Source organism: Dryobates pubescens, chromosome 5 (genome assembly GCF_014839835.1).
Source record: "Dryobates pubescens isolate bDryPub1 chromosome 5, bDryPub1.pri, whole genome shotgun sequence".
Taxonomy (NCBI): Eukaryota; Metazoa; Chordata; class Aves; order Piciformes; family Picidae; genus Dryobates; species Dryobates pubescens.
Genome location: NC_071616.1, coordinates 36555331 through 36677226, shown reverse-complemented (window position 1 = coordinate 36677226; position 121896 = coordinate 36555331). Strand labels below are relative to the sequence as shown.

At 48.1% G+C, this 121896-nt stretch overlaps 7 protein-coding genes across 9 annotated transcripts; 3 read left to right on the top strand and 4 right to left on the bottom strand.

Annotated features, from left to right (window-relative positions):
• The first annotated feature begins 1311 nt into the window (after nt 1–1311).
• Nucleotides 1312–7002, top strand: EIF2B2 (eukaryotic translation initiation factor 2B subunit beta). Its single transcript, XM_009909364.2, has 8 exons — nt 1312–1530; nt 2114–2234; nt 2781–2929; nt 3154–3317; nt 3820–3915; nt 4785–4922; nt 5601–5667; nt 6545–7002. The coding sequence occupies exons 1-8, from the start codon at nt 1368–1370 to the stop codon at nt 6700–6702; spliced, it is 1056 nt and encodes a 351-aa protein (XP_009907666.2). The 5' UTR covers nt 1312–1367; the 3' UTR covers nt 6703–7002.
• A 102-nt stretch (nt 7003–7104) lies between these two features.
• Nucleotides 7105–31101, bottom strand: MLH3 (mutL homolog 3). 2 transcript variants are annotated; one of them, XM_054162024.1, is made up of 12 exons: nt 27768–31101; nt 21077–21175; nt 20327–20397; nt 19274–19378; nt 17221–17293; nt 16501–16572; nt 15382–15490; nt 12112–12271; nt 10599–10622; nt 10321–10402; nt 9041–9192; nt 7105–8445 (listed from the first exon to the last, which is right to left on the bottom strand). In XM_054162024.1, the coding sequence occupies exons 1-12, from the start codon at nt 31030–31032 to the stop codon at nt 8374–8376; spliced, it is 4284 nt and encodes a 1427-aa protein (XP_054017999.1). In that variant the 5' UTR covers nt 31033–31101; the 3' UTR covers nt 7105–8373. The 2 variants fall into 2 exon arrangements, with proteins under 2 accessions (XP_054017999.1, XP_054017998.1); XM_054162023.1 differs by lacking the exons at nt 7105–8445; nt 9041–9192; nt 10321–10402; ... (3 more) ...; nt 16501–16572; nt 21077–21175 and having other exon boundaries at nt 17120–17293.
• A 1248-nt stretch (nt 31102–32349) lies between these two features.
• Nucleotides 32350–33557, bottom strand: ACYP1 (acylphosphatase 1). The gene is made up of 2 exons (XM_054162225.1): nt 33414–33557; nt 32350–33012 (listed from the first exon to the last, which is right to left on the bottom strand). Exons 1-2 carry the CDS (start codon nt 33510–33512, stop codon nt 32797–32799), a joined length of 315 nt encoding a protein of 104 aa, XP_054018200.1. The 5' UTR covers nt 33513–33557; the 3' UTR covers nt 32350–32796.
• Nucleotides 33558–34162: 605 nt separating this feature from the next.
• ZC2HC1C (zinc finger C2HC-type containing 1C) lies at nt 34163–36498 on the top strand. The gene is made up of 2 exons (XM_009909398.2): nt 34163–35605; nt 36126–36498. Exons 1-2 carry the CDS (start codon nt 34406–34408, stop codon nt 36381–36383), a joined length of 1458 nt encoding a protein of 485 aa, XP_009907700.2. The 5' UTR covers nt 34163–34405; the 3' UTR covers nt 36384–36498.
• A 4301-nt stretch (nt 36499–40799) lies between these two features.
• NEK9 (NIMA related kinase 9) lies at nt 40800–65359 on the bottom strand. Of its 2 annotated transcripts, XM_054162020.1 has the most exons (23): nt 65095–65359; nt 64701–64730; nt 63298–63475; nt 59592–59647; nt 58997–59067; nt 57015–57120; nt 54990–55121; nt 53932–54042; nt 53310–53374; nt 52342–52392; nt 51071–51263; nt 49706–49850; nt 48935–49135; nt 48500–48546; nt 46802–46957; nt 46090–46198; nt 45377–45538; nt 44880–45050; nt 44599–44658; nt 43889–44079; nt 43486–43650; nt 42634–42846; nt 40800–42227 (listed from the first exon to the last, which is right to left on the bottom strand). In XM_054162020.1, exons 1-23 carry the CDS (start codon nt 65281–65283, stop codon nt 42111–42113), a joined length of 2919 nt encoding a protein of 972 aa, XP_054017995.1. In that variant the 5' UTR covers nt 65284–65359; the 3' UTR covers nt 40800–42110. The 2 variants fall into 2 exon arrangements, with proteins under 2 accessions (XP_054017995.1, XP_054017996.1); XM_054162021.1 differs by lacking the exon at nt 64701–64730.
• Nucleotides 65360–70324: 4965 nt separating this feature from the next.
• On the bottom strand, nt 70325–86254 carry TMED10 (transmembrane p24 trafficking protein 10). The gene is made up of 5 exons (XM_054162019.1): nt 85973–86254; nt 81794–81914; nt 77148–77221; nt 73133–73259; nt 70325–72653 (listed from the first exon to the last, which is right to left on the bottom strand). The coding sequence occupies exons 1-5, from the start codon at nt 86192–86194 to the stop codon at nt 72532–72534; spliced, it is 666 nt and encodes a 221-aa protein (XP_054017994.1). The 5' UTR covers nt 86195–86254; the 3' UTR covers nt 70325–72531.
• A 23975-nt stretch (nt 86255–110229) lies between these two features.
• On the top strand, nt 110230–112970 carry FOS (Fos proto-oncogene, AP-1 transcription factor subunit). The gene is made up of 4 exons (XM_054162018.1): nt 110230–110528; nt 110965–111210; nt 111335–111442; nt 111566–112970. Exons 1-4 carry the CDS (start codon nt 110388–110390, stop codon nt 112172–112174), a joined length of 1104 nt encoding a protein of 367 aa, XP_054017993.1. The 5' UTR covers nt 110230–110387; the 3' UTR covers nt 112175–112970.
• The last annotated feature ends 8926 nt before the right edge of the window (nt 112971–121896 follow it).

Genomic DNA, 121896 nt, shown 5'->3' with positions numbered 1-121896 from the left:
CTCTGACTTCTGTCCAAGCCAACAGCATCCTGTAAAGCACATCCAGGAAAACCTAGACATGTGGCCTTTTGCCAGGTGTTCAATGGATGCAGGGAGTTTCCTCCCCAAGGCTGGCAGGTGTTCTGGCCTCCAGACACACAGAACAGCAGAGAGAGAGAGAAGTGGAAGAGCTCTCAGTCCAGCCCAGGCTTTGGAAAAGAAATCACCTGCAATACATCTTTAAGACGTGGCACACTAGCTGTTGGTGTCTTGCTGGAAACCCAACAGTCCCTGGATAAAAGCTGGCTGTATAGTGAGTGCTAAAAGAATGAGACAACACACACTTGATGAACAGTCAAGGCTGTACAGGCCCCTGCAGGAAGCACTAGCTGAAAGCTTCCAGCATAAACCAGTTTGCTTTTATTTCCTAATCTAAAACAACAGGACACAGAGCAGAGATACAAAGTAAAGCAGCGCCGCAATGAGAATTACACCATGGCTCCTGCCCGCTCCCTGGACACAGAGCTCCAGGAACTAGACACAAAGGAGCTACATTCCTGCCTTATCCAGGGCCGGTTCTGGCTCTGCCAGCAAGAACAATTGGACTGCCAGGAACTGTGCCTTTCCCACCCCATTTGCTTTGGCTCTTTGCTTCTAGAACACCACACGGTCCAAAGTAAATCCCTGCATATGGGCTCTCCCTGCTGCTCGGCACAGACCTGGCTCACACCCTCCTGTCCAGCAGTACAGACGCCGTGTTCCCTCGCACAGGCCTTCCTGACACCGGCCACGGCATTCCCCCCTACAGCGGCGCCAACAGTGGTGTGCAGGCCAGGTGCTTCCTCAGGCAGAGGTAATCTTAATTCCACATCCGTGCTAGCTCGAGGGCCCCGGGCAGGTCACACCTCCCGAGCTGTGGCGGGGAGGGTCACGCCAGGCCCAGCGCACGCCTCGGGGAACGCCCCCTTGGCAGGCCGCCTGCACGCCCGTCTCCAGCACGCCCGTCTCCAGCACGCCCGTCTCCAGCACGCCCGTCTCCAGCACGCCCGTCTCCAGCACGCCCGTCTCCAGCACGCCCGTCTCCAGCACGCCCGTCTCCAGCACCTCCATCGGACCTCGTCCCCTGGCCCCGAGGCCCGCAGCGACCCTCGAGCCCCCGCGCGGCAGGCAGCGCGGCCAGGAGTCACCGCCCGCCCGCGCTCACGAGAGCGCCGTCCCCCCACCCCCGCCAGCCCTCGCTAGCGGCACTTCTCATTGGCTACGCCTCTGCCGAGAGGCAGGAGCACATTGGCAGCCTCCGCCAATGGGAACGCGGGTCTGCGGCAGCGGAAGTGGAAGTGGTGCGTGCGGTTGTGTTGACCACCGGGGGCCGGATTGCTGCTGCTGTCATGCCGGGCGCCGCCGAGCGTGGCTCGGAGCTGTCGGAGCAGATAGAGGCCTTTGTGGCGCGGCTGCGGGGCGGCGGGGAACGGCAGCGCTCCGAGGACACGGCGCGGCAGACGCTGTCGCTTCTGCGGAAGATCATCGCACACGGGCGATGGAGCAAGGCCGGTGAGGGCCGGCCGCGGCAGGCAGAGCCCGTGTGGCGTCGGAAGCGAGGCGGCGGCAGGGCCTGGCAGCAGGGAGAGTTGTGGGAGGGCAGTGATGAGGGCTCCTCGAGGCCGTCCGGCCGCGGCCATGGGGCGCGGATGGAGCAGCAAGGCTAGGTTAGTGTCGTGGTGGTGGCCTGCGGCCCGAGGGACTTGGGAGCTCCACCAGCAACTGCCAGCGGATCTAAGTTCCCGGTACAGTTTACTGTACTTACCGCTGTCAGAGTGTGAGGAGCTGAACGGATCTCTCCCGCTCCAGCCGTGCACTTTCCTCCGTAGCGTGGCTCGAAGTGCTACTCGTTCCGGCAGAAGGCTGCTTATGGCCCTAAGTTTCAAGTCTGTATTGCATGCTGTTCACTCTACAGAAACCCAGTGAAACACTGCGAGTCACTTTCTGCTCACAGCTCCGTCCTCTCTCTGGGTATTGCATTACTGGTGCTAGAGCCAGCAGCTGGCCATGGCGCTGCTATGGGGTCGATATGGTGATTTAATGCTCGATTTGGTTCACTCTGGGCAGCAATAACCAAGTCTCTCCCCTCTTTCAGGGGAGCTCATGGATCTGATCCGGACAGAAGGACAGAGGATGACGGCAGCCCAGCCGTCTGAGACAACTGTGGGCAACATGGTGCGGAGAGTGCTGAAGGTCATTCGGGAAGAGTATGGCAGGTGAAGTGCCCTTCTCTTGCTGCCAGTACACCTCCTGGGAGCCCAGAACAGCCCTCCCATGCAGTGTGTTCTTCTGTGAGACCCTTTTAGTGTCCATCACTCTCTTTTCCCATCTGTCTTGTAGAGGGACTCAGCAAGTTTTAATATCAGAGGAAGAGACCTGTCATTTTCAGCCCTCATAATGACATTCAGTCTAGTGAAACTCCATTTCATTTGTGTTGTGGTTGCATGAAGACAGTCAGTGCCCTGACTTCGGGCTGTTCTTTTGTTCCATCTCTTGGTCGATCCCTCTGGAGAAGTAGCCTTGAGCCCACTTCTCAGCTGCAGCATTGACATGACTGATGAAGGCACATTCTGGCAGAGATTTGAGTGTGTTTCTGCCAGAGCCAGCTAGGGAGGCTCTTCAGTATGGCATGGTGTGCCTCTTGCAGGGAGTTTTCCTTCCTCTCTGTTGACATCCAGGTGTGCTGTGTGATAGGGATGGTGCTCAGGCTGGCTGTGCCTCTGTGCTGTCTCCCAAGGTTGAAGGGCTGCCTCTCTCTGCAGGCTTCATGGGCGCAGTGAGGAAAGCGACCAGCAAGAATCCCTGCACAAACTCCTGACTTCTGGAGGACTGAGTGAGGATTTCAACACCCCTTATCCTCTCCTCAGAGCTAATGTTATTGAAGCTATTAATGAGCTGCTAATAGAGCTAGGTATGGATTGGTCCGAACTACTGCCCTATAAGTGTAGCTTCCTATGGGATGTGACTGACGCTTCCCCCTCCTCTTAGGTGGAAAGAATTTTGTCCTGCTCCTAGGACATCTTTGGCTTAAGAGAGAGATGGGTGGAACAGTGTGGGCTGTTGGCCTGTGCTTTTGGTCTTGGAAGTGTTGCTTTTCCTGGCTGCTTTTCCACCCGTGTCTTCCTTCTGTTACAGAGGGCACCACTGATAATATTGCTATGCAGGCACTGGAGCACATCCACTCCAACGAGGTGATCATGACCATCGGCTACTCGCGCACAGTTGAGGCCTTCCTAAAGGAAGCTGCCCGCAAGCGGAAGTTCCAGGTCATTGTGGCAGAGTGTGCACCCTTCTGCCAGGTGAGGCTTGGGCTGCCTGCCCTCTCCAGGCACTGTGTTGCCCAGGTGTTTTACTGAACTCCTCTCTGGAGGCAAGCTGAACGTTACTTAAGTTCCTTTGCAGTGGAGAGACTGAATCATAGAATGGTCTGGGTTGGAAGGGACCTCCGAAGGTCACCTAGTGGCAGTCAGCAGGGGCGTCCTCAACTAGATCAGGCTGCCCAGGGCCCTCTCAAGCCTCACTTTGAATACCTCCAGGGAATGGGACCTCAGCTACCTCCCTGAGCAACCTCCTCCAGTGTTCCACTACCCTCAGAGAAAAGAACTTGTTCCTAACATCCATCCTAAATCTACTCTTCTCTAGTTTGAAGACTGTTATCCTGCTCTGTGTCCTTCAGTCAGGAGGCTGTATTTGTGCTGCTGGTATTTTTGCAGTTCAGACAAGAATTGAGTGCTAATGTCTCTACAACTGTACCACAGGAACTATGTCCTAGGGGACTAATTGGATTCTCCTTCATTTTAGGGTCACGAAATGGCTGTCCGACTATCTAAAGAGAACATTGAAACTACTGTCATGAGTGATGCAGCTATTTTTGCTGTCATGTCTCGAGTCAACAAGGTAAGGAGGGCTTCATGGGAGGAGGGAGCTCACAGCAGGTTGGGTGTTTAGGTCTCCCAAACCAGCTGCAGGTCCCAGTAGTGACAGATGTGTTCACTGAAGACTCAAACCTGTAACAGTCCCTCTGCATAGCTGGGGTAGAGATTTATTGTGGAACCCCAAGTCAGTGTGATGACTGACTGCATGGTGATAGTTTTTCTTCTGTCTTAATGGCTAATAGCTAAAACAGTTAAAAGAAACCAAGCATGGAGAACCTCAGTTTTAAAAGAGCATGAACAAAAAAGCTTAATTTTCAAAGGGGAGAAACTCCCCTTGCCAGCAACATAGGACTGGTGCTGAAAAGACTCACCAAGGTGTGTCTTTTCAAACAGGTCTGTTCTGTCCTTCATAAAAGATGAAGACCTGGCAGTCCAAAATACTACTACTAATACTACTACTACTAAACATAAGCAATTAAGAAAAGATACTTGTAACAATAAAATCTAGCCACACCACTTCTTGCCTGTATATTTTAAGCTGCTTTTCATTATTCCCATTTCACAGCAAGGGAATTGTTGCAGACAGCGGTCAAGTTACTTGTACAAAGCTTACTTTGCAGGCTTGTAGAACAACAAGGAACACAACCTAGTTTCTGCTTAGTGTTCCCTGCAGCAGAACATATATTTGTCCTTTGAAGTTCTCCATGCTGGCCCCATCAACAGAGCCAGTGCCAGATGAAACAGGTCAGGCATTTAGGTACCCTGTGTCCAGATTCTGCCTGGCTGTTCTGACACTCTTCCTCCAGCTCATCTGGCAGGGAGCAAGCGAGGAAGTGTTCTTTCCCCAGTGTACTGTGGAACCTGCTATCTGATGCCAATTTGCTTTTTAAGGTCATCATTGGTACAAAGACAATCCTGGCCAATGGTGCCCTGATTGCTGTTAGTGGGACTCACACTCTGGCGCTGGCAGCTAAACACCACTCCACTCCACTCATTGTTTGTGCCCCCATGTTCAAGCTTTCACCTCAGGTAAGTACAGCAGCTTTAGCACTGTGCCTGCTCTGCACAGAAATGGGGTGGGGTTAATTTTATGCTTGTGGAAGCTTAGGGTGGAAGGTACCATCTGTCCCATGGCAAGGTTGGTAAATGAGCTATATCCACCATTTAGCACTGTTCACTTCAGATAGGAGATCCTCACCCAAATCTGCCACACCTCAGGATCATCTTTGCCACATGTGTTGCAGAAGCAGTACATCAGGTATAAGGATGTAGAAGCAGTGCCTACTAGGGACTGGTATCACCATACCCACTTTTGTTCAACCACAGTGGATTTCAGTTTGTATCATTGGAAGGCCCTGTGTAGTGATAGAGGAGGTAGGTGGTGATGTTCTAAACTGTTTCATGCACTCAGTTCTTTTTCAGTATTGTCAGATGCAGTTGCAGACAGGGGAAGTCACTTCTCTGCTCCAGTTCTTTAGGCTTTGCAGAAAGGCAGCCAGATCATAGAAGGCTCTAGAAGCTGAGGAAAAAAAAGTCTTCACTTGTTGATGTTAGAGGTTCTAGGCACAAACACTATTAAACAGACGTAGTGTCACCAGCAAGTCCTCCTCCTCTGTTTTACTTTCTTCCAGCGCCTAGGCTCTGTTTTCTCTAGGCTAATGAGGCAGTCTGGTTTTTCCTGACTTTGCTGTACTCTTTCTCTTTCAGTTCCCTAATGAAGAAGATTCATTCCACAAGTTTGTGTCACCACAGGAAGTGCTGCCATTCACAGAAGGTACTGGTTAACTTTTACAGGCTGGTCAAGCTGGTTCAGGCTGTAGTTTGTGAAGTGTGTTTTTTTTAACAGCTCACATTCAGAGAGTCTTGTGTTTAGGTTTTGTAAACCAAGACATAAAATCCATTCCTGTTTCAAGCAGGAAAAAAAAAGTGCTGAAACCATCGTGGGTTATATTTAAGTTTCTATTACACAAGCACAGAAAAAGGATTTCATTTGAACACTGCCTTTGCATTCCTGCTTCTCTCTGAACTAGTCAGTGTTTATTATAGGAACGTGCCAGGCAGGTGGGAGTTTCCTGTGGGACAGAGCAGATGCCCAACACTGAGGGCAGCTTCCTTTCCTTCCTACACTTGATGTGAACTTCTTAAAACTTTGTTATGTGAACCCCTTGGTGAAATCCATTCTCTCTGCCAGGGGCTTCCCACACAAGCACCATCTTTACAAAGGTGTCAGCTCCGATGCCCATTCTCAGATAGCAGAGTGTCTTTCAAAGCCCAGTTTCTGTGTGAAAAAGACTTTGGAAATGAAGCTAGAACGTTTTGGGCTTTGGCCTTTGAAGCTTTTCTTGAAGTAATTTTGGCATCAGGATTCTTGTATTCTAATTACAAACTGGCAGGTTTTCTGGCAATTGGTAAACGAACATCAGAGGGGATCTGGGGGTTCGGTGGTTAAAAACTGCCAACAGAGAGTGCTGCCCTTCATCCAGGAGTGTGGTACGTCTGTAACTCAATGACATCAGCGAGCAAGCTGGAGAGCATCCAGGATGTTCCAGTACCGAGTTCAGGGTGGCATGTGCATAGCCAGCTTCTTCAGGGTCTCTGGAAGATGTGTAGAAAGCTGCATGTGTGTAATACTGCTGCTATTCACTTTGCAGGGGAGATCCTGGCAAAGATCAACGTCCACTGCCCAGTGTTTGACTATGTCCCTCCAGAGCTCATTACCCTCTTCATTTCCAACATCGGGGGTAATGCACCTTCCTACATCTACCGTCTCATGAGTGAGCTCTACCACCCAGATGACTATGAACTCTAATGCTATGAAGCACATCCTTCTCCAGACGCTTCCTGTCTTTCTCTCAAAGGTACAACAGCTAAGTGAAACGTACATCGCAGAGACCGGGTGCTGCGGGGAATTCTTCTCTGCACTGTCTTTCCTACCCAAAAATCAACAGAAGGCAGAGCTCTTGTACAGGCTTTGATCTCTGTGCTGTGTTACAAGCCACGTGCTGCTGCTAACCCACTTTGGTTTTGAAATGGCAAGGCATACATGCAACCCTCCAGGGCAGCTAGGCTGTTACTTCAAAGTGTGCTGCAATAAAGGTTGTTTACAGTGCTCTCACAGTTAAGCATGTTTTTCACACACAGTTTTTTCTTTCACTGGTGGAAGTTTCACCAGTGTATTGAGTTCCCTGCACCAATGATGCAGTTGCAGCCTTCAAGATATGCTTTCATATCCAACTGTGGTAATTGTCTTCAAAATCCATACTTTGTGTAGAATTTTCTGACAATTTTTGGCAAGTTGCTGAAATACAAACCAGCTGGAATGGCAATTCCATCCGTGATGAAAAGCAGATCTTCAGCAGTCCCAGCAGCTAGCTTGTTCCTTTCCATGAAAGAAGAAAAGATCAAGATCTTGCTTTGCTTATTGCAGGCTGAGAGTCTTTCCTGTAGTAACTGAGTGACTGTGACTGTTCTCCTTGGGTGGACATCTTGTCTCATTGGCAGAGTTCCTGAGTTTTGTGAGGGGCAGCATGGAATGTCTTAGAAATCTCAGGCTCTCGCAGGTCAGTCAGATCATTTTGCCTTAGTCCACTTCATCAGTGCATGGCAATACACTACACCACAGTTCCAGCATCACATGAAAGTAGTTTCCACTCCTTGTTTTGCTTTTGATTCAGCAGGTGTCAACATTTCTCTGATTTGGTTTTAAGTTTGATGTCTGTGATTAAACAAAGATATCAGCTTCTTTTACCACTAAAATAAACTCTACGCTCCTATCTTAGACACAAAATAGAACTGGAACCTGTGGGGGGAGAAAAAGTCTGCCTATTCTGAAAAATACTGTGTGGTATTTAGTTATTTCTGTGGGGGTAGGTTTCTGTGCCCTGGGAATGTGGGGCTATGCTAGGATTCAGAAATCTTGTAAGAATGAAACTTACAGGCAGCTGGAGAACAGCTGGGTGTGCCTTTCATTGCCTAGTTGAATAAAAATGCTGGGGTTTGATCCTGTGTTGGCCTGTATAGACTATGAAGCTGGCCAGTCCATTCCAACCACTGCCATGAGCTCAAGGAAAGTCTAGTGATAACTTTATTAATAAATACCTCCCCATTTTCAAACCACAATAAAATAAATTGATTAAAAGTCTCCTCTCTCTGATGCAGAATCACGCTATGCTTGCAGAGAAAAAGCACTTTAGTAACTACATGTGGCTGCAACTTCTTGCCTGTGACAGTCAAGCACTGACATGAGGCAGAGGTTTACAAGGCAGTTCCTCAATGTTGAGATGCTTCTCCAGGCTACAACAGTGGGCTCCTTCTGCCACGTTCCCCTGGCTGGTCTCTGCTCCTGTCAGTACTTGGAGCGGAACTTGAGACTGCACTGGCTTGGAAATGTGGCTCCACACAGCGGGCTCCAAGCAACAGGGGGACCTCGATCATACCAACACTTACAGTGGTCACATCTCACAGTCTTAACCTGTTTTGACTAGGGTCTTTTTTTCCCAAACAGTTGCCACGCTCGCGCCATCCTCCGCAGTCTAGCCAGATTAGGTCTGGGCTGGAGGGAGAAAAGAAGCACTACATCAGAACTGAGTACAGGAGCTTCAGTCCTAACAGAGTCATTCCCCAGTGTTTTTAATACCCAATTCCAAGGCCCACCTGACTTGCAACAGAATCCAATTTCATAACATAGCATGGTAATAGGAAAAGAGTAAATATTATTGGGTTTTAAAACATTAAATGTTGCTATTTCTTTGTGCTTCCCCTCCCCCCCCATTTTATAGCAGTAGGAGTAGGTGTTTAATTAGTATCTTTGCCACTAGTAGAATATTGGAATTTACATGTTTTCCAAGATTTTACTCTTCCAAACTGCAAACACTTGAAAGACATGCTTAAGGACTTGTGTACTGCATTCCCATAAACATGACCATTCATAAGACATTTGGTAAGATCCTTGCTAAAACTGCTTGCAGGACAGAGGTTTAATGCTCTAAAGTTTTACTTTATTGGTAACAGCTATGTAAAAAGTCAAGAGACAGAGAGTGGTGTGGTTTCAAACTGGTCCATTCTAGTTCTAACAGGTGCCTATGTGACATGTGTCTGATAAGCCAGAGTGTGGATTACTGGAGGTCTATCTGTGTCCCACACAGTACCTGCTTTTCCTGCTGTAGATGGTCTATGTCTGCAAGAGGCATCATGGAAGGTCTTCCATGAGCACACTGGAAGGGCAGCTGGCAAGATGACAAAGCTTCAATAAGCCTGCAGCTCTCCTCCAAAGTCAAGCACTCATTGAACTTAATAGCTCCTAAAAACAAAACAAAACAAAACAAAAACTTCTTGTATGCACTGCAGAAGAGAACTCAAGCAACCCAGCAAGCTCCTCTCCACAGCTGCAGTTTTCACAGGAAAAAAGGCAGCTCCCAAAGATTAGCTGTGAGGCTGCAAAAGCAGCCCAAAGGCTGCAGTATGTCAGACTTGGGGCTTAGCTCAATTAACCAGCCTGCTGCACAAGGCTCCGCTTTCCATCACCTAACCTAGGTCTGAGGAATGGCAAGATTATTAGGGTTTTGCTTTTCAGATGATGTAGGAAGAGGCAAATGGGCTTTTACGTTGCTTTTCTGTGTGTGTTACAGTGGAAGGTGCAACCAGTTCACAAACCAAAAAGACATCAAGCCAAGATGACAGCTAATCAGTTCCATAGGCCTCCACAGAGGCACAAAACCCTCTGCAATCTTCAGCCATGGGACATTTTTAGATATAAAAAGGATTATGTATTGTCTGCTGTTTGTAGAATGCACTGATACTCCTGAAAGTAGCTGCTTTAGGTTCATGATGACCCCTTCAAGAGTAATCTTGTTAATACTGTATGTGGCACAGGAACTGCCACAAAAGGACAGAGTACACCTGTAAGGTCTGCTTCATTTCTAAGTGCTGGAAAGCCATAATCTCATAGATGTAAATGTCAGCTGAATTCCTTCCAAAAATACCTGAAAGGTCACATGCACACCTAAACTTCACTGTTGATACTTACACAAACCAAAAAGTGCTTTTTGGGAAGAGTATCTTATGTCTTTCCTGCTTGCCTTCAAGCAGGTTCCAGCACCTCCCTTTGCCCCTTCACAGAGCTGCTATTTGAATGGTTTAGAGCTCACACAAATGAGTACACCTCAGAGCTGTATTCTGTCTCTGCTTCATGTGAGGGTTGGAAGGTACATTGTGCCCACACATGAATACATCAGTGCAGTATTGCTCACCCCTCACAGTGCTGTCTGTCCATGAAAACATCATCATCTCTTCCTCCCTATGAAACACATGGGTCTGTAATTCCAGCATTCCTGCAGATGCATTCTGGCCCAGGAATGATGTTGTGTGGAGACAGAAAGGTTAAAAAAAACCCCAAAAAACAGAATGCAAGAAATTACAGTTTCCCTACCGTGACAGGCCTGGGAAGCCAGCACCTTCAGAAACGTCAGAGGCAGTGTTCCTCGTGCTCCTCCTCCTGTGGTCTGCACTAGCTAAAAGTAGTAAGGGAACATCATCTTACTTTCCATTTCATATGAGACAAAGGAAGAACTGCAACACAATGGAAACTAGAAAAGACAGGGGATACTCTAGTCCACCTTTCTCATTTGAGGTTTAACACGTTCCCTTTGGTACATGCAGTAAACTTTGCATTAGTATAGTCAATTTCAGAAGCAGACAGCAACTCACCTCAACTTGTTCTTGAATAAGCTCCTAGAAAGGAAAAGGTAATATCATCAGCTGCTTTTTCTCCCTTTCATTGCCCATACCCTGCTTTGTCCACATCTATGTATATTGTACTGTGTAACTGCCAGAACCAGGCAAAAATGCTGTTGCTAGTATGCTGTCCACGGTCCGAAAGGTCCAGGTGCAAGTCCTGACTTCTCAGAAGCATCTATCTGCAGGATAGGTATAATGGAATTTTATACCTCACAGTGCAATGAATACATGTTATCTTTGAACAGCTGCCCTTTCTTCTTTAGAATTAGAAATTAGAATAGAATAGAACAGAATAGAATAGAACAGAACAACAGAACAGAACAACAGAACAGAACAACAGAACAGAACAACGGAACAGAACAACAGAACAGAACAACAGACCAGACCAGGTTGGAAGAGACCTTCAAGATCATCACATCCAACCCATCATCCAACACCACCTAATCAGCTAAACCATGCAACCAAGCACCCTATCAACTCTCCTCCTAAACACCTCCAGTGATGGTGACTCCACCACCTCCCCAGGCAGCACATTCCAATGGGCAATCACTCTCTCTGTGTAGAATTTCTTCCTAACATCCAGTCTGAACCTCCCCTGGAGCTAACAGTCCATGTGGATTTAATTTCTGATGTCTAAACTGCAATGAATTCATAACCAGTCATGATTAGGTGCTAGCAGGGCAAATTAAAAGAACTGCAGAACTCATCTGCCAAAATGTTCATGAGACCTCGAGGAGTCAGCCAAGAATGAGCGCTCATGAGGCATGGAGCTGATTCCCTCCTCCACCACTTTCAGCACTCTTGGCTCCCAAATCACACCAGGAGAGTGCATTTGGAGTCCTTTCTGATTATAGCAAGGTTGGAAAGGAAAATTAAATTAAATGAGTCATCTTCTCTCTTTCTTCTTTTCATATCAAACTAGATGTATGTCAAGACAGGGCTGATTCACAACGGCTCAGCCCAGTGGCTGAACATGGTCCTCCAGGAGCAATTTTTAAGGAATCCTTGAAGCAGTTGTGTGTGTGGAGAATTTTTTTACAGTATAAACTGCAGGTAATCATTTCAGCAATTTCTTCCTCAAACTGCAAAACATCTGGAACAGCAACTTTTAGAAAGCTGCACTGCCCATGTAGACATTTAATGAAAACAACTTCAAATTCTAACAAGTAGTATTTCTCTATCAGCAATAGTAATCATTTTAATGTTCACTCAAGCATTCATGAGCAGTAAACTGTGGAAAAATCTGCTCCATATACTCTTTTTCCTTGCTTCTCTACCAGTCCAAGCCTGAAACAGTCTCTTATAATTTCTGTTAATAGTTCAGGGAGTTCAGTTGTAGGACTATTTATCTACTAAAAGGGATGGAACCCACATTTGCCAAGGGTCTTCACTGTCTCCCTCACAAGAGAGATACTCTAACACCCTGGGCCATTAACAGAGAATAAGACCCAGTATCACAATTTCACTCATACCCACAGCTGACCTCCACAATACTTTTGGTGACAGGTTGTCTTTTCCGTCGTAATTCATTGGCTTCTCGTTCTATAAAACACAGTGGCACTTTCCTCACTAGAACTAAGGAACTCTTGTTCTCAGGGAATGATAATTCAAGACCCAAGTCCTCCAAGCTTCTGTAGCAGCATCTGAGGAAGAAAAAATACCAAGACATCAACCACAGCAGCTATGTCTCTACAGCCTGTGTAAATATTTCTGCAGTCCTCATATATGTTTACTTCTTGCAACAGCGTCCAGTCTCAGAATCTATGCATCATGAGATTCCAGGCAATTTTGCTCTTTCAGCTACATTTCTTCACTCTAGGCAACCCTGGTAATTTCATGTTCCACAAACACAAGATCTAAGAGTTCCTGTGTTATGTAGAGAGAAGCTTTATGTCTAAATTTACAAACCAATCTTCTCTGAAGATGTGCAAGGTGCTTGGTTCAACACACTCCAAACGCTGAAATTACAAAGCGCAACGACTGCTTTAAGGCTAACCTAAAAAGCTGTGATTTCAATGGACACCTAACAGCAAATAGTTGAAATGGAAAAAAAAATATTCTAAGAGAATTATGATAATTTAATGAACTTTACATCCCATTAAGCAAAGAGAACCCAGGAAAGAATAACCTCTAGTTAATCTAACATACGTCACTCTGGGTGGAAAAATACACACCAAAATGGGGCTTCAGAGCCAGCTGAGAGCTTGTCTTCAAAATGAAAACAATTGTAACAATATATAGTTCATTAAAGCCAAGGTGATGAAGGTCAATTTTAGGAAAGAGATTCTTTGAGCAAAAAAAAAAAAAGAAGCCAATCTATACTTACTAGAATCAGTCACAAGAATAATACAAGTAGCTTTCATATGGAGATGCTTTGTGTGCCCCTAAAAAGGAGCCTTGTGTAGCCATCAGCAAGAGTGGAGAAGACAGAAAAAGCCTATTGTGGTGAAATGACAGAATCCAAGCAGCTATTGAGGTCAATCAACCTTGCCCTTCTAAAAATTTTTTTTTAAGGGGAAAAAAAAGAGAGGAAGTTCAAGAGAGTCAACTGAACAATGCATTACTACAATGCTTAGCAGACAAATAACAGATTCAAAGCTGGAGGTGAACCATAGGTCCAGCTGAACTATTAAATAGCAAGTGTAGCTGAAGAGGAAGGTCCTCAGGGAAGGTAATATATTTCATTACATCAGACTTTACCACAGACTAGTTATATTCTGCCAGCAACAAAAATAACAGAATTTGCATTTTCATGTGGTACTTCTAGTTTGTAACTTGGCAGTAAGGGCAGTCTCACAGAGAGACTAAAGAGAGGAACTGCTAGCACTGATAAAATAAAGAGCAACACAATAAAAGCCACCAGTATATGCCAGCAGCAATAAGCTTCTTGAATCAGTGATCTTAAAGTGATAACTGGAAATCACAACTGGCATCCCACTGGGTCGAATGATTTAACAGGTGTCCTTAAAAGAAAACCATGCCACTCTGATTTGCTTCATCTTACTGATTTTGGTAGCATGTTTGTGATTTAGCTGATGAGAAAAGTAGCTCAGGCAATTTATTTGGTCTTTCAAAAAGTCTTTGATGCTGCCTCTTAAAAGTGGCTACAAATGCAGATGCAAAATGTTGTCATGGATAAAGAGGTAACATTTGTCACGAATTAGAGGCTGAATTAAAGAATTAAATATCCTCTGCCAACAGATGGTCAGTGTTCCACAGGACAAGACTCCTGATTTGTATCTTAATTGTTCATTAGTGATGTGGAAAAGAAGGGGCATGGTCAAGCAGAGAACACAAAATTATGTAGGTTTGCTGAGACTCAAGATGACACTGAAATCAATTAGAATTTAAATAGAAAAACAATGAATGAAATGAGTAGGATGAATGAAAAATGTATCATGAAATATGGACAGAAAAATGGAGTTCACTGCTCCTAAAGACAATGACTGCAAATTGTCAGGAATAATTGGCACGTTTTGGTGGCCTTTACAGAAATAGCAAAACTGAAAACCAAAGCCACAAAACCCACCAAACACCCACAACTCTGATTTGTGGTCATGATCATTCAATAAACAGGCAGCTCATGCAAGCAGCTGCAGCCAAAAAGCAGGCAAGATACCAGGTGTGGATATAACAGACAGAAAATACAAGCACAACTGCAAAGGTACTGTACAAATCAATGGAATACACTAAGTACATTGTATTCAATTTTAACCACGCAGTCTCAAAAGCAGATGGATCAGAAATGGAAAACACTCAAAGGTGAGTGCAAAAAGTAATCTGAGGTTGAAAAAGAGGCATTACAAATATCATGGTGTTAGCAAGAACATCACTAGGAGATGGGAACAACAAAGGCATTCAAATATCACTGAACTGTGAACAGAATGGTTATGTTCTCACATTTTTCCCTAAGGCAGGTGGAACATATTGGGCTTTACACTTTCCTTTGAAATTTCTGGTATTGGCCACTGGTGCACAAAAGAGTTAGCAAACAGATACAACACCAAAATACATCCCCAAAATGGCTTTACACCAAACAAGTGTATCCCTGTAACAGCCAACAATGTTAACAAGGAGTGATGTTAAAAACCTATCGAGTTTGCCACAGGCATCTCAAGAAAAAGAGCAGTTTGAGAATATTAAGATATAACTTCATCTGGAAATGAAGAGCAATGCAGGGGCAAAAACCCACAAATACAGGTGTGGCAGGTGACAGGCATTTGGGGGGGGATGGGGGTGTGGAGTTTGAGTTGTCCTAATAGTAGCCAGGCCACCATTCTGAAACATTTGGGAAAGAGTGTTCCTGAGCTACTCTTGGCAGACGTCTAGGATTAAGGAACACGTTTCTGAAGGATTTCCATATCCCATCCTGCTCTTCTCAAACAGTGCCTGTTAAATCAGTGACTAGATGGACACTATGGACACTGCACTCCAGTGTGCACTCCCATGTCCTGAGCTCCAGACAGCAGGATCTTTTGGAGACTGCTTTGGCATTCTCCTGGCCCACACATGAAGGTTTACTTTTCCAGGGAAACCACAGCACATAGCAGAGGCACTGAGGTGGCACACCACAGGGTTTTGCCTCGAGACATTGTAATGACGTGCCTGAGAAGCACACCTATTTTCTTCTGCATATAGCAAACTGATCTCGGCTCAGGAAAGAATCCACAGCCTCTTTACTAAGCTTCATGGTAGAGAGATCTTTCTGGTCAACAAAGCCGACCCCAAAAATTTAGAGTTGCCCATTACCAACCGCAGAAATCGTCTTTGCTCTTCTGTAACTTCAATCTCCAAAGGGGGAGAGATGGAGGAGGACAGTAATTTCTTCTTTCCACATGCTGCAGCTTCCTTCTCATAGGAGTCTGTGAATGAATCATTTAGAAGCATCCTCTCTTAGGATATTTACGCAAGCATTACCCTTAATGACCCTATGGTTTGGCATGTAATCCTCTATTTGGATTAAAAAGTGACCACAAAATACCCTCTCTTGAAACTTGTGGTGGACTGGAAATGTCACAAACCAGATAACCTAGTCTCTGGGGAAGGGTTGGTTAATGCCATTTTGCTTTTTCCCACCAGTTCCAAAAAAGAGTCACTCTAAATAGAAAAAAAACAAAACCCGACTGATATATTTAGTCCAACTCACAGAGAGCAATTTTTCCCCAGAAAAGTCTGATTAAAATACTATTCATTAAACATTTCTCCCTTCAGTCTTTTAACTTTTTGCAGTACCTGACCGAAAGGAGGAGAGTTCCTGGAACCCTCTCTGCAGGAACTGCAGTGTTTCTTGATGAAAGAGAAGGTCAGTGTTTTTTTAAGTACTTGATGGATGGCTATTGTGCTTTTTAACGCTGAAACCAATGGCTAATGAGGTTACAGAGAGGACCATTATCCCTCTGCAAACAGTTGCAGATTGTGGAAATTTTAGGCTTTAAAGCATTGTATTCAGCTAAAAAGGAACCGAATGAACTATGCTCTTTACTCGGCATCCCATGTCTTATTCTTAACAGCATAACCACATAATCTTATTGATGTTGTTCTATTTCCTCTTCATTGTTTTTCCTATCAGTCTTCCTGCTCTTTCATTATGTCAGGACTATTTTAGTTTGATAGTTCTGTGGGCAAGGAGTATATCTTCTATTTTTGGAAAAGCTGTAACAATTTTCAGCTGCCCATACTGCGACTGCTACAGATACTGAATGTCTGCACTCTCCGAGGGATCAGGACCAGGATGACAAATTAATAACCTATTGGTTTCATACATCCCAGATTTATCTTCGTGATAACTCAGCAAGCTTTCCCTTTCAGACAGCTCATCTGTACTGTTCTGTGCACTCATTATCTTTCTTCCTAAGACCATCTAAATCCTCACCTGCAATAAGCTGCTCCAAGCGGATCCGTTCGTGAGCTGCATGTTGGTCCACCAAAATCAAGAGGTTGCCATCTGAAAACGTACCACAAGAGGTGAGAAATAGGCAACTTTATACCAGGCAACTACACAGATTGGGCAGAATGACCACTCTCTAGGGGCCACATTTAGAAGATAACTATCAGCCAGTGTTACAGAAATAAAATGAGGAGGCGGCTGAGCTGGCAGAACATAAAGTCACTACAGAACAGAGATTTAGTGACACAAATTGGCATTTAAATTAGGGTAATTAGATTTAGTCAGAAACTCTTGTCTATTGCCATCTTCAGCTAACTTCAGAATGAGAGCCCAAGTCACCCACAAACTGTTCTAATACAGTCCTTAAAAATGTTATGAAAACTACTGGTTTTGAATGCCTGTTTTGTACAGCTCCAGCAAGCTTCCACAATGAGTAAGTCCAGACACTGTGAACAGAGTCTGAAAGATGTTAGTAATTGGAGTAGAATCTATGTTTATAGCACTAATCTGAAGGCAGTCAGAACATTCAACAACGTCCAAAATAAAGATAAAGAAGATCCAGGAAATTTCAAGTGAAGACTAACATTTTCCTCCACTCACAATGTCATTCCAAGGCAAGAAGAGAATACAAACAGGACAGTGATCTTTCCTCAGTCTAACTGCACTTGACAGCCACCTGAACTTCATGTCAATAACCACTCTTACCTGCCTTTTTATCCACTTCATTCCTAGTGTTGATTAAACAAGCAATGAATTTATTGTCCACTTGCTGAAGAACCTGTAAGATACTCAGAAAAATCATTACCCTGTAGTAAAATTGTTTTGGAAAGGAAGGCAAACAAAAGAAGACAAAATGTACAGCAAATAGGTAGCAGGATGATCAGGGGGGTGGAAACCCCATCCTTTCTAATCCCAAAGTCTTAAGGAATTTAGCCTAGCAGAGCTGAGACTAAAAGGTATGTGATTACTCTTTATGAATTCAGTGGGGGCTAAATGTGGAAAAGGCAGCAATTATTGAAGCTAAGAGACAAGACTGGCAGGAGGTCAAATGCCTGTAAATCACTCATGAAACAGTTTAGTCTGGAACTAAGAGAAAGTTTCAAAACATCCAAGAAAATAATTCCAGATCAATTTTTTTTTCAAAGCAAGTCATAAGGGCAAGAGCTCTTAACTGCTCTAAGGTGGAGCTGGAAATTTACAGATTAAATACTCATCTAGAAACCTCTAAACAGGGAATTAAAGCTGCACACAGCAACTCCTGAGTATTACTGATACCACCAAAAGAGAATGTCAACAACCTTGTGTTAAACACCTGTAGAGGCCAGGAAGCATTTTTACCCCCCTCATTTTCTGACAGGGAATTTGCCTCTGTGACTTGATTCCACCTTCTCCTCGAGCACCAGAAATCAAACAGAGCTACAGGGGATACTGAGCAGAGATGCACAATGCTTTCAGTGTATTATTGTTAAACAAACAGATGTGGTGTTAGGGAGGAATTTACATAGTTACATAGATAGAGCTTGCTCTGAATTCTCTCACAACATGCGCTTTGTTCACCTCCTAGGTAAAAACAAACAGATGATCCTATTTCTTTGCAGAGATGTGAGACACAAATGATTCTTTTTGTTCTTTTCCTGTAGTGTGATGCAACATTTGGTGCTTTTGGTCTTCACCACAGAGATTCTCAAAATTACTATAGGGTGCTAAAGGCAATGTTTAGCTTCTTCAGAAATGGGAAGTGGTTAATTTCTTCTAGCTTTACCTTCTTAAAAACACACAAAGGAAAACATAATGCAGGTAAACACAGAACCACTCAACGAGTTTTAAAGAACAGTTATTATTATGAGGAGTGAAGAGAAAAATGGTGCTCACCATATTCTAGCTTTTCTCTCCTTTTGGAAACATAATCTTTTACTGTAATAACTTTTATTATAACAGTTATTCTTGCCCATGCATCATAAGTAAGGGAATCATTTGGATCCTTGTCCACCCTGGGGATCAGCATTACCATGACCCACACAGTGAGAACCTGCAGTCTCAAAGTCTGCAGCTTGACTGCATAAGAATAATGCTAACTGGGGCTGTAAACCTTTGGTCATGGGGATACAAGAGAGGGAGAGAATTCACTTGGGCATTTCTATCCAGGCAAACCATCAAAGAATTTGAATCGAAGCTATACATTTACATTGGTTTTTAAGCTAACATTCAGCAGAGTTGATAAAGAGGCACTAAAATTTAAGTTAACCTGATGCTGTAATGCCATTTTTAAGAATCATTTATCAGAGCAGACATAAATCTTGTAGTGAAATTTCAACTCTTTCCATGAAATCTAGTCTCTGGTTTCAAAATCAGTCTGATGAAGAATTGCTTTTCCAAGGTCAGTAAAAATGGAAGATACAGGACACAGATTTCAGGGAACTATGAACTAAACAAATGCCTACAATAAACATAAAAAGTGCCCACTGAAATATTTAGTTAACAGCACTTCTAAGCAGCAGTAACAGAGCTGCCTCTTAATTTGATTTAACCACACAGTCAAGGAGTTTTAGAGTCCCTTGCAGACAGCTGATTAACTTAACTGGCATGACATACGTGTCTTTTGGCATCACACAGCAACCAAGAATCCTGTTTGTGCTCATGAACACTGCAGATATGAACCATTTCCCTGGGTACCTCTTTTCCACCAAGCAGAAACATCAGAGAATCCCCAGCTAAGTGGGAATTTGGGGGTGAAAACCAGTGAGAGATCATATGGTACCTGCATGGAGTGGACCATGTCTTTGGTGAAACGATAAGGATACAAGATATTGTGAATTTTCACAGCCAGGTTGTCAGCCTGACTGCTGGTCACATCAACAGCAATCTGCAAAAACAGAACTGCAGATCAAACAGGCTATAAAGGATGAGACAAAAGCCCCAAACACACGCAAAACACATCCAACAAACTGGAAATAACTCTGTAGTTTGACCAGCCAAACCTTCTGCACTAGAGAAGCACCAGCTAACAATGCCATCCAGCAATCTCTTTGCTTCCCTCCTCATACATTTCCCATCTGGATATTACTTCCAAACTGCAATGCATTCAGTTGAATCCAAGTAGCTATCAGAAAACCTAAAGTTAATTATCAGCCCAGGTGAGCTCTCAATGGATTGCCTTACAAAAGATCTATTACTCTGAAATGAGTCAGAGTACACATCACAGCAACAACTGAAGAGAACTTTTCATCAGCTCGCCAGCAGGTGGTTTGCTGCTCCATCCCTATTGTTTGCAGGTGGAAATGGGTACATGTGTGTTTACTCTCGCACAACATGATGATTAAAGATAATGGGACCTCATGACAACAAAGGAAGTTTTTCTGAATGTTCCAACATTGTTTCCCTCTCACATGCTACAATCTTGCAAAGCTACAAAAACAGCTATAGTAAAATACACTTTTAAGACCCATTGCATGCCAGGGAACAAGGCTGAGTTGTTGCAACTGTCCACAAAGAGAACAATATTACAATTTTGTCCTTCAACAACTTTAAGATGATTGCCTTTGGAGAGGGAAAGACAGCTTACAACAATGTTTTGCTTTTGAAATCACATAAGGCAAAAGATTAGCCTGATACCTGCTTCTCTGCCTTTGGAATAAGTCCACAACCACGATTTACATATCAACAGCCTAAAAACACCTAACTGCCAGGTCCATAGTCTAATGTATCGCTGAATAATTCATATGCAATTGTTGCAACCTTTGAAACAATGTTAGAAAATGAGAGAAGGCTAAAATGATTCATATTTTGGTATAAGATGTGAGATAATACTTACCTCTGGGCAGGGAACAAACAAAGGATTATCCCATTCTGAAAGCAACGACTGGAGAGACTGCCCTTCAGCATCTAAGAAAGCACACACAGAGAGCACAGGGAATACCACCGGCTGTCAGTAGAAAGGGCACTGGGTACCTGCTTCACACAAGTATTAATTTGCTCTTTCATATAAAGGGGAGAATGTAGAAATAAAAATAATAATTAAAAAAGGAACATGAGACTGGGCTTCTCTATTGCCTTCTTTATCTAGGAAGGACACTGTGGAGCTTTCTGACCCCTAAACATGCTACAGGCCATTCAACAGGCCCTGGCAATGGGGCTGGGGAGGTGGGGAGGGAAAGAAAGACCTGTTTAGCTACCCACTTCCTCTGGACAAAGCCACATACCAAAAAGATGATTTCATCCTTTCTAACACACAAAAAACCCCACCAAAACTATGAGGATTGAAGCTATTTTTCACATTCCAACGTTGGAATGAGTACAAAGGAGGGAGTAGGTAATTATTCTTTAAACTACTGACATAATTCAACAAAGAGCTGGGTATTTCATCCTGTAAATAAGTATCCCCTAACCTGCCTTCAACCCCCAAAGCTTTTTTTTTCCATTTCTAGATTTGAGATGACTCACACGGTCCCATTGTTAACAGACCTTGAGTAATTCTGGGTTCCTGTTGGGACATCTGGGAGAATTCTTTGATTGGGTTTTTTTTTTCACCACAGAACACTGTGTCCTGGAAAGCTGGCCCTACCTCTCAGATCCTGGCTTGCTAGAGTCTTCTCTTTTCGAGGTCTAGGAAGGAAGGGTAGCACGATCTCACTTCTAAAGGGATGGCACCTGAACTGAAACCCTAAACACAATATAAATTCACTGCTGCAGATTCAACAGCATGCAGAATTACAGAGAAGAATACAAAATTAACCAGGTTGGAAAAGACCTTTGAGATAAGTCCGACCCATCACCCAACACTATCTAATCAACTAAATCATGGCACCAAGTGCCTTATTCAGTCTCTTTTTAAACACTTCCAGTGATGGTAACTTCACCACCACCCTGGGCAACCCATTCCAATGGCCAATCACTCCTTCTGTGAAGAACTTCTTCCTAACATCCAGCCTAAACCTCCCCTGGCGCAGCTTGAGACTGTGTCTTCTTGTTTTGTCACAGGTTGCCTGGGAGAAGAGACCAACCCCCAGCTGGCTACAGCCTCCCTTCAGGTAGTTGTAGACAGCAATAAGGTCATTGAAAGTCGATACAATTATTACATTCTCATAAATGAGCATGGGCTTAGCCCTGCACAAATTAAGAGCATCCCACGGATGTTGCAATCTGACATTGAGAAATAAGAGCACGTATGTAAAAAACTTGATACTATCAGATACACTTGTATCAGAAAATATGTATTTTTTAAATATCACTGTGGCACTGCAAGCCTGGCCTTAAAAACTGGCTGCTGCTTTAATCACCTAAGAATTATTGCCAGAAGCGCTGCAATCAGAAGTGCTATCCCCAAAGGAAAAAAGGAGGCATACAGTAAAGTCTGTCAGGAATCAAAACACTTCTGACTAACCTCTGTTCAGGTGTGGTGAAACTGTCAGTCTACCACCACTCCTATCAATACTTAATACAGTCAACCTGAATATTGCAAGTCAGTGAGACCACATGAGATATCAGAGTTAGCCTAACAACATGTTCCTAACCACCCAGAAGTGATTTAATGATATTACAAACATGCACTGTTATCAAGATTATCAAGAAAAACGGCTCAGATTTCCAGTACAGTGGTAAACATTTCACCCTTCCTTTGGTACAATTCAGCCTTCTATTCTTTGTGAAATAATAATGGACTAATGAAGTTCCTTTCTACTGAGAAATGAAGGGTGTGCATTCAGGAAAAGTGGCAGAGTCCTACCGCCAAAGAAAACCAGCTGCCTGCTGATAAACGCAGAGTGAGAAAAGTTCTGAGATCTGAGGCCAGTTCATAGACTCCTGACTGCTGGCTCCACTCCAACAAAGACCAATGATGTTTCCACCCTGGGGACAGAGAATCCTTTCAAGAATCCACACTGGCAGCCCAGCACAGGGAAGTAACTCAGCATCCCACTGTCACAAAACACAGAACAGACGACAAGATGGCCTGTCCTGACCAGTAAACTGTGGCAAACTGAGGAATGCCAGACTTTGACAGAGCTTGTATAGCTTACTGCCATGGAAAGACATTCTCTCTCAAGGTCACAGAAAGATCTATCATCTGTATGAACAAAACTCCAGTATTTTATACATGTAACAAACAAAGAGTCATCTCCCTCCTTCCTATTGCAGGGGAAATCCTTGTTCAGGGTATACATTATTCATAAAGCTAGGATTTTCTTGCCTAAATGGCAGTGAGAATTCAGAGCTGGCAGAGATATTGTTCATATGATTTTTCTGACAAGTAACATCAGAAAAGGTGCTGAGGATAATAATAGAATACAGAACCAGGTTGGAAAAGACCTTTGAGATCATCGAGTCCAACCTCTCACCCAACTCCATCTAATCAACTAAACCATGGCACCAAGTGCCTCATCCAGGCTCTTTTCAAACACTTTCAGACCAGAATAAACCAGGTTGGAAGAGACCTTTGAGATCATCGAGTCTAACCTATCCAACACCACCTAATCAACTAAACCATGCCACCAAGCACCCTATCAAGTCTCCTCCTGAACACCTCCAGTGATGGCGACTCCACCACCTCCTCAGGCAGCCCATTCCAATGGGCAATCACTCTCTCTGTGTAGAACTTCCTCCTAACCTCCAGCCTAAACCTCTCCTGGTGCAGCTTGAGACTATGTGCTCTTGTTCTGGTGCTGGTTGCCTGGGAGAAGAGACCAACCTCTGCCTGTCTACACCCTCCCTTAAGGTAGTTGTAAAGAGCAATAAGGTCACCCCTGAGTCTCCTCCTCTCCAGGCTAAGCAACCCCAGCTCCTTCAGCCTCTCCTTATAGGGCTGTGTTCCAAACCCCTCACCAACTTTGTTGCTCTTCTCTGGACTCGTTCCAGCAAGTCAACATCCTTCCTAAACTGAGGGGCCCAGAACTGGACACAGTACTCGAGGTGTGGCCTAACCAGTGCAGTGTACAGGGGCAGAATGACCTCCCTGCTCCTGCTGGCCACACTGTTCCTGATGCAGGCCAGGATGCCATTGGCCCTCCTGGCTGCCTGGGCACACTGCAGGCTCATGTTCAGCCTACCATCGACCAGTACCCCCAGGTCCCTCTCTGCCTGGCTGCTCTCCAGCCACTCTGACCCCAGCCTGTAGCTCTGCATGGGGTTGCTGTGGCCAATGTGCAGAACCCAGCACTTGGATGTGTTAAATCTCATGCCGTTGGACTCTGCCCATCTGCCCAGCCTGTCCAGGTCCCTCTGCAGAGCCTCTCTACCCTCCAGCAGATCAACTCCTGCCCCCAGCTTGGTGTCATCCACAAATTTACTGATGATGGACTCAATCCCCTCATCCAGATCATCAATAGAGATGTTAAAGAGCATGGGGCCCAGCACTGATACCTGGGGCACACCACTACTGACTGGCTGCCAGCTGGATGTGGCACCATTCACCACCACTCTCTGGGCTTGGCCCTCCAGCCAGTTCCCAACCCATTGCAGTGTGGTCCCATTCAAGCCATGGGCTGACAGCTTGGCCAGGAGTTTGCTGTGGGGGCAGTGTCAAAGGCCTTGCTGAGGTCCAGGTGGACTACCTCCACAGCCTGCCCCACACCCACCAGGCAGTCAGCTGATCATAGAAGGAGATCAGGTTGGTCAGGCAGGACCTGCCCTTCCTAAACCCATGCTGGCTGGGCCTGATCCCTTGGCCATCCTGTAAGTGCTGTGTGATTGCACTCAAGATGACCTGTTCCACAAGCTTGCCTGGCACTGAGGTCAGGCTGACAGGCCTATAATTCCCTGGCTCATCCAACTGGCCCTTGTTGTGGATGGGCACCACGTTGGCCAGCTTCCAGTCTTCTGGGACCTCTCCTGTGAGCCAGGACTGCTGAAAAATGATGGAGAGCGGCCTGGCCAGCTCATCTGCCAGCTGATGTAACTACTTTATACAAGCAAACCATGTACAATTACTGCATTTGAGTATATCATTTTCACTTGCCTCAACTGTATGATTAAAATATCCCAGTGTAATCACATATTAGTCAATACTGTAATAAAAGTAACACAACAATGCAAAGATAGCTGGCATAACAATGAAGAGAAAGTTGAACCGAGATGTTAACCTACTACAAATGGATAGCATTTGATTATTCAGAAAGGCATCTGATGGCAAAATGAAGCTTAATTAATCTCCTTTGGCAATTAGTTTGATCAGTACAGAGATGCCTGAGTCTAACCTACAAAATCTAGCATTTCGGTTGAGCACATGGCTTGTGACTGGAAAAGATGGCAGGTGGCCACTGTCATGGAAAAGAGGATGTGGATTATTCCTGCCTCCTTCTACCTGTCACCAATCAGTGTAACATCCCTAAATTTGTGTATGAAATGCTGTTATTAATAAATCATGGGGCTGTGAAATGCTAAGTCAACACTACTGGGTTACTGACACTACTCTAGTAACCAAAATGAAAGCATACACAGCAAATACAGAATTTATTTCACTTCTGACTCTTAACAGCAAACATCAAAAGACATGAATGCTGCATTAAGACACAGTTGTGTTCATTCCTATGGCTAGAGAGAGTTAACATCCTTTATTGAAAAACACGTGAAGGACTATGTTTGTTGAACTTTGAAAAGATCCAGAGGGTCTAGCCATGGTTCAAACACCTTGTGAAGGTTTGGGAGGTCTGACCTTCAACGTAAGAAAAGCCAAAGCACTGCAGTAGACATCTCACCAAAGAACATCACTACTGACAGAGTTAAGAAAGAGTGACACTATTGCTACAATGATAAAGCTAAGAAAGAACAATGCTACTGGAGGTGAAGATACAACACAATCTATGTCTTGAAGACTACAGACTCTACATAATCTGAAAGCATAAAGGTACAAGAGATACTCTCCTCATAAACGTGAATGCACCATCCAAACACTTCGGACAGAGGGTCAAGCTCCATATCTCAGTGCTTTGGCTGGCTACTAAACAGCACTGTGGGCAACTGCAACTGGTAAACCACAGCAATCAGGAGTGTTAGTCAAGGAGTGCATGTTTGCTCTTGCAAGTGATTTTACCTAATAAAAACAGGGATGTTCTTCTCCTGGTAATCAATTTATTTCAATGGAACACAGTTAATATTAAGAACTCTTGGCATAAAATATTATACTTAAAAGGGAATAGCTTAACAACTGAAATGCCTACTGCACCAGTGTTTCAATGACTGGTGATGAAGAATGAAGCAACAGATAAAAATGGAACAAACCTGAGCCTATCATGATTGATTAGACACCTATTTCACAGGAGAACTATCCCAAAAGAAGCCCAAAGTACTTTTTCAAAACAAATTATGCAGTAGAAAATATAGTCTGTATGTGGAATGGCTGCACCTTAACTCATAAAATCTGCCTACAGACAGAATGAAGAACAACTTTGAACAAAGACATATCCATGGATGACAAAATTAGCAGAGACAATTATTCTGCTAAGCCAGATCAGGTGGACACAGAAAGCCAAACCTGACAGATCAATGAAGACTCATGAACAGGGTGAGTGCCAAGAGGATGGAGCCAGACTCTTCTTGGTGATGCCAAATGACAGGGCAAGGAGTCAAAGTTGAGGCATAGGAAGTTCCATGTAAATATGAGGAAAATTTTTTTCACCGTGCAAGTGACAGAACAGTGGAACAGGCTGCCCAGGGGGGTTGTGGAGTCTCCCTCTCTGGTGATACTCAAAACCTGCCTGGATGTGTTCCTGTGTGATCTGGTATAGGTGACCCTGCTCTGGCAGGGGGGGTTGGATTAGATGATCTTTTGAGGTGCCTTCCAACCCCTAACATTCCGAGACTATGTGAACACCACACCCTTGAGAAGACAACACGAAGCAGTGCCGTGTCACCTGTGCAAAAGTTTCACCCCTGAACCACCACCAATGCTGTACAACATCTCTTACAAAGCTAAGTGTGAAGGAACAGACTTCCAGAATCTGCAGAGAGGAGACTATGCATTCTGAAGGAAGACTTAGATTTTTGTTCATTTTTTTCAAGAGCTGTTTTAAATTTTGTACACCTACCATTTTATCAGTAATAACACATTCTTAGAAACATAAGCATTTAGGAGAAAATGCTTAAAACCCACAATATTTTTCTGGTATGCTTATATTATCATATGAAGTATATTTCTCATTTTATATGCAGCAACAATTATATATAACTATAAAGAGAAAGAGAGGAGAAGAGAAGGGAAGGGAAGAGAGAAGAGAAGGGAAGGGAAAAGAGGAGAAGAGAAGGGAAGGGAAGAGAGGAGAAGAGAAGGAAAGGGAAGAGAGGAGAAGAGAAGGGAAGGGAAGAGAGGAGAAGAGAAGGGAAGGGAAGAGAGGAGAAGAGAAGGGAAGGGAAGAGAGGAGAAGAGAAGAGAAGGGAAGGGAAGAGAAGAGAAGGGAAGGGAAGGGAAGAGAGGAGAAGAGAGGAGAAGAGAGGAGAAGAGAGGAGAAGAGAGGAGAAGAGAGGAGAAGAGAGGAGAAGAGAGGAGAAGAGAGGAGAAGAGAGGAGAAGAGAGGAGAAGAGAGGAGAAGAGAGGAGAAGAGAGGAGAAGAGAGGAGAAGAGAGGTGAAGAGAGGAGAAGAGAGGAGAAGAGAGGAGAAGAGAGGAGAAGAGAGGAGAAGAGAGGAGAAGAGAGGAGAAGAGAGGAGAAGAGAGGAGAAGAGAGGAGAAGAGAGGAGAAGAGAGGAGAAGAGAGGAGAAGAGAGAAGAGAGGAGGAGAGAGGAGGAGAGAGGAGGAGAGAGGAGGAGAGAGGAGGAGAAGAGAGGAGGAGAGGAGGAGAAGAGAAGGAGAACCAGGTTGGAATAGACCTTTGAGATTGAGTCCAACCTATCATCCAACACTATCTAATCAACTAAACCATGGCACCAAGCACCCCACCCAGTCTCTTCCTAAACACCTCCAGTGATGGTGACTCTACCACCTCCCTGAGCAGCCCATTCCAATGGCAAATCACTCTTTCTCTGAAGAATATATATATCACAGTAAACATCATGATGCCCATGAAAACCAGGCAGTTGTCTTTTCATTGACAAGCTGCTGACACTTTTTACTGCTTTATTAAAAATTATCTCTTAATATCTTGGATGCTAATGCTTTACTGTCTTCACCATTCCCAACTGTTTCCTGTTTTCCCCACAGCCATTACAAAGAAGGCAGTTGCTATCTCAGTCTAAACTGTCAGGTGCTGCCAGCAAGTTATTTCATGCACCTAAGAGAAAACAAATGGTTTTCCTCATCCCATTTCTACAACAACCACCTCTCTTACCGCTCTCTGAAACCACATCCACAGCCATTGTTGTTATATCCTGAATGCAGGCAGCTTGAAATCCTGCAGGAGGAGTGCCGTAGATGCTCAGTCCAGTTGCTTGGTTGATGTATATTGTCTTACCCGACGAAACATCAAAGTCTTGCAGCCAGTCAGAAGATAAATCATTCCTGGGATCACCTGTGACTGTGTTATCTGCAGAGAATTCCCAGTTACTCAGGGTGGTATCTTTCAAATTCTGTTCTGGGGACTCATTTAATGTACTTTTGTCTTTACAAGTGATGTTAACACAATCCTTTTCAGCAGGTAATGATAAAACACTGCTTGAAGGGACTATGTACTCCCCTTCTGCATTGATGAGTGGAGATGGGTTGACCATACTTTGCATGGCCTCTGCTCTCCTAAGGTCTGATTGCCAGCATGCATCCTCCTTAGAAATGATGTGATTACATTCACTCCTTTCTCCCACTAAGGATTTGTATGTTTCACAAGCATCTGACAAATGATCATTTCTTGAAGATTCAAGATCACAAGAGTGGTCTTCTTTTCTACACGAATCTGTTTGGAATTGTTCACCAACTTGTTCTACTTCTTTGTGATCACTTTTCATTCTGGACAGCTTGGATGATAGTGATCCTGGAGATCTTCTACAACTGGTAGTTTTTTTACTAACCTGAGAGTAATCTGACAATGTCAGAGGACTCTGACAAAGAGCTCGCTTGTCCTGTGAGATTTCTCCACTGCAGAACAAAGTGTCTCCCAAAGGACCAAAAACTTGGCTACTACTATTAGAATCTGTACCTTCCACAGCTGGAGCTTCACAAGAGCTCATGTTACTATGATTGTCATTCTCATTCTTTGAAAAGTCACAATCAGCTTGGGAACTAAAAACTGGGAGGCCAAACTCACTCTGCTCTGAAGATGATTTTGGTGGCGTACGCTTGACTCTCCCGTAGTATCTCCTGAACTTTTCTAGTGAACCCAGCTGCATGGACCAGCTTGGCTGCTTAGAGCTCTGAGATCGTGGCACACTCAATTGTCTTCTAGTGCTTTTTAGAACCTTTTTGTGAGGAACACCCAAAGAAGTTGCCACTGGCAACTGAGTAAAATTCAATGTCTCATGTCTTTTGCTGGTGGCAACAGGCATAGCTGTCTCCTCACTCACCTTCTTTGACAAAGTTTTGTTACTTAACCATTCCTTACCATCAGCCATGCATACCTCTCTGCTGTAAGGAGATACATATTCTTTACTTGTGTTACTGGAAATATCCTTAGCATTTAAAGAGTGAACAGGAAAATTTGCTTTGTGGCAAAATATACCCTTGGCACTGACAGGGCCAGGTCTACACTGCATGTCAACATTTGTTTCTGCTTGTTCACGTTCAGGCATGGCACTTTGCAGAACACATGTTGTGAGGCCTGTAGAGCCCAATTTTATTGGTGCTGAACCAAGAGCCCCTCTTCCAGCATCATCTATCACTTCAGCTCTTTCCTCATCCCCTCTTCTTACATTACAAGGTCTCATCAATGAACTCCCAGAGACAGTTCCGGGTCCCACTGTTGTTTCAGTAGGGTCTTCTCTCTCACATGGCAACTGAGCAGCTTTGCTGTTTAAGATACGGACTGTGTTGTTTTTCTCAGCTGCTTTGCCTTGCTGGTTTCCCACACCCTTTGGGTGAATCCCTGCACAATGCTGCAGGTCAACACAACTGTCTGTTTTTCTCATTTCTGGCCTGCCCTCTCCACTGAAAGAGGAATGAACATTTTCTGAAGGTTTCAGATGAGTATCAGACCCCTTTTGGGAAGCATTAGTGTCTTTTGGCTCCTGCTCTAGGATGTTTGATATACTGAAACCAGAAACTGTGTCATCTTTGCTGGGCAGTGGAATGTCTGCTTTATTGTTTCTACGTGGATCAGATGGTTCAGCACTCTTCTGATTTAGGGCAGTTTCAGTTTCCTGTAGGTTTTTATTTGACTCTGTAAGACCTGAAGACTTTTTTCCAGGAACAGATTTCCTTTTGACGTCTTTTGATTGCAAGCTGCACATTTCATAGGAATCCACAATTTGGCTGCATGCTTTCTTAAAACTGTCTTGGATGCTCTTCTCATTAGAGATTGAGGGCTTCAGAGCTGGAGCATTATGCAGACAAAAGTCATTATCTTCATTAAATTCTCTGATGTCCTCACTACACGGTTCAATAAATAAATGTTCTCGTTTCAAAAATACTTTCACTCCTTCCTCTAGGCAAGCTAGAAGGACATCCCAGTTCTGAAACTCGATTAGAGTCTTTGCAGGTTCCAGACACACATCGTAGTCACTGTATGCACAGGTTACATTGAGGATAAAGATCCCATACAACTCTGGGCCACAACGATGGCGACCGGGGCTTGAAGCGGCTTGTCTGCTCGCAGGGCCACTTTTGGCCTTGCAAATGACACTTTCTTTTCTTAATAAAAAATCCATCAGTTTATGTAGTCTTGTCTTTAAAACAAGCCTTCTATTGACATACAAGAACTGCATATTCCTGTTGTAATGCCCTTCAGTACTGATATAACCACTGAGCTCAAATCCCCCAGACTTATGACTTATTTCTCGTAACTTCTGAGATCTGCTCAGTCCATAAAGCTGACAGAACCGAGAGTATACATCTCTTGTCTTAGGGAGCTGAAGCACCATGGAACAAGAAACATCATTCCTTAAAGAAAATGAGACAGAGGGATGCATCAGCGAAACAGCCTCTACCTTCTGTCTCACTCTCTCAAATTCCAACACAGGATCCATACACTTTCTCCTCACTGGTAACTGATAAAACAGATTACATACAGTGACTGTTGTTCCACCACTTGGTCTGCTCAATTCAGCTTCACAGACTTCCAGTGCTTGCCCATTGTGAAACAGTTTCACAAATGTTTTTGCTGTCTTGCTGGTCTTAGATGAAACTTCTACTACACTGGCCATGCTGGTTATGCTTGCCACAGCCTCCCCTCTAAAGCCATAGAATGTCAGGTTCTCCAAGTCTCTCAATGAGCTGCACTTGCTGGTGAAGTACCGCTTTCCCATCGCATTTAAGTCCTCTCTCCCCATCCCAGAGCCATTGTCCACCACCTGGATCTTAAAAGCTTCCAAATCCACCCTGATAGCGATACATGTTGCTTCGGCATCGATGCTATTGAGGACAAGCTCCTCAACACATTGCCCCAGTGAACTGATTGTCACTCCAGAACGCAGCCTGGCTCGCACATCTTCCACCAAACATTTGATCATGTCAGAATCAGACAGACGAGAAACTCAAGCAACTGCAAGGATCTCACTCTTCCATGCTCCTCAGAGCAACAACCTGAGAGAAAAAAAAAAAAAGAGTAAAAAAAAAAGGCTTGAAAATACTTCCATTTACTGCATTCACTCTCATAAATATACCTTTGGTATTCAGAGGCTTCTTCAGTAGCTACTTTTCTGGTCAAGCTTTGAGTACATCTTGTTGGTGCCTTCAGGGTAAACTGAGTCTGAATCTATGCTCCTTACCACACATATGACTCTCAGACTTAACATACCTAAATCAAACCACAATGAAGTGAAACTCAAAGGATCAGCAAGCAAGAGGCTTCCTCTTCCATTTATATAAAAGAAATATAAAGTAAGCATCACCAAGAACCAGGTAGAGAGCTGCTTTTCTCTCACTTTTACCTCAACGTCCTCACATAAATTCACGATGCCCCATTCTGGCCAAAGAGTTAATTTGCCGCAGTTTGTCTGAGAAAGGACTGAAGGGGGCTTGGGAACGGGTGTGGAACACCGAGTAAGCTGTTCATGTGCAAGAGGACCCACTGTTCTCCACTCCTTGATGCCTGCTGGTTCCTCAGCAGTATCTGCGGGGGCATGTAACTCTTCCTCGCACCCGCACTGCTGCCCGCGCAGCTCGCCAAGAGGTGCCCGGCTGTATCACCGGTATCCGGGGGCTCCCTGGCCCCAGGGGCACATAAGGGCACCGAGCCCGTGGCGCAGGCTCGCTCCCCTTGCTGTCCCCGCCGTGCGCAGGACTGAGTACGCCCTGCGCTCGCCGCCGGGGCCTCCGCCCGCGACAAACAGCGCCCGGAGCCGGGCGGCCGCCGGGCCGGGGCGCGGACAGGAGGGGCGGCCCTGCTGCAGCGGCGGCGCGGGGCGGCGCGGAGCGGCGCGTCCCCCACCCGCAGCCTCACCTCCTCGCGCACCCGCCAGCCTGCGGCGGGACGGGCGCGAGACCGACCGCTGCCGGCTGCCGGGCCCACGCGCGGCTCCCGCGGGAGGGTAACCGCGAGCGACGGCCCGGCTCCGGCGCACGCGCAGCTGCAGGCGGCGACAGGACGAGGAACTACCGCTCCCGGCAGGCCCGGCGGCCGCGGGCAGCACCTGCCGGGAACTTGAGTTCCCGTCCGTGCCGGGCCTCCAGCAAGGAACGGCACACGGAGCGCACCTTCCCCGGGCCGCTTCCCTCAGGGCGGTACCAGGGGCTGCCCTTCAGGGCCCGCGGTGACAGGTACCGGCCACAGTACTTTGGGTGCAGCCGTTCAAGCCCCCGCGCAACACATCTGGTCACACAAGACGCGAGCTCCAAGCAGTTTTATTCTAAAGGAAAGATAAAGTTCTTCTGAAACAAAATCAATCGGTTTCGAAGCATTTACAGCACAGAACAGATGCTTTTAGCAATTTTTTTGTATCGGCATGGATTCTGTGACCTCCTTTCACGGAAGCAGGACACTACACAAATTGTGTGGGGTTCACTCATGTGCAACTGCTCAAACTCACTCTGCGGAGACATCCGGAAACAAAGAGGCTGTGTCCCTAAAAAGCCCCTTTAAGTAACAGTAGCAGCACACCAGCTGCCAGAGTTTTGCCAAAGGCTGAGAGTTACACTAACAGTGCAAGAAACAAATAAATTAGACATGTAATAAAGTTCTCTAGAGCTGCATTATCGGCTGACTGAACAAGAAAGGATGAGGGGAAATGTGCTGTGAGGGCAGATCCTGCTTCGGATTTTGCTTCTTCCCGAAGCTATTTCACAATCTGGAAGTCCTTGTGCTCCAGCGCCGTGATCTCCTTCTCATTGCTGAAATCCGCCCGGCTGATGCGGGACTGGGGACTTCCTATCTTCCGAAGCCAGTCCTGCAGCTCCCGCACCCTGGCAGTCGGACCCTGAATTTGCCCTTGCACAGTGCCGTGGCTAGTGTTCTGGACCCAACCAACGAGTCCTAGTCTCTTAGCCTCCCCCTGTAAAGCAAAATGAGACAACATGGGAGAGTCAATTGTATAGGTAAGACGCAAACCTCCATGGTAGTTCCTACGGCTCAGGCTGCAGGAAAGCAGCAGAGAATTTACCGATTGCTCACCGTGGGGTTTTTCCACTCGAAAAACTGGGGCTTACACACGCTTTTCAATCGTGCTTACATAATGCAGTGCAAGCTGCCAGCAGCACCGAGGCAACAGCTCCCATTCAGAAGCAACTGCAGCCCAGGCTGTGGCCGTGGCCCGACAGACCCCAGACCGGTTCACCGGCTCACCCCCACAGGGACGCGCTGGTAAAGCGGACGGCAAACACCACGCACCCGCGGCGGCAGCCCGACCCTGGGGAACGGGTGCACCGCGAGATGACGCCTCACCCCGCCCCACACCTGGGTGTACTTGCGGAAGAAAACGCCCTGCACTTTGCCGAACACCTCGTAATCCACAGAGAGCAATCCCTCGCCCTCCTCCATGGCGGCGCCGCACATCCACCTCCTGCCGCCGCCACTGCCGCACCGGCCGCTGCGCCTGCGCGGCGCTGCTTGCGCCGGGGACGGGACCTCCCCCACCCCTGTGACCAATGGAGAGCCGGGACCCGAGATGGACAGGTTCGCCGCTAACGCTTCGTGCGCAGCGCGGTTTGGCCGCTTTGGAGCGGGGTCGTTCCTGCCGGCTATAGAGCTGCTGGGGTCCTCCAGAGCGCGGAGTGGAACGGGCGCGTTGCGGGTGAACGGCCGTCGGTGATGAGCGGCGCGGGAACTGCCATGCGCGTGCCTGTCTCCAGGCAACCGCCGTCAACACGGCGCCCGGGGCGGCGGCGGCGGCGATGGGCAGAGCTCTGCGCCGCCCCGCAGCGAGGGTGCAGGTAGCAGCAAGAGGTGTCGGGTTGCTCGGGCGATGGGGGACCGGCGAGTGAAACGGGTGGCGACGCAGCTTGCTAAGGAGGCCTGGTGGAGTGCCGGCTGCAGCCCCGCAGGTAACCCCGCTCGCCCTATGAGGCTGGCCTGCGGCGTGGGAGTCTGCCGCTCTTCAGGGTGTGCCACGGGACGATGGTGCTGAGCTTTACCGGGCGCCCGCCACACTGGCGGAGCTACGGTGCCCAAACTGAAGGGACATGTCATGGGAAGCACGGTGGGCTTGTCTAACAGTTTCTCTGGCAGTACGACATATTTCTGCTACTACCATAATAAAACAGCTTCCTAGATGGAAGGAATGTAAGGATTTATAGAAACCAGAAAAGTTACAGAACCTTTGCTAACATTGTTATAGACTCTCCTTGTAGCCTCCAGATGTAAACTGTTAGGAAACAATTTGTCCAGTTTTGGATAAGATAATCTGTAATGACTTCACTTCTAACCTCAGGCAATTTCTCAGGCACTGAATGGCTTTGTTTCCACCAGCAGATTGTGTGGTGGGAGCTGCTAAGCTTGTTCCCAGTTCTCAGCTGGAGCACCAGAACAACCTTCATCGTGAATTCATATCTGACAAAGAGGAAATTTTAAAGGATCTCTGTGCTCGAAAGAGTCAAAGCTATTCGTATTCTCAGTCTGCAGAAAGCAGGCATGGAGGCTTCGGTTCAGCTGGACTGCAGAGCAATTATCTCACAGGCCAGACCAAGATTCTGCCAGCTAAATTAGTAGCTAGACAGAAAAAAGGAGTAGACCGTTCTTATCCTCTGAAACCAATTCCTCACAAGGGTGTGAATGTTGTAGTGTTTAACACATCACAGCTCAGAAGTTCCCCATGCATGGAGGAAGTTCCAAATGGTAGTCCTAGCTCAATGAGCAAACAGAAACCTCCAGCAGGGAGGTCTCAGCTAGATGCAGAGCTCTGTCCTTGGACAGCAGAGTCTGAACAATCAGCCTCCCATCTACACAGGAGAGAGCAGGCCTACATCCTAAAGTTGGAGGCAGATGGACAGAACCTGGAAGAGGAAATTCGAAAGAAGGAGGCCCTCCTCAGAGAGAAGCTAAGGAAAACAAAGGAGGAGCTTAGGAGGATTCAAAGAGAGAAGGAGCTTATTGAGAGAGAGGAAAGAAGAGACAGAGAAGCAGGGAGGACCCATGAGCAAAAGGCCACAAGACACCCTGAAGAAAAAATGTTGAGAGTTGCTGTCAGGCCCAGCGATGGGGTCTTCACTGAGGTACAGTCTGCAGAGCCCACTGTCCCCAAGCCTGGCACCCCCCTCCAGCCCCATGAGCTGGCTAGGGGGAAACTCAAGAAGGAGCGGCTAGTGGCCAGCAACAGCAAAATTCAAGACCATGTACCTATGGAGCATTTAGCCTCTTGTTCAAATCTGGCCCCAAAGTGTAGCCCTTCTTCCTCTGCCCTCTCAGACCAAGATCCTGGTGGCCACCTGTCTCCAGAGGTGCTGTACATGCAGCCTGCCAGCACTGCAGAGCACGGGGAGCTCGGACAGTGCAGCTTTTGCGGACGTAAGTTTTTCTGTGCCAGGCTTGAGACGCACATGAACATCTGCAGCAAGAGCCAAGGCTCCAAGAGGAAAGTGTTTGATTCCAGAAAGGCCAGAGCTAAGGGCACAGAACTGGAACAGTATCAGCAGAGCTCAGCGATGTCTCAGGTAATGTGCAGTCCATTTTCCTCCCTTGACCCACATCTACTGCTTGCATTCCTTCCACTCCAACATCTAATTCTGACTGAGATGTGTGCACCTTCGTAGCTCCTTGCTGTAGTCGGGTTGCAGATACAGGCTGGGTTTGCTGCATTAAAGCTCTGTGACAGGGGTTGTGGGGAACTGACTGAAAATCCAGGCAATAACATAGGCTGCTAAAACAAAAGCAGTGAAAACTGCTAGCTCTGTTTCTGCACAACAGCTATAGTAACCCTCTCCCGTTCCTGGCCCTTCTGTGTTTCTAGCTATTCTCAAGCTCTTTCAAAGCATTGATGTCTCCCTCAGTATTTCCTTCAAATCTTCCTTGGCGTTGGTCTTTGTGGGATTCAGCTTCTCAGGGGGGTGGGTGTGTGTTTACATCAACAGGGAATGTCCAGCAGTGGGTAACTTGGGTTGGAGCCTGAGTGTGAGATGGAGAATGGAGACTGACAGTGGTGCCAGCTGCTCTGACTGTCTTTTCCTTCTGCAGAATGAACCATCCAGAAAGAACAACCGGAGACAGAAACACAAGAGTTTAATCCAGACCTTGTGCCAGACCCACCAGGTGCAACAAGTCCTCTCCAAGGGAGGAAATGTGTCTGACCTGCCCCTCCTGCCTCCCATTGAAAATCCAGGCTATGTCACTTGTCCCTACTGCAGCCGCCGATTTGCTCCCCGAGCAGCTGAGAGGCATATTCCCAAATGCAGAAACATCAAGAACAGGCCCCCACCACCCAGGAGGCGCTGATGAGGTGGTGTCCAACTCTACCTGCTGCCAAGATTCCCTGTTTGCTGCTAGCTTTCCAGCTGCCACACTCATGCACTCAAGTCTCACCAATGGCTGTGAGCATTGACCTTGTGTGTACAGCCAGAAAACAGCTTAGGTCATAGAAGCAGAATACAACTTCTGTACTTTGACCTGTGCCCTTGATTGCCCCACGCAGGGTGCCCCTCTGGGGGGCCACCTCACCCACCCAGTCAGCTCAGCAGGGGATTTCATGTAGGTGTCAGGTTGTCACTGTTCTATAAGGTGAGCAGGGAAGAAGCACTGTTCCTACAGGCAGTCTCGGGGACAGTGAGGAGGAGCAAACCTGCCCTCAGAAAGGGGCTGCTCTTCAGAATCACATTTTGCCTGTAGGTTAGGGAGGCTTTTTTAAATCTTGTGTTTTGTTTGGTTTGGTTTTTTGGTTGTTTGTTTGTTGTTGTTGGGGTGTGTTTGGTTTGGTTTTGGTTTTATAAATGAGTAATGCCTTATGTGAAGAGAGCTACTCTTTAGCCTGTCAGTGGCTGCAGACTCCAGGTTTTCAACATCTTCAAACTCAAGAGAGTAGTGCCGCTCATGAGAAGAGCTGAGCCAAACAGAGCACCTGCCTTTTGTTTGCTCTGCAGCTCTGTAGGTGCAGATGTTCACCCCTGCACATGTTAACAATGACAGTGGCTCTGGCTGGCATAGCAATTTTATTGTAGATACCTCCAAGTGGTTTGGATGTGAAGGGTTCCTCATTGTTGGCTGCAGAAAGGACTCTACATTCTTCAGAACTATTTAGAGAAGGCACTTGGAGAAGTCAGACAGAGGGAGGGGAGGAATCTAAGAGTCCTGGAGCTGTGTCTTACCAGCTGGAGATCTGTAACATTAGAAATCAATTGATGTGCACAGAACAGCAGAGGTACTCTGTTGAGGCCCTTGAGGCAACAGAACAACCATCCCAATGTGTTACTTATCACATACAATAGCAGGAACTTAGAACCAGGAAAGGGCAGAAGGAACAACTATTTAAATACAGAAGATCAAAAATAGGTCATGAATAAGGGCAGATGAAGTCAGGTTTCTAACCAGCAGATGAGTGAAGTCATAGAAGAATCTTGCAAAGATATTATCAAGGCAAGGAGCCTACATTGTTTCAAGGAGACTTAGAGACCATTGTGGAAGGGAGCATACAGCAGGAGTCAGAAATTAAGAATGATGATACAAGAGCACTCAGGCTTCTTTTCTAAAGTGTCAAGAGTATATCTGTGACAGTTCTGTGTCTCAGTGTAGCACGTGAAAGAGCTGGGAAAGAATTTCCTTCCCCTGGCAGCCTTCCCTTGATTCTTGATGGGTTTTTAATTTTTAAATACCCACCCAAAATGTTTAAGAACTGCTACACTTTAAAAAACACATCCTGCCCCTAGACAGTACACTAAGGAACTTCACATCAGAAACCCCATTAGCTCTTTCACTCACCTTCAGGGTCAAACCAACAACTAGATTTAATACAAAACAATGGAGTTTTCCTGCAGGCCAAGTTGCTAGGGGCCTCTAAAATACAAGGCTTGCACCCTTCTTTGTCTACTTATTTTCATCCTAGCTGCTGCAGTGGTAGGGAATTATGACAGAAACACACCCCTTACTTTGCTTTCTTCTTGAGATACAAGGTAGTTCTTGCTGATTTTGCCCTCATACTAAAGCTCTTTGTCACACCAGTTAACAGGTCTTTGGGGGAAAAATGTGTTCTACAGACCCTTACAACTGATGACAGTTCCTGCAAGTTTCTAAGTCAGTTACTCTTCCAGGTTCTGATTTTTAATATATTAAACTACTTACTTTGTGTAAAAGTTGTTTTAAATGGTCACAGAGTGTTTTGTGTTCCCAAAGCAAGAATGACAACGTTGTATGAGAGAGTTGCAACAGGAAGCAAACAAGGAACAAAAAAATTCCAGCTGCTCCTTGTGAGAGTTTTTCAGTAATGTAGCTTCTGACCTATAGGTATGTGGGCAGAAATCTCAATCCCTTAGCACACCCTACAGTGTGAAGGTCCCATGAAGGGTCAGTGCTGCACTGTGCCAGCCAGGTGTGAGTGTACAAATCTAGAGGAGAGAAAAACCTGGAGAAAACTCAGAACAAAGGAAAATAATTTGCTATATCAAATTGATTAGAGAAGCAAGACCAATGTTCACTTCAGAAATACACAAGAGGTAAACCAGAAGCTTTATACTAGCTTCCTTGAATTAACAAAAGGTATAACTGAATTAAAGTAGTTAAGAAATTCAGTACCATTGCCTGTCCTGTAACATTGACTCCATTTCCCTTGCACCATCTTTTACTGACTGTTTAGTGGATCCTAAAGGTCAGCAGGGTGCAAATGGTGATGGGACAGATACATACAGAAAAGCTTTTGATCCTGTAAAGCAAATCTATCTACTGGGGACTTCTTTTACATGGCTGGCAAACAGCTAATGTGGAGACTGAAACTACAGATTAAACAGGAGTTACTGAAATTACATCACCAGGCTTCATTTGCTATCTTTGCTTCTGGACTAACCACAGGCAGTTCACCTCTTTTTGCTGAGCCATCGTTTCAGCTCAAGACAGGCATCAGTATCCAGGAAGTGTCTCACAGCTAGTTTAAAAGGTAGTAACAGTTTAGCCAAAGCATTAGGCTCAGCACAGAGATTTACCCTGCTGCATTGTGATCATGGTTAGTGTTACCCTGGCACTACTCAACCTATATTACACCAGCTCAGCTTCCTCTTCTGCTACTGCAGTACAATCCCCCTCTTGGAGACATGCTGCATTTTTGGCATCCAGATGTGTGGTGATTGTAAGTCTTTAACCCTCTTCAAGGCATTTTACAATTTACTAAAAACCCTGATGCCAAGTTAGAAGTGACAGGCATTAAGTACAAGGTGCAGGAAGAGTTGGCCAAGCAGGTGTCAGGCAGGTTCTCCCTTCTGTAGGCATTAATACTCAGTAGAAGCTGTTCTGAGAGAATCATGCACAGCCTCTCTCTTCCCATTACTCATTTCCCACTTGGCACTCACACTGTTGAAGTAAACACACACACAAAAGCCCCCTGACGTCACTTGGAGGAGATGCAGCAGCAAAGACTTGTTTTGTTGTTTGGGGTTTGTTTATCTATTTGTTTGTTTTAATGAAGGGACACAGAACCTGACACTTTTTCCCCCACCCCCTCATAGCAACGAACTTGCAAGCCCCTTGGCCTGCTTTCTGTAAGGTGAAACAACAAACTGCCAAATTTCCTTTTCCTCTCTTGAAAAAAACAAAAAAGGCAAGCAAAAAGACTGAAGACAGGAGAATGAGTTTAAACATTTATTTAAACAGGAACTCCAAACCACTACATCCTTTAACCTTTCAAAAAAAGACAACGACAAACTAGTTTTCAGCCAGAGTGTCAGAGTAAGGCATAAGTTGTGTTCCACTATAACAACTCAGCAGCAATACTAGCAGGAGACCCAACACATACAGAGCTAGCACTGCAAGAAGGGGAGAAGTAAGAAGGGTTTGAAACTGCTGAAAAGCACTTCTGCCCACTTGCCCTTCCATTTTCAGCCCAAGATGAAGGTGCTGGCTTTAAACTCCTTTTGCTTTTTGGTTGCATAGCTGGCTGGTGTGAAATCTGTGGTCTGTTAACCTGGATAGCGTGAATCCTCTAAGGCACACGTGAGATTGCGGAGCATCCTCTCTCAGGGACTCTAATCCTCCACTAGATCCAAAGGGAATCCAGTCTGTGCACCTAGCTTCCCAACTGCAGAGCACTGAGAAATGAGGATAGCAGAGCACTGCAGGAGAGTGACTCCCATCAGCTTGGTGCCTGCATGTTGGACACAGCTCAGGCTCAGCTCTTCACTCCTCAAAGGCACTTCTGCAATGTGACCAACTCAATCGTTTCCAACAGCAACAACAACCTTCAAGCCAGGACCCTAACCCAAGAACTGGCTCAAATACATATGGGGGTAAGGAGAGCAGAGTCACAAGGGCAACCAAGCAATGTGGCCACGTCAGGACACCTGATGCTCACCACATTCCAGGAGGGCTGTCCTCCTGCCCTTCCTTCAATAACAATGGGTGAGCACACCAGTACAATCCTTACCCTGGACACTGCACTGGAGAGACTGTGCTTGATTCAGCTCCAAGACACTAGCAATAGGCACCAAAGAAGTATTTAAGGAGAATAAGTTGCAAGCAGAATGGTTTGGTATCCACCTCTAGAGACAAAATGGGGCATACTGGCTCCCCTAAACAGTCTCTCAAAGGAAATCCAGGAGAGGTGATTGGATATCCAACTCCAACAAACCTAAGGCAATTCTAGTGACATGCCATTGAGGGGGATGGTTTAAGCCTACTGAAACCACAACCCCAGTCTCACAGCAAAGGTGAGGACTGAGGACTCCTTAGAGGCTTCATGTAAGGCAGAGGAGGCTAAGCTGCTCCCAGGGATCCTAGCAATCCCAAAAGCTTAGTTCAAAGTCGCTTTGCTAATAAATTTAAGGGGAATAAAATTAACCTCATTCTGTAACAGGAAATGAGGAAATTTCGAGCATCAGGCCATGCCTCTTCCCATCTCCAATTTTCTTGGGAAAGCCTCTCACTTCTAGAAAGAAGGTAAATTCCAGATAGAGACTTCTTATTCATAGTCATAGGGGAAGGCTGCATCCTGTGACCACAGCACTAATGACCTATTCTGGGTAGGAAAATGCATCCCAGCTTCATCAAAACACTGAGTGGAAAAACACTGATTATTCCCACACCCACACAGCGTGGGCATCAGGGGCTGAGCGGAACAGAAGCCAAGCAGGGAGCAGCTACAGGCTTGTGCCAGGAAGCTGGAAGCTCTGGCAAACAAGTTGAGCAGCTGGAGCAAGAAATGTGTGACTTAGTCTGAGGCCCAGATGCTTGTCATCTGGTAGGAAGTAGGTGTCTGAAACTGAGAACCAGAGATCCCATCTCAAACAGTCCCCACTACCACTGCTGGAAATGACACCTCATTCACTCATGTTGGTGCATTGCCTGAAAGTTGGAAAGCTCTAGGCACCCAGAATAAAGCCTATAAACTCTGTCTATACAGACCACTGGACACAGCCACAGGGCCAGAAGCTGTGCCCCAAGGCCAGGGACATGCTGTCTACCACTGTCTCCCTAACAGGAAGATCTCCACTGCCTCCAGAATGAGACACTATCTGCTCTCTCTGCCCCTGAGCAGAGGGGAGCAGCCTCACCTGCGGGGCCTTACCATGTGCTAGGGAGAGGATCCTAGTCCTTCAGCCCTCTGAAGTAAAGGTGGTGAGTCTTAAGGTTCAGCCAGCTTTAGTACAAAACACGTCTCCTCCTCTCATCCAGAGATGCAGTGATGAATACTGAGGTCCCAGAGGCAGCTCCTAAGAAGCAGTGAAACAATGAAAGGGCCACAAGCAGCTACTGGAGCCATCGCCCTAATGGGGCCATTCTGCCTCAGGTGCAGAACTGACAGATAAGGTACAAAGAGGAGCTGCTGCTGCTTCAACCACTGAGCTGGCCTAGAGCTCAGGGGCCCTTTCCCTCTCAAACTCACTCCTAGTTCATATCAAACGTCCATGGGTGCTGCTCCGGAGCCTCCGGCCTCGCTCCTTGTCTGCGAGTGCCCTGAAGCCAGGAAGCTGCTCTCTGCATTCGGTTAGTGTGCTGTGAAGTTAGATGGATCCCGGTGGGCTCAGGAGACTAGAGGCTGGAGCGGCACGAGTCCGTTCCCAGGAGACACCAGGAATCTGAATCCAAGTCGGGCTTCGGATCCACTTCCATCTCCTCTTTGGCTGTCTGCGTTCCTTTGGAATGAACCTGCCAAAACACACAGCAGTTATCCAAACAGCTCTAGGACTATCTGTGAAGAAATTAGGAATGGCACAGGAACATTTCCTATTCTCCAGTCATTTGAACTCTCTGCGACATCTGACTGCCTATTCCTTCTCATCAGGCAAAGTAACAGGGAATCCCAGGTCCCTCAAGACTGGGCTGTCCTCACAGGAAACTGTCGTCTTGGCTTCATTCCTGTTGCTGCTACCAGAGCCTGCATCAGCAGCTCAAAGGAGGAGACAGCCACCATGCTCAGTGCCCCCATTATGCTCTGAGAGAGACATCTATTAAGAGCTGCTTTCTTCTGCACAGCCTCCACAATCTACATGGGAGGCCAGATCAGTGTAGCGAGCCCTGAGCATGGATGCACACCCAGGTGACGAGTCCCCACCTGCTGCATTCCCTCTGTCCCGCTGCAGAATCGCTGGAGTTGGGCACTCAGACGAACGGTTTCCTGCTGCAGCCTCTTCTGATCCTCCAGACACTGTAAAACCAGGCCTCGGAGGTGTGTCACCTCCAGCTGGAGAGCACTGCACATGCAGCCTGCCACAGGAGATGCAGCCTTCCCTTCACTGCATGGCACAGCTGGACTCAGGCAAGCAGGCTGCAGAGACATGGAGAAAGCCAGGCCAGGCTTGAGTGCAAGGCCAGGAGTGCCAGAAGAAGAAACCAGAAAGGGGCACCTCATCTTGTTTCCCGATTTCCTAAACTTCTAGCAGCCAAGGTCAGCAAGCTACTAGTTGTTAATCTTCAGTACAAAGCCTTACACCCTTTTCTGGGAGAGCTATTCCTGTCCTCCTATCACCAAAATCCATTTAGTTTACTCCTCCTTCCCTAAACCTGGGATCTGTGCCTTCTCTTGGGACTGAAAACACTTGGAATAAGATTCTCACTGATTTCCTATTAGCTCATTTTCCTATGTCACAGCAATTCCTGCTTGCTAAATTTCTTCCTTCCACTAGGCTTCTGGCTCCTAGGCTTCTCTTTTCTAATTGCATTAACTCCCTTTTCCCATAGAACTGATCTCATTATTTTCAATGTCACCAGGCCTCAGCTTTGTGTTCTAAATTCCTGTGAATTGTTCTCTTTGCAGCATCATGTCTGATTATCAACAGCCCTCTTTTCCTCATGTAGATGAATGAGGCCAATCCAATACCCTCTTCTCAGCCCTCCCTGTAATTCAAACAATGCCATTTATGGTCCCCAAGAGCTTTTGGCCAAGCATCCATTTGGGTTACATTACCCAGGGCTCTGTTTTGGACTTGTTTAATGCAACAGGTTCCTCAGAGGCGACTTTGAGTCCTTGAAGTTTCTGGTAAGGAAGAGTCTCTTTTTCGGGCTCTGAAGATGCCATGCTCAGAGGAAAAGGGCTGTCAGGCATGGGGATGAATTCAGCATTCTCCAGCTCCTGGAAACACAAAAGCAGCACTGTCAGGCCTGCCTGCCTTCCGGCAGCTGCCTTCATCTCAATCAATGCACCAACACCCTCTTGTGGTAAAAAAGGCAGCGAGGCCTAAAGGGCTCCCAGCACAGCACCACAGCTATGAGAACAGAAATGTTCCAGCATCCCTTAAAGGTGAGAGAGGCCACTTGCCTTTTCCACAGCCCAGATCCCTGTATGAAGGCGTTTCTGAGACACCACCTACCTTCCGCAGCCAGCCAGGGCAGGAGCTGCTGTCAGCACTGTTGCCTCCCTTAGCCTCTGTGGTGCTGATCCAGCCTCCCAACTCACGATCTGCTTCCATGGTTCCCCGGAAGCCTCCACTGGGATTGGAGGTCTCCGCTTCCTGTTCATTATCCTCTTCCTCTCCTCCTCCAGTTGTGGAGCTCTGAGCCACTAGCAAACAAGAGCAAAAACTTTGTACTTCACCCACCTGTCCTATTCCTGTGGACAAACCACAGTGGGAGCAGAGAAGATACAGACATTTGGGCTGCATGGCCAGGGTGAGAGCACATGCTAGCAGCATCTACCTTGACACCTTATCTCCTAGCACGCCTTCCCAAAAGGGTTTGTGCAGCTTTATGGCTCCAGCCCTCCCACAGGTCCAAGAAACTGGACTCCATCTCTCCAGCTGCACCATAGCCTCTCCTTCCTTATCAGCTCCCTTCAGTGAATTCCTCTCAGCTTTTTCATGAGTTTCTCAACTATAAATGCATCATTGTATCCATGTTCCTGCCCTGTTTCAGGTCCCTCTTTCCCAGCTTTGGGCTCTCCCTTCCTATGCATGGCATCAACTGGATTTCATTCCTTGGAGCTCTTCTGTGAGACCTTTCAAAGTGAAACCATGCTGCAGGATCAAACTGCACCCACCACACTGTGGACTTAAACCACAGCTCCCCAGGGCAGGTTACTTACCAGTACCAATGGACAGGCCACTGCTGTTGGAACGGATTGTTTTAGAGTTCAATACCTTTTCTGCAAGAAGAGAAACACGCTTTCAGTCACAGAGCTGCATGGAAAGCAAAACAAATCCTACACCACCACACAACAAAGCCCATGTTGCAGGCCTAGAGCTCAGAGAATCCTGCTACATTCCCCCCAGCAGCCTGGCCTCTTCCCAGGCAGATTTATAGTCTAGGTCCTGGCAAGCAACACTTCACCATAACCAAGATCCCCAAATTTCACCCTAAACTTACCAACAATGATGATGGTGTGCCAGCCACGGCACGACAGGTCTGGCACATGATGCAATGACCCAAATATTGGCCGAGGCCACGAGGTACAAATATCTGAGCCGTGAGCTCTCTCCGTCGATGTCATGGCCAGACGCCCATTCCCACCGTTGCCCCAGGCAAAGATATGGTTGTCTGAGGAAAGAGAGATTCAGGAGCCTCAGTTTCTCAGCCTGTAATTGCTGTGAGGATCACACTCTCTCTGCTGTAACTGCTATCCCAAAGTATCTAATCTAACAAATCTCACAGGCAGCCATCAGGCTGGCACTCTGCAGCCCTACGGAGAGCAAACGCTCGGTGCTGCACTGGCACAACTACCAGACAACCTCAGCCTAAGAGGATTTCTTTAGTCCACTGCAGTGCTGCAAGTGCAGTGTAGGAAACGATCACTGGGAGCCAGTTAACCACCCTGCAGATCTGATTCCAAGAAACCCATCACAACTTCGCAAAGACCCACTCACCGTCAGTAGCAGCTATGGTGAATTCATCTCCACATGAAACCCTGATCACCTGCTTACCCCCCAAGGGGCCTCCCAGCAGGTTAATTCCCAGGTGCTTCTTATAGTCCCCAACACCAAGCTGTCCGCACTTGTTGGAGCCGAAGGTCAGCAGGCGGCCTCGCTCTGAGAGGGGGAATGAGGAGACAGTCACAGCGAGGGCCCAGCTGTGGAAGCAGCCATGCATGCAGAGAACTAGCAGCAACAGCCCATGACCAGAAAGGACTCTGCTGAGAAGCCAGCCAGGTTGGGAGGGGACAGTACCAGTCAAGAGGAACGGCTTTAGCCTGGAAACACCTCCCCAGTTCCTTCTCCCATTGCTCCCCTTTTTTGATGCTGGGGGATGGGACTCCCTCAGAGCCCTGTGAATGGTGTCAGCTGGGCAAAGCTTAACTCAGTCAAACAATTCCTCTGCTATCCCAGACTATGATTCTTTCCTAAATGTCTTTTTTCCCTTTAAAAACAAAAAATAATGAGGAAAGCTGACCCAGAAGACGATGAGTGTCAGCTGACCAGGAAGCAATACTGCTGAAGAACAGAGATCCGGGGTTCTCGGAGCAGGCATGAGCTCTGCTACCAAGGGCACAGCCCTCAATGTCAAGGGCCAGGCCAAAAGGGCAAAGGTAACATAAAATAACCCAGCAACCAGTATTTACTTCTTAACACACAGCACTCACCATCAATGGAAGCTGTGTGTGTCTTCCCTGGAGAAATGGTGCGGATCTTGTAGAAGGACAGTTGCTTGGCCAAAGTAAGGGAAGTGGCGTATGGCACCTCACAGTACGTCTGAGAAAAGACATGGGTAAGCACAGAGTGGAAAGACACACATTCATCAGCAAATACCCACTCAAGCAGGTCTTGGCAGGCCACAACATTAACCCAGAAAGTCACAGAATCACAGAAACATTCAGGCTGGAAAAGACCCTCAGGATCACCAAGTCCAACTGATAACCCTACTCTAGGTTCTCCCCTAAACCATATCCCTAAGCACCACATCCAAACCACCTTTAAACATATCCAGGGTTGGTGACTCAACCACTTCCCTGGGCAGCACATTCCAATGCCTGACCACTCTTTCTGTGAAAAATCTTTTCCTAATGTCCCAGCAGGGGTATGTCACAGAACTGCCTGAACCCGTGTCACTGGCTGAGTCACCCTGGAGCAGCTCGCTATCTGCTTTGCTACTTCAGGTCTGACATAAGCCCACAGCACAGACAGGAAACTGAGGAACAAACTGCCTCTTCCCTTAATCCTAGTACCCATTGTCTTGGATTGGAACTAACAATCTGGCAGAAAGCTAATGAACACTTTGTCACTGTCACATGACCTTCATTTCCCCATAGGCTACCGACCGCAGGGAGCTGGAGCCAGGGACCTAAATGCACTTACATCGTGGTTGATTATCCCTGAGGTGCACTGATTCAGGCCCAGCTTGTTGAACTCGTTGAGTCCACATGCCAAAACTTTGCCTGTCTGGGTGAGCAGGAAAGTTCCATCACAGCCACAGTAAACAGACACAATGGTTAAGGTCTTTGGAACATCCACCTATATGGAATAAATCACAGAATTACTGAGGCTGGGAAAGATCTCGGAGATCGTCAAGTCCAGCCTATGACCTGACACCACAACATCAGCTAAACCATGCCACCAAGTGCCACATCCAATCTTTTCTTAAAGACATGCAGGGATAATGACTCCATTCCTGTGCCTAATCAGCCTTTCTGTGAGGAAGTGCTTCCTAATATCTAACCTAGACCTCCCCTGGTGCAGCTTCATACCATGCCCTCTTGTCCTGTCACAAGCTGCCTGGGAGAAGAGCCTGAACCTCATCTGACTACAACCTCCTTTTAGGAAGTTGTAGAGAGCGATAAGGTCCCCTCCAAGTGTCCTCTTCTCCAGGCTGAACCACCCCAGCTCCCTCAGCCTTTCCCTCCAGCCCCTCACCAGTCTCATTGCTCTCCTCTGGACCTGCTCTAGCACCTCAATATCCTTCCTTAAGTGAGGGGCCCAGAACTGCACACTCACCAGTGCCAAGTACAGAGACAGAATTACATCCCTAGTCCTGCTGGCCACACTATTGCTGACAGAGGCCAAGATGCCTTTGGCCTTCTGTGCCACCTGAGCACACTGCCGGCTCATGTTCAGCCAGCTGAGAACCAGCACTTCCAGGTCCCTCTCAGCCAGGCCACTCTCCAGCCACTCATTCCCCAGTCTGTACCACTGCATGGCATTATTGTGGCCCAGGAAAATCAACATCCCAACATCTATTATGCAGAAGTTGGCACATGGAAAACATCTGGGTTAGAGCAGCAATTCAGCCAGTTGGGGCACTGACAACAGCCAGTGCAGCTGTTTTGAATGAAGGCTTGAGAATATCATAAAGTCTGCAGCACACTGAACCTGCAGTCATAAGGCAGAAATTGAAGGCATTCTAGACCTTGTCAGCAGACAGCAGTGAGCCGGCACAGGAACCAGAAATATGGTGCATAGGCAATACTTGCCAGCTGGAGTCTACAAGCACCAGACTCAGCCAGCTGAGCAGGGCTGGTTCTAGGCTGTGTGGGTGTGATACTGTGGGTTCACAGATATTTGGCTTCCAGGTACATCTTCCTTGTTTGTAACCCCCAATGGGTTAGATTGTCTCAATTACACCTAGCACTGTACCTCAAGAGTTGTTCTACCTTCAATTCGTCTTTAACTCATTATATCAAATTGAAAGACTCCCAGCCCTTTGCTCTGCTCTGAGTTTCCTCTACAGACCTGAAGTAAGCAATTTGCTATTTCCTACTATGTTTTCTACAACATTAAGTTGGGCATTTCCAGTTCCAGCATGGAGATCAGACCAATGGAACTGTAAGCCATGATGCTGGCTGGTTTAGAACTGGCACATTCCTTTGCCATCACACTCTAAGGACATATGAACTCTAAGGACATATGAAACAAAACAAAGCAAGGAAGCTAAATCCCTTGCAAACTCTGTATGATACCTCAGAAAATCCACCTGAGCCTCAGACAGTTAATATTTCCAAACAGCAGCTGATTTGGATTTATGCCAGTGCAGATCTTGAGAAGCAGTTACAGCCCTACCTTCTGAGGGGTATAGTGATCTTCTTCAGAATCCAAGCCCAAGCGCCCTGCATGGGTGAACACACTGCAGTTAGAAATGGCCTCATGAGGTGCCCATCCCTAAGCAATGCTACTGCCTCTCCATAGTCCCAAAGGAATCCCCCTGCACAACCAGAAACCTGCTCCCCTATGTGTATCACTCCCCACCAGTCCTCAATCCGATTCCACTCACAGAACAACTGCCCTACCCCCAGGGAAGTGAAGCAGCACCCTAGAGCTCCCCAGAGTAGTCTCCAGGGCTCAGCCCATGGTTCCTCATTCTTACAAGAAAAGAAAGCCTCAACAAATGATGTTCTTTGCCCCCAGGACAACTCTCATGCAGGCCCTGCATTACACACCTGCACCAAGCCACTTTCTGGAGCAGGCATGTCCCTTTAGGTTCCAGATTTTACCTACCATACTCTCCACAGCCCCATGTGTAAACTTCTCTGTTCCTGGTCAGCACTGCCACATGGTTGTCTCCACATGACACCTGCTCCACAGGGTTGGTAAGGAAGAAATCCAGCTGCAGAGGCTCAAGTACTTCAGAGCCATAAGCCTTGTCAACACCAATGCATCCATAATAGTCCGAGCCAAAGGCATACACCTGGCCCTCATCTGAAGGACACAAGGGAAGCTTGGTCAGCACACAGAGCTGTGTATTAACCTCTTAGGACATGGCCAGAGCAATTTCTTCTCTGTAACCATGGTTCTCTTTAGTGCAGACAGCTCATCAGGATATGAAGTCCTTTCTTGTTCACATTAAGACAGATGATCTTATACCACAACCTGCAGCTATTTCAGGCCATCAATGTCAAAAAGTCTTGGGTTGAACCTGCTACTTTCTTCAACAGAAACACACAAATTAATCCTCTGGCTCCCCATGTCACCTCTCCAGTACTCTGAGCATCTGAGATTTTCTCTGTCAAACCTCTGATTTTCCAGTACTGGCAAACTAAGCTGGAAACTACCTTGTCAAGAATTGTTTTCATGGGTAAAGCATGATTAAAATTCTTAGCAAACCCCTACTCCATACCTTGCTCTGTACAACGACATTGATCTATCTCCACTATCACACTTACTGTCCTCAAAACTGAGGGGCTCTTTCCTTTGTGCACAAAGCTGTTCTGCAAATCTTATTTTGAAAGCAAACATTTCCATGTGTTTGGAGGTGCTCTCTGCTCTCACCTGTAATGCACACTGTGAAGTCATCTCCACAGGACACCTGGCGAATGGCTTTTCCCTGAAGCTTCTCAACATGCTTTGGCTGCCGGTAGGAGGCTCTGTCTCCATGTCCCAGCTGCCCGTGCAGCTTGGTACCCCCCTGCATGTTCTGCAAGACAGAAGCACCTGGTAAGGTTACATATCCACAACTGCAGAGATGGCACCAATAAGTACAACACTTCAAATGAACAGCAGAAGACAGCAAAGAACGAGAGAAAGGGAAGAGACTGCTGCCTGCTACGTGGCACAACAGCAGGCAACGTTCTAAATGGCAGCACAGACGTTCAGGCAGCTATGCACAAACAAGGAGTGATCCAGACTCAGGCCACCAGCTGGTGAGGAATCCCTGCTCCTTTCTCATCTGCCTGGCTCCAGGACCTGCTCCCCGCTGCAGGACTCAAATTCATCCTTCAGCTTCCTGACCTACTTTTCTACATTATACTGGCCACAAAGTAACCCACGGCACGAAACGAACGCCACTGAAGTGGCCAGACCTGTCAACTCTACAGGAAAACCAAAACAACTCTGAGTAGTGTTGGAGCTAAAATTAAAATATTAATAGCCAGATGAAAGTTTTCAGTGGCTGCTCTTGCAGGAACATCCAGAAAATGACTTCAAGTTGCTCTCCTCCCATTTGGATCTCTTTCTTCTCTCACCCACTACCAGTATTTTCTCATCTGTTCTAACAGATCCTGTACCATCAATACAAAGGCCTGGGGAAGCCTGGAGATGCAGAATACCTCCATGTCACTAACTACCTAAGTCTGAGAAGACTGGATTCAAATGTTTTGAATGTATTACACACCATCTTTTTTAAACTGACCTTTAAAGTACCAGAGAATTTCCACTCGTCATAAGAAGCAGAGTTGTTTAGTGTAAGACACCTCTGCCTTCACCCACGAGCTGCCTTAGTGATGACACCTGTATTACAGTGATGTTACTCATCCCACCCATTCTAATCTTGGGGAACCTTCTTCAAGAACACATAAATCAAACAGAGCATTACAAAGCCTCCAGTGCATCTGCAGTAGTCAAGAAGGGGAGATAAAGATGTTTGACTCAGTGTCTGGGCCTACAAGTCCACCACCCACAATCCTCAAGAGCACAGCAAGTCTCCAATACACTTCCCATCACGATGGAAAGCCTCTCCCAAACACAGGCTTGCCTGGGAAGAACTGGGTCAGTCCCAAAGCAGATGGCCTCACAGTGTCCACTGCAACCAGATCTGTCCTTTTCCAAGCCGCTTGTCCATCTGATTCTAAGCTTGTAAGTGGTGAGCAATCTGGATTCTCCCACCCACAGCCCCTTCCTGCAGTTTCTCTCACTTACCACCCAGGTGTAGAGCTCCTTCTCCACTGTCACCACAGCAAAGTGAGTGTTACCAGCACACACCTGGCGTGCACTGCAGCCACTTTTGATGGCATCCAGCTTCTGGGGGGTGGACTTGCCACCCCCCCAGACATACACCTCACTAGTGCGTGAAGTCACCACTGCAATGGGAGCCTCATTCATGGTACTTGACCTGCACAAGACCCCCCCAAAACACACATGCTTTTAATAACGAGTTTGTGTTCACTGTTACCACTCAATTCCCTCCTACACTTAGCAGTTTCTCCTTCACAACCACTCAGAGGGGGATTGGCCTAGATGACCTCTCCAGAGGTCCCCTCTAACCTTCACCTATGCTTCTTTGTTGAGGGGCTGCGAGGTCTCAGCTGCTATAGAGAGACTCAGGGCAAACCTGTCTCAGAGTAGCAGAGAAAGGAGCCTCCAGGAAGCACTGGGAGAAGCTTACAACCCAATTTTAAAAGACCAGGGCTTTCACTGAATGGCCATGGAGCTGAAAAGTTAAACCCTTACAAATGGTCATGAAATCTTGCTCAAAATACAGAAGCATCCAAAAGCTTCTAACTTTCCTCTTTGAACTACAAGCTTCTGAAGGCAAAAAAAATCTAACTCCTCGATGCAGGTAAGAATCAATTGACAAGCAGACTGCAAAATGGAAGTTATAATCAAAGCAAACAGTTTGTGAGCAAGCCATGAAGCAAACAACTTCATATGAAGTGCTCAGACACTACTTCCAAGTTTATGAGGGGAAAAAAGAGAAATCTGACAAATCAACAAAAAAACATCTCTGTATAGAATGTCACAGAAGCTATCTGCTTCATGGAGCAACCCTACTTACAGGCTTGCTGCAGACTGTGGAGAACCTCTGCATATAACTAGTTTCATGAAAGATATTTATATTCACTTATTATTCAACATTCAGACAGTCATATTCCTCCTGTTTCAAGGGAATCTATGTGGAAAGAGGGATCTACCTTACATGCTCAGATATGCAGGCTGTAAAGTAGGACAGATTAGAGATGTGTGGAACCTGCTAGGAAAGGCTCCAGCCATACATAAAAATAGGATATTAAAGGCAGAGTAAAACATGGGACAATAGCCACGTAACAACTATGTCTTTTTCCTGTCATTTAGGGATCTTCTAAACTGCACTATTCCATTAGAGTTGTCACAGGCTAACACTCTCAGCAAAGTTCCTTTCTGGACAGCTTTTCTCTCCAGACTTCCTTTCAAACACATGCCCAAACAATTACCTTGGTCGCTTATTTGGCCCATTAAGCAGTGTAACTTTCTCTTCCATCTCCCTGTGAAAGGAGAAAAAGCATTTTAGGAAACAGTAACATTGCCCAGAGCAATTTACTGACAAGCTGCACACACAGACTGCTTTCCTTTCCACCCAAATGCTGCTCCCTCTTGGAGGAAACGTGGCAGCTGCTTACCAGCTCACAGCAATATGCAGTAAGTAGGGCAGAAGTAATGTACTGTGTAGCTCCAGAAGAGCTGAGGACAGCCAAACCACACATATACTAGTATGTGGCCAACCAATAACCATGTGGCACAAGAACAACCTTAAATGGTTAAATATTATTGGGACTTGGGCTTTTACCAGTGCATACAGCAAGACAAAGCTCCAATTTTGCTGAACACCAAGTAGAAGACTCTTGGTATAAACAACTAAGCCTATTGTTCCCAAAGCAACCAATGTGAGATCCAAAGAGTCCAGAACTATGGTCTACCTTTCATAAAAAGGTAGCACATGCAGGCTGATGGTCAAAGTAAGCTAAAATGGGTCACTATGAATGCAACTCTCTCCAGAAGAGGGAGGCAAGAAAGAGAGAAAGCAAGAGCCTCTACATTGCATGATGTATATATTTCAATACACTGTTTCAATTAACTATAGGAGAACCTCTATGACCAAGAGGTTCACAAGAGATTTGAAGAGCAGGCACCAGCATTCCTCAAAGGAGCCTCAAAATGAAATGCCTCAAAGTTCTCAATGCAACAGCTGCAGAGACCTACTTCACCATACCCATGCACTATCAGAAGACAAGACAGCAAGAATGCACTTTTCTCCTAGAAAGGATGAAGTGTACTCCAACAACTGCCTCACACCAAGCCAAATTGAGGACTTTGCTACAAAATCACAAAACACCTCAGCTGGCACAAACTCTCTTGTTCTCTCAGATACCTGTCCAGGTTTCAGGCAAGACCGTATGATTACCTCCTGCGTTTGCTGAGCAGCGGATGTTCAAGCAGCTCATCTGCAGTGGGTCTCTTCTCTGGATCCTGAAAGAAGCCAAGTCATTCTCTGGGAAATGCTCACACCTACAACCACATCCTGAGCCAAAAAACCTAGTTCAAGCCTGCATGGACCTCCTTCCCAGACTCCCTTCTGAAGGAAAATTAATTTAAACATTGGGAACGAGCAGGGATAAGTGCCAGGAACTGCAGAAGGTGCTTCCACACTCTGAAGGTATCAATACTATGTTTGCTTCCAAGAAATTAATTCCCTACAGAAAGCCAAAACCTTAAGAGACTATACTGAAACAACACTCCCACCTCTACAGCACTGTATTAGAAAATAATTGCTTCTGCCAGCCCATTAAATGATTGCCATCAGAGAAAAGCCAGCAGCCCTCCAGAGCCTGCAGGACTGAGTATGTAGAGGTAATGATTTCAGAGGACTAGAGGAAGGCCAGCCTTAGTAATGCCTCAGGCTTCACAAATTCCTCTGCATCAGCAGCCCTCATGTTGCAACAGGCAGGTTATCCCCTTCACTCCTGAATTCTGTGGCTTAGGCAGATGGGAATGGGTGTCTGAAAATGTAGAAGTACTTCTCCAACCTGATCAAGGCAGGAATTCACCATCTGGATCAGTTCCCGGGAGTAGACAGTGGAATCAACCTCCATGGCACGATTTCCCTGTACAATCTTCACACAAAGGTTCAGGGGATTCTAAGCAGAAACCAGAAACCAGCTGTAAAGGAACTGAATTGGACAATGTGTCCAGTGGAGAGAGATGCTACAGGTCACCCTTATTTTCTGCTTCCTTCTCTGACCAGGACACATCCTTCTTCTTCCCTGTCTAGCAGATTCTCCAGAAACCTAATAATAATTTCTGCAGAAACAGTACCTCTGATAGCTAGGACTTAGTGACAACACCCAGCTTTTCACCAGCTTCCCTAACAGTGCAGGAAGGACATGTTTTTCTGTGCATGCAATCACCTGTGCAACATACTGCCACTGAAACACTGCACAGCAGCCAAACTACTGGGGGCTCAGGAGCCATGGTAAGAGGAAATCAGGAGAGGATGGAATGCTCACATTGGTTCTTGGAGGGTTACAAAATCTTGCACCATGGCAGCTGGCAGCTTTTACCAGGTTGTGCTATGGAATGGGAAATGACAGGTAACAGCCAGCAATGCCTCCCTTTCACCCTTCCCATGCCAACTTCACCACACTTCTCTTGCACCCAAACTTTGATAAAGTGCAACAGGATTAGATCCATGAAATCCAAAGGCTAGAAGTTTTGCCTACAAAATGCTGCACAGAAAATTCACAGCTAGTAATGCTGGGGGAAAAAAAAGGTGAAAAGACTAGAGTGACAAACTTCCCTCCTGCAGAGAAAAGGGTGTTTCATTCACAGCTATGATACCAACTAGCACATGTATGTGGTAAATCCAGGGCTGCAGACAAGGGTGGGTTTGGTAGAAGGCAGAGAGGCATCTGAAATGCAGGGTAGGGGAAATCACATGGACATTCTCTCAGCACTCTCAGGCCACTGTTTCCTTAACCAGTAGATTTAAACAACAATGAAAGAGATAAGAGTTAAGAAAGCCATTAGACAAGGGTGAATCTTATGGTGAAAAAGTTACTCAGTCCATCCTGGTTTGCAGACTTACAGTAGCATCAAAGGTCCTCTTCAGAGTAAGCAGCTCAAAGATGACACAGCCCACAGCCCAAATATCTGATTTGAAGTTGTATTTCACACCCTGGCAGAGTTCTGGGGACATGTAATATGGAGTTCCCACCAGCTATGAAAAAAGAACATTTGAAAATCAGAAATGATTAAGCAGCCTTCAATTCAGGAACTCTGCAGCCATCATGTTTACACAAGCCCATGAGCATCAGAGCCAGACACAGCTCTGACACAGCACTGAAGCGACACAGATGACACACCCCACCGACATGCTGGCAGGATGGGATAGGAACAACAGGCACTCTTCATCCACAAGCCTGTGCTTCAGTTTCTTACAAGATGCTAGATGCTTCTCTTGCTCAGATCCTGATGTGGTACATACCTCTCAATACAGGAGTTGTCATGACAACACAGCAAGGACTTGTCCCTCTCTTAAATATCATACTCTGAGACGTAATAGGGGGCTTAAGTACCGAGCAGGCATATGGAAACCCTCACAAGAAACTGAAAGAACAGGGATCTAGCAAAGCTTCCAAACACAGATGCCAGCCCATAGCTATGGAGCCACTCTGTCTGATCACAAGGTACTGCCAGGATAAAGGCTACTTTGTCTCAAATAGAAGAGGGGTTCCTTTGGGGTCAAGTAAGTAGAAAGCTTGCTTGAGTGTCATCTGAAAGGCTTTCACTTCGGAAGCTAGTTTCAGGAAATAAACATCCCCCACCACACACACAAAAAAACCCCCATCCCCAAAGCCAGCACTTCAATATAGAAGCCCTCCTAGGTGCAACAGAAACTGTGCCAAACAAGACATAAACATTCTACAAATTCATAACTTGGCTGCTACAATTACAAATACTGTCAATAACATCCTCTGCACTCCTTTCACCAAAAAAGGCTTCCAGACTGGTCACTAGGTCACAAACTGAATAGAAGGGGTTTTGCTTCAGCCCAGCTTAGTGAGAGCTTTATGCAGCAGCCTACTTACTGTGTAACTGCACAATAGCACTCATGTTCTGGAAGGAGGCTGGCAAGTATTTAACTACACATCCTAACAGAACACCAACAGCTTGCATTAAATCTAATAACACAGCCTGGTAAGGGGAAGTACAAATTGGCTTGCATCCCAAACTATAATAAATGCTTTTAGGAGAAGGAGCTTGAGACAATGTCTTCCTTTCCAGAGAAACTGACAGAGCTGGGAAAGCCAAGCTGAGCCTTTCAGATGTCTGCAATACAGTTTGCCCTGTGTCGTAACTCTGGCTGCAAAAATGCCTTCTGGAAAGGTCTGGAACAAAGTCAAGCCTGACAGTCTTCTGGTAAAATTAATCTCTCCTATAAAATCCCTCTCTGAGAGCATGACAAATAAACCATACACCTAATTACCATAAGAAGCACAATTGCATTTCTTGCTTCTCTGTAATTCATTTCAGAGCCTGAGTATGAAATAAATAGGAGACACATCTATGGCACAGTGCAATGTCAGACAAGTACACACAAACTCCCTTAGATCCAGCTGAGGCAAATGCTCCTGTTAAGCCAGCAGCATGACCACATTAATTTCCTAAAATGGGCCTAACTACCCTAGGGGGAGAACACTCCACTGATGTGAAAACACTGCTGTCTATGGACCTTCAGACAGCACCCCCTTCAAATTACACAGATGCCATGCCTACGTACCAGGGTAAGTACAGCAGTGCTCTCTAGCACAGCTACACTGGCTTTGGCACAATTCCATGCCCACACTTGCACCTATCTTTAGTCTACTGCTGCTCTGCAGAGACAGAGCTCTTAAAGGTAACCTGGGAGCGCAGATAACTGCAGGCTGCAACAGAACAGCAAATGTGCCAGGGTTAGTGACATAACATTGAGGGAAACAGAGCTATGAGGGAAAGGAAAACCACAGAAAACAAGCAGCAAGAACATACAGCATCCCTGGCCTTCTGCAAGGCATGCAGAGGTGAAAGGAAAACACACCTCAGTCTGTGCACAAAGGCAGCGGATACTTACAGTCTCAGCCATAGAGTACTCAGAGTTCAGCTTCTTTGCCAACCCATAGTCTCCCAACTTAATCAGGTTTGCCTTGGTTAGAAAGATATTTAATGTCTTTATATCTCTGAAAGAAGAAAAACAAATGCAAATACTCCAATGTATTTTTGGATTTCACACACTACACTACACTACCTCCCCCTCAAAATGCTTTTACTCTGCCAGTACTTGTCTCTCACACACACAAAGAGAGCTCTCCAAAGGCAATTTACCTCAAGTACTGGAGTAGTGACTGCAGTTATCCATATTTTATCACATCCTCACATAAACACAACACAGTCTAAAAAAACTCATGCTCCAGACACCTATGTAAAGGCCACAGATCAAAGATAGTTCTTTCTCCCTCTTGGTCTCTTCTCATATGAAAGTCATTGAGCAGGTCTCAGTGTTCCTGGTTTTATAAACAGACCCAAGGCAGGAGTCGCTGAGCTCCCTAAAAGCATAAATGTATGCATGAATATGTACATATGGGAATACACACACAGAGAAGGTGTGAAAGAGATGCCACTCCAGAAACCGAGCACAACATCCCTCTGCCTCACACCTCAGAACCAGCTCTTCCTAACAGCAATGTGCTGTGCTCAGAAGGTAAAGGCTGATGGCCACAAAAATGCGGCATTCCGAAACTCATTGAAAACACTTCCTCCCAGACAGAGTCATTTAAATGCCAGTTCACAGATCAACAGGAGAGGCTGCAAACACAGAGAGGAAGTCCCCACGGTATGATATGCTTCCCATGGCCATAACACCCTTCATAACCTCGTAGCACCCCCTTTTCCTAACGTACCATCAACAACTTCCCAGCTGTAGATCAGGGCAACATCAAGTAAAGCAGCACTTTGCATTCATCCACTTGGGGCATCGCAAAGTCCTGGGTCACTCTGACAATGTCTGCAGCAGAAGGAAATCACTGCAAACATTTAAATAACTGTTCAATTCGTTATCAGGGAAGGATCTGGGGCCACACATGTTCCTCAACTGTGAGCCCTGCCGTGGAAATGGGCAACAGAGGTGGTAAGCAGGAAACCCCACTGCGAAGCAGGACAGACATGACATCTACTTTAGGTCAAAAACTTAGGCACTGCTTTGTTGAGAATAGGGTACCAACCCTTCATTAGCAAGGCTTCCCAAAGAGCAAAGATTTAGAAAGGCAGAGACCAGGATGCTCTCTGATAGAAAACATCCTCACATAGCTATGCTCATTAGTTAGAGAAGAATGCTGTGCAGCACAAGATCCAACCATGCTGGAAACAGCTGTCTACATGTGCGGTCCTCTTCAGAACAGCATGACTGTCCTGAGGCACATGTAAGCCATGAAATTTACCTCTCCCAGATAGAAAAGGGCAACAGAAAGAGATAATTAGCAACATACCCAGATCTCTGAGTCAGTGTCAAAATCACCATTACCGGCTAACAAGCTGTATTACTTCCTTAAATAACAGACTGAAGAAATGAGATTGAGCCAAATGCAGGACAAATCTTTGCACAGCAATGCACCAACACAAACTCTTCATCACTGCTAGCCTCCAGGAATTACAGAAAGATGTGCATGTTGATTGGAAGATGTTAGGAGCAGTCAGGAAGTACCTTTGGCCTGTGGCAACTGCTCTTCCTACCCACTTCAGCAAAGGTTATTTCTTTGCTATGGCAATCAAGGGCCAATTTACTTACTTCCTACATGGATTAACTCTTTGTTCACAAAGCTGCAGCATCAAACCCAGCAATTTCATTTTCACAGACACAATTTATTGCACATTCATCACAAGATGGTTCCTAGCCCAACAAAAATTCTTTATGGAAATGATATTTAACATGTAGGCAGTTCAGCTGTGCTTTGGAGAGAAGCTCAGTGCTTGCTTTAAACAAAGGCTACTCAAAGCAGCTCTGCACTCACTTCCATGAAGTGCACCAATTACTTCAGCTTCATTGCATGCCACACTTACCTGTGAAGAATTCCTGCTCGATGAATGCAGCTCACAGCTGATGCAATTTGAAAGAGATACCAAACCACCATCTGCAAAGGTAGGAATAGAAGTTTTGTGAGGCTTCAAAAAAGCACAACCATCTGGGATATGAACTGTGACCATTTAATACTCACAATGAGCCAGAAGGCTTTAGAAGTCATTATAAGCTAAATAAGTGTAATCATTAACCACATCAGCGAAAGAGGGAAGCAGACAGCAGAAAGTAACTTCAAAAAAAACAACACCCAAACAGAAAATAAAAAGGAATAAGAAAAAAAAAATCTCTGGTGAGACAGATCTGTGGTTACTCAGAGAAGAACCTACAAAATAATTAAGATGAGAGAGATCTGAGTACCAACCAGGAAGAAACAGAGAAAGAGGTTTTCAAGTTAGAAGTTAGCCAAGGTACTAAGGTGGCCAAAGAGTTCCCAATAAGTGCTTGCAACAAGAGACAGAGGATGTCAGTCCCCAAATATACACAGGAAGTCCCCTCCAGCACTACAGAAGAAAATGTGTAAGTACTCAGATGACCATTAGGCCAGCCCCACTGCTCCCTCAAACCAGTCCAAATTACCTCTTCTTCAAACAACTTGTCTTTTTGCCGCAGAATCTTATCGTAGAGGTTCCCTCCTGCAATTTTAAGTGAGCAAGAAAAACAGAGAGTTTTTAGTTATCTTAGTTAATGGCAGCAGTTACTCTGCTCAGATACTCCTGGGAATATTCAAACCCCCTAAGAGATCTGATGAATCACTACAGCTCTTCCCTCAGCACTCTTCACTTAAATTGGTCAGGCACCCACAAAACTAAGTTCTCTCTCCACTGAAGAACTTCCCTGGCATATCTGAGCTGAAGCAGAGATGATTCTTTTTTAACACCACCATTTAATGAAGTGAATTAGTAAGAAGACAGGTTAGCCCTCCCTGCTTTTTAACCTGCAAGTGCTTCTTGAGGTATGCAACCATTTATAACCTGCACTCCAAATCACGTGAGGTTGTCCTGCTCTGCATTATATAGAAATAAATACATGACAAAAAGAAAAAGTAAGCAATTACAAGTTCACAGCAGTCTCTGAAAGCATGGTTACCCACAAGCCTTTCCCCACTTACAGCCCAGCCCTGACCTGCCCCTCTCCTTCATCTGTCCTGCCAAACACACTGATGCAGAATGCACAAAGCACTGACAACAGCAGCAGCAGCAACAAAGCCTGCGATCAGCAGGCTCTTTAGGGAACCTCGAAATTTCAAGACAGCAGACTGAAAATCAAGGAAAGCTAAAAGAAGTGATGCTGAAGGCTACATCTGACTCCCTGTCAGATTAGCGTCACACCACTACACCTCTGACCATGTCCTGTCGCTATTCCGTTTCCCCATTATCACATACAATGTCCTGAGAGCAATGAAACACCAAGCTCTTTCCCCTTCCCACAGGTATGGTGCAAGGCAGCTTTGTGCTGGGTGGTTTCCAAGGGCCTGTTGAATTGCTGATGTTCCAAGCAGGCTGCAATGGCTCCTTTGTCTCCTTGAGGGACTCACTTCAGATGTCTGTGTCAGGCAGATTTTTCTGGTATTCTAATTAAGATACCCTTTGCTTAACTTCTTCTCACTCAGCCTCTCAGTATTTCTTTTTTCTGACTTGCAGGTACATTTGTAAATGATCTCCAAATCACTCCTCACATTCACCATTTAACCAAAGTATCCACTTCTGCCTCCCTCCTAAAGGTATAAATTATGCAGGCTTTTAGTGAATTCTGTTCCTCGTCTCTGATACTTTGCCATCTTTTTTGCAGCCTTTCTGAACCGAAGAGCAGCGTGACAGACAAAATCCTGCACCAGGAGACCAGGTAGTTCTTAACTGATAAGCAACATTTCTAGGCACAAACACTAAAGAGTTTCTTCCTTGTTTCACCTGATCACATCTAACCTTCTGACACTCTATTTTATTTTCCACAAATGTATTGTATAGGGTATTTCTTCCCAAATCGATTTCAGATGCATTCATTGATGTTATCCCCGTGATAAATCCAAGGCTTATGGTACCATGGTAAACATACAGAACTACAGGCAAACAAATCAGTCACTCAGCATCCTCCCCTGTAAGATGGGAACAGTATCTGCTGAAATCTGAAAGCTCTTCCTCGATCTCCAGAAGAGATGTGCCCATGAAACACTAAAAACTGTGTATTCTGAGAAGTGTCTGATAGCAACTAGTGCAGTCTTACTTTAAAAACTACTCACAAATTATCTTGGACTTGTGCACTGTAAAGAAAGTCAGAGAAAAAACACTATTAACACATTGGCAAAACCAACATCCCTCAGTCTAAAGGAGACTCCCTCATTCCCATGTCTCTAGTCCTGTACCACTCAAGACATACTCAGGCAGGGCAGGCTGTATACTCATCTCTTGGTTACTGTCCCTAAATAAAACAGTTTAAAACCATTAACAAACACATACAGATATCAGTACTACAGCTTCTCTCTATGTCCTCCACTGAATTTATAATGGCCCCAAGCACATAAGCTTTTCAGGCAGCTAAATAACTCACACAGAACGCTTCTAAAAGAAGCATCAAGGAGCTGACATTCCCCTGCTCTGCCACTGGACTCCATCCTGCATAAGAATGAAAAGCAGAGAAGCAGACCCAGCTTTGGCCAACCTGCCAAGCAGGGCATCTGACACCCTTCAAAAATACTTTGCACAACTCTGTTGCCCTTTCCAACCTATCCCAGTGAAAACAGTCTAAGATGATAACAGCATGATAGCCTTTCCCATAAAAAAAAAACCCTTTCTGCTGATGACTCAAGGCTTAATGCAACCCCCAAAGACACACAGCACACCTAGCCAGAGGTGCTGTCCAACTCACCCAAAGAGGAACCACGTTGCAGTTCAAGGTAAGCATCCTGTTCCAGCAGTATTAGCGGTATATGACCTCCCCTTCCAGCTGTCTTTGAGCAGCTGCAACTCAGATCCTCATACCAAATCCTTCTACCGCTCTCTCCATCCCAGCTGAGACTGTTTCCCCTGCAAACTCCAAACAATACCATCTCATCTGCTCTTGGGTGGAATTCTGAACTTTTCTCCATCACCAAAAGTGTGATAGCAAAAGGCAGAAAAAATTCCTACTTGCAGTGTGCCAGCTGATTTTTGATTTATAACTACCAAATGGAAGGGTCTTTAAGTGATGCTACTGAAGAACAGCCCCATTCTGTACTGGCAGAAAGGTCCAAACAGCCTCACCTGTTTGATTGGTTGGTATTGTCCCTGTTCTCAAAGAACACAGCAAGGCACATTAGAAGCATGCATTACAATAATCCAGTTTTACAATAGAATAGAATTAACCAGGTTGGAAAAGACCTTTGAGATCATCAAGTCCAACCTATCATCCAACACTATCTGATCAACTAAACCATGGCACCAAGCACCCCATCCAGTCTCTTCCTAAACACCTCCAGGGACATCGACCCCACCACCTCCCTGGGCAGCCCATTCCAATGCCCAATCACTCTTTCTATGAAGAAATTCTTCCTAACACCCAGCCTAAACCTCCCCTGGTGCAGCTTGAGACTGTGTCCTCTTGTTCTGGTGCTGGTTGCCTGGGAGAAGAGACCAACCCCCACCTGGCTACAACCTCCCTTCAGGTCGTTGTACAGAGCAATAAGGTCTCCCCTGAGCCTCCTCTTCTCCAGGCTAAGCAACCCCAGCCTCTCCTCACAGGCCTTGTGCTTCAAACCCCTCCCCAGCTTTGTTGCCCTTCTCTGGACACGTTCCAGCAACTCAACATCTTTCCTAAACTGAGGGGCCCAGAACTGGACACAGTACTCAAGGTGTGGCCTAACCAGTGCTGAGTACAGGGGCAGAATGACTTCCCTGCTCCTGATGGCCACACTGTTCCTGATACAGGCCAGGATGCCATTGGCCTTCTTGGCCACCTGGGCACACCGATGAGTCATGTACTATTGACCAGTACCCCCAGGTCTCTTTCTGCCTAGCTCTCCAGCCACTCTGACCCCAGTGACCCACTGAACCAGATACTCAGAAGACTCAAAACAAAAAAGAAATTCATTTACTGCCTGAACTGACTGCTGGGCTTTTTCCTTTGGCACCTGAGGCACAAACCCATCAGAAAGGATTCTCAGTCTTTTCTTCAGGAGCTATGCAGCAACATTGACCTCCACTCCTCTGCTTCCCAGAGGTCACCCCAGGAATACCCCTTGCAAGTTCTGCAGGACAGTGACTCGGCAAGCTGGCAGGCACTCGTTTGTAAGTGGGAGTAGGGACCTCACCATTACAGTACTCCAGCTCAATCAGCAGCGTGGTGTTATCCATGAAGTGGTTGTAGTAGGCGATGATGTTCTCGTGCTGCAGCAGGGCAAGGATAACGATTTCGTTCAAAGCATCACGACGCTCCTTTTCTGACAGCCGAGTCAGGTCCACCTCCTTCCACACCACAAGTGAGTCATCCTGAAACAGAAACAGAACACCTTTTAATTAAAACCACGTGGCTACAAAGACAACAGCACATGCCTTTATAGCAGCAAACTAACGTTTCAGGAAAGGTATAAAGACTTTCCCGCCACTTACAGATTTCAAAGATTCTTCACAGCATTACGTTTTGAGGCTTTCTGTTTGTCACTAGGAACAGGGATGGCCTGAAGCCATCTTTCTAGATGGCCAAGCACATCAGAAAAATCCACCAAAACCCTCACAACCTCAAAACTGTACTACATGCTTTCCAGGGAAAAACAGAGTTTGCTTTGTTTCAACAAAGACTAAACATACTCCAGTTCAATGAAGGGTGAATAGTGCACTTCCAATCCCATAACTGTAGGGTATTGTAGAAGAACATAAGCCATGACAAACATCCAGATATGCATAAATAGAAAAATCAAAGGAAGGGAGAAAAGATTTAGTTTGCCCTTGTTAAGCCCAGCCATGCTGGCAGACACAAAGTGACCTGTTAAGTGAACAGTCATCACGCTTCCAGCTGCTCAGGCCATGATGCCTCAGGGCGGCCTTCCCCCAGATAGGGGGCAGCCCTGAGGAAAAGGACTTGGGGGTGCTGGTAGACAAAAAGCTGGACATGAGCAGACAGTGTGCACTTGCAGCCCAGAAGGCCAATCACATCCTGGGCTGCATCAAAAGAAGCACTGCCAGCAGATCCAGAGGAGTGATTCTACCACTTTACTAAGACCGCACCTGGAGTACTGCATCCAGCTCTGGAGTCCTCAACAGAGGAAGGACATGGATCTGATGGAGCAGATTAGGGGTTGGAGCACCTCTCCTATGAGGACAGGCTGAGGGAGCTGGGCTTAGTTCAGTCTGGATATGGCTCTGGGGAAACCTAATCACCACCTTCCAGCACCTGAAGAGAGCCTGCAAGAAGGCTGGAGAGGGACTTTTTACAGCGGCCAGCAATGATAGGACAAGGGGCAATGGTTTTACATTAGAGTAGATTTAGATTGGATATTAGGAAAAAGTCCTTCACAATAAGCACCTGGAACAGATTGCCCAGAGAGGTGGTTGAGGCCCCATCTCTGGAGATACTCAACAGGGCTCTGGGCAATTTGATCTAGATGAGGATGTCCCTGCTCACTACAGGGGGGTTGGACTAGGCAACCTTCATAGGTCCCTTCCAACCTGGGTGATTCTATGATTACGCTGAAATGCTTCGACGCGAGAGAGTTACCTGTATGAGATGTCCCCATGTCCTCTGTGACTGGAATAAAACATAGAAAAATGAGGAACCTATTAGCATCAGAAGACTCTCCACCTCCCTATACAACTTTTGGGGACCAAGAGATCGGTGATGCTCAAATGTGCTGAAGCCCAAACCCCGCGCCCCTCCGCACCGCGGGCTGAGGTCATGGCTTCACAGCCCGGCTGTTCTTCGAAGCGCCGGCGGCTGTCACCCCCGGCAGCGAGCCCCTCTGCGGCTCTCAGGGCGCTGGGGCCTCCAGGCACCCAGCCTCTGGAAATGGCCCCGCTCGTCCTGACAGCGGCCCCTGAGCAGGACCCTCCTCCTCGGGGAGAGGAGGAGAAGGAGAGGGGCCTCTCTCCCGCAGCCCGGCGGGACAACCTACCTCGGTGCGGCGGTAGAGGGTGGCCTCGCCGAAGGCGCCGCGGCCCAGAGTGCGGATGGGGATGTAGTGCAGCTCCTCCTGCTCGCCAGGCAGGCTGCCGCTGCCGCGGGAGCCGCCTCGGCCCGAGGACTCGCTGCCGAAGTCGGAGCTGATGGAGTCGCAGTGCCGCTCGTACTCGCCCAGCGACATGGCGGCGGCGCGGCCCCGCTGCGGCCCGGCTCTCCCTCAGCAACGCCCCGCAAGCCCGACAGGCTCCATGTTGGCTGCCGACGACGACCCGGAATCGCTTCCCGCCGCCGCGACCTCCGCGTTCCCGCCTCCCGCTACGGCCCGGCCCCGCCTGCCGCCCCGCCACAGCCCCGGCCCCGCCGCCCAAGGCGGGTTCCGGGCGCGCTGAAGGCCCGGCTGTCAGCGCTGTAACCTGTGTCGTGCCCCTGTCCGCGGCTGGCCGGAGATCACCGACACGGGGAAGGCAGCGCGGAGCGCCGGAGCCATCTTCAGCCAGCCATCGCCCTGCGCATAAAACCCCCGTGATTCCGCCTCAGATCTTGCTGGGGAAGTCACTTTACTGCTCACGAGGTCAAAAGTGGACGGTTATTTTCCTAAAAAGCTTTGAAATTGTCGCTTGTTAACCAAGAACTGAAGTAGCTGATTTGTATCGAAAAAGTGTTTCCTGATTCTTCGTTTAACTGTACTACACGTTACATACCTTAGTGCAGAAAACACTGATAAACTCCAAAGCTCGAGCCCAAGCTCCAAGATCTGCTGGGAAAACAAGGAAGATCAGCTGTGTAGTCCCAAAACCAGAGTCTTCTACCTGCTGTGCAAACCCCATGGACACAGAGTTGAGAGTTGCTTTATTTTGGCTCTAGAGAAAGGGGTGCTAAGCAATAAATCACAAACCCAGCACACTGCCAGCCCAAACAGCAGCAGTTGATACACAGTACAAACAACTAACTAACTAACTATGATTGGTTATGTGATTGTGTATCACATAAATCTCTGTATACATGCTCCATCAATTACAGAATCGATTATACTATTACCTAATTCATTACACTAAGGTGGTCCCATACTTAGATTTAAATTCTCCTCCCAGAGGTACGAGGGTTTCTATTAAAATCACCACAGGTTATGCAGAGGACACCTCGATGTTTTGATCTTTGTACAAATTTCTCTCCATTTTGCATGAAGCAGCCATATTGAGACCATCTTTACAGTAGCTGACAGAATTTTACTCTCTTTACAGAATCACACAACATTAGAGGTTGGAAGGGACCTGCAGGGATCATCAGGTCCAACCCCCTGCCAAAGCAGGATTACCTAAGGTAGTCTGCAGAGGAATGCATCCAGGTGGGTTTTGAACATGTCCAGGAAGGAGACTCCACAACCTCTCTGGGGAGCTTGTTCAGTGCTCTGTGACCCTCATAGTGAAGAAGTTCCTCCGTGAGGTGGATTCTCCTGTGCTGTAGTTTATACCCATTGCCCCTTGTCCTGTCACAGGGTACAATGGAGCAGAGCCTATCCCCTCCCTCTTGACACCCAGCCCTCAGATATTTATAAACATTTACTAAATCCTCTCAGTGTTCTCTTCTCCAGACTAAAAAGCCCCAGGGCTCTCAGCCTCTTAGATAAGTGATTTATTTTCTTCATAGATAACACACACCATCATCATTTAAATATTTTGTTTTCAAAGTTCAGCAGGCACAACCACAGACAGGAAAGGAGAAGTGAACCATGGGGGGCAGAACAGGTGATCAGACCCTGACAGGAGACATTAGGAGCTGAAATCCATAAAATCAGGTACAACAAAGCCTAGTTAGCTCTTACACAGCTCCCCCAGGAAGATGCTGTATTACTCAAAGTGTGAAACAACAAGTGGGGTTCTTTGCAATGCAGTGCCTACGTGCACCTGTCTTAAAAGTGAATAACTCTTCTGTCCAAGTTTATTTGCTGTGCATCGTAACTCTTGCCAAAGATGTCGTTCCCCTCCAAGCAGCAGGGACAGCTTGCAGGAACATGTGAAAAAGCTCAGACATGGTCTGCTAGGGATCATTCACTCCCTCTACTGCAAGGGGGCGACCTGGCAAAATGTCATCCAGCAAATGATAATAATTATTTTAAAATTTAGATGGTAAAAATCTCACAGAAATGGGACTAAGGAATCTGGAACAGCTGTGAAAAAAACAAACACAGGACTAACTTGAAAGGTCAAGCTTCAACTTTTCCAATTTGAAAAGCAGAGTTCTTTTACCCATTGTTACCTACAGCCTCCTAGAAATTCTTCCCTAAAATGATTGCAGTAGTAGCTACAACTGGGTTTAGCCAGCCCACAGCATTGCCTTTACTATGCTTGAAAAAAGCAGGGCAGGAATTCTCACAGCAAGACTCCCCTAAGGAAAGTAACAGTTACCACCCACTCAGGTTTATTGGCATATGACTAAAAAAAAACAGACACCCGACTTTACATGGAATTTTTTACTCAAGCATTTAAAGGCATCACACAACCTAGAGGCAATCTGCCATTCTGCCTCTTGCAAAGTTGTTACTGAATGATGATGGTTTTGGATAAGGGTGGGAACACTGCCATTTAAACCAAATCACAGCAAGTATCTGCCTTAGTTCAAAGATCTCATTCACGGTTCTCAGAATCAAGACAGTACATTGATGATGTTGCTAAGGCAATGAAGGAGCAGCCCACACTCAGAAGGAAGAAATCACAAGACAGCTACATGGTCAATTATACTTAAGAAGACAACACCATGAGATTCCAGTTACGTATGTATAGCAAATATCTTACACCTGGGGGAAGATTATCCAAAGTATATTCAGGAGGAAATAAAAGACTGAGCAGCTGGTATGGGCAAGAAAACCCTAGAGTGTAAAATTCTGCAGCAGATCAGACCAGAGCTGCAATGGAATATAGCTGAAAAACACAAGCACACCCTCCTCTCTGCCTGTATCTGTGGTGGCTATAGGAACAGCATCCTACATATACCCAAGAAAAAACCAAGTTATTCTCCTTGCAATTCCAACAGAACCTCCTGGTGTGGCTTATGCAAAGATCACATAATCAGCAGATGTAAAAACTCAGGGAAGAGGTACCTCAGGAATATCAGTTGTGAAAGGAAATTCAGTGACAAGAAACTGCAGAAGAGTAAGTCAGAGCAATAGGAGCATGGTTCTGTTGTTGCCTTTTTTGAGTCACATGCCCTCAAAGGAAGTTATTGAAGGTGTACATTTTACTGCAAAAAGTGAAATACAAGAAGTCCTTCAGGACACGGCAGCTTTCTCCAAACACAAGCTGGACAAATTATCCTCACAGGAAAGATCACTAGAGATGGACACCTGGAGACCACAGCTCCACTGGCAGGCATTCCAGCAAGCTGGAAGTGCGGAAGAGTTTAAGGTGACGAAGACACAGACCTCTAGCAATGGAGGAGCGATCAGGCATCTGTTAGTGCCATTCTGCAGGAAGCTTAGGTCACTTCAGCTGCAGCTGAAACAGAGCAACTCTCAACTCCTTTTCCAAAGAAAAGCAAAACAGGCTTCCTACAAACATTGCTGAGCAAATACAAGTATTAGCATTGCAGCAAATATTGCAGCAAAAGCTTTGGCTGATCTGCTTCAGGTTTACACAAAGGCCCAAGAAACAGGCAGTTTTTCCAAATCCTCTGCTCTTTTCACCTTCTGCAGAGAAAGGCTGGCCTGCCAGGGACATCACACCACCACCAGTGGTTGTCTGGAGGAGGAACCACAGAACAACCACAATCCAGCTAAGTTTGTCAGGTGGAGAAAGGGCAGCAGACAAAACTAGCAACTCCTGCGGCCTTCACCAGATTGAACTTTTGTTTCCCTCCTGTGAAAGATGCATCCATTTCGGATTTGTGCGCTCTCCTTCCCAGCAAGCCACCTTGAACATACAGGAATTGCATCTCCCCGAAACTTTGCTCACTAAGGACAAGGCCACTTCACACCTATGAAAGGCTAACAGAGTGGAGGGACACAATCAAAGCTGAGAGAGAGAAATACATCGCATCAACTGGCAGGGGGAGAGAAGCCATAATTTCCCAAACCTCTGCCACAGGAAGCCCTGAAATGCACAGGCAGGAATCCCCTCATGATCTTGCCAACCAGTTGCCAAGCTAGTTTGTCACAAGTCCCTGATCCACCAGTTAGGAGCAAAGACAGGTGTTGCACACTTGGTTTATTTCTCACATACCTGAGCAGCTTGTAAGAAATGAGCAATGGAGTGTGTAACATGCTCATCCCCTTACGCGTGCATGCAGCCAGCAGCTGCAGCAGGCACTTTGTACAGGGTGCAGCCCACATTGGCACAGCAGGAGGGGGAATACACGAAGATAAACCTTACTTAGGAATGCTCACGCAGTGTGTTAAGTAGTGTGATAATTAAATCGTTAGTCACATTGACAAGTGGGTGGAAGAGGCTGGAAACGTCTGATGCAGTTCGCTACAGGCAATTATAGATTTACCAGCGATGCATCTGTCACACACAAAGATGGGCTCAGACCCAAGTATCTGCAACAGCTCAACTTTAGCCCATTTCCCAGAAGTAAAATGGGATGAAGACACCAGCTCTGCATCCACAGTCTTCTGCAACAGCCCAGACTCGTTGCCAACCTACCACAGGAGAACAGCTGTGCGATTTCACACACTCAAAGTATGCATCTGGGCAAGACCTTGCAGAGGCTATCCTTTATCCAAAGATCTGGGAATTTCCCTTCTTGAAATCCTCCCTGCTAACACTGACTAGTTAGGTAGTGTTTATGTGCCCCTAGTCCTGTTCCATGGCTCCTCTTGCTTGGCTACTGCACGACAAAAGCCTCGCAGGCTCAACAGAGATCTGACAGCAGTTTGGATTTACCTGCCCCTCTCTTCAGTAAGCATCTGCCACTCACACAAGACTAACTCATCTTTGCAACAGCTTAGTATTTATCTGCTAAAGTGCAAACCTGAAATTAATTCCCTTTATCTTAATGAACTAACTTTCAGATGGCTGGCAATGATGAAAAACTCGAGGGCACCAGCCCCATTTCACTATCAGCCTCAAAACTCCTCTGCACAGAGCAGTATAATTAGGAAGGAAGTGGGGGGGGGAAGCGAACAAATGGTCACTTGCTTGCTATGCTGGTCCCACTCCACAGAGAAGCCTGTGCAAGCCAGTACTTTTCCTGAGTCCTGAATTCTAAAATTCTTTAGAAATTAACTGTTGCTAAAGGAATCCACAGGTTTGCAGGGTGCCTGTGTACTTGCTGCTTCCTGTAACGGGTCAGCTTACAGGAAACAGCAGGCGGTAGGAATGCAGGCAAAGAGGACAAGACTCACACAAACAACTGAGGTGGGTTGGTTTCCCCCAAAGAAATTTTATTTGAGAAAGTTGACAAAAATCCCCCCAATCAGTCATTACAGGTAAATCCATACCAGTCCCCCCAGCCTGCTCCTCAGTAATCAGACCAGTACAGTGGAGATCAAAAAAGCAACACCAGAACAATGACAGTGTAACAGACACCTGGGGAACATAAGACCTTGATGCCATTTTTAAGGTATTTGTATTCAAATAGGGATGGGGAGAGGAGATCAAAACAGACAAGATGGAAAAGCCCTTTTCTTGTCCTCTTTTTTCAAGTTATATAAAAACAAATGCAAAACCTTAACAGATCTACAGGCTTCAAACTGTAGGACCTAAAGCTACCTTCAGATTACTTCTGTAATTCAGTCCTGTGGCATCGCTGCTGTTCTGCACTGTAACAGCTTTCAAAACCATACAAGGATAAAAATGGATGCAAGGGCAGAGGAGTGGACTTGGGCTCTTAATATGGCTTTACCAAAAAAGAAACAAATTAAAAGCAATCTCAGCAACTGCCTACGGGACTAACAACTTCGGGAACTTGGCAATGGCAAAGAAGAGGCTAAATACAAATGTATTCAGGTGACAGGTCATCCTTAATCCTCTTTCCCATTGCCTCACCCTGGAAAACCGTTTCCTTCCCAGCAACAGATCAGAAACTATAAACCCATGCTTTTTTCCAAAATGGTAGTCCAGGCCCAGGGCCATGGCAACTCCTGCCTTAGCCATAAGTGTCTAGGCATATGAGACAAAAATGCTGTGCTGCTGAACCATTTGCTCTGAAGGAATGCAAAGAAGGTGAAAGAATTTTAATCACTGCCTAAGAACTGCCTGTTTTTTTCCCCAGTCTGGCTTGTTTAACATCCTGTCATCTGGACAGCTGAGAAATGATGAGAAGCTGCCTGCTCCCTGTAGTACCGCACAGGAGAAGAATTCTGTCGAGAGCAGACTTCCCTCCAGACTCCACTCAGACACAGAATTAGCCTATTGCTACCCTGTACTGCTTTTCTTCCAATAACTCCTCTGCCAACCTGCAAAGCACACCTTAAACTGCCAAACCTCAAAGCAGAGCACAGGCTTTCGTACTTCACATTAGCAGCAGCCCACCCTGCTTTGAGGTCTCAGCAAAGGAGATTCAGCCAGCTGCCTGCTGGACAAACGCTAGACTGCTAGGTGAAAAAAAGTCTCCTGCCCAATCTAAGACCAATTTTCCAAGCATAACCTGATCTTTTTTGTTCTGTGACTGTATATAAGGCCTCCTATCTGTACTAAAGGCTGTCCCTGACCAAGGTTTTCAGGAAAACTGCTGCATCATTTCAGAACAAGAGAGGCAAATCCATGACAAGCACATTGGAGCAAGGGTGGGACCAAGGCTGGACAGCTCGTTTGAGCAAAGCAGGCTTCTCCTTTCCAAGCTCAAACGTGTTGCCAAGCCTTCCATTCAAGGCTCCCCTTCCTCCAGGCTGAACCATCATATGCCCAAGTGCCCTGACCTACCAGCACAAGACACCAGCTCCCACAGGGAGAAACACAGAGGTCCGCAACAGGAACCAAACCTTGGACCTCCCTCTATCCACAGGCCCTGCTGGAAGGATGAATCCTATTGCTTTGCACTCATCTTCATCCATATGAGTCTTAGCTCCCAGCTGGTCAGAACAGGGAATGCCCTGCTCTGCCCCGGTGCTAGCTGCATGGCACCTGAAGCCTGGTCAAGCATCTCAAAGTAACACAACAGTCACAGACAGGTGGGAGACATTATCAAGTCAAGATTGTAGAAAAACAGACAGCGCAAAAACTTGCTGCAGCTGTCATGGAAACATCTTTTTTTATTTAATTGCTGCCCCAGGAACCCCTTAAACCCATCACAACCTCCCCCACCCTCAACATCCAACAGGATTTCACAAGTCCCCTATTGCCTCCGCTGTTTAGGCTCCCCTCCCCATTTAGGGTCCAAGTTCCCATAGAAAAGCCAGTGGGTATCATCTGTGAGACAGTTCCAGGGGGCCACGGCTGTGTCCCAGCGGCATGCAGCTGGGTCTGAGGGAGGAGGGAGAGGAGGACTTGATCCATTACTCAATTAGTTTCTTGGCCTTGAAGAAGCGACGCAGGTAGAAAACCTGCCAGGTGGCCAGTCCGATGAGACAGCACATGGAGAAAACGCTGAAGTACAGAACCCGGGTGTTTGTTGACTCTGAAACAGAAAACAAACCATGGCATGGGAGGCTAACATCACAGATGCACCTCAAGGGGGCAAAGCTCCCAGGATTTTTCTCTCCCCATCCCCCTGAAACTTCAAAGGCAAGGCATCACACAACATAAAGGCAAGGGCACTGAAGCACCAGCAGCACTTGAGAATAAAAGCAGAGGGAACAAGGAGAAGGATAATAAGGGGGAACAAGGTGAAACTGTGGATAATGGGCAACACTAAATGGTACAGAGTAATTGACATTAGGAATGGAGACAGAAAGAACTGATTTCTAGAGCTGGGACACACAACACTCACTGCCTGTTTCAGAGGGAGGCATAGATCAGCAGGTTTCGCTTATTAGGAATAGAACAGGCAGAGACCACTACAATTGCTTGATCTCCAAATGCTGTCCTAATAACACATTCATCAGAAGTAAGGGGTCTCCGAGCTCCACCCCTCTGAAGGAGCACACCATCTCTTACCATTTGTATCTCTCATCTCCTCTTCTCGTTTCTTCATATAGGCAAAGTCATTAACAATGGACTCTGAAAGATCTTCCAGCCGCCTCAGTTCTACTTCCAGAGGCTTCAACTTCTCCACTTTAGCAATCTAGAAAATAGAAGAGTAAGGCAATCACTGAGCCAAAACCAAAAGCTCCCACGTGGGATTTTACTGCCAGTTTGAACCACTCCTCCTCACGTACTACAGATCTGGGGCATCCTTCCCCTAGGGAAACGCCTCTACAAGCCAGAAACTACCATTGCATAAAGCACTATCACTTCTCCCACCTGTTCTCCAAAACACTCTCCTGCTACACCTACACAGCTGAGGAACACAGTGTGCATACAAGCACATTTCTTCCTTATTCGGCCTAATGTTAGCTTATTCACAGTTGGCTTCTGGGAGTGGGTAGAAGAGGGTGCCACATGACTAAACCTCCAGAGAATAGAGCTCACAGACTGAGATACAGGTGACTAACTTGCATACGACATCGTGCTATAGGCACACAGGCTATTAGCACCGAGACTCATTTTGCTAACTGCTACCACACGCCCCAGAAAGCTCCGGCAGCCTCATTCCCAGTAGTAGCGGTTTGATTCCACCCACAAGAGCTGAGGGCTTCTCACTTAGATTGACAACCCCCAGGGTTGTGTGCGCTCGGTAGGGCTAACGCAGCTACAAAGTGCCGCATCTGCCTCAAACCACCAGGGGCCGCTGCTGGAATGCTTAGGGGACGGGCGGCTGCCTCTGACCCGCTGGAGAGCGAAAGTCACTTCCCTCCTCAGAGCTGGCTTCACAGGACACAGTGTGCCGACCGTGCAACCCCCAACTCACAGACTTGTACCCCAAAAGAGAAGTCCACCGGACATTCAATGGCAAAGCACAGGCCACAGGGGCAACTACTTAAAGTTGAACGTGTAAGCACATGTTCCTGCCCTGCGCCTGGCTGCAACCTGACTACACCGTTGTGTAAAATCCACGACACAAGGACATTGCTGAAAGGAAGCCAACTGCAATTCCTGCTATTGCTACAGCATAGGGTTTGGGTCACTCTGACTCTTGTGTAGTATTTGTCACTATTACAAATAAATGACAGCCCCCCCTTTCATGAAGGCCAAACGTTGTGTCCCCAAGTAACCGCAGCAGAAGATGAGCTACAGAAAACAGAGCACTTGCAGCTCTCCATCAGTCTCACCACCACACAGGATTACTCAGACATAAGCCATTGGGTGGCATCCCTCAGTGGTCCAGGTGCTGACAGGCAGGCAACAGGGTGCCCAAGGTGAAGACATCCCTGAAACTTCCCGAGGCAGCTGCTAGGGCATCACAGTCCATCTGAAGAGATGCTTGTGACCAAGCCAGAGCTAAGCTAATCATCCATTTCACTGAAGGGTCTGCACATGACACATGTACCCTGGCAAGCTGCAAGCCATCAAGCACTCATCTGAGGATTTTTATGCTGAGGTGAGCTGTATATTACAGCTCTGCCAGCACAGCAGTGTCAATTTTGGAGTGTGTTTGTGAGGAGAGGTAGGAAATGGGAGGTTAAACCCTTCCTGCTTTCTATCTAGTAGGTTACACTCAGAAAACCCAGCAGCCTGGACACATCAACTGATAGCAGCTTTGCTGGAAAATGGGCACAATTGCAAGTGTGCCTATGGCCCAAGCTCTGCTAACTCAGGCAGCTTTACTGACAAGCTAACCCCACACTGCCTATCTCTGTTATCTTCCTGGAGGGCACTTTTCCTCATTCACAGAAGGCTACAAAGGTTCCACTGGGGAAAAAACAGGGCTTGCATGCTCCATCCTGCAGCCTTTCATCTCTCTTAACAGGTGTAGCTATAAACACCCAATAGCTACTTTTAGTCCTGCTTGTACACCAAGATGCACATCCTGGAATCTCCTTCTTCCCTAGTGAAGCCCACATGCAAAGCTGCTCTGAGGGATCTCTTGCAAAAAGCCCACCAAGCACCTGTGATGGTGGAACACCATCATCCTAGAAGGAACATCTGGACCACCAGAACAATCAAGACAAGAGCTCCACCAAACATGTTTGGGGGCAACTCAAAGATTTGTCAAAGTGTAACTCCCTTCCTAGCATAGAAAGAGACATGCTATAGTGAAGAACTGGCAAGTAGCTGATCTGGAAAGGAACCTAGATCAACAGACTTTCTTGGTGCACTCTGAAAAGTCTTTTTACTTTTTGCTACCTCCATTTCTACTTACCAAATGAAGAAAAGTTATTCCTCCCTACCTCAGAGAACTAAGGTGTGACAGTACCATACTCAGGTTTTATAACCCAGCTCACTCTCCCAGTTGCTATTCTCCAAGAACATCTGGATCTAACAAAGCTTATGAAGCTAGGCTTGGACATCAACCCTCCTCTCCCTCCATGCATCCATGCACAAGTATCAGTGACTGTCACTCAGTCCCCTGAATCAAGTCTCCCTGCATCAATTCAAAAAGAACTGGGGGGAAAGACAGGTCACTGGTACCTTTTAGTAGATGAACATCACAAGCAAAAGGCTCAAAAAAGCAGCAACTCCAGGAGAAAAGCCTGGACAACAGTCCTCCCCTCCAGGGCCTTATGGCAACCTGTCAAATCAACACCCACAAACACTACAGCTACCTGGGGAAAGTGGATGAAAAGAAATGAAAGCACACTGCAAAGCACTGTGGCTAAACATCTGTAGCAGCTGTACAAAGAGCAAACCAGTTAAAGTCCTCTGCAGCCACACAACTCAACCAGGCTCAACACAGCCTGTCACTCCAAGAGGTCCTCACAAGTCACAGATGCTTGCCAGTCCTGCCAAGATCTGCATTTTGGTATCAGGTGGGATTGCAAGCCCAAATCCTTCTTTTCCTCATGTGTCCCTCAATCTAACTACACTGACAAGCATAATGGATACTTTCATTCCAAGAGAGTTGTATCAGTACAACCAGCGAGTACTCAGATACACAGACATAAGAGAATCTTTCTGCATTAGGAACACCACTTCTAGGCACCACTCACAGTGTGCTGCAGGGTTGTATTTAAAGAGATTATGTAAATGTAGTCACCATAATCCTTCCAGTTACACTCCCAGGGGTCATCCCATAGGATTTCAACATCTTGTAATCCTTCAGCAGCTGATTGCCAGACAGATGGCCCAATGATTGCTTTACTCTTCCCTGACCTCAAATGCTTTTTCACTCTTCATGTAGAACATGCTCTAGATTGACATCAGCAATGATTGCTCTGTTCCTCTCTGACCAGGAAAGGAGACACAGCAATCATAGGCAGGAATTCTTCTCCACCATGCTAGGGGCTAACTGACTCCTAATTCTAGTGAGCACAGTAGCAGCCATCAAAATTCAGCATCCAAACCACCCAGGCCCATCGCGGCCACAAAGCAGCGGCTATTCCACACGGCTGGCTCCTGAGTTTAAGAAGGCTTATGTCCTGCTGAGATGGGAATATTTAGGCTTTATGCCTATTTACAGTGTCCCACCTTCAAACACCCATTTCACACCAACTCCTACTCTGCTAAACACCCTTACATTGACACACTGCCAGTCCTTAGAAATGCACAAGCACCCTCTCGGGGCTGTTGAGCCAGTACATCTTACAGTCAGGAAGGTAAGAACAGTAACGACACAACTTGACCTTTAGGAGGATCTGATGTTAACCTAAAACGCCCTCTGCTGCGAGGGCTGGGGAAACTTCACCTATCAGTCTCTTAGTGCCTCTAATGCCTATGGCCAGAAGCTAGGTCATGCTGTCCTAGCAAAGATATTCACACATTAAGCCCCAGTTCCCAGAGTACAGAATTAATTTTAGTTGACGTCTTTTTTTCTCTCCCCTAGCACACAAAGCTTCACTGGAATTGTAGGCTGCAGACAGGCTTTCATCACCACTGGGAAAACAGCTTCCCATCATGAGCCCCAGATCTACAAATGGCATCACGTGAGTGCTGGGAAAGGGGAGCCTGCAGTGCAAGCAGCCAGGGGACATACCTCCTCGTAGTTCTTTGCCTCAACTCCATGCTTCATATCCAGAGTCACGAGCTGGTCCGGCATCCTCCCTGTTCCTGGAAGCATAATGAAAGGATTCATTGTGCAAAACATTCAGCCTGCCAGGAAATCACCAGCTTTCCCCTCCACTGAGGAAGAACTCACAACATCCCTCCCCTCCTTCCATGTCTGCAGCTAACTGCGGAGGCAGCATAGTCCAGCCTAAAAATACAGAGACTTCACAATAAATCCTGGCTGAAGGAGAGCCTCCCAAAGATAATGAGAACAAGCTGTAACCAAAAGTGCTAAGTGTGTGTAGGATGCAAGTCTGTAAAAACTGCAGAGGATTAGAAGATGAATAGCAGCTGCTATGTGACAGGCTGGCGAAAGACAAGTCACCAGAGGACAAACGTTCAGCTGCAAAGCCCACGCTCCTCCTAGCGGGAAGTACATCGGCCGCTTGTCAAGGTGACCAGGGCTGTAAATGATGCTACACTCCAAGGAGCAGAAGGTAAAGGTGTTCTGATTGAGGAATATGGCATACAGGGCCTACTGACCTTCACATGCTGCAGTTTCTGCAGGATCAAAGGCAATCCCTTTCCCAACATCTCTTTTCAGGGAAAGAACAGCTCAGATGTGAGACCCGCTCTGCTAATACGAGACTCAAGGTGGAAGCAGGCTTCTGAAGCTGGGAGAGCACCACTTCAGAGAATAGCTAGCTGGAGCTGCACAAGCAGGGAGTCAGAGAAGGCTGCAGTCAGCAGCAGAGTAGGTCGTTTTAAAGGCTGTAACCTGAAGGCAGGGACACCTATGGCTGCTACAAATTGTCACATCTAAGAACATTCACAATAGGGAAAAAAAACCCAAGCATATAGGACAGGCACAGAAGACACCCTAAAGAATGCAGCATGTCAACTGACTTCACATTCCACTATACCACCCACCAAGGAAATGTCTGTACATACACATGCCCAAATTCCAGCCCTTTGGGGCATGCAGTTGTCCTCAGCTGCTAACAAAACATAAGGTCTGAATTCACTTACACTAAGAATTTCAGCATCTTTATCCAGGAGCACGTCCAATACTCACACTCTGCCTTAGGAAGTTGCCAGGTGGACATTCCATCAGCCCACAAACCAATTCAATGTACATGTTACACCAGGTCGCTCCAGTCAAGAGCTAGGAAGATACTCCAGATACAACAGCCCCAAATTTTCTCACCATCAGCTCTTCAACACCAGAGCAGAATCACCTCCACCTACTTCTGGCAGAATATGGAATAACCTCCTGAAAAGCAGCATCAACTACAACTGCTTCTTAAGGTTCTTGAGGTGTAGAGGAGCTCAAAATTCAAACCTGCTATGCAAGAACCCACCACATAAATCAGGGTTAGGATTGAATTTTTTTGTTTGTTACTATAAAAACAAACTCCAGACCCAGCACTTTTCTTTAACAGAGACTGACAGGCCAGACAGATAACAGTAGCTGCAAAAGAAAATTCAAAGCACACAGTTCAGTGAGAGGGTTTGTTGTTTTTTTTAACATTGTTTAAATTACAGCAACTTGGGTGGACAGCTGAAGCTTCCAGGAAGACATGGGAAAGATGAAAAGGGCAGTGAACAGGAGAACAGAACTGGAAGGATTAATTTATCAGGCTGGAAGGGCAAGCTGCCAAGAGCCAGTAAGAAAGCAGAAAGCTCAGAGCTGCTGGGCGAAAAAGGATGGAAAGCAGACATTTTGCAAGAGGTTAATGTTGTCAGGGACCAGTGTGGAAAAACTCAAGCTGCTCTTCTACGACTTCAGTGAGCCCAAGGCACTAGGCTCCCTTCACACTCATCATATCCACAATACTTCCCTGCTCCTCCTGCAACCAGGGCTCACCACAGCAGCCTCAACAGCAACGAGAAAAGCAGTTAAGTCCTAGAGATCCAAACAAGAGGACACAGTCTCAAGCTGTGTAGGGGGAAGTTTAGGCTTGACCTTAGAAAGAAGTTCTTCCCAGAAAGAGAGACTGCCCATTGGAATGGGCTGCCCAGGGAGGTGGTGGGGTCAACATCCCTAGAGATGTTTAAGAAAAGACTGGAGGAGGCACTTAGTGCCATGGTCTAGTTGATTAGATAGGGTGGGGTGATTGGTTGGACTTGATGGGGACTTAGAGGCCTCTTCCAAACTGGCTGATTCTGTGATAAACCAATCCCTACACTCCCCAGTAGGTCTTGAAGAGACCATCTCATGTGAACGCAGAACTGTTCCTGGGAGATGAGTGCTGCTCCTAATTTGCAAAGTCATTGAGAAAACAGGATGGCTGAACAGGATGCAAAACACCTTTCCCACAGGAATTCCAGAAAAAATGTGATATAACATTCTTAAGAAAGAGAGAGATAAAGATTAGCACACAGGACGTGCCCTACAGGGAAGCATGTAGTGCAGGCTGGGCTGTTCTCAGAGACTGGCACAGTGTGAGTAAGCCTGCCTGGGAGCAGAACACTGGTAAGGAAGATAGCACCCTTCCCACCTTGGAGAGGAAAAAACCAGCCTACAAACACCCTAAGAACTCCTTCACTCAGATAAGGTGGACCTTCTAAACAGGATCTCCTTCTCACTTCCTCTTCCTCATTTCTGTGGTTATGGATTGTGAAATCTCAGTTGCTTAGACCCAGCAGGTCCCAACGGCTCTTAATTTCCTCTACTAACAGTTTTTCTCCTGCAGTGCTCCACCAACATCCTCCTTGGCTGCTGCACTTACTTGATGAGACTGTGGAAAAAACCAACAACCCTCTAAAGAGAGACATGGGGATAAAACAGCACTTGGTAAGTTCCCCCATTCCCATGCTGACCTTAGAGAGGAAACAACACACTTCCTTGTGATGTGGTTACTTCTTCCACAGTACCTTAACCAAGCCCCGTAGCTGATCAAGCCTCACAGTGACACCTCCCTTACTTTAATACTTCCTTAATTTCTAGCATAGGTATGGGAAATCTGGAGACACTCATCATGCTGTATCTCTCTTTAGCAAGGAATTTGAGTGTCTGGGTCCAAACCAGGAAACAGTAGCTTTGAGGCCCCAAAGAATACATAGAATAAACCAGGTTGGAAGAGACCTTCAAGATCACCGCGTCCAACCCATCAACCAATCAAACACCAAGACTCCAGAAGAGAACTCAGCTGCTCAACTGAACAGCTCTAGATTTTGGCACCTCAGCACCTCAATGGTCACCAGATAGAAGCTGCACTTTAAAATATTTTACCCTCATCAGTACTGAAAACTTCAAACCAAACCTGCTGCAACAACACAAGGGCCCAGGAAACAGACATTTGCTACCAACAAGAGCTATAAGGGACTCAGTCTAGGCAAGACACCTCTGGTCACAAGCACTGAAATAGCAGTTTAGGAATAACTAAAGAAAGAAGTCTTTTCCACCTCAGTGTGTGGTCACATGGAAGCTATGAAAGGACTTGTGGGACTGTCTGGAGACATCCCAAATACCCAGGTGCTGGACAGTAAATAGCATGAGTGAGCCCCAGATGAGTCACTAAAGCCAGCATATCTCAATGTGTTAGGTTGCATTTGGAAGCCCTACCTTTGGGGGTGAAATAAAAGCATTTGAGGTCACTGTCTTATCTGTAAAGTATTACAAAAGAGGTGTTACAGGCCAAATTCCTCCCAGCTCCATCAAAGAAGATAACCTTCTGGGTCTGGATGGTTCTCTTCAACTTGCAAACTACTTGTAGTGGTGCAGAAAAGCAAACCATCATATCTCTCCATAGAGGTGAGGAATGCTGCTAGTGAAATGCTCTGGGATCTTCTTAAGACCCAAGAGCCAGGTCCAGGGAGCAGAAGTCTGTCAGTGACCAGGAAAGGATGTGAGCACCTGCAAACGTGCACACGCTCACACCACCACAAACCAGACTAGAGCCCAATGTTGGCTGTTTTCAGCACGTTTGTCCTGAGGTTGAGCCCAACCACTCAAAGCAGCACATGCGTCACACACACAGGAAATCAGCCACAGCACTCCTTGGGCAACCATCTCTGCAGCACAAATGCAAGGCTGACGTTCTGCTCATTTCCCCTTCCCCTTACTGACCACTTAAGAGAGTAGTTGAGGATGCAAACCAAGGCCCCGTTTCCTATACACAGACACACTCCCCAGCCTCAAAACATGGCTGCTGAACTAATGCAGGATTGCTGCCAAGTACACATTGCAGAGAGATGACATTCCACCAAATGGTAAGAGAGAATCAGCTAGGTAGAAAGATGGGGTCCTGGAGATGATGGCACCCTGCTGTGTCCTGGCTTGACTGAAAGTGAGGAGAAACATGAAAAGGGGAAAAGAGATATGGTTTGCTCCCCAGTACAGCCACTCATTGCAACTGTGGTGACCTCTGCAGGGGGAACACACAATTCCCCTTCCAGAGGAAACTGCACCACTCTACACAATAGCCAGGGAGGATTACTTAACTTCACGTGCAACACTGACAGCAGATATTCTGCAGTAAGACTGCTTACAGTCTCCTGAAGATCATCTTCAAAAGCCAAACTGTTCTGTGGACCACACTCACAATCACTTTACTCATACCCCTAATTCACACAGCTACATGAACCTGGTCAGAATCTAGAAGCAGCCAACAGACCTTTCACTTCACTTACCCACGGGAAGCTTGCTCTCAAAGCATGCCTCAAACATATCATAGTCTTCAGTGGTGAAGGCAAACTTGCCCTTAGTAGCATCCTCCTTGGCATACAGGATGTGCCCAGCTGAGTCAGTTATCTGTAAAAGAGACAAGAAGGGTAAGGAACGTTGTGTTTTGCTGCCATAGGCTCATACTGCCTGTGCTACTCAGGAAGAGTTCTTGCAGCAACCCCTTTGGAGATGCTGCATTCTCTTTTCAACGGTTTCCCTCCTTTCTCATAACTATACCAATTCCTTTCTTACTCATCCTCATACCAGCAAAGTCAGAGTGTCTCTAGGGCAATTATTGACTCTTGGATTAAACAAAAAGAGAACTCCATCAAAAAAACCCAATCAACCAACTGAAAACCCCCAAAACCACAGCAATTCCTCTTCCTCCTACAACCTCTGAATATAGTCTACATTTTAGGAACTCCAGCTGAACCAAGCTGTTATATATTGCCTTCTTTTTTTATTTTCCAAGCAAAATTCATAAATTTCCATAGCAACAGAGAAATGGAGAAGCCTTGTGAGAAGGAAAAAAAAAAGACTACTCATTCCCTTGAAGATGGAATGGGGAAGTGCACATCTATTCCTCTAGAAATGAGCTATCAGCATGGCCCTGAGCTATACATGGCTTGGGTGCCAGGATCCACTGAAGTGGCCACTGCAGAGGACAATTCAGACCACACAGACAGACTAATGGCTCCTTTGTGCTAAATCTATGAAACAGGACTAAAAATAGGCAAAACCAACAGAAGATCTACAAAAGTGCTTAACCAGAGTTTAAAAAAGAGAAAAAGACACACACATCATAAAACTGACTTGAGAGTTATTGTGCTTGATTAAAGACTCCACTCAGTTGAAACACACTGAGCCTGGAGAGGAGTGGGGGGAAAAAAAATGAAGCTGTAACAACACTGCATAAAAATCAACAGTGTGCGCTCCACTGGAACACTTCCCCATCTCTCTTAATTCTATCCTTCAACAGCTATGCCTGAAAATGCATGAGTGTGCTGAAGTTACCAGAGGTCTTTGGAAGTCCTGGAGGTGAAGAGACTAAAAAGCCTGGGAGCAGTTTTAAAGCTATGTAAAGAGAGAAGCACACAAAACAATTTGTGATGTGGAGAAGGCTTAAGTCAGACTCTGTCCTTTACTTAAAGCAGAAAACCAGTGTCATTTCCCTGCACAAAGGCCATCCAAAAGGTCTGTGTACCCCAAATTAAGGCACTTTGTTCTTATTAGAACACCTAATTTAACTCCCTGCCGTGGGACACTACCGATGCCAGCAACCTAATGCACTGAAAACAGGTGTGAACTGCCACAAAAACAACAAAGGTTGATGCCTTAGACAAGAAAAATAAACAAGATACAAATCCTGATGCCTCAGAGTATCCAACATAACTGGCAAGACTTTTGTGCAGAGGAAGCTTGTTTCTAGAGGTTATTCTGTAATTTTCTGTTGCAGGATTGGTTGTGGCTACCCTTGCACCATAGGGTATTTGTCAGCATCCAAGACCAAGGAGGGGCACTGTTCTCCTCCTGTGATGCAATTCCTGCTCAAAGTTCCACCTGTATTCAAGCGGCCAGCAGAAGAAAGCATGGCTGCGCAGTCAGGCACAGGCAGCTGCTGTGCCATCCCCGTGCCACAAGCCACCAACACAAGCCACTAGGCTACTGGAAGCACGCAGGTGAGTCAGCAGGCCCTGCTGGAGTACCCTATGTCTGCATCATCAGACGTCTTCTGGCCACCATATAGGGCACACTACTCGATGCAGTGGTCCTGATTAACCAAGCCTCATCAGGGTGGTATCATATAATATGCACACCGAGTTCTCCATCCCAAGAAACAGTGACAGGAACACGGTACAGAAAGCCTTCCAATGTCCCTATTATTTTGAGTACTATTCCTTCAGGGCTTTGTAAACACCAGAGCTAATCTTTAGCTGAAGGACATTATGCTGCTCGATCCATTTTTGCCCTTTGCAGCTCTGGCAATAGCCTGCTCATGAACAGGAATCCGGACAGTAAAAGCTCTGCTATCCGCTTTCATCGAAACTGAATAGCATTACCCCAACCAGCCCAATACACTGCCCATTCAGCCGGGCCTGCGGGGGCGGCAGGAGCTGCTAATAGCCCAGCCAGAACACTTGTGGGGGAGTGGACCTGAAAGGGATTTTGTCATGCTATTCTAACGTTATTTACGGTAATGCAATCCCCTACAGACAGGGCATTGTTTGCCCTTGACGAAGGGCCGGACGGTTCCCCAAACCGCCTGCCCTGACAATGGGGCAGAGGCACGTGGCTGGGCCCAAGGGAGACCTCAGCCGCCCTGACGCAGCCCCTTGGCGGCCAGCTGGCAGAGCCCACAGATTCCACTGAAACAGAGGGTGCCACTGTTGGCGCTGGGGGTATCACACACAGAGAACTTAGCTCACCGGCAGGAACTGAACTGAGAACGGCCAGAATGAACTGCCCACCTCGTACATTCGGGGCCTGACCCAGGGGACCAAAGCAAACGGTACGCTGCAGAAGCAGAGACCACCTGCAGACGTGATGTCCTGGTCTAACTTCTCCCACACAGACACCAAGAGAAGGTATGTATCTAGTAGATGAGTTACGGCACTTATACTAGACCCAGCTTGCTGGGAGGCCATAACACACCCAAACAGTAAGGAAAGCAAGAATTGCATACATTATTATTTCTTCTTTGTAGCTTTTCAAAATAGGACAAGACTTTCTTCTTTTATTAATTTTCATGCTGTAGTTAGAATAAACTAGAACTTCCACGAGCAGTCCTAGCTGGACACCAGCTTCAGCCACGAGCCAGACTAAGATCCAAGTATGGGAGTCATCGCTTCACCACCTCCCTAAACAAGTCATCTGTCACAGAATTGAGTTTTGAAAGCGTCTGTGGAGCCAGCTGACCTAAGAGTGGGCAAGCAGAGAACAAGGAGGCTTGATCACCAAGCCGTAAGAAACAGATGAGAACATGGTACTCAATACCCAGTACATGCACCTTACCAAGCAAACACTACAGCAGCATTTTAAAGTATTAAAGCTGCTTGGCTCTGCCTGCACACAGACAAATGATGTAAGAACAGCAAAACAAGACTTTTAAAACAGCAAGACTCCAGGAACAGCCTTCTATAGCCAAAACCAAGCACAACTGCCAATATGACAAGGCTGTCTGTAGGCAGATGCTGAAAAGGCAACCTGATTTCAGGAGATGTCCAATACTCACTCAGTGGCACTCAGTTCAGGCATTCCTGAGCAGACCATTCTGACCCTGTTTGAGTCCCTACTTTTGAAGCTTGTTGGGAGCTTAGTCAGAAACAAAAAACAGACAGAAAGCTTCTGTAAACGGATTGTGGTGTGGTAGACCTTACTCAGCCAGGTGGGAAATTCGAAGAAAGCTTAGAGAAGGCAGAATGGGGACAGAACTAAAGTGAAGCTGTTGAAGTTTTAATGGCTTCTTATGACATAGGTGCATTAGTCACATATACTCTGCTAACTACGCTATCTAAAGGTCCTTTAGGATCATTTTCTCCCCTGGAGCAAACACCTGTCTCCTTAAAACCCATGTGAGCCATGATAGACCAAGATGGGAACAGCCATTTCGTGTACGAAAACCTCGTGTCTAAACCCCCGGCTTTCCCTTTCCCTGCGGCCTGCTGCTCCATCCCGCTGTGCCAGGCCCTGCGAGGGGAGGGAGCCCTTGGAAAGCCACGTCACCCTCTTTCCTCCTCACATTATCTCTTATCACAGCGGCCCGCCTCGCCTTCGGTGTACGGATTATATGGCGGCTGGCGGCACAGGCCGCCGCGATGAGATCTTTGGGGGCAAAAAGCCTGGTGTGGCTCCAGCCAAACCCCTGCCGCGCTCCCTCGGGAGCCGACACGCAGATGGCAGAGCCCCTGGGCGGGCTGGCGGCCCCGCACACGCAGGGGGCCCCGCCCCATCCGTGCCCGGTGCGGCACGCATAGGCGGACCGGCCCGCTGCAGCCCCACGCGGGGACAGCTGTCACGCGTGGGAAACGTCAGTCACGCCCCGCCCCGCCCCCGCACGGACGGGGAGGCGGGGTCACGCCGCCGGCACGGCCGACCCTTCCGCCCCCCAGCCCCGGCCTGTCGCGGCGCCTCTGCCGCGGTCGCACCTTGAGGTTGGCGGAGGGTCCGGTGGAGGAGCCCGGTGGGGCGCCGATCTCGTACTCGCCCGTGACTAGCGTGTCACGGTGGATCTCCTCCCGCAGGCACTTCCGCGCCTTGCCCGGCAGCTGGAAGGAGATGGGCCGCGCCAGGCCCACCAGCAGCAGCAGCAACAGCGCCAGGAGCGGGGCCTGCCCCAGGCGGGGGCGGCCGGGCAGCGGCAGAGGCATGGCGGCAGCTCCTGGTGCGGCAGGCCGGGCCTCCGCCTCCCCCACACGTGACCAGCGCCGCCTGCGTCACGCCGGGGCGGGGCGGGGCCGGGGCGGAGCTGCGGGGCAGCGTCCCACGGCCTCGGCCCACGGGCGCTATGCTAGCTCCAGTTCAGCGCCTCCTGTTCTTGCCGTCGTCGTGGTGCGGGGGAGTGCGGCTTGGCCCTTCCAGTGGGCTGTTAAATAATGGTTAATGACATTAATTCGTGAATAACGGCCGATAATGATTCATGGTAGTTCCATCCGTGAAAGAACTGAGAAACTAGAAAAAACATCAAACCCTGCTGTCAGGCAGAGGAACATGCTGGGGATGGACTACGAGGTGTGAATTTCCTAGACACCTCCAGGCAGCTGAAGTCCTTCAGTGGGAGACACTTTTGCTCGTCATGTTTTTGGGTTTACTTTGTTTCTTTTTAATTTGTGAGTAATTTCCCCCATGGCTTCTTCAGCCAAGAAAACTGAGTTTTGTCAGGCATCTCGCTTCTTTACAAATACTGCACGACAGTGGCAGAAGTATGAGTGAGTTTGACAGCAAATAAAATCCTGATCATTTTCAAAGATATTCATAGGAGTATTTTTTCCTCTCCCTGTCCAATGTATGCTCACACCTACATTTCCTTTTTTAACTCTTGGTTTATTCAGGAACACGGCATTAAATAATCCTCCCACAAGCTCTGGACCACTGCTTCCTCTGACACCACACCACCAGCCTCCCTGCCACACAGACACAGGGACCATCATTGCCAGGGAGAAGGTGCATGACTGGCAGAAGCAGCTTTCCCTGTGGTGTAAGTTGCCTTTGCACAGGAGTACAGGGAGAAGGAAGACTTCCCAGGTGTCTGGTTATGATCAGCTCAGCTGCAAATATTCGAGTGTGCTGAGCTATAAGAAAAAGCAAGAAGTAAGAAATAGGCAACAGTTCTAGAAAACAAAATATCTCCTTTATTTCTATCAGCTTGAATAAATAAATAAATAAAAGTTACACCATTGTTTGGCTTTTATTTCTTACACATCACCAGTCCTCCCTCTCTGGCGAAAACATGTCTTTAGTGTCAAGCAGTAACTAGGAATTGCTACAGACTTCAATCTGAAGAGGTTTAAAGCAGCAAGCTTAGTTCCCGGATGTAGCCTGTCTTGATCTGCGCACGGACATCATAGCCAGAGCACTTCAAGAACAGTTCTGTACTTTCATATCCTTGAGTTCATACTTACCGAGACAATATGATGAAGCCCTCCATATGAAGGAACAAATACTAAGCCCAACCATAGTGCACTGAAGTGACCTCCTTGCTTAAAAGGAAATAAAGCAAACCTCACAAAAACCACTCCCTACAACTAGACCCTTCATACAAATGGCACTTTAGGGAAATAACAATTTTCCTTAGCAGAGAATGTATCTTTTAAGTAAAGGCCAACTGTGCTCAGATATTTAGCTTACTATTTTACTCTAAGCTCTAGTTTATTGTTTAAAATAGGGTTTATGGTCACTTATTGCACATTTCAATGCATCTTTATTCTTTTGACTGTTTCACAAACCTTTCCTTACTTGGACGATTAAATGATTTGCTAACTTAACGAAAGGAACCTTTAGCTCTCTCGGCAATATCTGAAAGTATATTTGCACAACGAAAAAATTCTTTCCGTTGAAGCACTTAAGGCAGAAATAGATATTATTTCCCAAGCTTTAAGAAACATAGATTACTAGAATCTGGAGATATGAAATGTTGTAATGCTGTACCACAAAATTCCTCACGAAGCGTGCAGAGGAAGACAAATCTCTCCGTGCAGAACATTCCTCGCACCAATGACACGTACCCAGCCTTCTAGCACTTTTAAAACACTTTTAAAACAATTGTGCCTCATTTGGGGGGGCAAATATCAAAGAAAGTGGCTCATTTGTGCAAAGATAGCCTCATTTTCTACAATCTAAGTGTGAAGTCAGCCATCAAAAAAGCAAATATTTAACTGACTACAATCCCTCCCTATTGTGGCCATTTTGTCACAGTACATTTTTAGATGAGTTATATTTATGACCGACAAATTTATCCCCCAGTTTCTGTTGTAGCCTTCTCTCATGTGGATGCATTATACTGGAAGATGCTGTGCAGGCAAGTTCAGATCTAATTATAAAACACCATCAGAGATGCTTTAGTGTGTCATGAAAGAAAATAGTACGGAGCTGCTGTGAGTCTCTTCACAATCCCCAGCTTTTAACTCCTTAAAGCACTTATACATGCAGTGGGACAATCTTCCTTGGGTGTGCAAAGCAGCTTCTAGCAGAGGGAAAGCATTTTAAGATCCTTCCAGCTGCAGGTTTAGAAATAACAGTCTTGCAGGGACATGCCTTAATGTTTCCACATAGCAGAGGCTGGCAAAATGAAATGCTTCCTGTAATTCTGAAACACTTAACCAAGGAGAAGAAGAGATTGGTAACTTGTTACACAACTTTCCAGATGGAGCGATAACCTATATTAGCCTTACCTGCTGTGTTCAGCATTATGGGAGCTTGCCAATTAGCTTCATCAGGTATTCATTCTCCCTGCCACTAATCCATAGGCAGATGGGTGTACACCCAAAGTAAATATTACCCCCTTGTCTGCCAATCAGGATACGTTGCCAACATTTATATCATTTTGTTTGTGTACACCTTTTATATTTCCAAATACCCCTAAGTCGGTTTCACTGCCGTCTCGAAAGCAACACAGGCAGCACTGATTTGTTCAGCTTTCAGCCCTGGGTTAAGAAAGGAGCACTGGAAACCTTTGGGTATCTCTGTAGTTTGAGGTAGCAATGGCCCCTGAGGAAAAAAGGCACTTTCTTAATTTTTTTTTTCCCCTGCAGCTGACAAAGAGGTTTGCAGCAGTCAATTTTTTTGCCATGCCAAAATGTATCTTTTTGCTACAGTTAATGGCATAAAACAGCACTAACTTGCTGTCTCCACGAAACAATGTGTATGAATGTGTCTGAATGATGTAATTAGCCTTCTTTTCCCCCCCCCCTTTTTCACTGTTTGTGCGTCAGCTGCAGTGGCATTTCTGCATTTTCTTATTTTAGACAATAAACAGTTGAAAAAAAAACATTTTCTTCCTAAGAATTCTTCTAGACCTTTATGCTCTAATTATTTTGCATTCTGCCTTACACCTGGCAATCCACTACAAGCTATTGAGAAACTTCTCTAAGAACTACATATGCATTGTGACCCTAATTGCTGTTTTTATTAACCATGCAAAATTATTGAGTCTCTTCTTCTGGAAAGTGCAAGGTCTCTTCTTTTAAGGGACTATATTTGAGCTCTTTGCTGGGATATAACCATCACAGTCACTATTGTGATCACAATCCAGATAGGGAGAACATTCATTCAATAAATCAGTATTATTAATTCAATAAACAGCCACAAACCAGCACTGTGCTGCTCTGCCTCCCCCGTAATCTGTTCCAGAGACCCCAGGTACTGAGTGCTGGCCATATAGTTAAAATATCTACTGTTTGGATAAGAGGCATGGAACAAAATAATCTTTAGACATCAAGACACATAATCCTCTAAGGAGACAGACTATTATTATAAGGTATTTATACATACCTGTTTCCATTTCACCCAGCAACTGAAGTTATTTCTACCTAAAGTAATTAAAACTCCTCTGTAAATGTGAATTGATTTTGCTTGAAATCAGTTGTATAGGGCTTGATCTAAAATGTGAGTTCATTTAGGGAAATTAAATTCTTTTTTTTTTTTTAGCTCAGAATGGCCTTGGGGATTATAAATCAAAGCCAGCTCAGGTTCAATCATACAACAAACCAGTTGGAGGAAGCAGCCTTTCAATGACACTTCTTTTGGCTCTTCCCAGCATTTTGCCTGCTGACAGGCATGTTTTTGGCCTTCCAGCAGTAGCCTGGCAGGCTTATAAAGCTCCCTCCTAGGTTTTTGAGGAAATCTCCCACCAGCTTTCACTTACTGCCCTTCTGAAGCTCAAGGAGAGCCCATTCCCAACAGCCAGCTCCAGCCAAAGCCCTGCTTCTCTCTTGGCCTCAGCAGCATGCACTGTCAGTCTCTCCTCCTCAATAGCAGCTGTATCAGGATGAACCTTCCCAGAAAACACCAATAAAGCGTCCACCTAGAAACCTCCACCCTCTGCAAGAGGCAGGTGGCTCATTATCTCCTTTCAACCCTCTAGCCTGGGTCCTGTCCTCCACTGACCTCTATGACAAATGCCTCTACTCAGGGAGGGTGAGAGTCTGCTGTTTACATAGGCTTTCAAGAAGCTCAACAAAAGATTTCATGCAACTTTGTTACCTAAGCCAGGGCTCTAGAAAAAATAAGAGAGGCTTGGGGTATTGTCATGTCTCAACAAGCAAACTCTCCAATGTTAAGTCTTTCAGTTGTGAAACACAGTGCAGGCTCAGGGCAACACAAGACAGATTGCATTGCAAGATTTGGGGCATTAGTTTATAGTTACTTTTCCTTAAAAGAATAGAACTAGGACACATCTGATTGAATGCCCATCTCTGCATCTGATGTGGTGCAGGGGCTGAATACCCTTTCCAAGCAGTGGAGGTTATTCTAGGGAGAAAGTAATCTTGTCCTGAACCAGACATCTAAATCCAGTGAGGTCAATCTCACCCAAGTTTCTTCAAAGTGAATTTATGCTGAAATCCAGGCCAAACCAGCAATTACATTGTATATTGTTCCTCTGTACATGTCTCACTGAGCAGTCTCATCACCCATGAAACAGAGATAAAGCCAATTTATAACAAGCAGCACTTTAAAAAGGAGGTGGATGGCCATGCTAGGTCCACCTCCCTGCAGATCAGGTAGAGTCCTCACTCACCTCATCACTGTCAGCTGCTGGGGACTCTCAGACTAGGTCCCAGACCAAATCCACACCCAGCAGTAGCTCCTTCTCCATTGTCCTCTCTCTGATAACGGTTAGTGATGGGCATAACGTGGGAGAATGGAAAAGCTCACAGCAGAAAGACAGGACACACTCCAATGCCAGACCTTTACTAGTCAGAGCTAGCCAGAGGACCTCAGAAAAAGTGACTCAGTACCCTTTAAAAAACATACACTGACTTTAATAAAATCTGGATGTTTCCACCAGCCACAGAAATTTCAATGCTTTTCAATATTGCTGAATTCTTGAATTCAGGCTAGATGTTAGGAAAAAGTTCTATACAGAAAGAGTGATTGCACATTGGAACGGGCTGCCTGGGGAGGTGGTGGAGTCGCCATCACTGGAGGTTTTCAGGAGGAGACTTGATGGGGTGCTTGGTGCCATGGGTTAGTTGTTTGGGTGGTGTTGGATTGGTTGATGGGTTGGACGCGGTGATCTTGAAGGTCTCTTCCAACCTGGTTTATTCTATGTATATTCTATTCTATGTAAATGCTTTCCAGGCTCACTGTCCAAGGCCTGTAAAAGTATTGCCTTCCACCGATCTCAGTTTTTCACAACTGAAAGCTTATCTGTCACAAAACTTGTCCTCCAGTTGCATCTGATGGGAACACAGCCAAGTCCACTCTCAAGGAAGATGACTGCCAAAGCTGTGAGGAGACAGTGACCGAGAGAAGAGTGTGAGTGGGTTTGAGGAAAGGCTCTTACATGAGTGTAACTGCAACTCTTCCAAACGATCCCCAGTTGACAAGAGTTGTGATTTCAGTTGCATTTTTAAAAACAAAATTGTGAAGTAAATCCTTTACCATGTAGAGAGACCTTCACCTGTCAAAAGTAATGTGAAAAATGCCCCGAAATTTAAAAAAGGAAATATCCTTGTGTAGGCTTTGCACATGACAGCAGCAAGCTTTTACTGTGTAGGAAGCTTGAAGTGTTCTTATTATTCTACTGTGGTGATGATTACATTTCAGAAAGGTTTGTTACTGGAGGCTGCATTTCTTCAAAATCTATTTTTAATTATTTTTAGCTTCTCAGCTATTCAGCATTTGTATCTGTCTATTCTCAGATCTTTCCTTCTTATACCTCAGATCTTTCCTTCTTATACGTGGCAAGTAAGTGCGAGGACACTGGAGCGGGAACACCATGACAGGAGAGAGCCTGAATCCCTATTTTAAAGACAAAATTAATATCAGATGGAGCCACTCTTTCTGAATCCTGTTATCCTCATATCACCTGGAATAATAAACAGAGGACATTTATGCACAGGGATGTTACATATTTCAAAGATACCTTCATTCTAGAAGCAATGTAGTGTGCCAAGCCAGGCTGTCTCATGAAGGCAACCCTCAATGAATTCTTCCAAATATGATTTTTTTTTTTTTCAGCTCAGAATAGCCTTGGTGATTATTTGAAGAAGCAATTTCCTTCATGCAACTCGTCTGAGTGGATCAGCATCTAACGAACCACAGCTTAATGAATATTACCTCATATATATCAACAACAGTGCAGTTGAAAGCTACTCAAGTCGCCAACTCCTGGGAGGAGGCTTGGCAGCAAAGGCAGCAGCTAGATGGGATGTTTATTGGATGTCTTCCACCAGCTGCACTGTGTGGTGGCTTGAGTGTTAGATTATAAATATTTCCCCTTGTGAAAAGGGGAAGTTGGCTGGATGAACACTGATTCAGCAGGACATATTCATAGCCTCGGCAGAGATTGGTGTGTAAGAAAGAAGGAATGGGAAGCATTGAATTAGGCCTGGGAAGTCCCCTCTCTCCACAAGCACATGTGGAGAGCACTTATCCCGGGAAGCTAGTCAGCATGGCACGTGGGCAACAGGAATATTAATAACTCCTTTATGGCAAGATTTCTGCAGGGCAGGATGGCTCACCCAAACCACAGCCTCCACGGCCACTTGGTGCAGATGGGCAACTTCTGCATTGCAGAGTTCCTTCTGCAAGGGAAAACTGAGCTGCAGGGTTGGGTCAGGGTGCAGGAGGCACCCCAAACCCCAGGGAAGAGGTACCTCAGGGATAGTGATTTTCTCAGTTGCTGGCCACAGGCAAGAAGTCACTCCTAAGCACCATACCAAAGACTGGTGTGCCTTGCAAGCCTTGCAGGTGCACCAAAGGCAAGGTCATGCATGCAGCATCTGATATGGAAAGTGTTAGTAGAGAGGTCTTTTGGTGAGCAGAACAAGAAAGGCCTTCAAGCTGGAGGGAACAGAAAATCAGGGATAGCACGTGCAGCTGCAGGTTCTCTTCTGCCCTACAGCACAGCTAGGAAGAGCTGAAAAAGGTCAAGTGGCAAGAGCAATGTGGAAATTACCTTTGCCCTACAGAAGCCCTCCCAAGCAGGAGCAGCTCGTAGGAAAGGTGTCAGAGTGATGGGATAGCTCTGGAGTTTGTCTTGGTGCTGGCTTTGTGCAAGTGGCTCTGACTCACCAGGGCAATTCTGGACCAGGGGGGTTTCCAGGAGGTAAGGGGCTAAAATCCCCAGGGATGTCAGTCTAGACAGGGTGCTCTTCCCTTTGACCTCATTGAGGGCCTCAGCTTCCTCTTTATGCAAGCAACACCAGCAGCCAGGACAGGTTATTTTCAGCTACAGAACAGTTATGAAAGAACAATGTGCTGAGGGTTTGAGGAAAAAGATGCTCCTGTTGTAAGTATCCTTTTCAGAGCACAGTCGTGTCAGACTGCTCCTTGCTACTGTTCACAGGAAACAATTTTTATTCCTGACATCTTCTAAGAGACTCAGTCTGAGAATGGCTCCTTGCCTGATACTGGGTGAGAGCTTGTAAAATGAGTTCCAATTCCCCCAGGATAACCAGAAGGAAATCCCAGTCATTAAATCTTCCGTCAAGTGACGTAAGAGGAATTGTAAATTAATCCTGTTCCCCATTCATCTCATCCCAGCAAAGATCCCAATAGTAAAAACCAATTCTCCAACAACTCCAGGGGAATCCCAGACTCTATTCTAGAGCTCTCCTGCCTTTGTCTGAAATGAATACACCTGACATTCAGTGTTCATGTGCTACTTCTCCCATCCCTCAAGCTAGGGTGCAGGAGAGGGCATGGAAGAAGTGTGAGTGCAGTGGAAGCACCAAAGGCTTCCTATTTTCCATGTCGTTGATCTTCATGACCTCTCTTTGCTTTTCCAGCAGCTGGTCCATGGCTGTCTCACCTGCCTTTGGTGCCTCATAACTTTTCAGCAACAGCCAGCACAATCTGAGGAAAGCTGATTTATAGCTTGTGGGGAAATGACATTTTTTGAGGGCCATTCTGGCCTGTTCCATCATTGCTTCTGTCCTTTACACTTCTGTCTTCTCTGCTCTCTCAGAGGCTTTCTGCTACTAAAAAAAAAACAGTGATTTGAGTAAAATCGAAGGACCCAGTAACCTGGACAACTATAAGATGAATGAATACTGGCTCAGCCAGCCAACAGCACCAGGAGCTTTGCCTGTGCTCAGAGTCAGTGGTGTGGGCAGCACCGGGCAGGCACCTGCTCAGGAAAGCATTGCAGGGGTGCAAGGCTGTGCTGGGTCGTATGGATGCAGATGCAGCTGATTGTGGCCAGGAGGAGTCATATGGACTTTGGTACCAACCCAGAAAGCTTGATTTTGCTGTGGAGTCACATATCATAGTATCAGAGTATCAGTCAGGGTTGGAAGGGACCACAAGGATCATCTAGTTCCAACCCCCCTGCCATGAAGCCCTTTGATTCTCAAACACACTTTCTAAACTGCCTCACTGAATATGGAGAACCAGCCTGCGCCTCTTCAGGTGCTCCAGCATGCTGTGCATGCTCAGATGTCTTGCAGCTTTGTCATGTCATGGGCCAAAGGAGAAGAAGGTAACACAGGGACATGCTGGTTGTTCTGCACGGTATGGCTGACATTTGGATCGAAGGGTAGTTCCTCAGAAATCAGTGAGATAAGATAACAGCCACTGATGGATACTCAGCAAACAATGTCCCCAAGGAAATGCAAGCAACTTCCAGGTGGCCTATGGCAGAACTGAATGAGGAGGCACCCCGTGGTGTGACGCAGGTATCCCTCCTCTTGTCTGGCCACTTCTGCCCTGTTGAGCTATTCAGTTCCAGGAAATCATGAGGGGGGTGAACAGATTTTATCTGTCCTGTGTGGCCTTAAGTGTTTTTTTTTCCCGAGCCCAGCACGAGTTGCTGCTGCTGTGGCTGCCTAGATCACCTCTTGCCATGCTGCTTTATAGATCTGTGATTCTTGCCTTCAGGAACTGGCTGGGGTCAGCCACTTCTCTAAGAGCAGAGGTATCCAGAACTGTTGTGTGACAGAGTTGGAATGGGAAGGTGGCAGAGCTCCAGTGGTCAGGGTACAAAAAAACCTGCATGAGTGTTCATGGCACTCAGACCAGGAAAGCAGTATTAAACTTTTGTCTTTTTTGTTTGTGTTTTTGTTTGTTTGTTTTCTTTTTTGTTTGTTTGTTTTGGGGTGTTGTTTGGTTGGCTTTGTGTTTGTTTGGGGTTTTTTTTTCTCTCTCTGTGTGTTGTGTTTTGTTGTTTTTTTCTAATTTGGTTTTGTTTTGTTTTGTTTTGTTCCTTTTCTATAAATAAAGATTCATGCAGACATTTTCTCCAGGGCTCTTGTCATCTTCAGCGTTTGATAAATATTAACTGGTTCACCTTCCCACATCTTTACCCTGTCAGCTGAATGAAGATGGAGAATGTTAGCCCTAGTAGAAGATGGGGCACGGCAGTACCCACCCAGACATGGAAACATCAGCAAAAGACGTGTCTAAGGTCACAGACAGGGGCAATGTGACAGCATAGTGGACAGCTGCATTCCTGGCTCCATTTTCTCTATTATAAAGACCAACAAACCAGACAACAAATCAATGCATCTATCAGAGAAAGCTGAAATTAGACACCTTCATCTGTATGTGCTCTGAACAATGACACTGTTATTTTTGCCTAGCATTCAGAAGCTTTGAGCAATTGTGCTTCTTGTGTCATCAGGGAAAGGCTTGGACCTTATCTGGGTGTCTATACAGGGATTTAGGTGAATTTTTCATCTTCTAGTCTAGCCAAGCTTTTGTTGTGGCTCTTTTCTTTCTTTTTTTTTTCCCCCTGTTCATTTTTCATTTAAAGGGTTCTGAGTCTTCTGAATCAGCTTTTCAACACCCTCCAGTACTACATAGCCTGGTGTTCCATCAGGTTGCAAAGTCAGCAGAGATGGATCAGGGCTGGCCAGTTCTGTGGGTCACTTCCCAAGGGACAGCAGCAGCTCTGGCTCCAAGCCCACGGAGGCATGTTTGCTCAAAAGCTTTGGCAGAAGTATTCCTGATCCGGCATTCCCCTGCTCCTGGGCTCAGCCTTCTGAGACACGTCTTCAAGGAAGCCCTGCTCCGATCCCTGCGGTAGCTGCGCCGGGAAGGCGAGGCTCAGCACAGTGCAGAAGCCCAGCTCGCATGTGAGCGCTCTGAGTTCCCAAAAGACAGCACTGAGTCGTGGAGTGGTCCCCAGGTGCCTTAGGCAGCAGTACCGCCCCCCGGCCCGCTCTGCCTCCTCCTCTTCCACACATCAATCCCCTGCGGCCTCACACCAGCCTCGCTGACGGATTTTACTTGAAAGCTCTGGCAGGCTGTGCTGCTAATGGCAGAGCCCTGAGCCAGCTCCCTCCGTCTCCCTGGAGTCCCTGCGCAGACGTAGGCACACGTCACCGCCTGCTCTAATTTTATCTGTGTTTGATGGAAGAGACGAACTGAGCAGCAGGGAGGCAGCTATTTTGGTTTTCTCTGTGGCTGTGGGTTATATAAAGCATCCTGCCATGACCTGCATCACTCGGGAGCTGCTTCGCTTTCCCACCTCAGCTGCCACAAGCCAGTGGCTCAGATGCTCGCTCCCAGCAGCCGAGCCCTCCACGCGCATGGCGGCTGCGTGGGCCAGGTATGCCGTACATGCCTGCGTACGGAGAGAGACTGTGCCAACCACATTCAAAGGAGACCATCTATGGGGGGAGACCAGGGCTGCTTCTTGCCAGGTGGTGGGACATGCGCTTCAGGGGTTCATAGCATCCTAGGATCACAGGATGTTAGGGGTTGGAAGGGACCTCCAAGGATCATCGAGTCCAACCCCCCTGCCAGAGCAGGACCAGCACAGGTCGCACAGGAACACATCCAGATGGACCTTGAAAATCTCCAAAGAAGACTCCACAACCTCCCTGGGGAGTCTGTTCCAGTGCTCTGTGACCCTCACAGCAAAGAAGTTCCTCCTCATGTTGAGGTGGAACCTCCTGTGCTGTAGTTTATATCCATTACCCCTTGACTTATCACAGGGTGCAATGGAGAAGAACCTGTCCCCTCCCTCTTGACACTCAGCCCTCAGATATTTGTAAGCATTTATGAAATCTCTTCTCAGTCTTCTCTTCTCCAGACTAAAAAGCCCCAGGGCTCTCAGTCTCTCCTCATAGGGCACATTCTCCAGTCCCTCAATCATCCTGGCAGCTCTCTGTTGGATTCTCTCCAGCAGATCCTTGTCCCTTGTGAACTGGGGAGCCCAAAACTGGCCGCAATATTCCAGGTGAGGTCTCACCAGGGCAGAGTGGAGGGGGCTTCCACCTGTTCCAGTGCCTGCCTGTCATACATGCTCCCTGCCAGCACGGACTTGGGCGCAGCCAGACAGCAGTCTGCCCGCAGCGCACCAGCTGTGGCCTGCCCCTGCAGAGCACTGCTGCTTTCATCTCACCTTAGCCAGAGGAGTGGCTCCGTTAGGTGGCAGCAGCAGCAGCCACAGCAGGAGTAGCAGCGGCAGCAGAAGGTTCCTCTGCCTATTGGACCTCTGTAGGGGCACAGGAGGCCAGTGGGGACATGGAGGAGCCTGGTAGGGCCAGGCACGAGAGCCATGGGGTGGAGGGGATGTGGGGTGTTCCTGCCCTTGTTGCCTGTGCTTTCTGGTGATCTGGGGTACTCGGTCTAGTACTGGCAAAGCCCCTGAGAGGTTCCACAGACTGCTCTCTGGGTTGACCCCCTGAACACAAGGCATGCCGGGGAGTCTGATGCAATCCAGCCCCGTGCTAGCTGGCTGCAGCACCCAGCCTCCACACAACAGCTCTTCAGTTATTTCCCAACTGTGGGGAGTAGAGGCATTACGAAGGGCTCCTCACCCTCAGGGGCTGCAGCTTCTCCATGCCTGGTCCTACCAGGAGGTGGCTTTGTCAGCGATGCTATAGTGCCTGATCCCAGACTGGCGAGGCAGGACAGCAAGCCTAGGGCTTGTCGGTTTGCGAGTTTTTGCCAGGAGAGGGTGTGACCAGGACTCCTTCCGCTGTCTGAAACAGGCAGAGTCTGACAACATTTGGGTTAGGCACTGGAGTCCACTGCTTGGAGGGGGTTTTGGGGAATGCCTTTTGCTTTTGTTTCTCATGCAAGCAATCAAACTTAATAGCACAATGTGGATTTGGAAGCTCCAGTAATTAGGATGTGTCACAATGCTGACTGGGAGCTCCCTATCCCTCCACTCTCCTAGTCCTGGTTACCCTGTGCTCAGCTCTGATGCTGACTCACTTCAAAGCTGCCTTCTCCCTAATGACTGGGGGTCAGGCCAGAGCCCAACCCGCTCTGTGGCTCTCCTCCCTCCCACACAGTTCCCGCTGGGCCTCCTGCAGCACCACCGGCAGGACGCACCCACTTCCTAAAGAGTCACCTCCTGGGAACACTGCCGAGCCTCCGTGGCGGCCATGGCATCTGACATCCTTCCCCCGGGCATGTGCCCGCTTGAAAGCCTGAGCCTGCAACCTGGCTGCTCCAGAGGAGGCACTACTGGGTGAAGGATAACCTGCAGTGCAAGGGAGCTGTGGTCCATGTACAACCACCAACCACTTGCTGGCTAGCGGGTAGAGCTGCCTTTTCAGGGTCTTCCTGGCTGAACCCATACATGCATCCCCCATCAGTGCCAGGAACCCTGGCCTCTCCAGCACTCCACTGCATCCCTTTTGTCAGTAGAGTTCCCAGGGCAGGTCCCTGGGAAATCTGCAGGCATGGAAAGCATAGCAGAGGAGGGAGGAAGGTGTACATGCAGGAGCGTGCATATGCACACGTCAGGGAGGAGGAAACAAGGCTGTGAGAGCTGGAGGCGTTGTGAGCACCAGGCTCAGGCTCACAGGCCAGGGCTGCCGCTCTGGTAGGAAGTCAAACTGTTTCACAATAGCCGGGATGGCAGAGACTCACTCCAGTGCAATCCTGCTTGCTGGGAAGGGAGAGGACAATCAGGACCAAGAGGTCAAACATAGCCCAGCCTGGGATATGGCAGAGTGTCCCAAAAATTATGTGAGTGGATTTCATGTGTGTGGAAGGGGAGGATTCACATGGAGAGTGCAACTGCTCTGTAAGCCTCTGTAGTGCTGGCCAGACAGCCTGTATCGAAGGGACAGAAGAGTGATACTTCTACACAGGCCCCTGCAATGCTGCTTCAGGGGGGAGAGGCCACTAAAACCACCAGAGCAACCAAGAAATGCACAAACAAATTAAAATGCTTTAGGGAGTGAAAATGTTACAGACTTGGGATAAACTGGAATGCAAGAGCAACCAGCCACAACACCCCCACCCCCCCTCAGTTCTGCAGGGAAGTGCACATGCACCCTGCCCAGCCTCCTCCAGTCCCTCCTGCTAGAGCTCAGTTCCATCTGTCATTAAAGCCATAAAGTGAGGCAATTCAGTAAAGACTTGTCCCCCACTTGGATTCACAAAGGCTATGCAGATAACTGGAGTCCTGTTAGCTTGGGGTTGTCTGTGTGACCATGGTTACACTTTCTGGTGCCAGGGCTGTTTGAAGTGGCCTAAGGAATCCCCAAACTTGCTCCTATCTTCTCTGTTGTGCCAGTGCAGTGCTATATGCAGCTGCTAGGCAAACCAGATCCAGGAAAAGCGATAGTCTTTTGTTTTCCAGGGATTAGTCAATTGCCCCTGTGAAACTCCAGAGCAACACCATGCACCATGGCTAGGCTCAGGAGGTGCCAGCTGCTTCCCACAAATTTTGATCAGCTGATACAGAAGTTGGACAGCTGCCAGCACCACATCCTGCATCATGCCAGTACTGTAGGGTGGCTTTTCCCACTCCTCGTGGCACAGGACCCAGCCTTCTCTCTGCACCGTTTGCTGACTCCTGACTTTGCTCTAAGCCATTTCACCACACTAAAACGGTGGAAGGCTGATTGACAAAACACAGAAAAGGGATTTCTGCCAGGCTACCACAAGATGGTCTTGCCCCATGGCTGAGAGCTGGACCTGGCAAGGAGCAGAATGGGGCCCTCCATTGTGAAGGCAACCATGGCAGCAGTTCAGCCCACAGTAAGCCTGAACAGCAAGCGGCCCAACCTGACCTCCAATCTGCTGAAATAACCAAGTGCTCCATTTCCAGCCAGGTCACCTCTCTGAACTGTCTTGCCATATGGCTGTGTGCCCCTGTGGCCAGTGCAAGGGAAATAAATACACAGCTCAGGAAGGAGGGGACCAGGAATGACCCAGGGCTGCATAGCTGTCCTCTCACACCCTAAATTTCCAGTTGCTTGTTCTTGCCCCACTTCACTGCTCAGTTGGGCCCATGCACTGCAGGGCAGGACTGGTTTGGGAAGGAGAAGCTGGGGCAGGGCTGGGTGGAGGTGGCTTAAACTGATGCCACAAGTTGAACTCTGCCCTCTGCCCTGCTGCTCCTTCCCCATGGGTGAGGTCCTGCAGCACATGGGAGGGCAGCCCAGCCCCAGTGGGGTCACTGACTGGCAGGATGGGGCACCAAGGCGGCCTAGTTGGCTGAAAGGAGGCAGGAACTAACAAGGAAGAGGACACAGGGCTAATTTGCCTCTGTGATTCCCTGTAGCCAAGGAGCAGTGAGTGCCTGTGCTGGCAGCACCATTACCTGCATCCCAGGATGGGAGGGGGTCAGATGGCAAAGAGCCTGTGCTGGGGAGCAGTAGGGGTAACTAACAGCATTTTTCCTTTCTCACTTCAGTGTGAATTGTGGAGGAGAAACCACTCACCTCTTGTGATGGGTACCAGCCTCCTGGACAAGATGAATCTCAGATGGAAATGGAGTACCCTGTGTGTGCCAGGCATTAGTAGCAGGCACTGCCTGGGGTAAGGGCTATGGGAGGATAAGCATCCCAGTGGGACATCCCTCCCACCGGCCTCAGTTGCCCCAGCAAGAGATTTTGCACACAATCTGCATTGCAGCTGGGCAGACCCCAGGCATGATCCCTGCCCTTGACTATCTAACCACACTTTCCCATGTGGCCAGCAGTCTGTGGGTGCAGGTGACTGGGCACCCATGGCATGTGGGGAGCTAGCGTGACCATGCAAGAAGGCCTTTTCTCACGCCCAGCGATTACCTTCCAAACACTGGCACTTCAGGCTTGCCCTTGAGAAGCAAACACTAATTTCAGCCGCACCCTTTCCTGCCCCCAGGCTGCAGGGCGAGAGTATCCTCAATGCACACCGTGTTCACCAAGGAGGGGTGTGGGACAGGAACCAGCCCTCGTAAAATCACCCAGATTGAACCTGCTGCCCTCAGCCTGCCAAACCAAACAGAGCTGATGTAAAGCAAACGGCAATGACAACAGCCTGGCTGCTAGTGAGGGTTGGGCAAGCAGCTGGTTTCCAGTTTGCTGGCCTCAGCAGATGGCAACGGGAGTTCCCACCCTGCAGGCACCCGGTGAGGCAGCCAAGGCCAGGGTGGCCCCAAGGATCCCTCCTCTCCTGTCTGCCAGGAGAGTTTGTGCAACCACTGAAGTAAAGACAGCCTTTGAGGTTTCAGGGAAGCCCCCGACCAGTATGAACCACCCATCTGGCCCTGGGGAAATGTTGGTGGGTGGGTCCCTGCACCAGCCAGCCAGCATTACACCTAAGAGGGCTTTGGCTGCCATGCACTGTAGGGGAAGAAGCTGATGTCAGAAGATACCCGAAGCACACCCAAAGGCTGGCAGCAGGGGAGGAGGCAGGGCACTGAAAGTGGGGCTCTGTGGAGCAGCCTGTGCCACCCTGACAAGGAGGAGTATTTGGTCTGTCTGGCCTCCACTGGGCACTGCCACTGCCAGCTGTGGGAGCGTGCGCTGGCACTGTGCAGTCTGCCTGGCACTTTTGGCAGAGCAGGCTTTGTAGAAAATGCTGCCAGGAGGAGACTGGATGGACCCAGTCACTCCTCAAGAGATGGACCAGCAAACACTGCAACATCTGCGGTTCACTTGTTGGTTTCTTCCTGTTTCAAGACCACATTTCTGAGGTTTTCTGGACACAGAGTTCACACACCACCAGCACCCCAGACTATGAGCACAGCAGATCCACTGCCCATGTGCTGCCCCCGCTCAGCCCACACCTGCAGTGAGGCAAGAACTCATGCCTGCTCCTCTCAGAGCAGTGCCTGAAGTGTGGCCTCTATGACCACCCATCCATCCATCCTTCTGTCCCACCTCGGGCTCTGCCTCCAGCTGGGCCATTAGCACGGCCAGTCAGGTTCCCCAGTGCGGCAACCCGCCAAGCCGGGCTGAAAATAAATACTAATTTTCAGAGGGATTATTTTTAACCTTGGGCCGGTTTCCCTACTCCTGGCGCGCCGGGCACGGGTGCCCTGCAGCCACCAGCGCTTGAGGGGCGGTCACTCCACCGGGGGCTGTGGGCTGAAGGGGCCCCTGCCATCCCACGCCCTAGTCTGCTGCTTTCTGCGCCTGGCGGCATTCTCGCGGCCGGACGCGCGGGCTCCCCCGGCCAGGCGGGCAGCCGGGGCAGCGGCGGCAGGGAAGGCCGGGCAGGGGTAACCCGCCGGCAAGGTCGGGACGTGCAAAGCGCCAGCGCCAGCGCCTGCACCCGCGTGGGCAAAACGCCGATGGGAACAGGGCCGGGGCCGCCGTGGACTCCCGTCCAGCCTCACCGCAGCCGCCTCCCAAACAAACAACAGCCGCTCCCGCCGCCATGGCGACCGAACCCCACCCTCCGCCGCTGCCATGGCGACGGGGCTCCGCCCCTCCCGCCGCGGCTGACGCCGCCGCCTGCGTCTCCCGCGAGCTCTGGCCGGGAGAGGAGGAGCGCGGGGGGGGAGCGATGACGTTGCGGGCCCGTTTCTACGGAAACCACGCACCGACGTCACCGAGTTTGTGTGTTTTCAACCTTCCGCCGTCTCCCCGGCAACGTCAGGCCGCCGGCCCGGCCCCAGCAACAGCGCCGGGATTGGCCGGGAGGGGAGCGGGCGGGGCGCGCGCGGCGCCGAGCACTCCCTCTCCCCGCGGCGGGGCCGGGGGCGCGCGCGTGGGCATGGTGCTGGCCCAGTCCTGCGGCTGTCCCGAGCCGACCAGCGCGAGGGCTGTCGGGGCGTGGGGTGTCCGCACCTGCAGCGTGGCGTGCGGCGGCTCCGTCAGGCACCCGCCCGAGGGCTGCTCCCTGCCTGGGTGGCCGCCGGCGCCCCGGGCCCCTTGCTGCCCCGCCCCCCAGGGCTGAAGCGGGCCAGCAGGGCCCGGCGGGAGCTTTGCGCAGGGCGTTGGGCTGAGGGCTGAAATTCTGGCCCCAACAAGCGCCCCAAAGTTCCGCTGGCCAGTGCAGGTGGGCTGGACGGACTCTGGGGAGGAGATCCTGGAGGGGTCCTGGTCAGCCCCACTCCTGGACAGGAGGGAGGCGGTAGGCCCTGAGGGCTGCATGGGCCGTGGTATGAGCGTTGTCCCTCGTCCCTGTTCCCTGGTCATTGTTTCAGTTGTCTCGGCTCAAATCCACAGCTCCTTCCCCTGTTTCCTCACCAGGGCAGGGCCACTCTCTCAAGGCTATCTCCAGCCCCCTGGGAGAGAAAGGGTTTGCCTGAGGAAAGCTGGAGGGAATCCCTGTTGACGGGAATGGGGTGTGGGCGGCTCTCCCCGCCGGATGACTGGGGCTTTGTGCTGGAGCACAGGGCGCCTTTTCTCCACCCCAATGCCTGTCCACACCCTCACTGGCATGCTGGGTGCTTGGGGAGGCCCGCACAGTACCCTGGGGGGTATCTCAAGCAGGCAAGAGGAGATAGTTTTGCAGCCCGCTGAGCTCTATTGAGCTCGTAAAGCAAGCTGGGAAAAGGCAAGTTAACCTGTCCCCACTCCAGCAGCCACGTTCTCAGGGAGGGGACTGAGGAGGACAATCACTAGTCAAACACAGCGCTGCTTCTGTGGTGGCAGGTACTTGTACTTTACAGGCCTCTACTCTATGGTCTGTTTATTGTCCACGTGTTTTATGAGCAAGTTCGATGGGGAAGGAAAGGTGCTGGTACGGACTGGGGTAATGGAAAGTGCTTTCCTCAACTTGGAACGTGCTGCCAGCTGGTAGCAGTGAGGCCACTACCATGCAGAGATGAAGCAAAGCACCCCAGATGATCTGCAAATCTCATACTCCTCCCAGGTCTCTCTACGCAAGCATATGCTGAGCTCTTGTTGCTGTTGCGCAGATACTTAGGGATGAGTTAACACAAAAGATGTTTCACCCTCCCAGCATATTCCCCCACAGCCAAACCAAGTTTCTTGGCAGATCTGGGTCCTTGGGGAGGATCAAAGCCTCAAGGCTGAGCTGGCAGTGTTCCATACTATTTACATGTATGTATATTCATGGCACTGTTAACCATTTAATAATACTGAATTTTGTATTTATTACATTTCTTAAATACCATTTAAGAAACCTCAGTTTCCTGAGGTATTCCCAATGTTTATTCCTAGGGCAGAGATGGCTTCCTTCAGTTCTGCCTGGTGTGCAGCCTGACTTTCCAGCCTGAGGTACAGCTCAGCCAGAGCAGGGAGTAAACAGCTTGCTTTCAATCTCACCATTTCCCTTCAGTAGCAGCAACTCAATGTGACTCTCTCCAGGACAGGGTGGGCTGAGTCTCTGTGCATCCCTGCAACAGCCCAGCCACTATGAGAGCTGAGAACTCAAAAAAAACCAGAGATCTTGCTTGTGTTAATGGCTGAGCTTTGGGGCAGCCTGCCCACTGTGCTGTTGTCTGACACCAAATGGCATAGGAGGAAGGTGATCTGGGGACTCCCTGAAGTGATGCAGGGCTGTTCCTCCAGGCAGTAGCAAAACTTGAGGCTGTCTCACTCCCTCCTGGACTATCTTCAGTTTGTGATCCTTTATTTGTCCTGAGTCCCCTAGAGCGACTTCACAGTCATAACAATTAGAGGGTTCCCTTCTGTCCTGAGCCAAACAAGCTTCAACATCCTGTCCCTTCACTTTGGCTGCTTTGTTCTCTTACAAGAAAATCTCCTTAGCTCAGCATAGCAGCTTTTTCCTCCTTCATCTCAGCACTTCCTCATTTGCTGCCCTTGGCCCATTTTCTTCAAGAGTCACCACACTGAGGGAGGAGCAGGATCCCTTTACTCAGTCTTCAGCCCTTTTACCCAGGCCTCAGCCCACAGCACAAGCATCACTGCAGGTGTCCAGCCCCATGGGGGAAGAGGCAGCTTGAGTAATGGGACTGCCTAGCCACCACTTCCAGAAAGCTCTTGGACACAATGAGAAGCCCGAGTTTTCTCTCAGTTGTTTGGGGTTTTATTGCAGGTTCCTTGCCGGGTTCCAGCAGGGAAAGAGCAGCAGTGCTTGCCTTGTTTGGATCATGTGACTATCGGAAAAGACTTGCATCAGCCTGTCTGTCACTGGGTTTGAACATGCTGCCTCTCACCAAGCACAAGCTTAATGCCTTTCATTTCTGTGACTTCACTTCTAAATATCATGCAGTTCCACAAGCGTGCATGTCATTTTGTTTCAGGTGTTTTCCTCTCCTCCTGCCTGGTTGGTGCCATAGGATTATAACTGTGAGCACGTACAACGCCCTGGGACAGGTCTATGGCATTGGAGATGACTGGCAGATAAGAGGCCAGCTTGGCTGTGGCGCTCTGGTCTTGTCGCACCGCCGCGGCGTATGAAGGGATGGCGCCAGCAGGAGCAGGAACTGCGGCTGGAGAACTTTGTACTTGAATTGCTCTGGGTTATGAACCCTTGCTTGTGGAACGACGGCTGCCAGCCTGGCCCTGGGGCGATGGGGTGCGGAGGAGGTGCTGTGCTGGGCGAAGCTGCCTTTCGAACCTGCTGGCTGTGAGTTGCATGTGGTTTCATCAGTGTGTGGAGCAAGGTCCAGCCATGGTGAGCTAGCACCCACCATGGTTCAGGTGAAAGCAGCATCAGAGTGGTGAGAATGGGTGGGAGGGTTGGATGGTGCCATCCGCAGTAATTATCGTCGCGTGGCATGTGGCTGTGCGACCACGAGATGCCAGGATGTCTCTGCTCACAGTGGTTGTTCTTCTTGTCCCTGTCACACACCTAGCTGCTGTGATTATTAATTACTATTTATACTTTACTTTGGATATGGACTGCATTTTAAAGACCAGCAGAGGTGGGAACCCTGCCCTCCTGAAGGCTCCCAGGCTGGGTGGGAGGGCAGTAGCAGCAGTGTGTCTTGTGGGGGAGCTCAGGCTCCCCTGGATAATGTGCTAAGGACCCTTCTTCCACTCCCTGCTCCCAGACACATCAAAGGAGGAGGCAGGCCTCTACCACTGATTTACCAGCCTGCTTTCCTGCCTCTCCATCTCATTTGCTCCTGAGCCCTCACCAGCTCCACAAGCCTCCCCAGGGGTGGACAGAAGGAGTCCCTTGTGCTGCTCTAGGAGTCTGTGCAGCAGGGGACACTGGAAACAGTGGGTGCAGAGGTGTGTGCAAGGGGGATCGTGCTAATATCTCTGGATCCTGCCTTTGAAGTTTTTTCCACAACAGGTTTTAGGCTGTTGTGTGGATTCTCTGATGGTATGGTCGAGTGCCTGGCCAGGCAGTGATGGCTTCTCAGTGCAGAGGTGTATTTTACAGTAATGAGCTTCGTTTTTTCCTTTGGTGCTCACAGCAGGACACTCTGTGCCAGCTCTGTTGCTGGATTCTGGCCCCAAACTCTCCTTCCCCGCAACCCCAACAGCCCCTGGTTAGCTGGAGGCAGGCACCCATCACAGTGTGAGCCTACAGACTGAATGTGGAGGCACACTGGTTGGTGCTGCTGACAGAGGGTGGGTTGGAGCTGTCACATGGCTGCCAAAGAGCCATGCTGCTGGCATGAACTTGCCCTTGGTGAGCAGCCAAATTTAGGCACAGCCACCTCCTGCCCCTGAAGCAAGTTTTGGCTATGCAGGTTGCACCAACCTACACACCTCAGACAGGCACTTCTCTGTTGTCACTTTCCAAGCCAGGCTCAGCAACAATCTCAGCTGAAGGTGGGGTGTGAAAGCAGGACCAAGTTCTCATGTTGCTCTCTGGGGCCAGGAAGTGCACTGCTCCTTTGTAAGCTTTCCCACCTCCCTGCTTGGCAGGAGGAAAAGCAGGGCCAAGTAAGCAGTGTCCTGTTGGTACCCTAGACAAGATCCTCATTGGATGGGTGCTCTCATTCTGCCCTGCCAGTACCATTGTGATGCCCAAGAGACAGTGGCTATGGCCTCTTCCATTTGGCCTGGCATCTGGGAAGAGCTGTTTCCCACCCCCCACCCCGTGGTGGTCAGCAGTCACCTCCTCCTCACCATTGTAGTGCCTATCCATGCCATGGCCTTGTCTGGAGCAGGGAGAAAGGGTCTTGCTGGGATCAGGGATCCATACTCCTGGGCTAAGGAGAATCCCAGTTGCGACAGTAGTGTATCTCTAGAGCTGAGGCCCAGAGAAGCACCACTGGAACCCAACAAAACCCTGCTGGTCCTGGTTGTACAGGTTTAATAATGTTGTAGTGCTTGATGGACTCGTGGTCCATTCCTCAGATGATGCTATTTTGGAAGGGCTGAGTGCCTCAGCCTGCTCCTGGCCCGTGAGCGTGGTGAGGAGCCTTCATCAAGCCCTGGCAGTATGCCGGTGAGGGCAACCCCATCACCTGGGCAGGAGGTTTCACGCTGTGATTTTGTTTTGTCCTTGTGGTGCTGCTTGCTTCCTCTTCCCCCCCCTCCCCGCCCTCCCCACATGCTGTGGTAAAACCCTGTGCACCCCACGTTTGGAGCACGCAGCAGACCTACGTCATGTGTTTTCGCTTTCTCTGTTTCCGTGCCTCCACATGTTAGAAATGTGCAGCATCCGTGCACTTTCCGTTTGGCACAAACAGAGCGCGCTCGGTCGCCAGCGGAGATGGCAACAGACAGTTTGTAGGGGTGCCACAACAATATTTTGGGGTTTGGTGAAGCGTGTCATCCTCCTCCCTGATTTCTAGACACTTCTTTTGGGGGTGTAGTTTGGCTAGAGGAACCCCGGGGCAGTTTCTAGACAGCCACAGGACTAAGCAGGGATTTTCTGAAACGTGCCTGGCAAATGTTTGGGACTTGAAAATGTGTTGGAAGCTCTTGCCTATGCTGGGCACCAGCACGTCAGCCTAGGCCCTGCTAGGGACATGGCCACAGAGGTTTGGCAGGGACAGAAGGGTTGTGGCTTTGCTAATTTGCTGGCACATCCCTCCTCCGAACAGTGCTGAGGGGGGGACCTCCTCGCCACAGCCTGGGGCTGCTGAGGAGACCATGCTCCCACTACTGCTTTGGCAGCTGACATGGGGCCGTGCTGGCCAGGGCGACGAGCTCCCGGCAGCCCAGGGACCTGGAGTGGCTGACGCCTGTCCTGAGAGGGGCAAGCCCACGGGCTGGCGCTGAGCTGGTGAGAAGCAGTGCTGGTCGCCGCAGGTCCCTCCCAAGGAGCGGTGCGGGCCGTGAGCTGCGGCAGTCCTTGGCTGTCCCCTCCGCTCTGACGGGCAGCTCAGAAATAGCATCTGGCCCAGTTCTCCCGCCCCCGTGGCCCAGATCTCTAAGAACGGAGGTTGCTCGCACAGCAACAGCAACAGCAGCAGCAGCATCAGGCACTGCATTTAGCCCATGAGCTCAAACAGCGGGAGAAGCTGCCAGCAGGATCCCAGCCTGGCTGGGTGACGCTCCTGCTTGGAGACTGCGCTGCAGGCTCTGTTTGTTGCTGTAAACACGCTCGCTGCTGCAGCTTCCCTGTTACTATCTATAGCCGCGATCTCTTGGCTCCCGTGCAAGGCGAGTCTGCGGTCTGGCTCCCAGCTCAGCCTGACCTGAGCCAGGGCTGCCTGACATCCCCGTCGTGGGTGGGTGTCTCCGGGCTTCGCTGCAACAAGGATCAAAACAAAACCCAAACTAGAGGAAAGGACAAGCCTCACCCCTCACTCGTCGCCGGTGGTTTCCCGGTGGCCCCCTTCCCGTGCCATTGGCGGGTGTCGCAGCATTCCCGGGCATTGCTCCCAAGTGCTCCCAACCTTCCTGGGGGGCTGCACCCCGCCACGCTTCCCTCGTAGGGCTTCCTGGCTCTTTCTGCCGTCTCCCTCGCTCTCGACCATTACTCTGCACATCTAATAGACAAGTAAACGGTGCCACATAACGCGTCCCTCGCTGCAGGACTGGGGGAGTGTCAGGCTTTCCGTGTCCCGTGCCCATATACAGGCAGACCCCTCTCTGTGCTGGTGAAGGGGTTTGACTTGCGAATGCGAAGCGCACCCCTGCCGGGCCAGCCCGCTGCGGGGTCCAGCCTTCGGCCCTGCTTTGCCACCTCCTTTGGAGAACTTTCTCGGCGGCCGTGCTACACGGGGCCCCCACCGGACCCTGGGGAGGGGGTCACCTGCGGCGGGACGGCACCTGTGAGGGCAGCGTTGGTGCACCACGGCCTCATCGGGGCCAAGCGTTTTGCGAGTGGTGGGGGATGGGAGTGGGAGGGAGGGGGACGCCGCGTTCCGTCCCGTCGCGTCGCGCCCCGTCCACGCCACCCGCCGCACTTGGCTGCAGCCTGGAGCGCTTCCCGTCAGTCACGCCCCCTCGCACAGGATGTATCCCATATAAGGATATCTGCGTCAGTGGGTTCCCGAGCCCGGCCGTACCACTCCGCAAGGGGGGGGGGAAACCCGCCGCCGCCCCCCCCCCTTGCCATTCCTGGGGCTCCCCCCGCCCCGGCGGCCTCTTCCCGCCTCTCGCCGCGTTCCTCTTCCGCGGGAGGCGGTGGCGGGCGGTGCGCGGGGCGGCTCCGGCGATGGTGAGGGGCGGGCGCGGGGCGGGCGGCTCCCCCGCGGGCGCGGGTGCCGCTTCCCCAGTGACGTCGGCGGGAGGGTATAAAAGGGAGGCGCCGCGCGGTACTCCAGCGGCAGAGGTAGCCCCGGCGGCGGAGCGAAGCGACGCGAACCGGACCGCATCGAGCAGAGGGACGCACGCAACCGGCCCCCTCCTCGCCTGCTTCCCAAGGGCGCTCCGCTACCACCGCATCACCTCTTACTGCCGACTTGCGCTCACTGAGCTGACTGACATGATGTACCAGGGCTTCGCCGGAGAGTACGAGACACCCTCCTCCCGCTGCAGCAGCGCTTCTCCGGCCGGGGACAGCCTCACCTACTACCCCTCCCCGGCAGACTCCTTCTCCAGCATGGGCTCGCCTGTCAACCCGCAGGTGAGGTGCCAAGCAAGCTGGCTGCACCCTCGCCGTGGGGTGGGAATACACGGGAGGAGACGGGACGGGAGCAGGCGGCACGGGTCCCGGCCGTGCCTGCGGAGGAGGGCACGCCGCAATGAGCTGCCCCTGGGCCGGGGAATGGGTGGGGAGGAGCGGCCCCGGTGCCGCGGTGAGGCGGGCGGGGGGAGCCGTGGCCCCGGCCGCGCTCTGCGGCGGGTGTGTAAAGCGGCTTCATTGATAAAACGCGAGTTCATTGAGGAGACTCCGGAGCAGTGTCTGCGTCAGCGCGGACGTCAGAGATATTTATAACAGGCCGCTCTCGTGTGGAGCCGGCGCTGGCAGCGCGGCGCCACGGCCGGCTCGGCCCCGGGGGCAGCGGGGAGCGGTCCGGGCTCCCCGCTGACGGCAGTCCCCTCCTTCTTCTGTCCCGCAGGACTTCTGCGCCGACCTGGCTGTCTCCAGTGCCAGCTTCGTGCCCACAGTGACGGCCATCTCCACTAGTCCCGACCTGCAGTGGCTGGTGCAGCCCACCCTTATCTCCTCGGTGGCCCCCTCCCAGAGCCGCGGGCACCCCTATGGCGTGTCGGCTCCTGCCCCCTCCGCCTACTCCCGCCCTGCAGTGCTGAAGGCGCCGGGCGGCCGCGGGCAGAGCATCGGCCGCAGGGGCAAAGTCGAGCAGGTGAGAAGGGACCAGGGTTATTGGGGAGTATATGGGAGTGAATGGGGAGGTGTGGCCTGCAGGCTGCCCCGAGCGGGTGACACCAGGCTGGCGGCGGTACTGAGCGGCCTCTCTCTGTCCGCAGCTGTCCCCAGAGGAGGAGGAGAAGAGAAGAATCCGCCGGGAGAGGAACAAGATGGCAGCGGCCAAGTGCCGCAACCGGCGGCGGGAGCTCACGGACACGCTGCAGGCGGTAAGTGCTGCCCGGGAGGCGAGTGGGGATTGTGTGTGTACTCGGGGACGGGGGTGGCAAGAGGAGGAGGAATATAGCCGGGGGCTATGCCGGTCTTGTCTGACAGCCCTGCTGTCTTTGTAGGAGACTGATCAGCTGGAGGAGGAGAAGTCTGCACTGCAGGCAGAGATAGCTAACCTGCTGAAGGAGAAAGAGAAGCTGGAGTTTATCCTGGCAGCCCACCGGCCCGCCTGCAAGATGCCAGAGGAGCTGCGCTTCTCCGAGGAGCTGGCAGCTGCCAGTGTGCTGGACCTCGGCACTGCCAGCACACCCGTGACCGAGGAAGCTGCATTTGCCCTGCCGCTGATGGCTGAAGCGCCGTCGGCCGTGCAGCCCAAGGAGACCAGTGGTGGCGGGCTGGAGCTCAAGGCCGAGCCCTTCGACGAGCTGCTTTTCTCCACGGGGCCACGGGAGGCCTCTCGCTCCGTGCCTGACATGGACCTGCCTGGGACCTCCTCCTTCTACGCGTCGGACTGGGAGTCGCTGGGTGCTGGGACCAGCAGCGAGCTGGAGCCCCTCTGCACCCCTGTGGTGACCTGCACCCCGTGCCCCAGCACCTACACCTCCACCTTCGTCTTCACCTACCCAGAGGCGGACGCCTTTCCCAGCTGTGCTGCCGCGCACCGGAAGGGCAGCAGCAGCAATGAGCCCTCGTCCGACTCCCTCAGCTCCCCTACCCTCCTGGCCTTGTGAGGGGCTCCAGCACTGACTGACTTGCCGGGCCCCCTCCCCTGCCCGTGCACCCCCACGGACTTGCCGCTGTGCCCCATGGGGCTCCCCAGGCCTGGGGAGTGCCCCACCACCACCACCTCCCCCCTGTCTGGCCTGGTGCCCCGGGGCCTGGCAGAGCGCCCTGCAGTGAGGCCTCATACCTCTTCCAGAGATGTAGCAAATCGCATGGAGTTTGTCTCGTCCCCAACGACCCATCCATGAGAGCTGGTAGTCTGTAGCATGTCCCACATGGCTGGGTAGGTGACTCCCTCCCCTCCTTAGTATCACTAGCATTAACTAATTAATCTCTTGGTTTTAAATGATTGGAATTTAACCTGGTGCTGGGTATCTCCAACTTGTATCTAGTGCAGCTGATTAACAATAACTACTGTGTTCCTGGCAATATCGTGTTCTGATGACTTAGCAATGACCCATCTTACGTGGGGGGGAAGAGACTCTATTTTATTTTCTAGTAGATAGATAAATAGCTATATCCATGTACTGTAGTTCTACATCGATGTTCATTGTAACTTTACTGATCATGCATTGTTGAGGTGGTCTGAATGTTCTGACATAAGTTTTCCATGAAAACGTTTTTATTGTGTTTTTAATTTATTTATTAAGATGGATTCTCAGATATTTATATTTTTATTTTATTTTTTTCTACCTTGAGGTCTTTTTTGACATGTGGAAAGTGAATTTGGATGAAACTTAAGCATTGTTTGCTTATTATTGTTCAGAGACATTGTCAATAAAAGCATTTAAGTTGGCTGTCGGAGCTGTCCTTGTGTTACCTTTTGCATTGCTTCTGTGTAACCCTAAAAGGGTTCCCTAGCCTCTAATTTAGGCTTGGCTTTATAAAAGGGAAAGGAGTGCTGGGTGCCTGAGGTGTGGGGTGGAAATACCATTAAGGATAGACCTATCCTTGCCCTGGTGTTAATCAAGGATGGTTGTGGCTACAGCCTTTCCTACCCACCCACCCCAGGGGACAGCAAGGAAGGCCTCATGGCTTTCATCTGCTCTTGATTTGGTCCACTCCTGTATGTCACCTGCTCTGACCTTTTTGTGATAAACTGGAGGCCTCGCTGGAAAGGAGGTAAAAAGGGCAGCTAAGTTCATGCCTCTGAATGAGGGAGGCAGTCTCTGATGTGTCCCACCCATAACTTGTGTGTTCTGAATGGCCCAACTTCCTCTTCTGATGCGTGGATACACCCTTGCTGGGGGTGCCCCTAAACTTGGTCTGGCAAATCTATGTGAAGCTATGGTAGAATTATCTTCTTTGGGCCATAAGTGGAGGAAAGCTGCTCATGCACTTCTCACTTTGGGCTGAGCAGTATAAGGCAAAATGCTGATGCTTCCCTTGCTCCCATCTGTCAAAACTACCCCAGTCCTTGAACGAATGAGTTACAGCAAACAGCCTGCATGCTGTGGGAACGTGCTCTCCACCTGGGGCTTTGTGTAACATTGGCCTCTTCTGCCCAAGTTGGTTTAGAGGGGCTGCTATTCTCAGTTGTTTGTGTTCTGAAATGAACCCCTTGAAAGACAGCAGCTGGTGTAGGTTGCCCCTGTGTGCAGAGCACTGTTCTCTCTACCTAATGCCCGCACCTGAAGAGTCCCACAAGAGCAGTGAGGCCTTCCTGATCATCTCTAGACCCTGTCGCCTCAGCCCTTAAGAACTCCTTTCTCAAGGTGGAGGCAACAATGCCCCCTGCACTGGTATGTGCCAGCTGAAGGCCAGCTTGGCATTATGCGCTCAGCAAATCTCTGCAGGCTGGTGTTCACTGCTGGGTTTGTGTAATGCCGTATTTCCTGGTCACTGCAGTAGGCCCTGCTTTCTTCACCCCTTCCCTAATCAGACCACGCACAGGATGTATCTCATCTCAATAGTGTGTACTGCAGCTTCATGGCTTACTCAACAAGGCCAGCCCTGTGCGAAAGCAAATATTACGTGCACGGCTTCCCGTCTTTCAACATTTAAGCTGGAGGCAGTGCTGACAACTGACAAAGAATGACCCCAGTTGCTCCTGAGATACCACCCACTGAGGAGCAGCTACTTTCACACCACTTGAGTTTACAAGGGCAACACCCAGGTGCAGCAAATGCACAGTAGAGCTGACCCCTGAAGCAGTCGAGTAGGTGTAGCTGTAAGAGAGTGAGACTTACGTGACAGGTAAGCCTGTGAAGTCAGTAAACCTGGAATCACAATGTGCCTGCTGCTGAAAGATCATCAGGTTCAGAGCTGAAGAATTTAGGTCTCAGAGAGCCCATGCATGCTGTTGAAATTGCCAAATGTTTGGCAAAGAGCAGGGGTCTACAGGGTCCCAAAATACCACAGAGTCCCCTCGGAAGGCAGAGTGATCCTGGCCTCACCCTCTCTCATGATAACCAGACAGGTTAAAGCAAAATCCAGTGCTGAATTCAGACAGATAGCAGTCCTGCTGCTTAAGGGAGGCTTTTCTTTCTAGCAGCAGCAAGTGCCAAGTGTGTCACCTTTCACATTTCATAGAATGGTTTGGGTTGGAAGGGACCTCCAAAGGTCATCTAGTTCAACCCCCCTCCATTGAGCAGGGACACCCTCTGTTAGATCAGGTTGCTCAGAGCCTTGTCAAGCCTGACCTTTGTTACACAATGATGTCAAACTCACGGGTGGCACTACATGAGAGATGGCTGTTACATTTAACCCCAGGCTCCAGCCCTACTCATTGCCTTCAGCCAGGGCTGATCCAGAATTCAGGAAGTGCTACATAAAATGTAGGGTGTGTCATGAATATGATTTATCTTAGCATTTGAGAACCCTGTAGTGAAATCTCAAATAAGTGGGAATCTTGCCATTACCTTCAACAGAGCCATGAGAAGGAATAACACAGTAATCTCTGTTTGGAATGGATTACATGCATGTGCTTCAAGTATAAGCAGTATCTGATACATCACACAGATATGGGCACAAAGCTTTGTTTAACCAAACAAGGGTATGAGATAAGACAAGCAGGTAACACTTACATTATTTGGGATGCCTGCTGTGATCTTGATCCCATTGTAGTATTGTTATTAATTCTAAGAAATGAAACTACAACATAATGCAAGGAATAATGCAATTGTTGTTATGAATTTTAAAAAGCAGATTGGTAAATTCACACGAAAACCGTTAAACACGTCTATCATATAAAAAAGGGCTCCAAAGCAAAGCAGCCCCCATGACAGCTGCGGCTCCAGGACAGCTTTGATGCTGACAGAAGCTGCCGCCCGACACGCTCCTGTGCACCCCCTCGCCCCTCGTCTCCTGCTCCTGCCCTCGGGGTCGCGGCGGGCCGGCCCCTCTACCCCGCGGACCGCAGTGCGGGGCGCAAGGGTCTGCGGTGGCGATACCTGAAATCATCGCGAAGGTTCTTCAGCGCTGGGCCAGCCCCAGCGCGACCCAGCGGGGCTCGCATACGGAGCCGGGTAACTGGCGGGCGCGGAGAGGCCCCGAGAGGGGCTGACGCAGGTCTTGCCCAGCACTCTCCAGGCTGACCAGGGGCTGTGGGAGCGCTTCCGAGACCCTGAACGCAGCCCTGACGCTCACCCCACCACAGGCTCAACCACGCTCCCCTCAGGCGGCCGGTAAACAGCCAGCCCCGCCGCCTCCTGCCCCGGGCCGGGCTCCTCCGCGCCTGCGCGCCGCCGCCCCGCCCCCATCGCTGTGTTTACTGTTTGGTTGCCAGGGCGGCGCGCGGCGGGCGCGTCAGGGACGTGACGTCGCGCACCCCGCGGAGGCACCGCGAGCCAGCGCAGTGACGCAAGCGCTTCCGGCCGTGCCCATATATGGCAAACGGCGGTGCCCTTCTTCCCGTCGCGGGCGCGGGAAGGCGGGTGGCTCGTGCGGCGGAAGGTTCCAGAGGGGAGGCGGCTGTGAGCTTTCTGCCTCGGAGGGGTGCAGCCCGGGCAGCATTCCCCACAGCCGGGGCTGCTGGCTTCTTGTCGTATCCCGGCTTGGAGAGAGGCATAGAGCCTAAGCTCTTTTCATGGCTTGTGGATGGTGGGCCCCGGTGCTGGGGAGAGGAGACTGCTTGGGCTGCCTTCCCCTCCAGCACGCTGTGCCGACAGCAGAAATGAGAGCTGCCCTGGCTGCCTGGAGTGCTGAATCCCAGGTGGGTTCACATGGAACAGCTTGTAGCTCTTACTGTCCTTAGATATGACTTCCCTAGCATCACCTCTCCACCTGCAAATCTCCACAATCGGCTCTTAGCTGGGAAGACTGGCCTGCAATGTTGAAAAATTTGACTTAAAAAAAAATACTTAGTGTACTCTCAATATCAAATAAAGTGGGGGGAAAAATTCTTATCCCTCCCCACCCCCCTCAATTTTTTTTTCCCCCTAATTTCCTTTGTACTGAAAGAGGTACTGTGAAACCTTGACATCAGTGTGGCAGGTGACCAGGCACCTGTATCCTTGAACACTTGTGCTGCTGTTTCTTTTGTCCTTTGTTTTGTTGTTACTTTGCCAGTAACTCTGGCTGGGTTCTGATTTCAGTCAAAATAGAACAGGAAGCCTGCCAAAAAAAAGTTGTCAGCACCAGTGGACAGTCAAAAATAAATGGATTGTTCAGAGGAGATAAGGTTCTAGAAGGGGGGAAAAAAAAAAAAGTATTCTGTGCTCACTGTAGAGGAACTTGAAAAGATTCCTGAGCTTATACTCAATTTGGTGAAAGATAGATAAGAGGGTATGTCTCAAGCTGGTGTCTGCAAAAAAAAAAAAAAGGTTATGAAACAAATAGCTAAAATAAAAAGCACTGAACAGTTGGACTGCATGGTAGTCATCCAAGAGTTCCAAGAGATCAAGATTTAAATAGCTGAGCTGCTTACTAGTGGTTTTGTGTAACGTAGCATTTAGAAGCACTTTGATACCAGGGAATGGCAAGGCACTTAATATGTCAATTAGAAAAGAAAAGTGGATAGAAAAGTTCTGGAGAGCTGCTGAGCAATGAGCCTATTATTTGTACCAGGCAAATTAATGAAACGTTTTAAAAGGTGAACTAGTGGGAGTAGGGAGAAAATGGTCTACCAGCCTTGCTAACAGAGCTCTTCTAAAGAGAAGTCACAGAATCACCAAGGCTGGAAGAGACCTCAAAGATCATCAAGTCCAACCTGTCACCAGAGACCTCATGACTAGACCATGGCACCAAGTGCCACGTCCAATCCCCTCTTGAACACCTCCAGGGATGGTGACTCCACCACCTCCCTGGGCAGCGCATTCCAATGGCAAACGACTCTCTTGGTGAAGAACTTTCTCCTCACCTTGAGCCTAAAGTTCCCCTGGCACAACTTGAGACTGTGTCCTCTTGTTCTGGTGCTGGTTGCCTGGGAGAAGAGACCAACCCCTTCCTGGCTACAACCTCCTTTCAGGTAGTTGTAGAGAGCAATAAGATCTCCCCTGAGCCTCCTCTTCTCCAGGCTAAACAACCCCAGCTCCCTCAGCCTCTCCTCACAGGGCTTGTGCTCGAGGCCTCTCACATTGTTTGTCCTAGCCTCTCACATTGTTTGGAGTCCCATGAGGGGTTGGACAGGAGAGATTCAGCTGATACTGTTTACTTGAGGTTTCTAGAAAGAATTCAACAAATTCAACAAAAGCTTCTGAAGGAACTAGGGAATAAGGAGAGAATTTTTTGCGTGGGTAGACGACACTGGGTCACTGTAAAACAACTGAATGTTTTCTGGGTGGAAGGTGAATTGGAACCTGTGGCCTGAGAGGAGCTTTATTAAAGTGTTACAGTGCAAAGTAAGTGGATGATGCAATTTAATGTGAATAAATGTGAAGTGTTTTAAATGGGAGATAAACAACCCTAACTTCAAATATGAAGTTGATTTATCAATTCAGAACAAGACCTTGGAGTAATAATTCTGTGGTAATTGTAGCTCAAGGCTTGGTAAATGAGCAAATCACATGTTAGCAGGTAAGAAAGAAGATGGAGAGAGCAAAGCAGAGAGCATAATTATGGCACGGGGTACATCCACGGTGTGCCAGCGCTTTGAATGCTCTGTACAGTTCTGATCTTACTTTCAGAAAGACATAGAGCACTGTAAGAGGTACAGAGAAGGAAAGAGCTGTTCCCAGGTGTGGAACAGCTTCTGAGTGAGAAACAAATTAACAAAACTAACTAGGACTCTCCAGCCTCACAAAAACACGTGTGTGTGTGTGTGTTTCTTTCAACAGAAGAATGATGTGCATCAAACAAGACTTGGGGAAAATGTGGGATAAAGCCAAACTTAATGAGGCTGCTCATTATGTATTGTGGTTACTTATGGAAAGCCTTGCTGCATGATTTCATGGGTACTACAAGGGATTTGGGTTTTTTTGAGCTGAAAAGAAATACAGAAAGGGGAACAGAAGAAAAAGCTAATGAGGACTATCAAATACAAAAATCATAGAATCACAGAATCAGTCAGGGTTGGAAGGGACCACAAGGATCATCTAGTTCCAACCCCCTCTGCCATGGGCAGGGACACCCCACACTAGATCAGGCTGGCCAGAGCCTCATCCAGCCTGGGCTTAAACACCTCCAGGGATAGGGCCTCAACTGCCTCCCTGGACAGCCCATTCCAGGGCTTCACCACTCTCATGGTGAAAAACTTCCTCCTCACGTCCAGTCTGAATCTCCCCACCTCCAGCTTCATTCCATTCCCCCTCATCCTATCACTACCTGATATCCTGAGAAGTCCCTCCCCAGCCTTCTTGTAGGCCCCTATGGCTGTGGGAGGCCTGATTGTTGTAAATTTCTGGGGCACTACACCCTGACTCTGACAATTTTCTTTCAGTGGTTGCTGCCAGGTAGTGTCAGCAGCCTGTGGCTGATAGCGGAGCGGGAACGTTGTGCTTGATCTGATCAGCTCTGACTATTCCTCTGCGGGTTTGTAAGTATTTAGCCGAACTTTTGCTCTTATTCTGTGCTTCCTTACTGTAATGGCCTCTGAAATTTGTTTCAGTTACCACAAGATGTGATCTCATGTGTCCGTGCTCCTCATCCGTTCAGATCTGCTGCCGATAAGGTTGTTCTTTGACGCCGCTTCCGGCAGGCTTTCCAGATATAGTAGGTACGCTGGTGACCCGGTGAGGTGCTGAAGTGAAACTAACAACACTCATTCTTCTCCCTGGGAAGCAGCGGATATCCACAAGGGACCTGGATATTATATCAACAGGATTTCACGGGAAAACAAAAGAAGGTCATAATTAGCATGTGAACAAAGTATCTGTATTGCTTCCAATTATGGAACTCTTGTTCTGCTGCCCGCTGCCCTCCTCTTTAGCCTGCAGGGCAAGAGATTTCTTCAGCTCTCCTTCCCTGATTACATTTGAGCTGATTTTATAAAAATGTTCTGTAACTTGATCCTGTTGGCTGGAGACAACCAGCTGCAACGTTAAAGGAGTCATTTCGATTCTGATTGCATCGCATCTTCCATTTGGTATGGATTTAGCTCTTTTTTAAATAGCCCATCTTGAATCTTCTCATGCTAGGGAATAAGGGAAGTGAAACCAGCTCATGTTGGAGCATTTATCTGGGTTTGTTTGTAAAACTAAATGTTTGCTTAGCATAGGCAACAGCATTGCAAAGGCCATAAAATACAGGAGCAGTCTCAAAGCGTACAACTGAAATGTTCAGGATCCAGATATTAGCAGGTCGTTGGGATTTTTAAGTAATACGTGACTTTGGCACTGCTCTGGAGTGGGTGCTTCCACTTAAGAATGATGCAATTCCTGCCAAGAAGCATTTGAACTCTAATTGTAGGAGAAATGACAGTTGCTAGTAGCACATGATAGAAAGAGGGACAAGCTCTGTTACAGCGTTTAAGCATGTGGTATGGCAATTGAGCTAAAATAGTAATGTAACCTAATGATGATGTGTCACTAACCTCGAGGACATCAAGGAAGATAAACCAAAGTAATTTGCTGTCATTACATAAGAGCTGAGTGCAAAGCCAAGAGTGTGGCATTTCAGCACAGATAAGCGTTTCGCTCTGAGACTTTCAAAGAATTAAACTCTTTGAAGCTTTAACTGCTCAGAGGAATCTCAGATCCTCCCATCCTCCCTGCTGATTTTTTTCTTTATTTTCCTGCTGTTTGTCAGCAAGTTCAGTTGCCACAAGTGGAGGTTCCTTCACTGTGCCTGTGCTGCTAAATCAAAGGGGACAGGTAGCAAGCTCAGGCACTGAACTGCTGATTTCTCACTCTGCTCTACTACACAGTAGTAACTCTGGCCCCTGAAAGTCTTGGCCATATCAGCCAGCAATCTCCAAGAGAGTGCTTGGGCATAGTTCAGAGGGTTGCATATTTTCTTTAGCTTTCTGCTGTACATTGCCACCCTGGGCTACAGCACAGCTGTCACTTCTTCAGCTCTGGGTGTTTGAAATAACACTCCTCAGTTAGTACTTAATGCCTTCGGGCTACAGGGATAACACGTGTAGTTCAAGGAGTGTCCACGGGTCAAGTGCTGGGTAGCATGGATGTGGTGAGTGTAGTGCCTGACTCTTCCACCACACAACAGTTCCTGGCCCTGCTTCATTTGGTGTAGTAAATGCTGCCTGCGTCACCGCTCTATAAATGAGCTGTGGCAGCTTAGAGGATTTACCTCACTGTAAGGGTTCCATGAGATGTTCGCTGCTCTGGAAGGAATCCTGAGGACTGCAGTGTTTGTTAAAACTACTCCCAAATCGTCCTAAATATTAGGTAGTATGTAAAGTAAATGTGAACTGTTTCACTGAAAGGTAGATACATAGCTGTAACTGGACACAAACACAGTGAAATAACACACGAGGAAACATGGTGCTCTGCCTGGTTGTTTATCTTCAAGATCTTTGTTTCAGTCTGTGGGTTGAGGGACGTGGTAAGCTGATGGGATGGTTTCCACAGCTTTTAGAACTCCAGACTGATACTGGTGTGAGCTACCTTCCCCAGAAGGGATGCTCCTGATTAGGAACATCCATTTGAGAAAAGTTTTATCTATGCTCTACACACCTCTTTGTCCCTGTGAACCCTACTGAGGGCAAATGCTTCACTGGGTACGGCTTCTGGCTCCTAGTTCCAGCACATTTAGTCAAGACCTGAACTTGTAATTGCCTTCCTAATGAAAATCTTTTAGTTGCAGCTTTAATCCTTGTTGTGGAAAGGTACTACAGGAGTGCAAGACTCTTTCTTGTTGCACCAGAGAAAGATTAACTTGGCTTCTGACAAACTTGTCATATAATGTAAACATAGGCCATCTTTGCCAAGAGGGTTTTAGCACTTCAGAATTGAAATGTTTATTTTTTCCATCATTTTAGAACCTATAATCAGAGAAACATTTTACTGTGCAAGTATTTGTGTGTCAAATATAAACAAAGCTTATTTGACAATTCCTTGTAGATATCAATAAGACAGTTCTGGATTTTGTGATACTTGTATGTGTGTGACTGAAGTGCAAACTAATTCCATTTCCTTGGATATGTGGGATTGAATGTAACTCCATGCAGGCAAACCCTTGCAAAATCTCCTTTTCCCAAACTGCTTTATGACTGAAATCTGCAATATTTTCTCTTTTCATGCCATATTGTGTGTGCAGAGGAGGGCAACCAAGCTGGTGAAGGGCCTGGAGAATAAATCTTATGAAGAGCGACTGAGGGAGCTGGGGATGGTTAGTTTGGAAAAGAGGAGGCTGAGGGGAGACCTTATTGCTCTCTACAAGTACCTGAAAGAAC

Excerpts from the sequence above, each read along its gene's own strand:
- EIF2B2 (XM_009909364.2), top strand. The coding sequence starts at position 1,368 with ATGCCGGGCGCCGCCGAGCGTGGCTCGGAGCTGTCGGAGCAGATAGAG. Across the intron at positions 2,235-2,780 it reads ATTCGGGAAGAGTATGGCAG|GCTTCATGGGCGCAGTGAGG; the intron begins GTGAAGTGCCCT and ends CTCTCTCTGCAG. Across the intron at positions 3,916-4,784 it reads TCATGTCTCGAGTCAACAAG|GTCATCATTGGTACAAAGAC; the intron begins GTAAGGAGGGCT and ends TTGCTTTTTAAG.
- MLH3 (XM_054162024.1), bottom strand. The coding sequence starts at position 31,032 with ATGATCAAATGTTTGGTGGAAGATGTGCGAGCCAGGCTGCGTTCTGGA. Across the intron at positions 20,398-21,076 it reads AGCAAGCCAGGATCTGAGAG|ATGCTGAAGGGCAGTCTCTC; the intron begins GTAGGGCCAGCT and ends GTGCTTTCTTAG. Across the intron at positions 9,193-10,320 it reads GGCTTCCCAGGCCTGTCACG|GAGCTATTAAGTTCAATGAG; the intron begins GTAGGGAAACTG and ends TTTTGTTTTTAG.
- ACYP1 (XM_054162225.1), bottom strand. The coding sequence starts at position 33,512 with ATGTGCGGCGCCGCCATGGAGGAGGGCGAGGGATTGCTCTCTGTGGAT. Across the intron at positions 33,013-33,413 it reads TCTTCCGCAAGTACACCCAG|GGGGAGGCTAAGAGACTAGG; the intron begins GTGTGGGGCGGG and ends TTTGCTTTACAG.
- ZC2HC1C (XM_009909398.2), top strand. The coding sequence starts at position 34,406 with ATGGCTTTGTTTCCACCAGCAGATTGTGTGGTGGGAGCTGCTAAGCTT. Across the intron at positions 35,606-36,125 it reads AGAGCTCAGCGATGTCTCAG|AATGAACCATCCAGAAAGAA; the intron begins GTAATGTGCAGT and ends TTCCTTCTGCAG.
- NEK9 (XM_054162020.1), bottom strand. The coding sequence starts at position 65,283 with ATGTCGCTGGGCGAGTACGAGCGGCACTGCGACTCCATCAGCTCCGAC. Across the intron at positions 64,731-65,094 it reads CCCTCTACCGCCGCACCGAG|TCACAGAGGACATGGGGACA; the intron begins GTAGGTTGTCCC and ends GTTTTATTCCAG. Across the intron at positions 54,043-54,989 it reads AGAGGACCTTTGATGCTACT|AATCCCCTGAACCTTTGTGT; the intron begins GTAAGTCTGCAA and ends GTTTCTGCTTAG.
- TMED10 (XM_054162019.1), bottom strand. The coding sequence starts at position 86,194 with ATGCCTCTGCCGCTGCCCGGCCGCCCCCGCCTGGGGCAGGCCCCGCTC. Across the intron at positions 81,915-85,972 it reads GACCCTCCGCCAACCTCAAG|ATAACTGACTCAGCTGGGCA; the intron begins GTGCGACCGCGG and ends TCTCTTTTACAG. Across the intron at positions 72,654-73,132 it reads GGAGATGAGAGATACAAATG|AGTCAACAAACACCCGGGTT; the intron begins GTAAGAGATGGT and ends TTTCTGTTTCAG.
- FOS (XM_054162018.1), top strand. The coding sequence starts at position 110,388 with ATGATGTACCAGGGCTTCGCCGGAGAGTACGAGACACCCTCCTCCCGC. Across the intron at positions 110,529-110,964 it reads GCTCGCCTGTCAACCCGCAG|GACTTCTGCGCCGACCTGGC; the intron begins GTGAGGTGCCAA and ends TCTGTCCCGCAG. Across the intron at positions 111,211-111,334 it reads GCAGGGGCAAAGTCGAGCAG|CTGTCCCCAGAGGAGGAGGA; the intron begins GTGAGAAGGGAC and ends CTCTGTCCGCAG.